The following is a 144,179-nucleotide window of genomic DNA, read 5'->3' on the forward strand; positions in this document are numbered from 1 at the left end:
ACAGACAATTATAATAGTAAAGTTTAATAAACCTCTTCAGAATTTAACACATAGGGTTTCCCTGGTGGTGCAGTGGTTAAGAATCCGCCTCCCAATGCAGAGGACATGGGTTTGAGCCCTGGTCCTGGAAGATCCCATGTGCTGCGGAGCACCTAAGCCTGTGCACCACAACTGCTGAGCCTGTGCTCTAGAGCTAATGAGCCACAACTACTGAGCCTGTATGCCACAAGTACTGAGCCCGCATGCCACAACTACTGAAGCCCGCGTGCCTAGAGCCTGTGCTCTGCAACAAGAGAAGCCACTGTTGTGAGAAGCCCGTGCACCACAACAAAGAGTAGCCCCCACTCGCCACAACTAGAGAAAGCCCACGCACAGCAACAAAGACCCAACACAGCCAAAAAATAAATAAAAATAAATTAATTAAAAAAATAATCTAACACATAAGTGGACAAAAAAACAAGGATATTAATATATTAATAATATAATCAACTGGCTTGGTTTTTAGCCAAATATACAACTTTGTACCCTATTACCAAAGTATGTGTTCTTTCATGTACTTTCAATCAAAAAAATTGAAAGTAAAAGGATGGTAAAATGTATATAACACAAACACAGTCAACTTCTAGAGATAAAGAAGGACATTTCATATTGATAAGTTAAAGTCACCAATAAGATTTAACAACTCCAGGGAATTCTCTGGTGGTTGGTCCAGTGGTTAGGACTCTGCGTTTTCACTGCCGAGGTATGGGTTCAATCCCTGCTTGGGGAACGAAGATCCTGTAAGCCATGTGGCATGGCCAAAAAAAATAAATAAGATTTAACAATTCCAAATTTGTATGCATATAACATATACTCAAAACGTGTAATGAAAATTGTCAAAACTAAAAGGAGAAAATAGACAAATCCACAATCAAAATGAGAAACTTTAAACATGTATGTCAATAACTGATAAACTAAGCAGACAAAATCGGTAAGAAAAATACAAATTTTACGAACAAATTTGACGTGTTAGGCACTGTACTTCCAACTGCAGAATATGAGTGCATACAGAACATTTATAAAACTGACCATATACTGAGCCATAAAGCAAGTCTCACTAAATTTCAAAGGACTGAAATCATATATAGACTCTAATCACAGTGGAATTAAACTAGAAATTAATGACAACATCAAAATACAGTTAAACACATAATTAAAGGGGGAAATATAGCCTTAAATGCATATATTAGAAAAGAGGCTGAAAGCAATGATCTAAGCAACCATTTCAAAATTTAGAAAAAACTCTGTCAAATTAAGCCCAAAGAAAGTAGAAAACAAAAATAGAAACATACACATAATAGACTCAATTGTCAAGAATTGATCCTTTGAAAAGACTAATAAAATTAATAAACCCTTTGAAAAGACTGATCAAGAAAAAATGAAGGCACAAATAACCAATATCGGGTATGAAAGAGAGGATCTTATTACGGACATAAGCAGATAACATATTATAAAAAAATTAATAAACAGAAGCCTTGATTAAATAGAGTCAGGAGTCCAGAAGTGGGAGCTTTCATACCCTGCAACAATAGCAGAACCCAACAGGAAGAAGAAAGACTCCTCTGCTTTCCTGGCAAGGACTCAGCCAACGAAAAGCCATGGACTGTTTGACGTCAGCCCTCCCAGCTTCCTTTCCCCTCTGTAAACGTCTTCTTCCCTTGCCGTGTGGGGACTTGCACATGACTTGCCATGATTGCAGACCCTGAACTGCAATTCTCTTCTGATCCTGAATAAACCCATCTTTGCTGGAGAAATATCTGGCAGTCTATTTATTTCAGGTCAACAATACATAGAGACATAACGTGATGACATAAATGTGAAATTTTTGATCAAATGGGAAAATTCCTTTAAAAATTATCAAAACTGGCAAGAGAAAACGAAAAGCTGAATAACCCTTTGTCTTCTAAAGAAATTTAATCCAAACTTTACCCCAATGAAAACTGCAGGCCCAGATAACTTCACCAGAGAATCCTATCAAATATTTAAAGAAGAATTAACACCAACATACACATTTTTCCAAGGAACTGAAGAATTCTTAAATCTTCTTAGGCCAGCAGTTTTGATACCATGCTAACAAAGCCATTACAAAGAAGAGACATTAAAAACCAATCTCACTCACTTACATAAGATGCAAAAATCCCAAATGAATCTAACAATATAGAAAAAGAATAATAAAAGATGGGCATACTCAGGAATGAAAGGATGGTTTAATGTTGAAAAATCAATGTGATCTACCACATTAACAGAATAAAAGAAAATTCATCTTGATTGCAGAAAAAAATTTGACAAAATGTTTTCTAATGCCCATGATATTAAAAAAAAAAAATCCATAGCAAACTAGGAATGGCAAGGGGCATATTTAACCTAATAAATGGTATCTATAAAAATAAAAAAAAACCTATAGCAAACAGCATAGTTAATGGTGAAATATTGGAAAATTTCCCTCTGAAATGAGGACATGGGATGCCCATTATCACCATTTACACTAACATTGTACCAGAGGTTCTAACCAGTATAAAAAGGGAGAAAGAAAAAGAATTAAGGATTGGAAAGGAAGAAATAAAACTGAAGATCTGCAGAAATTATGATGGTGTATTTTTGCTGGATAAAAGGTCAACATGCACAATTCAATTGCATTTCTATATACCAGCAAAAATTAGAAAACTGAAATTTTTAAAAATATCATTTATGCAGTCATACCTAGAAACAACTCTAATGAAATGTGTGCAAGACTTCTACACATTTCATTTTTCTGACTGTACTTCCAACTGCAGAATATAAGTGCATACAGAACATTTATAAAACTGACCATATGCTGAGCCATAAAGCATTCAGAAAAATATAAGTTATTATTAGGAATATCTAAATATTCCTAATAATTAGGAATTATTATTCCTAATAATAATAAATATTCCTAATATTATTAGGAATATCTAAATAAATAGACATAGCAATTTCACAGATTGGAAATATTATAAAGATATCAATTCTCCCCAAATTGATATACAGATTTGGTGCAACCCTACTCAAACACAAGTAGGATGTGTGTGTGTTTGTGTGTGTGTGCACACGCATGTACTACAGATCAGTGAAGAAAGTATTGTCTTTTCAAAAAGTGATGTTTGTTCAATTAAATATACATATGGGTGGAGACAAGGAAAAGAAATTTGAACCTACCTCACACCATTTACAAAAATCAACTGAAGGTAGATTATAGGTTTAAAATTAAAAGTAAAACAATAAGTCTTCTTAAAAATTACTTGGTAGAATATCTTCATTGCCCTGAGGTAGCAAAGATTTCATGAACAGGACATAAGACATTAACAAAAGGAAAAAGCACACACAAAAAATACATTAAAATTAATGACTTAGGGAATTCCCTGGCGATCCAGTGGTTAGGACTCTGCGGTTTCACTGATGAGGGCCCAGGTTCAATCCCTGGTTGGGGAACTAAGATTCCCGCAAGCCATGTGGCGTGGCAAAAAAAAAAAAAAATTAACAACTTAATCTTTAAAGTGAAAAGGGTGGGACTTCCCTGGTGGCGCAGTGGTTAAGGATCCACCTGCCAATGCAGGGGACATGGGTTCGACCCCTGGTCTAGGAAGATCCCACATGCCGTGGAGCATCTAAACCTGTGCACCACAACTACTGAGCCTGTGCTCTAGAGCCCACGAGGCACAACTACTGAGCCCATGTGCCACAACTACTGAAGCCTGCTCACCTAGAGCCCATGCTCTGCAACAACAGAAACCACCGCAATGAGAAGACCACTCACTGCAACGAAGAGTAGCCCCCATTCGCCGCAACTAGAGAAAGCCCACGGGCAGCAATGAAGACCCAATGCAGCCAAAAATAAATAAATAAATTTATTAAAAAAACAAAAGAACAAAAATGTTTCTCAGTATGCATATGCTAGAAAGAGAAGAGAAGGGAAAAGAAAAGAAAAGAAAAAACTGGACACCGATGTCTTCAGAGCAGCAACTCAAACCATCACCTTGAGATTTCCCGAAGACTAACTCACAGGAGGGACATAACTGTTCCACCTGCAAGGAGAGGATAAAGAGGTACCTACCTGTGAGCAGTTAACACCTCTGTAGTTGAAGATTTCAGGCTCTGACCAGAGGTAGTTTTACTATGAAACTAATGAAGGGGGCTTGCACAGGGCCCTGCTAAGGCCTTGGGAGGGACCCAGTCATGTGTTCTCGTGGTCACAGGTATGTGTACAATTATATGGTTTAATCACAGCTGGTTAGAACTATTGTCTCTTTCCACTCAGGCTTCCCCTTGTGTTGGGTCTTGTTGGGGATGTTGATTTGGGGAGATATTTATGTGGTTTGGGTTTAGTGGAATATACTTATGGGATTCATAATCACTTCCATGTACAGTTAAGTTGTCCATAGTCATCCAGGTTATAGGAGTGGCTTCTAAGAGGACTCCTACCTCCCCATGACAACTTACCGTGAACCATGACACAAGGATGCAGGACCAGAGGTCGGACTGCAGTACAAAGCATGCAGTATCTGGGGAGTGGAGGAGAAACAAGACTGAAAATGTGTAAAGCTACAGCCTAGTCTGTAGAAAATTCTTCCAGCCATCAAACATGGGAAATTTTAAGCTGGGGGCTTTGCTTCTCATCAACACCTAGTCGAAATGGAAGTCCTCTCCTGTCAGGAATGTGTTCAGTAACGCAACAGGTACAAGCACAAGCAAACCATTTTTTAAAAAGTGGGAGTGGCACAAAATAGAATTTGTCAGAATTCCTGTGTTTGTAGGACAAAGCCTAGAGCAGTATTACAAACAGCAACATGTCTTGTGTGAAGTTACACGCTTTCTGCTTCTATATCTAACACGTCTTTTCCTGACAAAGTCTGAGGGCTCTAAACAAGATGGCATGCAACACTGGCGCCAAAGCAGTGAAATAGCGCTGAAATCTTACTGCTCATATGTGAAAGAAATTTCATTGAGATCTTCCCAAATTTGACAACGGTTCTAAAAATTCATATGGCATAGTCAATCACGAGTTGTGATGCAGAAATTTTAAACTATTAATAATAAAAAAAGTTGATAGACCATGTTTTATAAGACTCAATTATCTTTCTCTTCTCTCTATAGAATATGATTTTCTAAAAGTAAAGAGGTAGTCAAAAATTATGTAACCAGAAAAGGTAGGAAGAAGAAATATATGCATGTGTCAGGCAGTTAATTATCAATTAATTAAAATAATTTTAAAGTAGAAATAAGATTGTCTTGATTTTGTGACCTCTCTGGTATTTGTCAACTTTTTAAAATCTGCAATTTGTTATGATATCTTTTCCAGTTCTAAATAAATATTTACTTTTGTGCCTAATTCTATGTTTATAAACTTGTACTTTTTAAAAGAATGTTCCCCAAATTATATATGGGGAACAGATTCCCCCCCCCAAACCTGGATCCTCCCTTTGGCTCTGACAGCAAGGGAAAAAAATACCCCAGGACCTTTAGTTTAGGATTCACTTAGGAAGTTCTTGATATACATACCAGAAAAAACAAATGGATAAAATAATGAGCCAATGGAAAGGGAAACCTTCTCACTGCTGTACAGTTTCTTGCAGTCATGAACACACTTGGACAGCATATGTTCTGCGCTGTCTTTGCTCCCCACTCTGTACTGTCTTCCTAGGTGATCTCACCCAGCAGTCTCATGGCTTAAATACCATCCATAGACTAGTGACTCCCAAATTTCTCTCTCCCATCCAGACTTCTCTTCTGACCTCCAGACTTGTATGTCAAGATGCTTACCTGACATTATCACTTGAATTTTCATTAACCTTTCAACCATACGATGTCTAAAACTGCACTCTCACTATTTCCCCAAACTTCTTCCTCTGCCAGCTTTTCTCATCTTAGTAAAGGGCATCTCCAACACCAGTTTCTTAAGGCAGAAACCTGAGGGTCATCCTGAGAACCCTTTTCCCTAACTCCCTTCACCCTACCTTCAAAATACATCCCATCTTTCCTCTTCCCCTTCCCTGCCACACTACTTGTTCATATCACCATCACATCTCTCCTAGAAGATTGTGTTAGCCTCCTACTTTATCTTGTGCAATCCATTCTCCAAAGAGCAGCCAGTCAACGTTTAAAAAATATAAACTGTCAAAAAAATAAAAAATAAAAAATAAATAAAAAATATAAACTGTCAAAGGGTACAAACTTCTAGTTATAAGATTAGTATGTTTTGGGGATCCAAGAGTCAATGTGGTAACTATAGCTTACAATACTACATACTTGCAAATTGCTAAGAAAGTAGATCTCAAATTTTCTCACTACACAAAGAAAAAAGTTGTAATTATACGTGAGGTGATGGATGTGTTAACTAACCTTATTGTGGTGATCATTTTGCAATATATGCATGTATCAAATCATTGTGTTGGGTGCCTTAAACTACCTATAGAAATATACAACAACTTCATTCATATATTTTATTTTATTTTATTTTGCAGTACGCGGGCCTCTCACTGTTGTGGCCTCTCCCGTTGCAGAGCACAGGCTCCGGACGCACAGGCTCAGCAGCCATGGCTCACGGGCCTAGCCGCTCCTCGGCATGTGGGATCTTCCCAGACCGGGGCACGAACCCATGTCCCCTGCATCGGCAGGTGGACTCTCAACCACTGCGCCACCGGGGAAGCCCCATTCATATATTTTAGAACATTATTTAGAATATTATTTAGAACATTATTTAGAACATTATTATTTTAGAACAATATTTAGAATATTCTATATTCAAAAATTATTTTGTGGATTGGATTATTATATTCCATCAAATATACGGTAATATACACTGTTATTTGACATAATACTAATGAAAACTGTCTTCTTATCAATTAGAATTTTTATTTTATATTCATAGAAAGAGCTCTTTTAGACTTATTTAGACCTAGGGGTTTATTATATGCACTCTTGGCATACATAAAAAGGTAAATATAAGCAAAATTATTTGGCTAATTTTTCCTAAAATTTCTTCACTTTTATAGCCCAGCTCTTCTGAACCACTTTCTGACTCAGAACCGTCAATGTCTGTGGTTTTTCCACATACCACTTCTTTAAAAACAACAAAAAAACCAAAAAACATTGGGAATTTAGATTTAGATTTTTAAAAGAAAAATATTCTGTCTGCCTATTTAATTTGAACCCCTAACCCATAAATCAACAAACATTTTTCTCAGAAAATAAATTACCTGCTGAAAGCTGAGAAATTTTATCTGTCTGGCTAAACATAATTAAAATGTCAAAGATGAAAAATGCACAAGTATCAGGTAAGTAACTAGCGGAGTGGATGGGATTTTCTATCATTGAGGGGGAAAATGTTTGGAGCTAGTAATGATACTATGACATATATATATGTCCTCAACTTTCATGGCCAGCTCAGCTCTAGATGGTTGGTTTTTAATTTCAGAAAGGAAAAAAAAATAGAAAAGAAAGAAAGGAAAATAGAAGAAGAAGAAAGAGGTGTGGAGAAAAGAAGAAAGAAAGAAGGGGGAAAAAGAGGGGGGAGCGGAAAGAGCAAAGACCCACTACATTTTCTAAGCCTTAACCCTCTGCTTTTATTTGGAAACTCAGCCTAAGCTTGTTAAGGTTCTATTAATACTTGTACAGAACCCTTTCCCTATTTACCAGAAGGACAGAAATAGCTTTAGCTTTAGGAAAGAAATAGCTTTATCTGTAGGAAAGTAACTTAACTGATAAGATGACCATTCAGTACTTCCTTGCTGTTAAATATCCAGAAATAGCATATGTGTACTATAAGTCTTTTGCAGTCTATCAGGTGTACACTGCACCCCAATCTAAAATGTAAACTTCTGACTTACGTCACTGGAACCACGGAAGATGGAATGTATGGGGGAGGGGGCAGGGGGTGAGATCTGTGTGGTTTAGAAATATGCAAAATCAATGTAGTAATTTTTTGATAGGAAGGTAATATTCCTATCGAAGTGTTTTTAAAAGTTATTGCCATTTTAACTCTTAAAATGACTTCATAATTCATTAGTCGCTTTGGTTTTCATCCCCCGTGGAGAATTTTAAATCCCCAAATTATCACGAATCAAAAATACAAATAAATGAGTGTCATCAAAGAATTTAAGCATTTCAGAGGGACTCTCCGATGACTCAGAGTTCAAATTCCACTGTGTAGAGAATGCTGTCAGTCTTCAGGTTATTAACATACGTAAAACCACATGAAACTGAAAATACTCTGGTTGTTAACAAACTGATAACCATTGCTAACAATTCTTTTTTTCTGGAAGAAATTTCAGGCAGTGTTTTTGTTTAACTCATGACTAACTTTTTTTTTTTTTTTTTTTTGGCTGCGCAGCATGTGGGATCTTAGTTCCCCGACCAGGGTTCAAACCCGTACCCCCTGCATTGGAAGCGTGGAGTCTTAACCACTGGACCGCCAGGGAAATCCCCCTGCAACAATTTACTGAATGCCTACCCTGTACCAGAGCTGTGCTGTGTAGTTCGGTGACCACCAGCCACTTGTGCCTACTGAGCCCTTGAAAGATGGCCAGCGCAATTGAGGAATTAAACTTTTAAATGTCTGTATTTAATTAACTTATTTTTAAGAACTGATGATACTCAATTCAGTTATTAGAAAACTTTGAAGTATGTTTGGAACAATCTGGGTGTGTAAATATACTATTTCAAGTCTACATTTTATGAAATGCAAATACAATTCGAGTATTTATAAATAAAAATTTAGCATCCAAATTGAGATACATTGTAACTGTAAAATACACACTGGATTTTGAAAACTCAGTACAAAAAAAACTCACTAAACTATCAAGTTATTTTTATATTGATCACATACTGAAATGATAATATTTTTGATATTTGGGGTTAAATAAAAATTATTGAAATTAATTTCACCGGTTTCTTCTTCATTTAAAAATGTGGCTACTAGGGACTTCCCGGTGGTTCAGTGGTTAATACTGCACACTCCCAGTGCAGGGGGCCTGGGTTCGATCCCTGGTCAGGGAACTAGATCCCTCACAAGGCATTGAGGATCCCCTGTGCTGCAACTAAGACCCAGCGCAGCGAGATAAATAAATATAAATAATATAATAGAAATATAAATAAATATATATTTTTTAAGTGTGGCTATTAGAAAATTTCAAATTACATATGTGGGTTGCATTCTATCTCTATTGGACAGCTCTGTGCTGGAGACCTCTAAGGTAGAGTCAAAGATGATTGCCTCTATCCCTTGATCTCAAGAACGCCTACGGCTTCAATTTCAGTTAGCCTGAGCCATTTGTTCTTCCCATCTTCTTTAGCCATCAGTTACATCACATCGCAACCAGTACACAAATACAAGCTCCTGGGCCTAAAGATGGAAATGTGGATGAATCAACATGAATTCATTCATTCTACTAAAAAAGGTCAGCCCAGAGGAAATTGTATATTGATGCTAGAATAAAAATATAATTTTGATATACGATTACTAACAAATTCTCATTGTTCTTTGCTTTCAACACACTCCAACTTTTTCTCCTTTAGGAGAATTTAATGATCTCCTGCTTGACCAAAGTCCCCTACATTTCTCAATTCACTTATTCAGGTTTCAATATAGACTAAGAAACGGCAGTGTATTAGTTCTCTATTGCTACTTAACAGATTACACACCCCCCCCCAAATTTAGCAGCTTCAAAAAAGGAGCAACTGTTATCTCACAGCCTCAGGGTCAGGAATCTGGGCGTGGCTTAGGTGCGCTCCGCCCCCTCGGGCTCAGAGTCTCCCACGGACGCAGCCCTCCCAAGACCCAGCTGGGGGCGGGTGGGGGGGGGAGGAGGAGGAGGGGGAGTGGCCCTCTGAACACATGTGTGAGGCTGCTGTCAGGCCTCCCTTAAGTCCTCACTGGCTCTTGGCCAGAGACACTGGTTCCTTGTGGATGGACCTCTCCGTGGAGAAGCTGAGTGGATTCCCTCAGAGCCTGAATGAGACGAAGAGAGGGCAAGCAAGATGGAAGCCTCCATCATCTCCTAACCTAATCCCCGAACGTCGTCCTATCACTTGCCATTTTCCACGTGCTAGAAGTGAGTCGTTAGGTCCAGCCTACACTCAGGGGAGGGGGGCGGTTATTACACCAGGAGCTGGGGATGATCCTTGGGACCGTCTTAAAGGCTGCCTACCACGGGGAATAAGCTGGTTGTGAGCCATTTGAACTTTAACCAAAATTGGTTAATGATCCCTTGAATAATTGAGAGTGATTCGGAGCAAAGTGACTCTTTTTCCATTGTTAACCATAAATCTGGAGGTGTAATCAAATGTTTTTGATACCTGTGTGTATAGTATTGCAGTCGTAACTGAAGACATTTGGTTACTGTTGCTGGAACACTGGGATTTTTTAGGATTATGTTTATGATTATTGAAAAAAGAAACCTGAAGTATATGAAATATGATCCATCCCCTAAAATGTTAATAGCATCATTAAAATTCGCCAAAACTTTATTTTAAAACCCCATAGACAGAAGTGCCCAGGAATGGTTTTGTCCATAGGGGAGTAATCCTCAATCACCCTTTAGACCTTTCTATGTTACTGGCAAGGTTTCAGTATTTCTGCTGCTTTTCCATGGCGTGAAAACTTGTGCTGCTCTGAGAATAACACCCAATTCCCATTTTAAATTAAAGGGCTCATATAAAATTGATCCCCCCCTCCTTTCATTTAACTAACTCATCTCTCACTGCACCCCGACAGGAGTTTTCCATTGTGACCTGACTTATCCGGTGATCTTCCCCTGCAGGGCCATCACATAGCAATCGTCCTGATTGATAACAGATCCTTTATACTGCTTTCTATCAAACCATATTCTTCCCTCTCCTTCCTTTAAAAGGCTGCTGAAGCTCACCTTCCAGACTAACCCCAGCAGAATTTTTTTTTTTAAGTACAGCTTTCTGTCTTTGGGCTTTTTGGTTTGTTTGTTTGTTTGTTAATTAACTTTTATTGGAGTATAGTTGCTTTCCAATGTTGTGTTAGTTTCTGCTGTGCAGCAAAGTGAATCAGTTATACATTTACATATATCCACTCCTTTTTAGATTCTTTTCCCATATAGGTCATTACAGAGTATTGAGTAGAGTTCCCTGTGCTATACAGTAGGTTCTTATTAATCTGTTTTATATATAGTAGTGTGTATGTGTCAATCCTAATCTCCCCAGCAGATTTTTAATCACACAAATCTAATCAGACTTGAATTAAGGTGCAGACCAGGGAAGGATTGGGAGTTGCTATTAGATTGGTGTATTGAAATCTAAGATTTCAGAGGTAGAGGACTGTCAAGGTGTAACCTTGAAAATGGAATGGTACATTTTAATCACAGTGGTTGGCAGCAATGGTGTCAATGTTCTTTGAGGATAGATGGTTGGATAGGTGTACATCATCACAATCACAGTTGGATGGAGAGGTGCAAAGAAATGAAGAGAGTTACTAGATTGGGGTGCAACTTGATTCAGGAAATGAAAGGTTATGTAAGAAGTTATAGTTAGAAAAGAGTGGCAGTGATCAAGAGGAATACATAATGTACTGGATTTTTCGTATTTGATATGTTTAAGAGAATCTGACAGACTTATGTTTTTAAGTGAAATACTTAGAAATATTTAACTAATTAAATTTATAATTAATGTTTAAGCATTTAAGGGAATCTGGGGGTTTTTTGTTCTTTTTTGGGGGGGGCCGTGCTGCACGGCTTGCAGGATTTTAATTTCCCGACCAGGGATCGAACCCAGGGCCCCTGCAGTGGAAGCGCACAGTCCTAACCACTGCACCACCAGGGGATTCCCGGGAATCTGATTATTAAATCTACAAGTTTTGCCTTATTATGCATGTAAATACTCCTTAAATGCTGAGGAAGTCTGATTGATTGATTAGGTATTTGAGGTGCTAAAGAAGAATAAATTTACTAAGTGTGTGACTTACGATTTGAAATGTCTAAAAGAATTTGACAAAACAAATATTTAGGGAGATTTAATAGTAAATTATAATTAATAATTTAAATTTATAGATGATTATTAACCAAGAACAAGTAAAAATGAGTGTTTTAAAGTTCAAGACAAACTATATTAGATTTATAAATAAAATAAGATTTGTAAGTAGAGCTCAAAAGCCTCAAAAAACTAAGTCCTAAAATTTGCAACCATAACTGAATAGTAATTAAAATAAAAATAGCTGTAAAATGCCCCAGAACATCGATTGGTTACATAAATTATGATTCATCCATATGATAGAATTTCTAACTATTAAAAATAATTTTGTAGAAAAATCAACATGGACAGCATTTGATTTTTTTTAAAGCAAGCTATAAAATTGTATTATAAGATGGTCCTATTTTCTAAAAATATTAATTTTTTAAAAAGTCTATGTATACATACATGCATAGAGAAAAATTTGGATGGACTAACATCAAATTGTTAGTAGTTACTAGTTGGTACTTATAGGTATTTGGGTATGGGTGTGTACTTCCTAATTTTTTTTTGTATTAAACATATATACTTCTGCTAGAAAAAGAATATTCTTTTTAACAGAGAGAGGAAAAAAAGGAGGTAATAGTGTGAAAGTAGCAACGAAGAACTAGGAGAATGCCCACAGTCCAGGCTCCACCATACCGTCATCCCTCCGTATCCACAGAGGATTGGTTTCAGGACCCCAGTGCATATAAAATTCCAAGGATGTTCAAGTCCCTTATATAAAAGGGCCTGGTATTTGCATATAACCTATGTGCAACCTCCTGTATGCTTTAAGTCATCTCAAGATTACTTATAATACCTAATACTTGTAAATGGTATGTAAATAGTTGTAAATACAATGCAAATGCTATAGGCTATCCGTAACTCACAGCTGGGATGAGGTGGGACTGATAGAGTGGGTGACCCAGGGTAAATCTAGAAGGAGAATTAAGAGTTCAGCAGACTGGAAGTGGCAAGGGAAATGGTGAGAAAGGGAAATGGTTCATTGAGGACAGAAACAGCATCAGGTATCAGGACATGGAAACAAGGTAGAACATAATTATCTAGTTCACTATGACTCTAACTTTGGGTTTATACGGAAGAGTGGTGGAAATAAAAACAGGGTACAGACAAGGCTGTTGTTACCAAGAGACTCCAAGATACAGTGGATTAAATAGGATCAAAGTTTATTTCTCTCCTGCAGCAGTCTAGAGGTACATAGGTAGTAGGTAGCCCAGGCTTTCAGGGTTCTCATTCGAATCCTAAATACCTTCCATGTGTGGCTCCACATCCCTAGGATGCTGCCTTTATCTGCATCATCAAAATGGGATTACTGTCATGTCCATGTTGCAGGTCAGAGGAAAGAAAAAGCACATATGGAAGGCAAGAAATTTCCTTTAAAAAATAATTTATTTTGGGCTTCCCTGGTGGCACAGTGGTTGAGAGTCCACCTGCCAGTGCAGGGGACGCAGGCTGGAGCCCTGGTCCGGGAGGATCCCACGTGCCGCAGAGCAACTAAGCCTGTGTGCCACAACCACTGAGCCTGCGCTCTAGAGCCCGCGAGCCACAACTACTGAAGCCCGCACACCTGGAGCCCATGCTCTGCAACAAGAGAAGCCACTGCAATGAGAAGCCCACGCACCACAAAGAAGAGTAGCCCCCGCTCTCCGCAACTAGAGAAAGCCCGCATGCAGCAATGAAGACCCAACGCAGCCAAAAATAAATTTAAAATTTTTTTAAAAATTTATTTTGAAATGATCCCAAATTTACAGAAAATTTGTCTGAATAGTAAAAAAAATTCCCATATCTCCTTCACCTAGATTCTTCTGTTAACATTTTATTGCATTTATTCTGTTGTGTTCATGCTCTCTTTACAGACACACATAGAGAGAGACTAGCCCCTAAACCCTCTGGTTTGTATTTCCCCCAAGCAAAGACACCTTCTTACATAACTAGGATATGAACCCTTCACAGATATCGTTCAGATTTTGCCTTCAACAATGTCTCTTTCCCTTTCTGGTCCAGGATCCTACTCAGGAATATGTGTTATATTCCACTGTTATATTTCTTCAGGCTCTTTAGTTGTTTGAATGCCTCAGTCTTTTGCATCCTGGACAGTTAACGGTACAGGTCTTACATTATGTGGAAGGACCCTCAGCTTTAGGCTAGCTCACGTTTCCTCATGACCAGACTCTGGGAATTCATTCTTGGAAAGAACACCACAAAAATGACACTGTGTTCTTCTCAATACATCCCATCAAGAGACATGCCATGTTGACCTGTCCTATAGGTGATGTTAACCTTGATCACCTTGTCAAGTTGGTGTCTGCTAGGTTTCTCCTCTATAGAGTCATCAATTTCATCACTTTGTAATTGATTCATATTTTGTAGGGAGGTATTCTGAGATTGTACCACTATTCTATTCCTACCACCTGCCTTAGCATCCACTGATGACTTCTGTCTGAATCCACCGGCTCTATGAAGGCTAGCAAATGTTAACACTTCATAACATGAAATGTGGCATCATCATAGGCTTTACTGAAGCAAAGTTTTAGAGAGGCCATCGTGATCCCAGTGAGAAGGGGACAGTGATGGTGGTAGTGGGGTGATGGTAATAATCTGGGCAAGACAGTTGTGAAAATGATTGGCAACTGAGGGTAGAATGGAGGGAGGGAACATAGTAAAAAGATATTTAGGACACAGCTCCTGATCTAGATCTGGTGACGAACTGAATGTGAAGATTTAAGAGACATTACTACGAGGGTGACTGGTGAGACCGGGGCAGTGTGTCTCAGGAGGAGCACATTTTGGTTATTTCGAAAATGGGTATGTAGTTGGTGAGGCAGGTATAAACTGCAGGTGGAGAACCTGGAATCTTTGGCATCGAGATGGTACTGGAAGTAGATGAGATCACCAGGAGGGCAGAGAGGAGAGAAAAGATTTTAACTCAATGGAACACCAGTGCTGCAGGAGAGAAAGAGGAAGTGGAGCCAGTGAGGAGGGTTAAGAGGTATTATCTGAGTGGTAAGACAACTGAGACAGTGGCTGTAGTTAAATAAGACAGCAGACTAGCTGGCTACCACCTAAGAGAAGTCTGAAGGAATAGAAACTAAGACTACAAGTTTTGCATGGGCGTGGAGGAGAGTGGAGAAAGATAAAAACCAAAGAGCCCTGGGTAGGCAGGGGACAGCACAGAGACCCCAAGTGAACATGTTTGTGTAGGAAGAGTGGGAAACCCACAACTAATTAGCATTCCCTTTTCCTCCATCAACTTCTTGGCGCTGAGCTGGGGCCACTCCTTTTATTCCTCCACAGCCCAAAAGAGTGTTTCCTTTCTTCCATCATCTGCTCTCCCCACTCACCACCCAGACCCACAGAGGAAAACGCCACGAGCTTTACTGCTACTATCTTGTTACCAAACACAAACTATGTTTATAGTTTTAAATATCTTACTTCAAGGACTTCCCTGGTGGCGCAGTGGTTGAGAGTCCGCCTGCCGATGCAGGGAACACGGGTTTGTGCCCCGGTCCGGGAAGATCCCACATGCCGCGCAGCGGATGGGCCGCTGATCCTGCGCGTCCGGAGCCTGTGCTCTGCAACGGAAGAGGCCACAACAGTGAGAGGCCCGCGTACTGCACCAAAAAAAAAAAAAAAATTTTACTTCGAGAAACTACAAGAGAAATAAGAACAAAGCGAAAACTGCAAAACTAGCAGTAGAGCAGTTTGTTAGTTACTGTCTTCTCTGAGGACCTATGAGGTGCCCGGGGTAGTTTCCTTAGTTGGGTTGGGTCCTGAATCAAATGATTCCTTTTTTAAACCCAAGGTTACTTCTGCTGCTGACTCTTGCATGCATACAATTCTCAGTTTCTTTCTTCCTTTTTTTTTTGTTAAAAAAAATGTATTTACTGAGATTAAATTCCCATACCACCAAAGTCACTCACTTGAAACTTACAATTCAGTGGTTATAGTGTATTCCCAGAGTTGTGCAATCATCACCATGACCTAAGTTAAGAAAATTTTATCACCACCCAGAAAGAAACCTCAGACCCCATTAGCAGTCAATCCTCATCTACAATACACACCGCCCGCCCCGCCGCTCTCCAGCCCTGCTTTTGGTCTCTATTAATTTGCCTATTGTGGACATTTCATATTAATGGAATCATATCATATGTGGTTTTTTGTGACTGGTTTCGTTCACTTAGCTTAATATTTTTAAGGTTCACCATGTTACAGCATCTATCTTTCCTTTTTTTGGTCCAATAATATTCCATTGTATGGATACACCAACATTTTGTTTTCCCATTCATCATTTGATGGGCATTTGGGCTGTTTCCACTTTTTGGCTATGATGAATAAAATTGACAAGAACATTCACGTACAAGTTTTTGTACGGACATACGTTTTCATCGCGCTTGGGTATGTACCTAGCAGTGGAACTGCCAAGTCATACAGTGACCCTATGTTTAATCTTGTGAGAAACTGCCAGACTGTTTCCCAAAGCAGTTGCAACATTTTCAGTGTCCACCAGCAAGGTATGAGGATTCTGATTTCCCTACATCCTCACCAACACTTGTTAACTGTCTTTTTGATTCTCAGTCTCTTCTGATCAGAACTTTCTGCTCTTCTGTCTGGATGGGATTCAGGCCCCAGCTAAACTGCCCTTCTATGCTTTAGCAGCCTGTGGTACTCCTGAGCCCTGTGGACAAGAAAAGCAAGTCCTTTTTGGGAATTCCCTGGTGGTCCAGTGGTTAGGACTCAGCGCTTTCACTGCCGGGGCCAGGGTTCAATCCCCAGCCAGGGAACTAAGATCCCCACAAGCTGCACGGCGTGGCCAAAAAACCATAAAATTAAATTAATTAATTAATTGTAGAAAGAAAGAAAGAAAGAAAAGCAAGTCCTTTTTTTAGCTCTAAAAATTCCACTGCTAGGCTTTGGGCCAACCTGCACTGACCTGGCCTCCCTGTCTTTGCCCTTCCTGAAGTCCTCATTCCCTGGTTCCTTAGGGGGCAGGGTGTTAGGAGGCTATCCTGCCCTCCCCCACCAATTAGTCCCCTTCTTCCCCTTGCCCCTTCAGTGTTGTGGCTCCCCCAGGTCCTTTCCTCTTTGCTGGATACTGGGCTAGGAGAGTCGCTTTCGGTCTTCCTTGATATGTAAATGAACCTAAGTTTGCTCTCTCATAACCCCCCTCCCACAGGCTCACTCTTTTCTATTCCATTTGTCTGACGTATGTTAATTAGCTGGGTGTTAAGACTTTCTTGATTTGCTAAAACTCTACCTCTTTCCTTCGATTTTGTTTTTATTTTCATTATTTTATGTATTGTTGGTTACTGAATTCATGATTTCCTCCTTGAGCCTAATATCACTTAGCAGAGTGTTCACAAACTTCCCAGATTTGGGATTCGGATTTATAATTAACTTTTTGGCTTTACTGTAGTGTGATGAGAGAGTATAATGTATTCTTTTGAGATTAATTTCTGTGACCTAGTATACGATCAATATTTTTAAAGTGACTTGGAAGTTCAAAATGGAGATATTTTCTCTGCTTGTAAGATACCGATTCAAATAGGTATGTAAACTTCTTCCTTGTTAATTATGTTGTCCAAATCTTCTATATCCTTAGTTACTTTTTTTTTTTGGCTGCACAGCATGGCACGCGGGGATCTTAGTTCCCCGATCAGGGATTGAACCAGCATCCCCTGCAGTGGAAGCTCAGAGTCTTAACCACTGGACCGCCAGGGAAGTCCCCTTAGTTACTTTTGACAATTTAAGTTGGGCCAAGTCGTCACGACAACAGATGCCACCATCTTCATAACTTGTCTTCTTTCCATGAAATCCTTCCTTTGACCTCTTGAATCATCAATCTCTCCCTGCTTCAGGATTTATGTTCTTATTAGACTTCTTTGGAATGGGAATAATGGTACCTAATTTATGGGATTGTAATGAGAATTAAGAGAGATAATAGTTGTAAAGTGATTAGTAGGATGTTTGGCACATTATAGGCACTCACATGGTAGCAATTATTATACTGAGGCATAATGGTTTAAAGGAGAATGGATTCAAGCCAATCTGAATTCCATTAGCCTCTTACTAGCTGAAAGACCTTGGGTGTGTCACCCAACAGCTCTGAGCCTTAGATTTCTTTCTTTCTTTTTTTTTTTAATGGGGGTATAGTTGGTTTACAATGTTGTAAAGTGAAGTGAAGTAGAGTAGCAAAGTGAAGTAGAGTTCCCTGTGCTATACAGCAGGTACTGAGCCTTAGATTTCTAACTGGAGAAACCATTCCATCTCATTCCTAATGCCAAGCCAGACATAACCAGTTTGCATTTTGGTGTACTGCCTTCCAGTCATTTAGGGATATGTATATATATATATATATATATATATATATATATATATATATATATTTGTTTATACTTTAACCTAACACAGGTTATACTATATAGTTTTGTATCCTTTTTACCCCAAACTCTTTGAAAGCATAATTTTTAAAAAATTGAAGTATAGTTGATTTACAACGTTGTGTTAATTTCTTCTGTACAGCAAAGTGATTCAGTTATATATATATGTATATATATACACACACATATACACATTCTTTTCTGTTATAGGACCTTGTTGTTTATGAAAGCATCATTTTTAATTGTTCCCATTTTTTGTGTTAACTTCTAAGTCATCCATGTTATACTTCTTTGTAAAACAAAATATACACTTGAAATCTATTCAGTATAGCAGCTAACAACTAATCTGTAGAAGAATCATATGAATTATTTTCTAGGCATTGATTTTGAAACCTATCTATTATGTGTTAGATTGCATTCCCCCTCACCTATCCCCCAAATATTTTGGAATCCTAACCCCCTGTACCTCAGAATGTGACCTTATATGGAAATAGGGTTTTTACAGAGGCAATCAAGTTACAGTGAAGTCATTAGGGTGGGTTCTAATCCAGTATGACTGGTGTCCTCATAAAAAGAGGAAATTTGAACACAGAGACACACGCACACAGGGAGAATATCATGTGACGATGAAGACAGAGATCAAGGTGATACAGGAGAAGCCAAAGAATGCCAAAGATTTTCAGTAAGGCCCCAGAAGCTAGAAGCACCGAGGCATGGGACAGATTCTCCCACAACGCTCTCAGAAGGAAACTTACTCAAATCTCTAGCCTCCAGAACCATGAGACAATACATTTCCATTGTTTAAGCCATTCAGTTTGTGGTACTTTGTTACAGCAGCCTTACCAAACTAATACATTTTCTGTTGCCAAGAATTGTAAGGAGATGATTATTTTAAAATCATCTTAGACATAAACAGTTATCACAAAATTCTGCCATCAGAGGTTTGCAGTTCACCTGTGTGCCACCAAGTTTGCATCTTGGAAACAGTTCCCAAGGTTATGCTATAGTTCACCTCGTTTAGGTGGGTTAGTAAGATGACAGTAAAGAGTAGCTGATGATATCTAAGGAAGGGTAGTTATCTTCTGCACGTTCAGGATGACTTCACTAATCCATCGTTTCAGAATCTTTTTTCCCCCAAATCTTTTTATTATAGAAAATTTCTAAGAGAAGTATAATGAGCTTATGTCACTGTCACTTAGGTTTGATATTACTCACACATGGTCAATTTTGATTCCTCCACTCAAATCCTCCACATCAAATAATTTTGAAGAAAATCTCAAATTTTCTATCATTTTAAACAGCTTTTTTGAGATCTAATTGCCAGGCCATATAGTTCGCTTATTTGGTGTACAATTCAATGGTTTTTAGTATATTTACAGAATTGTGCAACCATCACCGTAATCTAATTTTAGAACATTTTCATCATCCCAAAAGAAACCCTCTACTCATTAGCTGTCATTTTCTATTCCTCCCTCAACCTCCCCATTTTATATTTTACCCGTAAATATTTCACAGGCACTTCTACAAAGATAGGAACTATTTTAAAAATACGTAACAATATCATTAGTGAACATAGAAAATTTTGAATAATAATTATTTAACATCAAAGATAAAATCTGTGGTCACATTTTCTTGATTATTCTATACACGTTTTTCACTTTGCTTAAGTCAGAAGCCAAAAAAATCCTCACATTGCACACTGCAATTGCTTGATGTATCTGTTAGTTTTCTTTTAACCTAAAGGTCAACCATCTAACTCTCTCTTTCTCTTTCTTCTTACAAATTTTTGGTGAAGAAACCAGGTTATTTGTTCTATAAACTTTACTAGGGCCTGGCATTTTCAGACTGTATCCTTGTGTCATTGTTTACCATGTTCCACGGTCCCATGTGTTTCCTATAAATTGGTAGTTGAATTTTAATGGGGTCTTAATCAGATTCAAATGTTTGGATAAGACTTCTTCATAGGTGGAATTGTGCTGTCAAACTGCCTTTTAAATATTCTTTTACTGTGAAATACATCATACTTACAGCAGTGTATAAAAATAATTATATATTTTAGAGAAGAATAATAAAATGAACAAGCACCCATCACAAAGGTTAAATAGCAATAGAGTACTGCTATGAATAGACTCTAGTTTATCCTTTTGATAGTGGACATTGTCCCCAGATGGTCTCCAGTCTTTTGATGTTACAGACGATAATGCTACGAACATTCTTGCTCATGGTTCCCGGTGCTCGTGTGCAGAGTTTCTCTAAAGTGTATGTGTGTCCAGGGCTGAAACTGCTGGTGTAAGGTGTGCAGATGTTCAACTCCAGTAAGTGATGGCAAATTATCATCCAAAGTGTTTATACCAATTTAGACTCCCACTAGCAGTGGACGAGAGTTACCCATTGATTCGAATTCTTGCTAATGCTTGGTATTGTCAGATTTTGCCAATTGGTGGGTTCAAATTCTCTATTAATAAAAGATGTGTAAAATTCTACTATATATTTGGTATTTCAACTGAATTCGCAGGAATCCTATTAAAATATTCCTTCTGCTTGTCCCTTATTTTCAGGAAAACAACGCTTTGTATTTTAAAAGTGACATTAAGGCATTTCACCCATAGATTGTCATTGGAAATATGTAACAATTTTTGAAGGGGGAGAGAGAGATTTGTGTAATTTAAGGGCTGGAGAGATATTCATGAGATGAAAGACTACTTACTCATAGCTATGCAGTAGCTAAGCATTATGGTGGTAAGAATCTATAGATAAAATAGATCCTTTGTAGGGCCAATGCAAGACCCTCCATTCAACCCAGAAACAAACTTACTCTTCTTTCTTCCGTTTCTTCTTTCATCTCATTCCTCCTGGTTGCTTCTTGCCACGAGCTCTGGAACCAAAATTTTACACGAGGGTGTGCATAACTAGACGAACAACCTAGGGCTCCAGATAATGTAGGGCTACCTTCCTTAGAGTGTTGCTGTGACAAATAAATTAGGTATCATATTAGATATGGCTCTCGGCACACTTCCAGGAATGATGGGCATCACCTCACCTTCTAAATGTTAGCCTAGGGGGAGGAGGGGTGGGGGAGGGATGGGTTGGGAGTTTGGGATTAGTAGATGCAAACTACTACATATAGAATGGAAAAACAAGGTCCTACTGTAGAGCACAGGGAACTATATTCGCTATCTTGTGATAAGCCATAATGGAAGAGAATATGAAAAAAGAATGTATATATATATATGTATAACTGAGTCACTTTGCTGTACAGTAGAAATTAACACAACATTACAAATCAACTATACTTCAATAAAATAAATTTTTAAAAAATAAAATAAATAAAATTTAAAACAATGTTAGCCTATACCTCATACTCCAAAATGTTTCAGTCCATAAAATTTGCTCTTTCTAGAATTATTTTTCTCCACCAATTTCCAGGGAAAATCAAGAGTACATAGAAACCATTCTTATTTCTCCCCTTTTACTACCTCTCCTCACAGCTTTCTGCCTTATGTCTAAGATTCTTTGGAAACGCAGCAATAAATTTTGAATTGATTTTGTGTCCTTGAACAGTGCTCCACCCAAGCTGATATGTTTCAAACTTGTAATCATTAGTTTCTTTGAAAGCAGTAATCAAGCTGTAAATGAAAGGTAATGCCTTAGATCTTGGCAATTGGAAGGCTTGCTAGCCCACTTTTCTTCCCATCACCAGCCTGCCTCACTGCTTTTATGTGTTCATGTCTCACTGAACTCAACATTTCTTTCTCTAGCTCTGTCTAACCTAAGGTAGGTGCTTAAAAAAAAATTTTTTTTTTTTTACTTTTCATTGAGGTAAAAATGCACGTAACATAAAATTTACCATCTTGACCGTTTTTAAGTGTACAGTTGTGTTAAATACATGCACATTGCAACCGATCCCCAGAACCCTCTTCATCTTGCAAAACTGAAACTCTGGCCCCACCAAACAACAACTCTCCATCCCCCCTCTCCCCAGACCCCAGTCCCAACCCAACCACTCTTTCCGTCTCTACAAAGTTGACTACTCTAGGCAACTTACATAGGTAGAATCACAGCGTTTGTGTTTTTGTGGCTGGTTTATTGCACTTAACATGTCCTCAAGGTTCATCCATGTTGTAGCATGTGCAGAATTTCCTTCCTTTTTAAGGCTAAATAACAGTCCAATTGTATGTATATACCATATTTGTTTATCTATTCAGCTGATTTTGTTTATCCATTCATCTGTGGATGGACATCTGGGTTGCTTCCACCCTTTGGGTATTGTGAAAACTGTTGGTATGAATATGGGTGTACAGATATCGTTTCATTAACCTGCTTTCAATTCTTTTGGGTATATACCCAGAAGTGCAATTGCTGGATCATATGGTAATTCTATTTTTAATTTTTGGAGAAATTGTCACATTGTTTTCCATAGTGGCTACACCACTTTTAAAGTTTCTCTTATGCTCTAGGGGAGAAAATTATCCTACTCTAGACTACAGCTGAGGAAAAGGATTGTACGGCCGAGAACGTGCAGTCAATTATCACGCTTGATTAGAACATGATTAAAATAATTAAAAGCATGGAATTCCTAGAACCTGGAGACACATTATAAACCATGTGATCTACTGTGCTCACTTACAGGTGAGTAAACTGGGACTCTGAGGGAACAAGTGCTTGGGAAGGTCAAGGGCTGGTTAAGGGAAGAATCAGAGCCGGCATCCATGGCTTTCCAATCTTCAAATTATTGCCATGAAAATAATTTCAACTTGAAATATTATGTGATGAAGAACAAGAATTACGGGATGGTTAATTCAAAACATCCCCTGGGATGCACTGTGTGTTCTGCTTTTGTTTCTATGGCTGGTTTTTAGCCTCCGTGATTGCCTTGGTTGACATTGAAACCGAGCCTGTTTTTCTCGCTGCCGCTGTGGACAGCGTCCTGGGCATCCTAGGAGATGGAGGGGGAGACAAAGAAAATCGGTCCGCAGTTAGGATCCACCGGGCGTGGGCCCCGACCCTCTGCTCGCCTGCGCGCCAGCCAGAGGCGTCCGCGTGTGGCGCGGATGTAGCTCCCATCCTGCGGCCTCAAAGCCCCCCGCGCGCGATTGCATGGCTCCCTGAAGAGTCCCCACGCTCCGGGACCCGAACCAGAGGGTTCTGGGACGCCCGGGGGCCAGACAGCTCTGGCCGTGCCTCCTCCCCAGCCGGAGCCGCGGAGCCCCTGCGACTTCCCTGGCGGAACCGCGCCCAGTCTCCCCCGCCACAGTCGGGGGGCCCCGGGCGCCGCGGAGCTCGGGCTGCGGACCACGGTGGGCACGTGGGCTCGGCCGCAGCGCTGCGCCAGGCACCGGCGCCCCGGCACAGCCCCTGCCGCTGGGGAGAGGGATCCTCCCCCCCGTCTACTTTGCACCAGTCCGAGGGAATTTGCGGTCGGTGACGCGCATCCTTAAGCGAGCCACCTGCAGCGCGGGGCGCGCCGCTGAGGGCGGCATCGCAGGGCTGCGCCGGCGCGGCCTGGGGACCCCGGGCTCGGGAGGCCATGCCGGCGTTGGCGCGCCTCGGCGGCCGGCTGCCGCTGCTCGGTAAGGCCCCGCTCGCCCGCTCGAGCCCCCGCGGCCCCCGGCCCCCACCCCGCGCGGGGACCGGGCGCGCGCCTCCTCCGTCCCCGCCGCCGCGCGCCTCCCCGCCCCGCTCCTTCCCTCGCTCCCGCGCCCCTCCCCTCTTTCGCGCCCTCCAGGATCGCCCAGAACCCGCCCGCGGCCCCGGCCTGGCCCACCCCGCGTCCTCCTCCCCCTCCTCTCGCGTCGCCGCTCCGACTCGGGCCGCGGTACCCACCGGCGACCCCGACCCCGCAGGCGGCCTCGCCGAAGCGCTGCCCGGGGCCGGGGCCGCGGCCGCCCCGCCAGCCTCTCTGGCTGTCCGCTCGGCCCGCGCGCCCGGGTAGTGGGCCGGCAGCCCGAGTCTGCGGCCCCGAGCTGGGCGCCGGGGGGCCGGGACCTCGCCTGCACCGACCCGGGCTACCGTAGACTCCTGGGTGGCGTCTTTAACTCTTCTTTTGAGGTTTTGATTTAGGGAGTGAACTCTGATGGGAAGATGCGCCCGCTTTCCCCCCCAAAGCGAGTCATCTCGGGTAACGACCCCCTACCCGCCGAATGTCAGTTGGATCAATGAATAGTTACTTTGGAAATGTTATGCAAACGGGATTTACATCTTAAAATACTAGCTACCCCCTCCTCCTGTACTCGATTTTTATCCCGGCATTAAACCCCAAGGGGCTTTTCAAGGACTCAGCTGACTGTTCCCAAATATTCTGGGTAGCACAGTTGTTACTGGAAAAACAAAAAACAAAAAAAAAACCACCCTTTAGATCCAGTTCATCTATCTGGAAAAAACTAGAGGGTTGATTTGCGTTTAGGGTGAAGGAGACAGGGTCTTGGGAGCCAGGGAGGCTCTAGGTCCCGGTCCTAGTTCTGCACCCTTGGGGGACCAGCCCTCACTGTCCCCGGCCCCGGCATTGTGCTCTGTCCAGTGAAGGAGTCTGGCTGTGACTCCTCCAGCTCCAAAATTCTAGCAGTCTTTCTTGAATCCTCTGTGGTACATAAAATACTTGCAGTATGGACGTGCAGGAATTATTTCCAATAGATTTTGTTTCAAATAATTCAGAATTATAGATTTAAAAAATGTAACAGAAGGGGGAAAAGAGTGGAAAAACATCTTGCATTTCCTGAACATCTTCGTTAATTGGGAAATATGTACATTTCAAATGTATGGTACAATATGTTTTTCAGAGTCTGTTACAAAAAGTTAGCTTTCTGTTATGTATAACATTAGTAGTAAGTGGATTTTTCAGCAGCATACAAAGGCTTTCGGAAAGTATAAACATCAGTACATGAAACTATAGTTAAGCTGCATTGAATTCTTTTATATTTAGGGACAATCTCAGAAATTCCTACATCTCTCTCCAGATTTTTCTAAATTAGGTATAATTCACATAAAGCAAAGATGCACACATCTTAATAGTACAACCCCATTAGTGTTTGTGTAACCGCGTAACCATTATCCGATCAAGACACAGAGCACTTCTAACTCCGCCCCCTCTCAGATTATACCCCCCAAAGGTAGCCACTATTGTGACTTCTGTTACCATGGTTTTGCCTGTTTTTTGAACTTCGTGTAAACCAAATCATTATGTTTTTTTTTAATGTCCAGCTTTTTTCACTCAACGTTGTGATTATGAGATCCAACCTTGTTCTTAGTAGCAGTGTTGTTGTTTTTCCCATTGCTAGGTGCTATTCCTTAGTATGAATAGATTATACAATTTAATTATCCATTGTTGTTGAAGAACATTTTGATTGTCTCCAATTTTGTGTAATGAAACGTAACACAGCTGTGAATATTCTTTTACATGTTTTGGGGGGACAGGAACACCCATTTCTCTTTGATACCCTCAGGTCTAATTCCTGGATTATAAGGGAAGGCATATGTCAGTTTGGGTAGGTACTGTCAAACAGTTTTCCAAAGTGGTTTTACCAATTTACATTCCCACTAGCAGTGTATGGGAGCTCCGGTTCTTCACATCTTTGCCAATACTTGCTATTACAGATTTTCTTGAATGAAGAAGCACAAAGTGAGAAGCTTAAAAATGAGGACTTTAAATGTTTAAAAGCTTTACATTCCTTGAATTTTTGGATGCCATCCCCATTTCCCTTATATTGTAAGCTCTGCCTTTCATAAATAATGATGAGGTTTTCTAAGTAGCATTTAAAGAACGGACACGCACTCTCCATGGCCTTAGCTGCATTCTGTGTTGATCGTGGCTAGGAGGAGGATTTCAATATTTCAGTAACTGACAACTATTTCTCTCATTAGTGTCAGAAAATTCCATTCAGAGCTTTGACCTATACATCTTAGTTGGCATCCTTTGCCCTTGCTGCTTGTCTTAACTATTTGCCTTCTTGTGAGCTGGTAGCCTACAGGGGACCGATTCAGGAGGAGGAGGAGGGAAGGGATGCTATGCAAAGATTGGTTTGAATTGGATGGGACACCAGACTTGGTGACCTGGTGTTAAGGTCCCCTTCGATCCTAAAAGTCTTGGTTCTAATTGTTACCATCATACCAATTTAGATTTGGCTATTCATTTCTTCTTGGGTACTTCACATGGATCTGTAGTGAATTATCCTCTTAGGTTTAATTATGAACTACTTGGCTCTACATTTTATAACTAAAAAGACACTTTCATTAATTCTTAGTTATCAGTAAAGATTTTGTTGGTGGTGTTATTGACGTCTCCTGTTGTTTGACTGAAAAAAGTCAGGTAATGACGAGACATTAATTGTGGGGGGAGGAAGACTTACTTATATTCCAGGAAAGACTTAAGAAAGAAGAAGAGGAAGCCTGCATGAGGAAGAATTTTTTTATTTGACAAACTTTTATTGAATACCTATTTCAGTGCTAGGCGCATGGGAGTACCAAGATGAAAGAGATGGGGAGGGGAGAACTTACATATAAATAGTTAATTCCGTTCTATTTTAAACATGCGTGCTCATCGCCTTTCCCCAAGAACACATTTCAGCACGGAGCTTGCTTTCAATGAGTTAAACCTTCCAACACATTTATCGTGATCGCTAAATGTCTGTGGATGAAAACCAGCATGCTTCAGCGAAGGAAGCTTTGACCAGGTCACAATAGGAATCCCAGGGCTGTCGTCCCCTAAAACTACTTAAACATGGATATACTGTGTTCAACGGTTGTGGGAAAGCAACGGCTCTTCCATTTAAAATAAAACAAATGAGCTGTTCCAGGGTGCAACATGGCCCTTTATTTTTTTTTTAGGTCCTAGGAAGAAGTAATTTTCCAAATGGTTCTTGGAACAAATTTGTGGACCGCATTTTACTCCCCAGGGAGTATCCCTGCTCAGCTGAGAAGCCCACAGGAGAGCTCAGCTTCTTGACTTTCTCCACAGTTCTTTTTATTCCCCCCATCTGGTCATTCTCTAAGGAAACTCACAAAGCAATGTGACAAGAGCCCTTACCAGTCAGTGTTCAAGATTGCTATCTTGCTGGATCCCCAAGTAGCCACCAGATATAGCCTTAATCTTTGAGTCGAGATTCTGATTTGGGCAAAACAAATAATCTCAAAAGTATGGTATTTTATCATTTTTCTTTATTTTGAAAGGGATCTTGGAGAGGACAGGAATAAGAATTTGCAGAGGGGAAATTGAGGGGCTGAAAATTCGCTTGGCCTGCTTTGTAATTTGCTTAGCTTGGTCTCGCCACTATGCTCCATCCTTTATTCACTCTGAAATAGCAAAGTCTTGTGAATCTCGCAGTAGATGGTTTGCCTGAATAGAGCTTTTGGTTTTCATCAGGTGACTTTGTGATCTTAGTATTTTTCCATCAAGATTTCTAAAAAAGCCTTAGCTACTTCTTAGTTAGGTAGCCATGTTTGTGTGGCCAAAGGTTTTTCTGTCTTTTGGGGGTCTGTGAGCTTTACACGTAAGTGATTGAATTACCCCTGTGGCTGGAACTCTTTGTAGAACTCCGATGGTCGTTAGTTGGAATCATGCAATTCTGTTCGATGGGTCCCGACACATGTAGAGGAAAGTTAAAAATAATATAAAGTACACACACAGTGTTCTTTTGTGGCTAGAGGAATTGCATAAGATCCTAAAAGAGGAACTATTGTTATTTTTTAGGTTAAACAGTAAAAATATTTTTTCACTGCTGTCATTGTAGGTCGATTGGTAGCCAAGAATCCTCCGTAAAATTATTTACAGTCTACTTTAAAACAGGATATTGTCATCATGTCTTTAAACCATTGTGTTTTGATTTTAAGATATCCACGGAATTCAGTCTTCAGCTGCTTTGCTACTCGAGTTACGATGTTCCCAATGTTAGGGATTCAGTTCTTGGAAGTGATGCAGGTGAATATGTCAGGCAGGACTAGCCACACAGTTAGGAAACATGAATTCTTTATTCTGGCAGGGAATGCCTCTACACTTAAGTTCCTCATCTGAGAAAAGGAGATAAGCAGTGTCTTACTCCTTCATCAGTTAATACCTGTAAAGTGCAGCTGCTTCCCTGGCTAGGCAGGTGCTTTGCAGAAGAAAGCATCAGGATTTAGAGTCACAGGATTTTCCTCCTTGCCTTCTTAGACCCTTGGGAGTAGTGTAGTCCAGTAGGCGCCAGACAGTCCTGGTTCCTGCTCGGTCTAATGTTAGGGGCATTGGTGGGAAAGGGTAGGCATGTAAAAAGAAAAGGCATGTAAAAGGAAAATTGCAGAGTAATTTTAGAAATAAGCACCGAGGCTGAGCCTCTAATGCAGACTGAGAAAATAAGGCAAGACCTCCAACAGGAGATGATGCCAGACCCCTGATTAGAAAGGTAAGACTTGATAGGGAAAGGGGAGGATCAGGACATTCCAGGCAAATAGGACAGTGAGAAAAATGGTACAGAGGTCAGAAACACAGGGTAGACAGAAACTGTAATTCCATCCTTGTTACTGAGGCACAATGTCTGAGGATAGAGGAGCCCTCATTTAAAAAGTTGTGAGGGTCTTCCCTGGTGGCGCAGTGGTTGAGAATCTGCCTGCCAATGCACGGGACACAGGTTCAATCCCTGGTCTGGGAAGATCCCACATGCTGCGGAGCAACTAAGCCTGTGAGCCACAACTACTGAGCCCGCGCTCTTACAGCCCGTGCTCCGCAACAAGGGAAGCCACCGCAATGAGAAGCCCACGCACCGCAACGAAGAGTAGCCCCCGCTCGCCACAACTAGAGAAAGCCCGTGCGCAGCAACGAAGACCCAATGCAGCCAAAGATAAATAAATAAGTAAATATTAAAAAAAAAAAAAAAAAAAAGTTGTGACTTAGAAAATTGAAGCCTGTTCAATGGGTAGCTTTCTTAAAAAAAAAAATTCAGGGTTACCAGAGGCTCCGTGTGTGATGTGTAAGGAGTGTTTTAGTGATGTGATAAAGGACTTGGATATTATCATGTGGTCCAAGAGTCTCTGGATGGAATTCAGGGGGTCCGTTGCATCCTTCACGGGGTGTGTGTGTATGTGTGTGTGAAGGTTAATTGCTTTCATCAGATTTTTCAGTGAGATTCGTGATTCAAGTGGTAAGGACCAGTGCTGTAGGTTGTCGAGGGGTTTGAGGGAGATGCTCGATGTGTATTTTAGAACGACATTTTTGGGGTCTGTGTCAAGGATGCGTGTCAGGCAGACAGGAACATGGCAAGGAACATGGCAGCTAGGAAGCTGTTGGCAGTAGTCCAGGCCAGAGACAAACAAGGACTGGAATTAGGGCAATGGTAATAGAGATGCAGAGCTGCGGAGAGATTTGGGGATTATCAGGAGGTTAAAATGTCAAGGTTTGGCAGCTGCCTGGATGATGGGAAGTAGTGGGGAGGGAGGAGTCGAAAATGACTTCTGGGTTTCTGGATTTGGTGACAGTGGGTGTGCTGGCACTGTCGGGGTGGGGGTGGGGAGGGAGTAGGTTTAGGAAGGAAAACAGGGAGTTCAGTCTGAGAGTAAGGTTCCTGGGGGCCACCCAGACATACAGCCATATACACAGGAGGTATGAATTTGGAACTCCTGAGCAAATAGACTGTAGTTAATATCATGGGAATTTACAGAGAAAGAGCATAGACTGACTGGCAAGGATGAGAGCTCCCCAGGTCTAAGGAAGAGCACACAATCTCTGGATCTTTCTTGTGATCAGCCCCATCCTGAGGCTACAGAGGGGCCCCACCCTAAGCTGCCTTGTTAGCATAAACTCTGGAGTGCCCAGAAGGGGTCCATGATGAATAACAACAGACACTCCTATCCCTCAGGGAATTCCAGGATTTTAGGAGCTTTGTGGAATCAGGACTAAGACCAAATATATTCATTATACCATGGTCTGCTGCCCTCTTTTACCAAGTGAGGAAAGTGGGGCCCAAAGAGGTTAAACGACTTGCTGAAATCCAGGGTTATCACAGCAGGTAACTCAAAGCTGGACTTGGAACTCAGATCTTCAAGTCTTACCCGGTTCTCTGCCTCACAGCAGACTTGACTTGGAGGATTTGACAGTGAAGTGTCCTGACATTCTCTGATTTGTTTTATAATGTCTAAAACCATCACTTTTTCAGTGGAGTAGACTTTACTTTTACCTAAAATTTTATTTTAGATGAGTGCCAAATTTCTTTCTCCACTTATCCCCCCACCACCCCTCAGGAGCTCTCTTCCGATTCTAAAGTTGTCCTTGGACTTCCCTGGTGGGCCAGTGGTTAAGACTCCAGGCTTCCACTGCAGGGAGCACGGGTTCGATCCCTGGTCAGGGAAGTTCCGCGTACCGCGCAGTGTGACAAGAAAATAAAACAAACAAACAAATGAAGTTGTCCTCATTGCTCAGGATATGTTTGGAACGAGACTCTGGGAAGTGCCACCAGGGTTTTGGAACGGATTCTTAGAAACAGCCTTAATATCAGTGGGGGCAAATTCTTCCTTTGGCTTTTTAAAAAGTCAGATTTATTGAGGTATACTTTTTATATAACAAACTTTACCCTTTTTACTGTATGGCTCTATGAGTTTAACCAACACATACAGTCACATAACTACCACCACTATCAAGACACAGAACATTTCCATTTCCCCCAGAACTGCCCTTATGCCCCTTTGTAGTCAACCCTGATGCCCATCCCCAACCCCGGCAACTAGTTATCTCTTTTTTTGTCCCTATCATTTTCCCCAAATTTTCCAGAATGTCATATAAGTGGGATTTTACGGTATATAGACTTTTGAGTCTGTTTCTTTCACATAGTGTAATTATTTGAGATTAATCCATGTTGTTATGTATATCAGATCTTTTTTCCTTTCTATTGCTGTGTAGTATTCCGTGGTATGGATGTGCCAAAGTTTGTTTATCCACTAACCAGCTGAAGTTCCTGAGTTTGCTTCTAGTTTCTGGCAATTATGAATAAAGCCACTATAAATATTTGAACATAAGTCTTGGTGTGAGCATAGGTTTTCATTTCTCTTGGGTAAATATCTTAGGAGTGGTGTTGTATCACTGGAATGTATGCTAAGTGAATATTCAGCTTTATGAGAAGGTGCCAGCTTTTCAAAGTGCATGTACAGTTGCTCAAAATCGTTGTCATAACTTGGTATGGTCAGTGTTTTTGGTTTTGTTTTTGAACATTTCTAACAGGTGTAGCAACATGTCATTGTGGTTTAAATTTGCATTTCCCTAATGACTAATGATGTTGATCACCTTTTTGTGTGCTTAATTGTCATGCTATGTTTTGTTTGATGAAGTGTCTCCTAAAGTCTTTTGCCTGTTTTTTATCAGGTTGTTTGTTTTGAAAATATTTTCTCCCATCCTGTGGCTTGTCTTTTCATTTTTTTAACTGTGTCCTTTGAAGAACAGAAGTTATTAGTTTTGATGAAGTCCACTAGTGGAGAAAAATTAGCTCTGTACTAAACACTGCTCTGGTCTCACCTAACCAAGCTTAAAAGCAAGACTTGAAGGGATCAAGTGTTTACAGTGAACTTAACTACATCTCAGAAAAAAGTTCAAGAATATTTAACAGAACACAGAAGTATCTGACAGCAGGTAAAATTCACAATGTCTGGCATCTTGTTACAAATTAACAGACAAACAAAAGATAAAAATTCAACCCATAATAAGGAGAAAACTCAAATGTCCAAAGGAGACCCGTAAATGGCATAGAATATAGAATTACTAGACAAGAACATTAAAATAGTTGTTATAACTATATTCCTTTGTTCCTGAAGCTAGAGGAAAGCTTGTACGTGTTAAGTAGGGAAATAGCAAATATGAAAAAATCACACAAATTAAACTTCCAGAGGTGAAAACTAAAATTACACTGGTTGGGGTTAATAGATTAGATACTGCAGAAGAAAAGATTGGTGAACTTGAAGGCACAGCAATAGAAACTATCCAAAATGAACAGAGAAAATAGTCAAAGTAAAATGAACAGAGAATCAGCGAGCTACATGAGGACTTCAGTTGGTCAAACATACATGTAAGTCTGCTGTATGAATGTATCTGTTTTCTCTGGATGCATTTAAGATTTTCCCAGACAATGGCAAAAATGAGCATGAAGACTTCCTTTAATGAGCCCCAAATAGGGACTTTGTTGCAAGTGGCTACTTGCTATGACAAAATACTATAGGTTCTCTAAAAGAGGTTGATTTTTTTAAAGTTGGTTGGCAAATTCAATTTTGTCTTTAAAGTACTAGTGACCTCTCATTCTTGTCTGGATTCCTTCTCAGCCAAAAAATCCTTTTGTTGGCAAATATTCAACAAGCCTGATACCTTGTGTAATACAAAACATTACATGTATACAATGAGACATTTATGTGTGTTGTGATGAAAAAGTGATTCAGGATATACCTGATTAAGAATACGTGTCATTACTAGCAACGATTAAAAAAAAAAGATTTTCTCTTTATCATTGGCTTTAACTAACTTGATTATAATGTACCTTTTGCAGTTTTCTTCCTGATTCATGCACTTGGGTTTTGTCGGGCTTCTATCATTTGCATCAGATGTAGAAAGAATTTTCTCCATTATTTCATCAAATATTTTCTTCTGTCCTCCTTTCCCCCATTCTCTCCAAGAACTCTAATTACATGTATATTTGACCACCCAAAGGGAGTAAAATAGAAGACTTAAAAAAAAAATGTTTAAATTGTTAAGATAATTGATTACTTACAGCAAAAATAATATCAGTGATTTTGGGGGGGTTTAAAACTTATGTGGAAGTATGCTGTATGACAGCAATAGCACAAAGCCTAAAGAGGGATGAAATGGAAATGTACTATTGTAAGTATATACTGATACTGTTGTATTCTGATATTATATATGAGGTGGTATAAGAGCACGTAGAAGTAGACTACGTTAAGATAAAGACATATACTCTAAACCTCAAAGCAACTACTAAAATAAAAAAGCAAAGCATTATAGGTAATGATCCCAGAAAGGAGATGATGTGGAACCATAAAAAATACTCAATTCTTCCCAAAGGAGGCAGAAAAACAGGAAAAGGGGAAAAAAGAACAGATGGACAAATAGAAAACAAAGAATAATATGGTAGATTTAAACCTAAGCGTATCAATAATGTCATTAAATAATCTACATATCACAATTAAAAGGCAGAGGTAGTCAGATTTTATTAAAAAGAAAAAAAAAAACAAAAGCAAGACCCAACTATAATGTTCTTAAATGAAACCAGACTTGGATAGGAAGACACAAATAGGTTAAAAGTGGAAGGATAGGGAAAAAAATTGCATGCTAACACTAATCAAAAGAAAGCCGGAGAAGCTAAAATACTAGACAGTATATTTCAGAGCAAAGAATATTACTAGGGACGGAAAGTCATTTCATAATGCTATAAGGCTTGATTTATCAAGAGGACATAAAACTCCTAAACATTTACGTATCTAATAACAGAGCTTGAAAATACAGGGATCAAAATGTGATTGAATTGTGAGGAGAAATGAACAAATCCATAATTAAATTCAGAGAGTTCAACACTCCTTCAGTAATTGATAGAAGAAAGAGAAATAAAGCATTAAGATGTAGAAGACTTGAACAATAGTATCAACCAACTTGACCTAATTTACCTTTAAAGAATACTTAACAGCTGAATATAAGTTCTTTTCAGTTGCATGCAATACACATCAATTTAGACCATATTCTGGACCATAAAACAAGCTTCCATAAATTTTATTCCTTTATTTATTTACTTTTATTTTTAAAAATAAATTTATTTATTCATTTTTATTTTTGGCTGTATTGAGTCTTCGTTGCTGCACACAAGCTTTTTCTCTAGTTGTGGCAAGTGGGGGCTACTCTTTGTTGCGGTGAGGGGCTTCTCATTGCAGTGGGGCAAGGGCTCTAGGCACGCGGCCTTCAGTAGTTGTGGCACACGGGCTCAGTAGTTGTGGCTCACAGGCTCTAGAGGTCAGGCTCAGTAGTTGTGGTGCATGGGCTTAGTTGCTCCGTGGCATGTGGGATCTTCCCGGACCAGGGCTCGAACCTGTGTCCCCTGCATTAGCAGGCAGATTCTTAATTTCCTGTGCCACCAGGGAAGTCCCCATAAATTTTAAAAGATTCAAGACATACAAAGTGTATCCTTTGACGACAATGGTATTAAATTAGAAATTAATAACAGAAAGATAAATGGAAAATCCTTAAATATTTGGAAACTAAATAACACATTTCTAAATAATACATGGGTCAAAGAAGAAAACAAAAGATAAGTGAAAATGTATATTGAACTAAATGAAATGCAATTTATCAGAATTTGTGGGATGTCTCTAAAGCAGTACTTAAGAGGAAATGTATTAAGTTATTAATTATTAAATGATTAGCAGCATTAAATTATATTGCTATAAATTACTAGAAAAGAATAGAGATCTCAAATCAGTGATCTCAAATCTAAGCACAAGCAAGAGGGGAAAAATAACAAGTTAAACCCCATGTAAGGGACTTCCCTGGCAGTCCAGTGGTTAAGAATCTGTGCTACCACTGCAGGGGGCATGGGTTCGATCCTTGGTTGGGGAACTAAGATTCCTCTTAGCGTGTGGTACAGCCAAAAAAAAAAAAAAATCATGTAAGAAACAAAGGAAGCGCACATGATCAGAGTGAAAATCAATTAAATAGAGAAAAAGGGAGAAAATCAGTGCAGCCAAGAGCAATAAAATATCAATAAAATTGCTAAACCTCTATAGCCAAATCGATCAGGGGGAAAAAGGACACAAATTTCTAATATCAGGAGTAAGAGAGGCAACACCACTACAGAATCTATAGATATTAAAAGGATAATATGGAAATATTATTAACAACTTTATACTTCGACAACTTAACATTTAATGGAAAAAATTCCTTGCAAGACACATACTACCAAAGCTATCCAGGAAAAATTGATAACCTAAATAATGCTATGTCCGTTAATAAATTGAATTTGTGGTTAAAATATTCCCACAATGAAAGTTACTGGAGCACATGCCTTCACTGGGGAATCTACCAAGTATTTAAAGAGGAAATAATACCAATACTGCACAGATTCTTCCAGAAAATTTAAGAGAAGATAATACTTCTCAACACATTCTATGAGGCCAGCTTTACTTTGATACCAAAACCAGAAAAAGACATTACAAGCAAAAAACAAAAACAAACCTGCAGACCAATAATTGCCATGAAAATAAATGCAAAAATTCTTAGCAACCCTTTAGCAAATCGAATTCAACAGTGTATACATGGGCTTCCCTGGTGGCACAGTGGTTGAGAGTCCGCCTGCCAATGCAGGGGACACGGGTTCGTGCCCCGGTCCGGGAAGATCCCACATGCAGCGGAGCGGCTGGGCCCATGAGCCATGGCCGCTGAGCCTTCGCCCACGATGGTGAGAGGCCCGCCTACCGCAAAAAAACCCCAAAAAACAAAAAAACAGTGTATACAAAAGATAATATATGTCTAATCGGTGTTTATTCCAGGAAGTCAAGGTTGGTTAATATTTGCAAATGAATCAATGTAGTTCACCATATTCACAGAATAAAAAAAAAAAGCCATTAAAAAACAAAAACAAACCTGTATGATTATCTCAATAGATACAGAAGAAGCCTTTGACAAAATTTAACATCCATTCCTGATAAAATTTCCCAGCAAACTAGGAATAGAAATGATTCTCCTCAAACTAAAGTGAGTGAAAAACACTTAGCTAACATCATACTTAACATCAAATGACTAAGTATTTTATCCTAAGATTAGAAATAAGGCAAGAATATCGATTCTTACTACCTCTTTTCAACATTGTACTGGAGATTCTAGCCAGTGTAATAAGGCAAGGAAAAGGCATCCATATTGGAAAGGTAGAAGTAAAACTGTCTATTTGCAGATGACATTAATCATATACGTATAAAATCCTATGGAACCTACAAAAAAGTAACGATAACTAATAAGCAAATTCTGTAAGTTTGCGTGTTACAGGTTTAGTGTAGAAAAATAAATTGTGCTTCTGTAACAATCAGAAATTGAAGTGAAAAATATAAAACAGCACAAAAATATGAAATAGGGATAAAGATAGACAAGATCTGTACACTGAAAACTCCAAAACATTGCTAAGAGAAATTAAAGGAGCCCTAAATAAAAGGATATATACAATGTTTATGTACGGTATGACTCAATATTGCTAAAATGTCAGTTTTGCCCAAATCAATCTAATGATTCAATACAATTCCTGTCAAAATCCCTGCAGAACTTTTTGCAGAAATTGACAAGCTTATTCTAAAATTCATATGGAAATGAAAGAGACCTAGAATACCCAAAACAACTTTGAAAAAAAGAACAAAGTTTGAATATTAATAATACTTGATTTCAGGGCTTATTATAAAGCAATAATAAGACAATGCGGAATTGGCACCAAGATAGACAAATAGATCAGTGGAAAAGTATAGGAATTCCAGCAATAAATCAGAAATATGCAATCAATTTATTTTTGATGGAAGTTTAGAGGCAATTCAGTGGAGAAATCATAATCTTTCAATATATGGTGCTGAAACAATTAGATACTCATTTGCAAATACAGTCATATGAACAACTGTGATTCATGTATCATACCATATAAAAAGTTTACTCAAAATGGATCATAGACCTAAATTTAAAACTAAAATGTAAATGTAAAAACCTACATGTAAAACCTAAAACTGTAAAACTCCTAGGGGAAAATCTTTCTAACCTTATATTGGACCAAGATTTTTTTAGTTACAAAACCAAAAGCATAATCCATAAAAGAAAAACTGATAAATTGGACATCTTCAAGATCGAGTTTCAGGTCTTCAAAAGACATGTCACAGGTTCGTAGCAAATATTTGTCAATTACATATCTGATGAAGGACTTGTATCCAGAAGATACATTTTTTAAAAACTCGACGATGACTGTGAAGGAAGCTCCTGAACTCACCTCCTCCCATGGACACACCAAATCTACAGCTACACGTGGAACAGTTCCTTCTGAAGGAAATCCGGAAACCAGCTAAGCAACTCTTACACATCAGGCAAATGAGAAAAAAAAAAAATTTAAATGGATAGAAAAGACTGAGACACAATCTTGCCATAAGTCCAGCCCCCAGCACAGCAACATGCAATTGGTAAGGAACTCACAACTTTAATGTTCTCCCTGAGGAGCGAAGGGTTTGGACCCGGCATCTAGTGTTCCTACTATTAGGACTTCCATCTGAGGGACAGGCCCCCAAAACACCTGGCTCTGAAAGTCAGTGGGGCTTATGTCCATGAGACCCACCAGAATCTAGCAAACAAAGAAACAGTTTGTAAAGGTTTGCAAGGACTCATTATGACTATACCTGAGCCTCTGGGCCGAGGCAACAGACATAAACGTCCTTCTCCCAGTTTCTCCCTTAAAGAGGCCTGTTTTTTTAAAAAAAATTTTATTGAAGTATATAGTTGGTTTACAATGTTGTATTAGTTTCTAGTGTACAGCAAAGTGATTCAGTTATACCTGTAAGTATATACATATTCTTTTTCAAATTTTTTTCCATTATAGGTTATTGCAAGGTAATGAATGCAGTTCCCTCTACTATACAGTAGGACCTTGTCATTTATCTGTTTTATATATAGTAGTATGTATCTGTTAATCCCAAGCTCCTAATTTATCCATGCCCCTCCTTCCACTTTGGTAACCGTGAGTTTGTTTTCTATGTCTGTGAGTCTGTTTCTGTTTTGTAAATAAGTTCATTTGTATCATACTTTTAGATTCCACATATAAGTGATACATATGATATTTGTCTTTCTCTGTTTTTCTCTGACTTCACTTAGTATGATAATCTCTAGGTCCATCCATGTTGTTGCAAATGGCATTATTTCATTCTTTTTTATGGCTGAGAAATATTCCATTGTATATATGTACCACATCTTCTTTATCCACTTATCTGCCAGTGGACACTTAGGTTGCTTCCATGTCTTGGCTGTTGTGAATAGTGCTGCTATGAACATTGGGGTGCATGTATCTTTTTGAATTAGAGTTTTGTCCAGATATGTGCCCAGGAGTGGGATAGCTGGATCGTATGGTAGCTGTATTTTTAAGTTGTTTTTTTTTTTTAGCTGCTCCACTCAGCTTGCGGGATCTTAGCTCCTTGACCAGGGATAGAACCCAGGCCGCCGGCAGTGGAAACATGGAGTCCTAACCACTGGACCACCAGGGAATTCCCTCTGTTTTTAGTTTGTTAAGGAGCCTCCATACTGTTCTCCATAGTGGCTGTATCAATTTACATTCCCACCAACAGTGCAAGAGGGTTCCCTTTTCTCCTCACCCTCTCCAGCATTTATTATTTGTAGACTCTTTGATGATGGCCATTCTGACTAGTGTGAGGTAATACCTCATTGTGGTTTTGGTTTGCATTTCTCTAATAATTAGCGATGTTGAGCATATTTTCATGTGTCTGTTGGCCATCTGTATGTCTTCTTTGGAGAAATGTCTATTTAAGTCTTCTCCCATTTTTTGATTGGGTTGTTTGTTTTTAAAGAGGCCTACTTTCAACCTGAGGGTCAGACTCCTAATTTAACATACATCTAGGAACTGACTGCAATTCTGCCTGAGACTGGGGAGGCTGGAAGCACCATCTACACATCCCCCCTCTGATATCTCTCTGAAAGGAGCTTTTGCACATATCTAGAACCCTGGCCTTTGTGACTGCCATGCAGAGGATACACCCCCTTGATCTGGTGGCCAGCAGGTCTTGCATTTGTGGGCCCCACTGGACTGTAGCAAACAAAGAAACAGTTATTAACTGGCTATCCTGTATGGCTCAGTGCAGAGAGAGCAGACAGAAACACTAGCTCCCATTCTCTCCCTGAAAGAGGTCTGCTTGCCACTGCCTGAACATCCAGCTTCCCATCACTGTGCCTCTAGGTGCTGACTGAGACCCTCCCCTTTGGTACACTGACAAGTCATGGTACCCCCTCACAACTGGGAGACAATAAGCACAAAGAAGGCAATTTGAGAGACAACCAAGAGCTAAGCCTGGGCTGAAAGATAAGATTTATCTTCTACAAGAGACCACTCTGTGAATACTGGGAGGATATGGCTGTTTTATCTAATTCACAGAAACCAACATGGAGAATTAAGGGAAATGAAGAAAGAAAGGAGTGTGTTCCAAACAGAAGAACAAGATAAAACTCCAGAAACAAACCCCAGTGAAATGGAGATAAGTGATTTACCTGTAAAGAGTTCAAAATAATGGTCATAAAGATGCTCACTGAGGTCAGGAAAACAATGCATGAATAAAGTAAGAATTTGCATGGAGAGAGAGAGAGTTTAAGAAAGTACTAAACAGGGATTCCCTGGTGGCGCAGTGGTTGAGAGTCCGCCTGCCGATGCAGGGGACACGGGTTCGTGCCCTGGTCTGGGAAGATCCCGGATGCCGCGGAGCGGCTGGGCCCGTGAGCCATGGCTGCTGAGCCTGCGTGTCCGGAGCCTGTGCTCCACAACAGGGGAGGCCACAGCAGTGAGAGGCCTGTGTACCGCAAAAAAAACAAATTTATAGGATGCAACAAAAACAGTTCTAAGAGGGAAGTTGATAGCAATAAACATCTACATTAAACAAAAATAAAGAGTGCAAATGCACAACCTAACTTTACGTTTCAAGGAACTAGAAAAAGAACAAATGAAACCCAGGTTAGTAGAAGGAAAGAAATAACAAAGATCAGAGCATAAATAACATAGAGACTAAAAAGAAAATAGAAAATATCAATGAAACTAAGACGTGGTTTTTTGAAAAGATAAACAAAATAGACTAACCTTTAGTTAGACTTACCAATAAAAAAAAAAAAGAGAGGACTCAAAATTAGAAATGAAAGAGGAGACATTACAATTGATACCACAGAAATACAAAGGATCATGAGAGACTACAGGCATACTTTGGAGATATTGCAGGTTCAGTTCCAGACCATCACAATATAGCGAATATTGAAATAAGATGAGTCACACAAATTTTTTGGTGTCCCACTGCATATAAAAGTTATGTTTACACTATGCTGTAGTCTAAGTGTGCAATAGTATTATGTCTAAAAAAGTGTACACACCTTAATTAAAAAATACTTTCTTGCTAAAAATGCTAACCATCTTCTGAGCTTTCAGCGAGTTGTAGCAGTAACATCAAAAATCACTGATCACAGATCATCATAACATTAATAATAACAAAAAAGTTTGAAGTATTGTGAGAATTACCAAAATGTGACACAAAGACATGAAGTGAGCAGATGCCATTGGAAAAAATGGCTCTGATAGACTTGCTCAAGGCAGGGTTGCCACACCCTTATTAAAAACGCAACATCGGGGCTTCCCTGGTGGCGCAGTGGTTTAGAGTCCGCCTGCCGATGCAGGGGACGCAGGTTCGTGCCCCGGTCCGAGAAGATCCCACATGCCGCGGAGCGTCTGGGCCCATGAGCCATGGCCACTGAGCCTGCGCGTCCAGAGCCTGTGCTCTGCAACGGGAGAGGCCACAACAGTGAAAGGCCCGCGTACCACAAAAAAAAAAAACAAAAAAAAACGCAACATCGGGCTTCCCTGGTGGCGCAGTGGTTGAGAGTCCGCCTGCCGATGCGGGGGACGTGGGTTCGTGCCCCGGTCCGGGAGGATCCCACATGCCGCGGAGTGGCTGGGCCCGTGAGCCATGGCCGCTGGGCCTGCGCGTCCAGGGCCTGTGCTCCGCAGCGGGAGAGGCCGCAGCAGTGAGAGGCCCGCGTACCGCAAAAAAAAAAAAACAAAAAAAAAAAACGCAACATCTGTGAAGCACAATAAAGCAAAGTGCAATAAAACAAGGTATGTCTCTACTATGAACAATTATATACCAACAAAATGGACAGCCTAGAATAAATGAATAAACTTCTAAAAACATACAACCTACCAAGACCAAATCATGAAGAAACAGAAAATTTGAACAGAATTACTAGTAAGGAGATTGAATCCGTAAAAAAACAATAAAGCTCCCAAAGAAAATCCAGGACCAGATGACTTCACTGATGAATTCTAACAAACATTTTAAGGAGAATTGTTTCAATCCTCTCAAACTCTTCTAAAAAATAGAAGAGCTGGGAACACTTCCAAACTCATCTTATGAGGTCAGCATTACCCTAACACCAAAACCAGAAAAGAACACTACAAGAAAAGAAAATTACAGGCCAATATCCCTTAACATAGATGCAAAAATCCTCAAGGAAATATTAGCAATCTAAATTCAACAATACATTAAAAGGAGCATATACCATCATCAAGTGGGTTTTATTCCACAAATGCAAGGATGGTTCACCATCTGCAAATCAGTCAATATGATCCACCACATTAACAAAATGAAGGATAAAAATTATATGATCCTCTCAAGAGATGCAGAAAAAGCATTTGATAAAATTCAATATCCACTTATGACAAAAACTCTCAACAAAGTGGGTATAGAGGGAATGTACCTCAACATAATAAGGCCATATATAAAAAGTTCACAGCTAACATCATACTCAATGGTGAAAGCTGAATGCTTCTCGTCTAAGATCAGGAACAAGACAAGGATGCCCACTTTTGCTACCTTTATTCAACATAGTACTGGAAGTCCTAGCCAGAGCAATGAGGCAAGAAAAATAAATAAAACACATCCAAATCAGAAAGAAAGGAGTAAACCTGACTCTATTTGCATATAACATGATATTATAGATAGAAAACTGTAAAGATTCCACCAAAAACCTGTTAGAACTAATCAACAAATTCAGTAAAGTTGTAGGATACAAAATCAATATAAAAAAATCAGTTGTGGTTCTATTCTGTGGTTGTTAGAATCTATGTGGTTCTAACAACAAACTGTCAGAAAAAGAAAACAATCCCATTTACAATTGCATCATAAAGAATAAAATACCTAAGAATAAATAACCGAGGAGGAGAAAAATCTCTACACTGAAAAGTATAAGACATTGATGAAAGAAAATGACTAAGACACAAATAAATGGAAAGAATTTATGTCTTCATGGATTGGAAGAATTAATATTGTTAAAATGTCCATATCATTTAAAGCAATATATAGATTCAAGGCAATCTCTATCAAAATTCAAATGGCACTTTTCACAGAAATAGAAAAAAAAAAAAACCCTAAAATTTGTATGGCACATAAAAGACACTAAATAGGACCACATCACACTGAAAGCTTTTGCACAGCCAAGGAAGCTATCAACAAAATGAAAAGGTAACCTATGGAATAGGAGGAAATATTCACAAATCATGTATCCAACATATATAAAGAACTCATACAACTCAATAGCAAAAAAACACCCAGCTAATCTGGTTAAAAAATGGGCAGAGGAAGTGGACAGACGTTTTTGTTAGAAGACCCTCAAATGACCAACAGGTAGATGAAAGACGCTCAACATCACTAATCATTAGTGAAATGTAAATCAAACCCACAATGAGGGAATTTGCTGGCCATCCAGTGGTTAGGACGCCACACTTTCACTGCCAAGGGCACAGGTTCAATCCCTGGTTGGGAAACTAGGATCCTGCATGCCGCATGGCCAAAAAAAAAAAAAAAAACCACAATGAGGTATTACCTCACACCTGTTAGAATGACTGTCATTAAAAAGACAAAAGATAATGAGTGTTGGTGAGGATGTGGACAAAAGGGAATCCTTGTGCACTGTTGAAGGGAATATAAAACGGTATGGCTACTATGGAAATCAGTATAGAGGTTCCTCAAAAAATTAAAAATAGCACTACCATATAATCCAGGAATTCTACTTCTGGGTGTATATCTGAAGGAAACAAAATCAGTATCTCAAAGAGATGTCTTCAGCCCCATGTTTATTGCAGCATTATTTACAGTAACCAAGACATGGAAACAACTTAAGTGTCCATTGATGGATGACTGAATAAAGAAAATATGGCATATACAGTTGACCTTTGAACAATGTGGAGGTTAGGGGCACCGACTCCCTGTGCAGTTGAAAATCCGAGTATAACTTTTGTCTCCCCCAAAACTTAACTGCTAATAGCCTACTGTTAACCAGAAGCCTTACTGATAACATAAACAGTTCATTAACACATATTTTGTATGTTATATGTATTACATATGGTATTCTTAAAGTAAACTTAGCATAAAGAAAATGCTATTAAGAAAATTATAAGTAAAATAAAATACATTTACGGTACTATACTGTATTTATCGGTGCTGTAAATTTCCATTGCCTGTTTACATGATGAATCATCTGTCAGCACCTACACCAATATTGTCTTACATGTTACGAAACACTGTAGGTGTTATATGTATTACTAACACTACACATCAAAAATGAAAAGATGGGAAAGTCCCTGGCAGTCCAGTGGTTAGGACTTGGTGCTGTCACTGCCGTGGGCCTGAGTTCAATCCCTGGTCAGGGAACTAAGATCCTGCAAACCGTGTGGTGAGCCAAAATAATAATAATGAAAAAGAAATTCATATTTACTTATAACGATTCCTGCACTGATAATGAAGAAGCAACAATATGACTGCTTTATGATAGCTTAGTGTTAAGTGATATGATTGCTCTTCATGTTAGCCTAGTCTATTTATATATATACTTTTATAATTTTTAAAAATATTTATTTATTTGGCTGCACTGGGTCTTAGTTGCGGCAGGCGGGCTCCTTAGTTGCGGCTCGCCGGCTCCTTAGTTGTGGCATGCAAACTCTTAGTTGTGGCATGCATGTGGGATCTAGTTCCCTGACCAGGTATCGAACCCAGACCCCATGCATTGGGAGCATGGCGTCTTAACTACTTCTCCACCGGGGAAGTCCCTAGCCTATATATTAATGAATGAATCGGTATAAAAATGTTATGGCATACAGCATTACAGTCATGTTCGTAATACAATATCGGAAAAATTGTTATTTTTTTACAAAAGTGGTGACAGGCTGATATGCAATTTCTCCAATTACAGTAGAGAGGCATACAGTATGGTAATGTAATTCTTTGAAAGCAAAATTATAAAACAGTAAGAAAACTAAACATTATTAATTTTATATTAAATGTCACTCACCTTATGCCTACATGAGGATAGACTATCCACTTCAATACAAGTCTTGCACACAATGCTCTACACCAGGGGTTCTCAACCCTGGGCTGCACAGAGGAAGTGAGTGGCGGGCAAGCCAGCGAAACTTCATCTGTATTTACAGCCGCTCCCCATAGCTCGCATTACTGCCTGAGCTCCACCTCCTGTCAAATAGGCAACAGCATTAGATTATCGTAGGAGCGGCAACCCAAACCCTACTGTGAACTGTGCCTGCGAGGAATCTAGGTTGCTTGCTCCTTCTGAGAATCTAATGCCTGATGATGAGGTGGAGCTGAGGCGGTGATGCTCGCGCTGGGGAGCTGCCGCAGACACAGATTCTCGTTAGCAGAGAGGTTTGACTGCACAGAGACCATAATAAACAATTGCTTGCAGACTCATATCAAAACCCTATCAGTGAGCGGCAAGTGAAAACAAGCTCAGGGCTCCCACTCATTCTGCATTATGGTGAGTTGTATAATTATTTCATTATATATTGCAATGTAATGCACAATAAATGTAATGTGCTCAAATTATCCCTAAACCATCCCTCCCCTCCTCCCCCCGGCCCCTGGCCCATGGAAAAATTGTCTTCCACGAAACTGGTCCCTGGTGCCAAAAAGGTTGGGGACCACTGGTCTACATGATGAATACGTAGGTGATGATGACGGTGACACAAAAACATCTCATACAGTTAGATTTTCACACGAAGATACACACATACGCAGGAGATAAGTTTATTAACTGTAGGACATGATGATGGTTTACTATTTGTTAAGTAGAAGTAGATCATCATAAAGGTCTTCATCCTTGTCGTCTTCGGGTTGAGGAGGCTGAGGAGAGAGAGGAGGAGAGGTTGGTCTTGCTCTCTCAGGTAGCAGAGCCGGGAGAGGTAGAGGCAGGAGAGGTAGGCACCCTTGGTGTAATTTTACAGAAATACATCATAATTTATCTCTGACTTTTTTGCTTCTTGTCTCTAAAAATGTTTCTATATGGTGCCAACCCTTCTTCCGCCATTTGCTTTAGTTTCAGTGCTTGTATCATAGAAGGATCCATGTCATAAAAGAAGTCAAAAGCAGTGTTGAATAATTGGAACTCTCCTGCCAGATTGTTCCATGTCAATTTGGTTTCTGTCACTGCTTCTTCTGTGTCTTCTTCCTCATCGTGTGGCTCTGGTTGGAAGTGCTCGTCTACATCAGATCCTCTTCTGGGAATTCCTCGGGCATGGTGCCTATTAGCTCTTGAATTTCTCCAAGATCCATATCTTAAAACCCTTCACCTCCCACCTCTTTTGCCATGTCCACATCTCTTTCATGATTTCCTCGGTTGGCTCTGTTGTAAAGTCAGACACACAACATCTAGACACAGTTTTCTCTAGCAGGAATTTATTGTTTCAGGCTTGATGGCTTTCACGGCTTTTTCTCTAACAATGATGGCATTTTCAGTGGTGCAATCCTTCCAGACTTTCATGATGTTCTCTCTGTGGGTGTTCTCTTCCATAGCGTTGACAATCCTTTCCATAGGGTACTGTGTGTAATGAGCCTTAAAGGTCCTTATGACCCCCGCAATCTAGAGGCTGAATTAGATGTTTGGGGGCAAGTAGACTACTTCAGCGCCTTCAGTGTTGAACTCATGGGGCTCTGGGTGGCTAGGGGCGTTGTCCAGTATCAAAAGAACCCAAGGCAGTCCCTTACGGGCAAGGTACTTTTTGTCTTCAGGGACAAAGCATCGATGAAACCAATCCAGAAAAAGTTACTCATTGTCCAGACCTTCTTGTACAACCAAAAGACAGCTGTGTTTATCTTTTCCCTTCAAGGCTAGTTAGCAGCTTTACAGGTACGGGCAGTCCTGATCATAAATCTGTTGCTGAACCCAAGTTGGTGTGCCCGATTCCCAATGAGGCCCCATATATTTTATGCATTCATGACATACCTAACTTTTTCTTATTTTTCAGTATTTTTAGGCTATGCAGTTCGTCTGCGAGGTTTTTCAAATTGTCACAAATCTCCAAAATTTTTTCCAAATATTTATTGAACAAAATCCATGTGTAAGTGGACCTGTGTAGTTCAAACCCACGTTGTCCAAGGGTCAACTGTATATATACAATATTATTCAACCATAAAAAAGAAATAAATCCTGCCATTTGTGACAACATGAATGCCCTTTCAGGGCATTATGTTGAGTGAAATAAGTCAGGCAAATTCTGTATAATCTCACTTATACGTGGAATCTGAAAAAAAAAAAACAACCAAACTCGGAAACAGAGAAGAGACTGGTGTTTGCCAGAGGCGGGGGTAGGGAGTGGGAGAAATGAGTGAAGGTGGTCAGGAGGTACAGACTTCCAGTTATAACATAAATAAGTTCTGGGGATGTAATGTCCAAGATGGTGACTATAGTTACCAATACAGGTTTCCCCACTATCTGAAAATAGAGCATTCCTGTGAAACCTTTTGCAAGCTCAGATTGTGTAAAGTGAAGAAGCTATTAACTTAGGGACACATCTTGCAAACAGATGCACAGAATAAATGGAGATAAAGCACAGATGCTCACAGACACAGTTCAAAGCTATGATGGCTTGATGGTGAGATGCTGAGCGTAGTTTCTGGGGAAAGAGCTTGGCAGTTCCACTCTGCTTGCTTGGGGTTCAAGCCACCCCTGTAAGAGCTTGCTACCAAACAAACTCTGATGCTATTTTTGCTTTTCACCTTTTTTCATAAAAGCAAAAATCCTCTTCAGATTTCTTTCAGTTAGTGAAAACAGGTGCTAATGCAGGTCTTTGGTAAGAGTGAAGTGGCATAAAGTGAACTTTCAAAAAGTGGGGGCTACCTGGACTCTATTATATATTTGAAAGTTGCTAAGAGAGATCTTTATTTAATTAATTATTTATTTTTTTATTGGAGTATAATTGCTTTACAATGTTGTGTTAGTTTCTGCTGTACAATGAAGTGAATCAGCTCTATGTATACATATATCCCCTCCCTCTTGGACCTCCCTCCCACCCTCCCACCCATCCCACCCATCTAGGTCGTCACTGAGCACAGACCTAATCTTCCTGTGCTTTATAGCATGTTCCTGCTAGCTATCTATTTTACAAATGGTAGTGTATTTATGTCACTCCTAATCTCCCAATTCATCCCACCCTCCCCTTGCCCACTGTGTCCACATGTCCGTTCTCTACATCTACGTCTCTATTCCTGCCCCACAAATAGGTTCATCTGTACCGTTTTTCTAGATTCCACATATATGCATTAATATATTATATTTGTTTTTCTCTTTCTGGCTTACTTCACTCTGTATGACAGACTCTAGGTCCATCCACATCTCGAGAGTAGATCTTCAAAGTTCTCATCACAGGAAAAAAACTTTAGTAACTGTGTGAGCTGATGGATGTTAACTGAACTTATCGTGGTACTCGTATTACAATAAATACATATATCTAATTGTGATGTTGTACACCTGAAACTAATACAGTGTTATATATCAACAATATCTCAATAAAACTGGGGGGGGCGCCTCTCAAAACTCAATAATAAGAAGATAAACAACCCAATTTTCAAAGGCAAAAGATGCAGCAGACATACTACCAAAGAATATGTAGGATGTCATACAAGCATCTGAAAGGATACAATTGCAAATTAAAACCATGATGAGATATAATATGCCTCTTGGAATGGCTAAAATTAAAAATTCTCATCCTACCAAGCGTTGGTGAGGACATGGTACAACTAATTCTCATACACTGCCAATAGGAATATAAAGTGATACACCCTCTTTGGAGAACAGTTGGCACTTTCTTAAAAAGTGACACAGACACCCCCCATAGGAGTGAGGTATGCTACTCCTTGGTATTTATTCAAGGAATCTGAACTCATACATCCAAACCACGACTTTTATACCAATGTTCATAGCAACTTTATTTGTAGGATCCCCAAAGTAGAAACAATCCAAATTCTATCAACAGGTGGATGAATTGAAATGTTGTGTTATATCTATATAATAGACTACTCCCCAGCAATTAAAGGGAATGAACTGCTGATAATAGGCATACCTTCTTTTACTGCATTTCTCTATATTGTGCTTCACATATATTGCATTTTTTATAAACTGAAGTGTTGTGAAAACCCTGCCTCGAGGGAGTCTGTCGGCGCCATTTTTCCAAAAGTGTTTGCTTACTTTGTGTCTCTGTGTCACATATTGGTAATTCTTACAATATTTCGATTATTCAATAATTATTTAAATTATTATTATATTTGATACGGTGGTCTGTGATCAGTGATCTTTGATGTTATTACTACAATTCACTGAAGGCTCAGATGATGGTTAGCATTTTTTAGCAAGAGTGTATTTTTTTTTTTAAGAGTGTATTTTTTGATTAAGGTACGTACATTGTTTTCTTAGGTATAACGCTATTGCACACTTACCAGACTACAATATAGTGTAAACATAATGCTTATATGCACCAGGAAACCATAAAGTAGAAAAAAATGGCTGGCATACAAATAATCAGGTCCTCAGCTGCACTAGCCTCACTTCAAATGCAGCTGAGGACCACCCTACTGAACAGCGCCAAGGAATATTTCCATCATGCAGAAAGTTCCCTTGGAAGACACTGCTCTAAGGACCTCCACTCCTGATTGATAGTAAGACTTACCTTTTATGAAATTATATTTCCTACACACTTTCCTGTTGGCCACTTTCCCTTGATTACATTTTTTTAAAAATATTTATTTTTATTTTGGGCTGCGTCGGGTCTTCATTGCTGCTACGCGCGGGCTTTCTCTAGTTGCGGAGAGCGGGGGCTACTCTTTGTTGCGGTGCGCGGGCTTCTCATTGTGGTGGCTTCCCTTGGTGCGGAGCACGGGCTCTAGGTGCGTGGGCTTCAGTAGTTGTGGCACGTGGGCTCAATAGTTGGGGCTCACGGGCTCTAGAGCGCAGGATCAGTCGTTGTGGCGCACGGGCTTAGCTGCTGCTCCGCAGCGTGTGGAATCTTCCCAGACCAGGGCTCGAACCCGTGTCCCCTGCCTTGGCAGGCGGATTCTTAACAACTGCGCCACCAGGGAAGTCCCTCCCTCGATTACATTTTGTTTTGTTGTAAGACAAACACGTATTTTCTTTTTAAGGTGTGCATGGATCAACATCATTGTCTTTATTTTGTTTTACAGTTGTTTTTTCCGCAATGATATTTGAGACTATCACAAATCAAGATCTGCCTGTGATCAAGTGTGTTTTAATCAACCATAGAAACAATGATTCATCAGTGGGGACATCATCATCGAATCCCTTGGTAAAGTAATATTAAAATGACAACTTTAGCAATTTTCTCTAGAGACCATACTTTGTAAGCTATTGACACCTGCCATGGCTTATGGGCTTTTCTTTTTTGTGTATTTAAGTATACTATGTACTCATATCTGGTACAGATGAGCATCTCTACTCATTGCTACCTGGCACTCCATTCCGTCAAGAGCCTTGTTCTCTTTGGGTTTAGATTCAGGAAGGACAGTGATACTAGAATGAGTAAGAAACAGGAATTTCCCTTTCTCCTTAAAAAGAAGCCAGGCTTCTCTCTCAAGCCTGAATCCCTAATTTCCAACTGTCTCCTGGATTTAGGTAAGTAGATTTTTCCATCTGCTCATTGAGACACACCTGTATAATTTATTTCATTTCTATTTCCCCAAGCATCTTCTTGTTTTAATGGATTTCTGTTTATGGCCCTGTCTAGTTCCTAGGCTTGAAAGCTCAGCCTCGTTTTGGACTGCTTCCTCTCCCTTGCCCTCACATTCAGTCAGTTACCAAGTCTTGTCAATTTCCTTTCTTTCCTAGTTCTCCTGTAACCACCTCATATTCCCTAGTCCCCCTGCCACTTCCCTAATTCCAGCCCTCATAGTCACAATAATATCGTAAGTGGCTTCTTCCTTCTACAGTTCAGCTCACGTAGGGCTGCCACATGGGTCTTCCTGAAGCAGGGCTACATCCTTTACAGCCCGGCTTGGTCTTCCCACGGCTTCAAATGACATGCACGTCGCTCCATAATCTGGCTCTGACTCCAAGTTCCAACCTTGTTTGTCGTTACTCTTCTTCATGCTATTCATCTATCACAGCCTAGCTATTTACTCAAATGAAGGAAGCTTAAATAACCGAGAAGTGAAAATATTAAAAGTCTATATACAATAAAAAGTGAACATAAATTAGCCACTTCTATGGCTTTTATCCAGTTAAGGATTCATACAGATATATAGTCACTCTGTTTTCTTTAACGTAAGTATAATACATAGACACATGCCATGATGCCCTGGACCCCCCCACTTCCCTCCCAAAATCAGAGATATTAAAAATATTCTCAAATTTTAAGCAGTGTGAAATAGGCGTCAATAACAACCTTCTACATGCATGTAAAACTCCTGATTTTTTTTTTTTTTGGCCGTGCCACTTGGCTTGCGGGATCTTAGTTCCTGGACCAGGGATCAAACCCATGCCCTTGGCAGTGAAAGGGCAGAGTTCAGTTCCCTGGACCGCCAGGGAATTACCCTAAAACTCCTGATTTAATACATGATTCTTTCTTATGCCAGAAGCATGGTTGGTTTAACTTTTTAACACATATTGGTGTCATAACACATTGACTTATTAATAATTAAGGCATTTTGCATACATAGTATTTTTGTGCAGACAAGAAAAAATTTAATATTATTTGCTATGACAATTTAAAGTCTTAGTGTCTTTTATTTAGTATTTATTTATTTATTTGGCTGCATCGGGTCTTAGTTGTGACACGCAGTATCTTTCAGTGTGGCCCACGGGCTCTTCGTTGTGATGCATGGGCTTCTCTCTAGTTGTGGCATGGGGGCTCCAGAGCGCACAGGCTTAGTTGCCCCGTGGCATGTGGGATCTTAGTTCCCCGACCAGGGATCGAACCCGCGTTCCCTGCATTGGAAGGCGGATTCTTAACCACTGGACCACCAGGGAAGTCCCTTTAAGTGTCTTTTCAGTGTGAGAAAATAGCTGCACACATTTAAGTGTTTTCTTATAAAACACAAGCTTTTTTTAAAAAAAATTAATGATGATTGATCTCAGTTCCTAGTATTAAGTGCTGCATTGTGTTTTATGTCGTATAAATTATATTCTTATGCAATATTCAGGGTTGTATTAAGACCTAGTAATTCTTAAACAACATCAGACAACAGTATTTGTTATACAACACCAGAACACAGTATTTGTGTGCAGTTCTTTTTGTCTTTGACCTTATAGTGTCCAAAGCATTATTTTCCGAAGTTATTTATGTTCGTTCTTTTCTTTCCCACCACCTTCACTCTGGTTATTTGTGATACAATTAACTTCACTTGGTTTGTATTCCATTTTGAGTTCCCCCTATATCCTGGTTGGCTTTAATGATTTACTTTTTTGAGTATGTGCAACATGACTATGGTCCTGAAAGCTAAAGCTATGTACTAAAAGATATACTCAGGGCTTCCCTGGTGGCACAGTGGTTAAGAATCCGCCTGCCAATGCAGGGGACACGGGTTCGAGCCCTGGTCCGGGAAGATCCCACATGCCTGGAAGCAACTAAGCCCGTGTGCCACAACTGCTGAGCCTGTGCTCTAGAACCCGCGAACTACAACTACTGAAGCCCGCTCGCCGAGAGCCTGTGCTCTCCCACAAGAGAAGCCACAGCAATGAGAAGCCCGTGCACCACAAAAAAGAGTAGCCCCCACTCACTGCAACTAGAGAAAGCCCACACGCAGCCAAAAGTAAATAATTAAATAAATTTAAAAAAAAAAGATATACTCAGAGAAGTATCATGCCTTCTTCATGCCTACTACCAAGTTTCCATCCTTTTTCCACCTACCTCCTGAACTTCACCAGTTCCTTTAGAATTTTTGTATTATTCCTGTGTTTCTTGTGCACAAAGGAGCAGATACATGTGTATTTTCTTAATCTCCTTCCTTCTTACACGAGGGGTAGCATACTTGAAAGTAGATACTTTTTGCCCTTAGCTTTCTTCACTTAACAGTCTATCCAGGAAATCACTGCGTATCAGTTCATGGAGTTTGTCTTCATCCTTCTTTATGTCCTCCATTGTGTGGATGGACCATAGTTTATTCAGTCAATCTCCTATGTATGAGCATTTTGGTGGTTTCTAGTATTTTACAACTGTAAATGATGGTGCAATTAATTGCTGGAGATATAGCCCTCAAAATAGGATTGCTGGCTCAGAGGGTGAAGTGCACAGTAGTTCCAGTTCCCCTGCAGAAGGGTTGCACCTGTTTGCATTCCCCCAGCAATGTGTGAGAGTAGCTGTTTCCTCACAGCCTCCCTGACAAAATGTGTTGTCATACTTTAAAATTTGTGCCAATACTTTAAAATTTGTGCCAGTCTGATAGATAAGGGATATCTCAGTGTTGTTTTGAGATTTTCTGATTATGAGTGAGCTTGAACATTTTCTCATATGTTCAAGGGCCATTCTTTATAGCTTTTTTGTGAATTGTCTATTCATTTCTTTTTCCCATTTTTTCTTTTTTCTTTTTTCTTTTCCCCCTTATTGTTTATTTATTTATTTCAGCACCAGGTCTTAGTTGCAGCATGGGGGATCTTCATTGCACCATGCAGGATCTTTAGTTGTGGCATGCGGACTTCTTAGTTGCGGCATGTGGAGTCTAGTTTTCTGACCAGGGATCAAACCCCGGCCCCCTTCATTGGGAGCGTGGAGTCTTATCCACTGGACCATCAGGGAAGTCCCTCTGTTTCCCATTTTTCTACTGTCTTTTGGCTCCTGTGTCCCTCAATGTTAAAAAAAAATTATTTTTTCCTTTTTTTGGCCCGTGTTGTGAGGATTGCAGGATCTTAGTTCCCTGAACAGGGATTGAACCTGGGTCCTGGGCAGTGAGAATGCGGAGTCCTAGCACTGGACTGCCAGGGAATTCCCTAAAAAAATTATTTACATATTAGGGATATTAGTCCTTTATTTCCTTTATCTGTAATACGCATTGCAAATATTTTCTCCTAGCATGTCAGGTTTTTGTTTGTTTTTACTTTTTTTTTAATAACTCAATTTTTAAAAAACTATTTATTGTGGCTGTATTAGGTCTTCGTTGCTGCGCTCGGGCTTTCTCTAGTTGCAGCGAGCAGGGGCTACTCTTCATTATGGTGCACAGGCTTCTCATTGCGGTGGCTTCTCTTGTTGTGGAGCATGGGCTTCAGTACTTGCAGCATATGGGCTCAGTAGTTGTGGCTCGAGGGCTCTAGAGCGCAGGCTCAGTAATTGTGGCGCATGGGCTTAGTTGCTCCGCGGCATGTGGGATCTTCCCGGACCAGGGCTCGAACCCGTGTCCCCTGCATTGGCAGGTGGATTCTTAACCACTGCGCCACCAGGGAAGTCCCTGTTTGACTTTACTTTATGTCCCTCTTTTAAGATCCAGCTCAATGGCTGTACTCCAGTGAAGCATTCCCACCCCCACTATCCCAGCCTGGAAGTCACCTCTCTCTCCTCAGAAGGTTCAGAGCACTTAAATGCACCTTTCAGAGTAGTCAGTATCTGTTTATGGGGCACATCATATTTCACTTTTAGTTATTTCTTCCTATTAGAGTCAAAACTCAAGGACAAGGTCAGTGTCTTTTTTCCCCTAGCCCCATTGCGCCCAGCAGGTGGTCTAGCACTTATCAGATATTGACTAAATAACTCACCAGATACTAACTGAAGAAATGAACAAATAAAATCAGAAATATGGCTTATGGTCAGTAGCAGAAGAGCTACCCTACCCTGCTCTTCACCTGCAGAAGCTTGTGTGTGTGTGTGTGTGTGTGTGTGTGTGTGTGCGTGTGCGTACACACGTGTGGGGGCTACACTATGTGTCGGGGGGTAGGAGGTGAGGGGTCCAACAGCAGAAGTTGCTAGCACACCATCCTCTCAATATATCTCAGTTACTTAAAGCAGGCAAGGGGTGTGATGGTGGCAATGAGCCTATGGGGATGTCTGCCGAGAGCATACTGGGTTGGCCACAAAGTGTGTTTGGGTTTGTCTGTAACATCTTACGGAAAAACCTGAACGAACTTTTTGGCCAACCCAATATTTTAGTTTTTAAGTTCCCTCTAACACAGATACTAATTTACTATTACTATGTAGATGCTTATCTGCATACCAGTAATCACAAAAACATATACCTATGTATTCTTTTTTTGTTTTTATTTTTCTTTGGCCGAGCCACGCGGCTTGTGGAATCTTAGTTCCCTGACCAGGGATCGAACCTGGGCCCCCAGCAGTGAAAACACGGAGTCCTAACCACTGGACACCACGGAGTTCCCTATACCTATGTGCTTTAATTTTATGATTATTATCTGTATATTAGTTTGTGATTGTGAGGGCTGCCATAACAAAGTCTCAGACTGGGTGAGTTAAACCACAGAAATTTATTGTTTCATAGTTCTGGAGGCTAGAAGTCTAAAATCTAGATGTCGTCAGGCTTGGTTCCTTCTGAGGCTGTGAGGGAAGGATCTGTCCCAGGCCTCTCTCCTTGGCTTGTATGGCCATCTTTATGTTCACAGGGTGTTCTCCCCGTGTGCTTGTCTTCTCCAAATTTCCTCTTCTTATAAGGACATCAGTCATAAGATTAGAACCCACCCTAATGGCCTCATTTTGACAGGATCACCTCTGTAAAGGCCCAGTTCTGAATAAGGTCACATTCTGGGGTACTGGGGGTTAGGACTTCAACATATGAATTTGGGGGACTTCCCTGGTTGTCCAATGGTTAGGACTCCGAGCTTCCATTGCAGGGGGCACGGGTTCGATTCCTGGTCAGGGAACTAAGATCCCACATGCCACATGGCACAGCCAAAAAAAAAAAAAAAGAATTTGGGGGGAACACAGTTCAACCCATAACAGTCTATAAAACATTTTCGAAATGCAGCCTAAAATTATCTGTCTTTTCTTTAGAGACTTGTAATTTATAGGCATTTTGGTCAGACGTATGATCCTCAGTGGGTTACGATGTGCTTGGCTGTTGTGTGCCATATGTCAACATGTGTTTATTTGATAAAGGTTCCAGCTAAGAAGAAGATGCATTGAACATGCACTTGTAGTAAATTCACATCCTTTTGTCTATGACATAGGCATCAGAATCCCGGGAAGACCTGGACTGTGCCTTGAGGCCCGAGAGCACAGAGGCAGTCTACGAAGCGGCCACCGTGGAGGTGGACGTGACTGCATCCATCACACTGCAAGTGCTGGTCACCACCCCGGGGAACATTTCCTGTCTCTGGGTCTTTAAACACAGCTCCCTGAATTGCCAGCCACACTTTGATTTACAAAACAGGTAAGCAGGGGCGGGGCAATGTGCAACCGTAAGGATTTTTGGAGGAATAGTTTCTTGCCATACAGAGACTTTCTTGCTTCATTTAGAGTTTCTTTTCCAATCTCTGTACATGTTCACTGTAACTCTTATTTCCAGTGAAAGAAAATAAACTAAAAAATAGCTAAGGCATGGATACATGACCTTTTACAGCGGTCAAAACCCACCCATAGGACAAACAACACAAAACGTGAACCCCAGTGTAAACTGTGGACTTTAGTTAATACCAGTATTGGTTCATCAGTTGTAACGAATACACCACACCTATGCAAGATGTTACTAATAGAAAAGCTGTTTGTGAGGGGTGGGAGTGGGGCGAGTGTGTATGCAGGATCTCTCTGTACTTTCTGCTTAATTTTTTTTTCTCCTTAATTTTTCCATAAACCTAAAATTGCTCTAAAAAATAAAGTCTATTCATTTAAAAACTTATATACAGATGTATAGGTATATTTAGGGCCTAAGAAAGCAGTGATGACTGGCAAAATGTAAAACAAATAGTGAAGAGTATTTGGGATTTTAAAGATGGCTTGTTTTTTAAACTGGATTTTGTCTTAAAGGTAAAAACTTAGGGAGTTTTCATTCCGTTCTGGTTAAAGTAGCAAGGAGCTTTCTAGTTAAAGCAGTGAGAAGCTTCTTTCTGGGAAATCCTTGGGGAAGAACCCTTGGCTTTACCTAGTTTGTTTTACAGTATGATGAGCAGAATTGCAATGATATGTGATATCCACAAAGCATTTTAGTAAGAAATTGATCTGTGTGCGGGGAACGTTGGTCTCACCATCCAGAAAGATATCATGGCCAAGGTTTGTAGATTGACCACCAAGCCTGTATCTAACCCTGCGCTGACTGCTGCCCCTGCTGTCTGAGCCCAGGTGGGGCAGGAAGCAAGGGGCACAGGCCACTGAATTGCCCACTTACTAATTCTAAGGTGCTTTATTCTCTAATTCTTGGGGTGCTCAGGTGCCCCGAAGCTGTAGAAGAGCCACTGTCTTTCTAGGAGCAATGCAGGAAATGGCCCCTCAATGACCCAAAGCGGGTTCCATGCCACCTGACTGAGACACAGGAGAACATCTGTGACTGACTTGTACCAAGTATTCACATTTGTGTCTTTAAGGTCAAACCAATGTTTAAGTAATTTTCAGGACAGTAGCTATAATTCTGAAGTTTGGTTCTAAATCTTAGAGCACATTCATTTTCCTTTCCTCTTTTGAGGCCATGTTACTCACTTCTCTGTTTTGCTTACTTTTCTCTTGGGGTTGAACCAAAGGCAATCTTCTATTAAGAATTTTGGCTTAAAGAAATGTTCTGGTAATCTTATTAAAACCTGATGCCCCAATAGTTCTTGTTAGATTGAGGCCAAAAAAACGCAAAGTAAAAAAGTAGGGTTCTTTTTACTCTGCTAAGAGGTTGCCTTTTTATTCTAGGACAGGCAGCCCAAATCATAGGTCTTATGTGGATGAGTTAACTTAGTACCAAAACATTTTTAGCAACTTCTCCATAGTAAAGAGTTACTGAAATTAAATCTGGGCTTAGACTCATAGCCAGACAGATTGCACACCTAAGCTTTGATAACCGTCTTAGAGTTTTGTATGATATGCCCAAGAGTTCTCACGTGATACCAGGAGAGTGAAGGTTCAGAGAAAGAGAGCACATCCCCAGGGTACCTGCATAACCAGAAAATACATATATTCCTTACTAATTTACTGCCTATATGAACGCAAGCACAAGTACTCTGGAACCATGCTGCTTGGAGCTCTAAATCAGGGCTGTTCCAATATCCTGTCCTTGGTTTGCCTGGGGTCTTGTTCAAACGCAGATGTCGATTCAGTAGGTGTGGACGGGGCCTGAGATTCTGCACAGACTCTCCCAGCTGATGCCAAGTGTTGAGCAGTAACGTCTAAAGGTCAGAAAGTGTCCATTTAAATCCAACACTACTCAACCGACTGCTAGAGCGTATTCTAAGCTCTAAGGAGGACAGATATCACCAAACACACATCAAAGTTGTTTCTTTGAAGAGAATGCCCCTAGCCAAATTTATCTTTACCAAGTATCTGAAAAGTTAGAAATACTCACATTGAGACATCTCTCCTTTGTGATATATCAGTGTAATTACTACCTCATAGGAAAATGCTTTGTGTCTGATTTTGCTTGAATTCTTTCCTCTAGAGGGGGTGGGAGGGGGGCACAAAACGGACTGTTCTTGATGTCAGTGAGTCTTGCTTGTACCGTCATCTGGTTCTGCACGTGGGGCACGGAGGCTGGTGGCCGGGTGGCCGGCAGATACGCCTGTGGAGGGTGGTTTGTCATTGGCAGGAATGGTCCACTACCGCCAAGGAGGGCGTCCCACCAAGTCTATACGTTTTTGGTAGGAGTTTTCCCTCCGAGGGGCTTGGGCAGCATGAGGTGAAGGTGCTCACTCCCAAGGGAGGGACTGGATAAAGGTCAAGGTGAAGCTAACAAGGCCCAGGCTGAGCGCCGGCACAGGACAGGAGCTGCGTTCTCCACCGAGGTGGACCAGAGGCGCCCAGCCACCTTCTGACTCAGTGTGAAATTCGAGGGTTTTTGTTTCACACGTTTTCCAGATTAACCAGTTCTCTTTCTTGTGTTTCAGAGGAGTTGTCTCCATGGTCATTTTGAAAATGACAGAAACCCAGGCTGGAGAATACCTACTTTTTATTCAGAGTGAAGCCACCAATTATACAGTATTGTTTACAGTGAGTATAAGAAGTAAGTGCTGTTTGCTACTCGGTACCCTCAATATTCTAAAGGAGCAGTTAGAACCCAAGAGCTCTTACCGGCTTCCCCAGACACACGAGCCAGGTTTCCCTCAGTACGTAGTTGAATTAATTGAACTCACTTCAACCGCCCCATCACCTGTTGAGATCCTGATGTGACCCACGGATGGTGAGAGTGAATGCTCTTCCGAACCCAGGGCATCCTCTATTTTCCGGCTCCCCGTTTTTTTCAGCCACGGATGGATGACAGGAAAGAAGTGGAAAGCATTTTGACCGTGGAGTCAGAAGACCTGAGTTCTTATTCTGGATCTGATACGACCACCTTGGGCAGGTCACGTAGTCTCTCTGAGCCTCAGTGTTCTGATCTGTAAAATGGGGATACCCATACACACCTCAGGCTTTCAAGAGCTTAGAGCTATCCAACAGAGCGGTCTGAGGTGATGAGAATGTCTGCCTGCTCTGTCCAGTAAGGTAGCCACTGGCCGCATGTGGCTGGTGAACACTTGAAATGTGGCCAGTGTGACCAAAGTTTTCATTTTAATCAATTAAAAATTCCATTTAAATAACCACATGGACCTGGCGGCTCCTGTGTTCATACAAACACCAGATCGCTACGCAAACCATCAGGAACAATGCGGAAGTTCTCACCCAGGGAAGCAGCTGTGCAGTTGGCTGAACCACCATCTGCGTGTCTCCTGGCTTCTCCTTCTTTCCACCCACTTACGCGCAGGCCTGCGATTGTGTGGACTCAGCCCTGTACCCACTGGCTGCTTTACCCCACATGACAAATGGGTACTAGTGGTAGAGGCGTTCACATGGGTCCCGCTGCCTTTAGGGGCCAGGGCAGTGCTCCAGAAACTCTGGGTTTATCCATTTTAAAGCAAGCTCCCAGGCTACGCCTTGGTGTGTCTTGCCAGGCGGAGGCTGTGGTGCACGTGTGTCCAGCCCACAGAGGTGCGGGGCTCAGGGGGAACCACGGCTCCCCTTGGCCGAGGCTGTTCTGCACCCACCATCTCAGGTGAACGGCTTGCTGAGAGGTATGGAAACGGGCACGACAGCCCGAGGCCGAGCGTGGCCAGGTCCACACTCTGGGCCACACTGCACTGGGTCTCGCACTCAGAGCTGCGAACAGAAGAGCACTCGTGGCCGTTTCGATTCCCACAGGTGTCATCTGACCAGGGCTGGGGACAGGGTGTTAGGTTCCAAAGTCAGCCTGTCAGGCAAAAACCCAGCAAAGTCAAAATCGGTCAACATTTGTTTTGAAAAGCCTTTCAGTTACTCTGATATCTATAGGACCAGAGCCCTAGAAGGTCAGAAGTCAAGAGGTACCTCTTGTTTCTCTTTGATTTTGGTCTTTTTCCCTGTCCCCTCCCCAGTCCCCGACCCCCCTCTGTGGGACAGTAAGTCCTCAGGTTGGAAGAGAATAAGAGATTTCTTGCTCTCTCTCTCTCTCTCTCTCTCTCTCTCTTTTTTTTTGTCAAGTGTTTATACTTGAATTTGTATAAAATAAATGGGCATCTGCTCTCTTTATTTAGGGTAACTTCTTTTCACTTAAGATTTACAATGTAAAAATAGTACAACAATCATTCAAGTAAGTTGTAACTGTTTTTAACGTGCTGCTGGGTGGTGGGATTCAAAAAAAATCAGGTGGGGTAGACTTGGCAACAGTCAACGTGAAAAAGAGGAAAGGGTTTAGTGAACCACAAGTTCACTATTAACCAACAGTATGGCATGGTTGCTAAAAAAGGAAATCTGAACCTTGGCAGCGTTCACGAAAATGTAATGTCTGGGTTAAGGAAATTAATGGAAAATTACTCTTTTCGGTTCTACAGTTTTTTCAGATGAATATTGACAAAACAGAGCAACCAGAATAGTGAAGATCTTAGAATTCCTTGAATTAGGAGCAGCTGAGGGAATTAAGAATGTTTAGCAGAGAGAAGGAAATATGTTTGAGGAGAGAAGAAGATTGATTGCAGTGTAACGTAGAGGAAACCCTTCTGGCATGAGTCAGGAAACCTGGGCTAACTAGTTAAAATGCCTTCGATGATAATGATATCCCTTGACCTCCGCATTTGATTTTAAATATTTGAAGGATTTTCATGTGGCAACAAACTTCACTTTAAAAAAAATAAATTGCTCTAGAGGGTAAAATTGGGACCAATGGTCAGCAATTACAGGGAGAGAAAGTAAAAACTACCAGAAAATGGGAAAAGATGTTTGGAAGTCACATAATCAACAGAGGATGAATAGCCATAATAGGTAAAGAACTTCTATAAATCAACAAGAAAAAAACCAGTAGAAAAATTAACAAAAGACATGAGTAGGCGTTTCACTATTGTCAGTAAACATATTAAATTAATAACGGAGACATGCAAATTAGGGCCACAGTGAGATACCATTTTATACCCAGGAGATTGTTGAAAACAAATTGTCATTATGTGTAAAGCAGAAGTGCTCACACTATATGGACCAGCAGTTGCACTCCTAGGTACATGGTAAAGAAACTTACACACCTGCCTCACTAGGAATGCACAGAATGTTCATAGCACTATTGTTGGTGATACAAAATACAGGAAACAACCCAAATGTCCACTGCAAGAAAATGGACTAATAGATTGTGATATATCCACCAATGGAACACAATGTAGTGGTAGCAAAATGAATTAAGCATAGCTACATGCAAAACCATGGATGAATCTTAAAAACATAAACTGAAGTTGTGAAAGACTGCATACTGAGCGATGCCGTATGTTGAAGCTCAAAAACAAACAAAACAAACCAGTATATTGTTTAGGGCCACACATCTATGTGGTGAAATATGTGTAAAAGTATGAGAATGATAAACAGAAAATTCAGGATAAAGTTAACCTAGGCTTGAGAGACAAGGAGAAGCAGGACAAAAGTAGATTCAAAGATGTTTGTTATTATTCTGGTTATTAAGTTGAGCATGGGTCCACGGGTATTCGTTTTTATTATTATGTTTCAAAATTAACTCGTCATATATTCTTTGCTATGTATATACATATATATAAAGTATTAGATACTATTTTAAAACAGAATTTATTATAAGGAGGAAGATTGAAATTTAGCATGGGAAACTTTCTTTGGAAAAAAAAAATGGTTTGTTGAAAATGGGAGGATCGACTCTGGGAGGTCATGAGCTCCTGTTCCTAAGTGGTCCGAGCAGAAGCAGAGAGTTTATATGTGAAGGGAGGGGGAGGGGGAGAAGGGGCGAGGGGAGAGGTGTGAGGGTCCAATGTGAACAGGAGGCTAAGCCAAGCCTCTCAACTCTGTTCCAATTCTACCTCCATCCTACTATATTTCTGCCTAGTTCTCGATAAAATTATGAGAAGAAAGTTGGGTCTTAAACTATATAAGTATGTGTTATAAACTTTATGTTATTTCTACTTTTCTTTTTCCCATGCATATTGATATTTGTGTTTTTACGTGGCTTCACTCCACTAAACATTAGTTGTCTTTGGATTCATGAAATACCCAAAGACATTAGCTACGAGAATAAATGCTAAAGTTAGCATTTCAGCCAGAGTTGAATTTAATATATTGGTGAGGAGGGATATGTTATTATATATATTTGGAGTGGAGCAGAAGACACCGCTACGGCACAAAAGGTTAACTTTTCTTAATGGTGCAGAATTCTTCTTTTGAGGAGGTTGCTAAGACAGTTTTGTTTTTTAATGTTTATAATATGAAACATTTTTAATATTAAAACGTTAACAATTTACGATGCTTTAGATACACTGCTTTACACATTAAGGAGACCTTACTTTAGAAAAATGGAAAATCAGGATGCCCTGGTCTGCATCTCGGAGAGCATTCCAGAACCAACCGTGGAATGGGTGTTCTGCAATTCACAGAGTGACAGGTATGACATGTGGAGAGAGAACTGCTTTTATGACTTTACTTTTTCGGTCTCTTTCTAATATAGTTGACATCGTACTGTCTGTACAATTTATCACCCTGTTAACAGGAAACGTTGGCTTTTTTTTTTTTTTTTTTTTTTGCGGTACGCGGGCCTCTCACTGTTGTGGCCTCTCCCGTTGCGGAGCACAGGCTCCGGACCGGGGCACGAACCCGTGTCCCCTGCATCGGCAGGCAGACTCTCAACCACTGCGCCACCAGGGAAGCCCAGGAAACGTTGGCTTTTTAAAGAATGATTGGTGTGGGCTTCCCAGGGAGGATGGTGGGGGACACCTTAGTGACGAGCCCTTTGGAGCGCCTCGTCTGTCACATCACTGACCTGTAGGACCCTCCCTGGATATCACATGACACGAATAAAAGCCCTTTTAAGTTACACGATTGTCGACTCCCTGAGCATTTGGTTGGGGAAAAAGAAAGGTCCAGCTTTTAGTGTATAATTCCCTAGAAGTAAGAAATTCCCTGTGAATAAATGTTTAATTTGTGACTATGATGTTTACTCTGGAAGAGCGGTTTAATACGATTGTTTAGGGATGTAGAATCTGCCTGGGTTTGAACCCTGCTTTGCTTATACCTGTGTGGCCTTGGGCAAGTTAGTTAACCCCTCCCCGCCTATCAGAAGAATGCGGGTGGGAGCAGTACTTACCTTAATACGGTCGCTCTGATGAGTAAATGAACTGGTACATGTGAAGCACATAGAACAGTGCCTGGCAGTTAGTAAGAACCATATAAATGTTCTCTTCTGTTTTTCATGTGTCATAGCTAAGTGTTCACAAAGTAACGGTTCATGCCATTTGAACCAGTTAAAATTTACCAAACAACTTTTATTGAAAAAGGGAACTAAAGAGAAGGAGAAAAAGTGAAAAATCAGGTTACCAAATAATATGAGCGGATCCCAAATTTTAAACGAACAAGAAAAAGAGATTACCTATAGATATATACGTCACACGTGCACAGAAAAGAAAAAGATTAGAAAGCTACACACAGCAAAATAGTAACCGTTGTTATCTCTTGGTGGTAGGAATATGGGCAATTTAATATTCTTTTCTTTGGGTTTTTCTGGATTTTCCAAAATAAACATAGTTATTGTTGTCTTATAATTAAAAAAAAAAACTCAAGGAGTAATGCGTAAACAAAGACGAGAATACATTTGACTAAAGTGATAAAGAGAAGAAATGTGACTATACACAGAGTCCAATAGCCGTATCTGCTTTGGGAAAGGTGATGGTTAAGGAGGCGGGAGAGGGGAGGTGGTCCCTCAAATCCCGAGATGTGGCTGACACCCCTCAAGTGACACTGCCCTCTCCTCTGTGAGCTCCGGGGACTCTGGGGACATCTGCAACTGTGGCCTCTCTCCCTCTCACTGGTTGTCCTTTTCAGAGCTTCAAAGAAAGCATACCTACACCTTGTTAAGCTGTATTAAAACCTAATCATGCTTTTCCTTTTCTCCATTTTCTCTTTTTTGCCCCCTTTTCTGTCTTTTCTCAGTTCTTCCATTCTTCCTCTCTCTTTAACAACCAAGAGGTCACCAAACACAAAGCCTTTTAAACTGTTTTATTATGTGATTCTCTCTAGATTCTCACTCTATTCTAATTGGGTGAGATGAGGAATTACTAACTAGTTGTGAATTGGTTTGCCTTGTGACCTGCTCCTGTCTTTGCTCTCTTATCAGGCTCTTAAAATCTAGAACCTTCCATTTGGTTCTTCTCCTGAACATTCATTTGTAATTTTAAATCTTTACTGGAGTGTAATTGCTTCACAACACTGTGTTAGTTTCTGTTGTACACCAAAGTGAATCAGCCATATGCGTACACACGTCCCCATATCCCCTCCCTCCTGAACCTCCCTCCCACCCTCCCTATCCCACCCCTCTAGGTCATCACAAAGCACCAAAGTCTGTCACACAGAATGAAGTAGGTCAGAAAGAGAAAAACAAATACCATATGCTAACCCATATATATGGAATCTTAAAAAAAAAAAAATGGTACTGACATTTATTTTTTAATTGCAGCTGTAAAGGAGAAAGTCCAGCTGTCATTACAAAGGAGGCAAGTGTACTCCATGAGTTATTTGGAACAGACATAAGGTGCTGTGCAAGAAATGAGCTGGGCAGGGAATGTACGAAACTCTTCACTATTGGTAAGACCATAGTATCATGTCGTTCTGTTCTCAGTGACTGTTCCTTAGAGATGAGCTGGGACTAATCATCACGCCTTAGGTCCTTACTCAGTTTCAAAAAGTCTATAGCTCCTTGAGGCCATTTCCAGTGTAATATTTAGATTTCTGTGAGTGCTCATTTCTTCATAAGAGCCTTGTCGGTCTCTGAAAGACTCTTATTTTGAGATGGTTGTGAACATTTGAGATACCATCAAAATCTTTGTTCTGCAGAATTTTCAGGATATATTTTGTGATGAGGAAAAAAAAAATCACTATTTTTCTTACCCGGGGTGTTTTCCTCTTCTAGATCTAAACCAAACTCCTCAGACCACACCGCCACAATTATTTCTTAAAGTAGGGGAACCCTTATGGATAAGATGCAAAGCTGTTCATGTAAACCACGGATTCGGGCTCAGCTGGGAATTAGAGAATAAAGCACTGGAAGAGGTGAGAGGATGAGCTTCCATCCCGAAAATGCAGAAAAATGAACCAAGAGTCCAGGTGGAAATCACTCCATTCAAACTCTGTTTTATTAAAATCTAGGGCAGCTACTTTGAGATGAGTACCTATTCCACAAACAGAACTATGATACGGATTCTGTTTGCTTTTGTATCATCAGTGGGAAGAAACGACACTGGCTATTACACTTGCTCCTCTTCAGAGCATCCCAGTAAATCAGCTTTGGTCACCATCCTAGGTAATGCGGGCTGCGCACGTAACCTGTACTCACGTTTTTAGTTGTTTTAGTGTGGAATGTAGGGCCGGTACTGCAAATTCTGCTTTCAGTATACTGTTAGTATCAAAAAGCTGAGAAAGAAACTGAATTAGGGGAGTTTTGTAAGTACAAGCTGCCCCTTCCTTTCCTTTCCTTTCCTTTCCTGGTTAAACCAAGCCCGCCTGAATGCCACTGTCTTTGCAGGTAGCACGTTGTAATGTGACCCTCTGTTTGTGGATTTTTGTCTTCCAGTAGGCTGGAAGTTTCCTAAGGACAGGAATAATCCCTTCTATCCTATACTCCCAGACCTGGCAGAGAACCAGACACAAACTCGACCCTTATTAAGCACTTGTTCTAAGAACTACCTGAGAACTGCCTCTCAAGGGTAGAGAACAATGGCTGAGAGGGTGGGACACGCACTTAGATGCATGGAAGTTTGGGTGGGCTCTGTAGGATCTGACAATAATCACGCTTTACGTAATCTCGGAGTAGGTGGCAGCCTTCGGCCATCATGAAAATGCTAAGAAGTGAAGGGATTCTCTTACTCAACTAATAAGGAAGTGTTCCATAGGGAAACCTTGTGAATATCTCTGGCTAGACTATTCTATTTGTGACCTGAGATTATTGTATGCGGAATGTGTCGCGAGGGGGCCGTTTTGGTTGAGGACAGGGATTGTCAGTGGGCCCCTCTGTGTCCATGGTTGGCCAGGCTGGGGGAAGCCCTTCAAGCCCTTGAACTTGTCAGCAAAATCTATAGGTTTACTTATACATTTCTTTGGGAAGAGTGTCAATTATTTGCCTCTAATGCTGAGAGGAATCAGAAGGTGACATGCTCAGGCTTATCACTGGGGACAGGACTCCTGCGTTTCTTGTTAAACTATCAAATCTGAGTTTTCTTGCATAAAACTGATGAATAAAAATTTATTTATCCTCTCAATATATTTCCTCCATATGAATCTCATTATCTAACTTAAAAATGCATTTTTTTTAACAGAAAAGGGATTTATAAACGCTTCCAAATCAAGTGAAGATTATGAAATTGACCAGTATGAAGAGTTTTGTTTTTCTGTCAGGTTTAAAGCATACCCACAAATCAGATGTACGTGGACCTTCTCTCGAAAAGCATTTCCTTGTGAGCAAAGTGGCCTGGATGACGGGTACAGGTGAGCAAACGCAGCCCGGGACACATCATCACTCTGGTTGCCCTCGAGAAGAGCGGTTTTGTATTATAAGTTTATGTGCTGTGACGTTGACATTGAAGGCGAGAAAGCCAACGGCAGATGTGAGGACACAGTAACAGCGCTTTCATCAGTTCAGGTAGTGTAACCCACCGCACGAACAATGGAAAGGATCATATCAGTCTGAGTCTGGCATTTTCTGAGTCACCAGATTGCTACTTCCCATTTGAGGGTACATGCTATTGGTACACGGAGCCTCTCTCAGCCCGTTTGCAGATGACTGAGGAAGTAAACCCCCTTAAAAACAGGAAAACACTACCTATAGGTGTGTTGATTTAAGTTTTCAAAAATAAATGCAGAAATAGCCCAATGATGAGTGCTGAAGGAAAATCTTATTTTCCTGGGGATTTGTCCAACTGCAGTCAAGTTTCTCTTTGGAAAAAAAAAAAAAAAAAGAAGTCTCTTTTTTTTTTAATGGAAGTATAGTTAATTTACAATGTTGGGTTAGTTTCAGGTGTACAGCACAGTGATTCATTTATACATACATACATACATATATATTCTTTTTCAGATTCTTTTCTATTATAGGTTATTACAGGATACTGAATCCAGTTCCCTGTGCTCTATAATAGGTCCTTGTTGTTTACCTATTTTACATATAGTAGTGTGTCTTTGTTAATCCCAAACCCCTAATTTATCTCTCTCCCCTCCAAAAAAACAGTTCTTCCTTGTATTTCCTATGGCTGTGATACCCCTTATCTCTTAAAACTAATCCTAGGTAACAGGGTTTCAGGATAGACTATGAGCTGAGGGGTACCTGTCATCTCTGCAGCGAGTCAGTGGTCGAGAGTCAATCACTGATGCTCAATAATGGGTCCATAAACCACTGTGAAGGAATCAGCTGAATCACTGAATCAGAGTCAGTGGATTCCTGACTCCCATTCCAAACATGCTGAACTAAAATTGAGGCACAATCCCAGATTCTGCATTTTTCTTTTCTTTTTTTTGGCTGCACCACTTGGCATGCAGGATCTTAGTTCCCCGACCAGGGATTGAACCCACGCCCCCTGCCGTGGAAGCGCGGAGTCTTAACCACTGGACTCAGGGAAGTCCCCCCAGGTTGCACATTGTTAATGAGAACCTCTGGTGATTCCCATCACGGGTCTGGATCTGTGCTGGGCTTACAGCAGCTGGCAGCCACATATGGCTATTGGGAGCTTGAAATGCAGCTGGTCCCAATGGAGATGTTGTGTGGCTGTAACATGCACAGCAGATTTTGAAGCCTTCGTATGACAAACAAAATGTAAAATACCTCAATAATTTTTGTCTTGATTTTATGTTAAAATGACAATATTTTAGATATATTGAGTTAAATAAAATCTATTATTACCATTTACTCCTTTTTACTTTTTAGATAGCTAGTTGGAAACTTTCAAATTACATAAGTGGCTTGTTTGGGTTTTTTTAATAAATTTTATTTATTTATTTATTTATTTATATTTGGCTGCGTTGGGTCTTCGTTGCTGCGCGCGGACTTTCTCTAGTTGCGGCGAGCAGGAGCCACTCTTCGTTGTGGTGCACGGGCTTCTCATTGTGGTGGCTTCCCCTGTTGCGGAGCACGGGCTCTAGGCGTGCGGGCTTCAGTAGTTGTGGCACACGGGCTCAGTAGTTGTGGCTCACGGGCTCTAGAGCGCAGGCTCAGCAGTTGTGGCACGCGGGCTTAGTTGCTCCGCGGCATGTGGGATCTTCCCGGGCCAGGGCTCGAACCCATGTCCCCTGCATTGGCAGGCGGATTCTTAACCACTGCGCCACCAGGGGAGCCCGAAGTGGCTTGTTTATATTCCTATTGGATAGCACGGGTCTAGGTGAAGAGTCAGAGTAAGCTCTTTTCATCTTGATTCTTCCGTTTGTTTCCTGATGACTGCGCTGTTCTATACCCCAAAGTGATTTGTGACTGATCCTTGTTTGCTTTTTTAAGAAGAGCTGTAACACAGGGTTTGCATGGCATCGTCTGCCCTCTCACCCAAACCTCCTAATGTTCGAAGCATTCATTTTTCAAGTAATTAAGAAAGCAACCTTTGGACGGACACATAGTCCCCTAATTCAGGGATTCTCAACAGCAGGCTGTTGACATCCTGGGCCGGGTAATTCTTCATTCTGGGGGTCTCCTATGCATGATAGGATGTTTAGCAACGTCCCTGGTCTCCACCCATTGGATGTCAGTAGCACCACTACCCCAAGTTGTGACAATCAAAAATACCTCCAGACATTGCCAAAGTCCCCTGGTGAGAAAAAAATTGCCTGGGGTTGAGAACCACTGCCTTGGAGGGGTCACCCCATTGTCATAAGCCCTTATGCTGAACCATCAAACTTTTGAAAGTAGAAGGCAGGGGGTCAGCCCCTCTCCTGTTAGTTGAGTTGGCTACCTGTGTTCAGGATGTCAGTGCTGTCACTTTCCCCATCCTTCTTTGTATTGTGACCCCCTGTCAGAGAAGCTCTTAGTTCTACAGGATTCTCTTTTGAACCTGATTCAAAGAGACAGAGGATCAATTCAATTTAGTTCAACAAATATTCCTTTAATGTCTTCTTGATGATCTCAATGCCATAAGGGGCTACAAGCGTGAATAAGGTGATGTCTCCCCTCTGCACCCCTGACCCCAAGTAGTTATCTTCTGGAGGTAGCTAAATGAATAAATCAGGGCAGATCCTGATTTCTATAGTGATGTGTACCTCTCATTCAAAGTTAACCTCTTTTTGTGTTGAATCCCAACAGTGAGTTCATAACCTCCGTTGGGATAGGTGCTGTCATTTCTCTGTCTTTGTACAATGCCTCGTGCAGTCAACAGCTGTTGAGTAAATGAATGAATTCATCATCACCCCCTAGAAAGCAACTCAAAGTGCATAGCCTGGGCCAAAGATAAGTCAGTGGCATACTCTTTGCACTGCAAGGACCATGACACTCACCACAACACCTAGCACATGGCACTCACCACAACACCTATCACTCAGTGTTTATTTTATTTAAAAAGTTCCTGAAGAACTACAGTATTAATTGGTGATAACGATGCACTGGGTGTGATGGGCCACTTGCCAAGGTGGCAATGCCAAGGTGAGATGGAGCCTCCTTCATCATGAAAAAGATGCTCAAAATGTTGAATAAAAGATGAACTACAGGGGTGGGGGATGAACTGGGAGATTAGGATTGACATATATACAATACTATGTGTAAAATAGATACCTACTGAGAACCTACTGAGAACCTCTGTGGGTATAGCACACAGAACTCTACTCAATGCTCTGTGGTGACCTAAATGGGAAGGAAATCCAAAAAAGAGGGGATATATGTATATGTACAGCTGATTCACTTTGCTGTACAGTAGAAACTAACACAACATTGTAAAGCAAGTCTACTCCAATAAAAATAAATTAAAGAAAAACAAAGAACTACAAAAATATTGAACACAAGTGCTCTACATGTCATCTGCTCTCCACATGAGGCTCTGTGTTGTGATAGGGGATGCAGACTAAATTCTAACCTGAGTTCTTTTCAATCTTTTATTATAAAAAGTTCCAAATTTACTAATAAACTAAAAGAATAGTACACTGAGCGTCCTTTACCCATCACTTAGGTTCAACAATTTAGTCAAACTGAATTTTGTTTATGAAGTACAGTATTTTCATCCTGGGGCAAGAGAGGACTTTATAAGCAAAGTGACACCAGTTTTTATTTGTAACCGAAAGGTCTGTGTAATAACAGTACTACTGAAAAAGCTTTGGTGTGGTCAGAGCATGTGTGCCAGAAATCTTACAGCTTCCCCACCTTCACAGCTTCGTTTCTCCAATTTACTTCCTCAAATATTACACCAAAGTTTATCAGGGCTTCCCTTTATGTGTTTACATTTTATGAAATCCTGACAGCCTGGTCTTGGGAAAAGGTTCTAGAATATTTCATCTTTTAGTTTGCCTAATTTTCTATCTCTGTAGACTTACTTATAAACAAATCTGCCTTAGCTTTTCCTAGTTTCACAGTTAAACACACACACACACACACACAAAACGACTTATTAGGATGTTATAATTATTTAAGTAAGTTCTTCTGAAAGAGTCTCCTGAGGCATGCCCAGTCCCTGTATTTTCTTTTTTCCCTGAAATATTTAATTTCCCAACTCTACCAAGTCGAAGTTCTGCCCACAACAGGCATTAACTGAGCACTTATTGGTACCAGTGGTGTGGTGGAGTCTGGGTTCTGGGTGGTGAGACATATTTCTTCCTAGGACAAAGAGAAAAGCAAACTCTCAAGTCGATAAATGATATGTGATTACAGGAGTGTATTGAGCTTCTTTAGGAGGACTTTTTTAGTTCCCTGAAGGAGATGAGCCCTGAATGTATACAGAAAGGAAGGAAAGACGTTTGGGGACCGTAAATAGTGGTTAATAGAGGTAAATAGCGGAACCTCCAACCAAACCCTGCCCCTTCAATTGTAACATACTAACCACATCATGAAGCCTCACTGAGACCAAAAGAAACTTCTTTGAGCCCTACCATGTGCCGATGTGCAGAGTCCTTTATACGGATTATCTCATTTGATCCTCATCATCTCGTTTTATTAAATATGGAAACAGGCTATGCTACTTGCTCCACACCTAGGGCAAAGTCAATACCTTTCATTCACTCTTATTTTGTGAAATTGCCTTTAAAAAAAAAAAAAAAAAAGAAACAAATAGGGCCTCCCTGGTGGCGCAGTGGTTGAGAGTCTGCCTGCCGATGCAGGGGACACGGGTTCGTGCCCCGGTCCGGGAAGATCCCACATGCCGCGGAGCGGCTGGGCCTGTGAGCCATGGCCGCTGAGCCTGCGCGTCCGGAAAAAAAAAACAAAAAAGAAATAACACCCATAATTCCACCACCAGGAATTATATTTCAGACTTTGTAACCACCATGATAGAAACATATAAGTATAGGTTTTTGTACAAACAGGAAATTAATTGTGCCATTTGTCACCTGATTTTTCACTTTAAAAATCTCATCTCTTGCTGTGTTAATAAGTACATTATTATTATTTATATTATCATTTTAATGGCTTACCTTATTTACATTACCACTTTTATGGTGACACAGTATTCCTCTTTTTAGAAAATTTTATTTTGACTAACTCCTGTTGATGGGCATTTACTTTAGTTTTTTTTTTTTTCTTTGCATCTTTATTTTAATGTGATTTTCTCACTTAATGTATACCCCAGAGTAAAGGTTCTAAATGTCTTTTTTATTCAAAATGATTCCTGGACTTCGTAAGCCTCATAGTAATGACAATCTAACACATTTATCGTGTTTACTAGGCACTGTTATAAGCCGTTTATACAAAACCGTTTTAATAAAAACTCAACAAAAACTTCTCCTCTAACAACCATAAAAGGTAGATACTATCTTCGTTTTACGGATGAGGAAACAAGCACAGAGAGACTCAGTGACTTGCCCACGGTCACACCACCGGGCAATGGCAGAGTTGCCTGCAAAGCCTGTGTTTTTAACCATCACTCTGGTACTGCCTTTTGACACCAGCTCATTTCAAAAGTGTGAGATTCTCATACCTAGTGTGTAAGAAAACAGAAGAGCAGGCATGTGCTTTGGTTATTTAAAAAGAAAAGTGTGCTGCCTTAAGAGATGTGCTGTGCTTCGCTCTTGGGTTTTTAATGATTATGTAATACTTCCCCAGGCTTGTGGGCTCCCCTGAAATAAAATACAAATGAGCATGGTATTAAGTAGATTGATATAAAGTCATCAGCACCTCTCCTGCCCCCTGCCCGGCTTTCTTTGTTTAACTCTGGACAGAAATGTGTGCAGACTGGGTTCAACTTCAGCCAGGCTGTACCCCCTCCATGTCCTGCAGTCTGAGGGGGCAGGATCTGCTGATGGGGGTCTCCCAGTGCCGGGTAAAGTCACTCGCTCCTGCTAGCCCTTCACTCTCCAGTTTCAGAAGCTCCCAGCTTCCCCAGTCTGTGCTTTATTATTCCCTGTTTTCTGGTTTGACTTTTATCATCCCTTGCTCTTTGAATAAAGCATTTTTTATAGTGAAGTTACTCCCTGAGCTGCTGGAAAGACCTGCCCCTTTTCAACTCCCCAGCTCTGGGCGCTAGATGGAATAGAAAAATCACCTGCATTTTGCTTGTAACAGAGGAGAAATCCCTTCTCATAGTTGTAATGAGAATACATCTTCTTAGTCACCAAAGATATTTCAACTGTGAACTCCAGTTTCCTGATCTCCCATCTCATGGCCGCTGGGCATTTTCAGAAAAACCCCAGGGAAAAAGGAAGTTTGCAACTCCCTGGTACTAATCGGTTAGTCCCCTTGGAATTTCCAGGGGAGGGTCGGCGATGCAGTTGTTGCTTTTGCTGGGGTTAACTGCCATAAACAGGAAGACAGGCGGTTGAGAAGGATCTCGATATTCCATTTTGTGTTCAGGCTATTTTTGTGACCGATTTCCTACCTGGAAGAATGAGAACGTTTTAGATGCTCTCTTGTCTATCCCATGGCAAGTCATGCTCCATTCAGACAGCACAAAAGACTTAGAAGGGAAAACGTTTACAAAACAGATTGGTCTGCGTGATAATCAATAGTTGTATAGGTAATTTCTTTTTTTTAAGGTTAATTTTTATTGGATTATAGTTGCTCTATAATGTTGTGTTAGTTTCTGCTTACAGCAAAGTGAATCAGCTATATGTACACATATATCTCCTCTTTTTTTGGATTTCCTTCCCATTTAGGTCACCACAGAGCATTGAGTAGAGTTCCCTGTGCTATACAGTAGGTTCTCATTAGCTGGTAATTTCTTTATCAAATTGATTGGTGCTTTTGGCATGGTCCCTGGCTAGCACACTGGCTTCTTTTTTATCTCTTCTCTTCTTCCTTTTCAGGGTCTTTGGCTATTGTCTGGTGAGAATTACATTTTTCCTTTTAGAAGCTCACATCTGTCTCTTCTTGGACCACTTAAACACTGCCTTCATAAAGTCTGGAAATCGCATGTACCTATACTTACTTTTCTCCCTAAAGTTATAATTTGTCTTTCCCGCGATCTTTCTGTCATTTCCAGTTCACCAGCCGGTTCCTTCTGGCTGTCCAGAAGTAGGTCAGGATAAGAATCTCCCTTTTCTGGGCGTCCCTGGTGGCGCGGTGGTTGAGAGGCGGCCTGCCGATGCAGAGGACGTGGGTTCGTGCCCCAGTACGGGAAGATCCCACGTGCTGCGGAGCAGCTGGGCCCGTGAGCCATGGCCGCTGAGCCTGCGCGTCCGGAGCCTGTGCTCCGCAACGGGAGAGGCCACAACAGTGAGAGGCCCGCGTACCGCAAAAAAAAAAAAGAAAGAAAGAAAAGAAAAAGAAACTCCGCTTTCTGCTTTTTCAGCCTTCTTGTTAACAAGGCAAACAAAAAGCTTGTTCAGTGCTCACTTGATAGGAAATGAAATCTCCCATCACTATACACGGTCAGAATTACCTTTAAGCTTCCGAGTTAAGGATGCAGAACATTGGTGTCACATAAACCTGGGCTCAAAATCTTCTCTATTGATTGCTAGGTGTGCGGTTTGACTCTTAGGAATCATCTGGGACTCTGTTCTCTCCTTCCGCTTCACGTCCAATCCAGCACCTGCTGTTTCTTTTTGTCCTGGTGCCTCTTGGGTTGGCTGTTTCCTCTCCCTCCCCATTTTCCCTGCCTTGGACAACACTCATCTTTTCACAGTCTGAACTCTCAAATCTGAACTTTTACTTCTCCTCTCCTAAGATTTCCCACATTATACTGTAACTGCTCATTACTTGTCTGCCTTCGCCACCAAACTGTAAATTCTGTGAGAACAGAAACCTAGTTTTGTTAACTCACTGTTGTATTCCCGATTCCTCCCACAAATAGCCTCTACCATTGACAGGAGAAAGGATGAGTGAATTCATGAATGAATGAATGACTTCCTAGGTTGCCTCAACAGCTACCTCCAGACTTCCCCCCAATAAACTTTCCTGCTGCCATCACTCCAAACTAAAATACTGTTCATAACATTCCTCTCCTGCTCAGAAATCCACAGCATCTCCTCCCTGCTTTCTCCATCAGGTCGAAATAATTAGGCTTGTTTTCCAAGGTCCCAGATCAGTTGGCGCCACCCTGCCCATTTAGCCCTCTGTTCTGCTCCATCCCACCCTGCACCTCTGCTCTAGCCAAGAAGCCTCCCCGTTTCTCTCCTTGTGGCCTTATGAGTTCCTGTCCCATGGCTTAAATCATTGCCGTTGCCCCCTGCTTGGATGTCTTTTCTTTACTCTCTCATGAAAACCAACTCACCTCTAAAGACCTAGCTCAATTCCTGCTTCTATGAAGCCCTCTGAACTTTTCTCACGACACTGGCCTCTGCCTTCTTTGATCTTCTACGGGCCTTCAGTTTAATGCTTTCACTCTTCCACATAGGCAGGTTTTGTCCACCCACCTGGATTATGATATCTCTGAGGACCGGAGCCGTATTCATAGGTCTTTTGCATCCTACATAGTTCCTCCTGTTCACATTTCCTGTGTATACATACTTTTTCTTTCCTTTTTTACTTCAAGTAGGCTATATAGAGGTGGCCTAATTCAGTATCTTCTGAACAAGGCTTAGATTTTCTTATTCTAAGGGGAAGTTTTTTTCTATTTCTTCAATGCATGAAGGCACATTCACCAGCTCCTTGCTCCCGCACCTCTCCTATAATATCCACCATCCCGTATACCTGCTAGGATTGGTGGGTGATCCCCAATACCATATACCTGGTAGGCTTGGTAGATGAGCACTCCAAGTAGATACTAGAGACTGAGACCACTCAAATGCGTCTGTACTCAGTGGATTTGAGCCGTCATCACTGTCAATCACTATGTAAGTCAAGGGTTGGTCATAGGTCCTGCCTTGGACCGATGTCAGAGAGCTATCCTTTCAGGAAGCTGGGGGGTCCATGGGCTCCGCCACCTACCAAGGTTCTTCCGTATTTCCAGGAAGTCAGACTAGTCTGGAATGTATGTAACAGTAGGGGCCGGAAGCTTCTTGTCTCTCTTAGCAGCTCCAGCCTAGATCAGTGCTTCTCAACCTTTAATGTGCATGTGAATTCCACGGAGATCATCTTAAAATACAGACCCTGAGTAGTCAGTAGGTTTGGGGTGAGGCCTGAGATTTTGTATTTCTGGCAAGCTCCTAGATAATACCAAGGCTGATGCTGCCTGTTTGTGGACCACACTTTGAGTAGCAAGAGCATCTGGGAACCTCCCTGTCCACTGAACTTGAGAGAGCGAGTGTCTTCAGGAAGACTTACTCCCATGCACACCATTATTCATTTCAACATCTCCTCAAAGAATCTGGCTAAGTCTGTCTTTAATTCTTTTTCCAACAGCATATCTAAGTTTTGCAACCATAAACACCAGCCAGGACAATATATCTTCCATGCAGAAAATGATGACGCCCAGTTCACAAAAATGTTCACGCTGAATATAAGAAGTAAGTGAAACTGTCAAGAAATTTTATTTTACGCTTGTAACTCCTTTGTCATGTATTAACTCGGATCAGAAAGAGATAAGCCATGGCTTAGGGAAGGGATGCTACAAAAGTGTTTTGACATGCTGAAGTGCTTTGAAATTGTACTTTCATATCTACTGGCTTGTTGATACGCAGATCTCTTTCTGGGCTCATCCTTTGAAGCTAAGATGCTGATTCCATATCCTCTCTGAAGGTGCTTTACTGTGTGACTTTATTGATTTTAGTACTTTGAAAGGTCCTGTTAAGGAAAGACCAAAAGCCATACTACCTGCCATTTAGTTTTTTTAATAATCTTGGTTTCTCTGGTCCATAAAAAGATGAGAGTCCATTTTGCTGGACTTTTTACAGGTGCTTCTCCTGAAGCTAAGACTCATTTTAGGGTGCTCAGTAGATGGAGGTCTACACCTGAGCTCTCTCCAGGAGGGGTCTAGCAGTGGAAAAGGGGGTGCTCCCCAGAGAAGTTTAGGGCTGCCTGCACAAAAGGTGACACAAGGGGAAAGAGGACCCGCTCTTTGAGTCACCCTGCATGAGACACACTCCCAGGAGCACAAACTACGTAGAGTACGTGAGCAGCCTATATGAAGCTGACTTTGAAACCCTTTCTGGAAAGCACTGTACTTCATGAGCTTGATTTCCCTGTTGTTTTCTACAGGGAAACCTCAAGTGCTCGCCGAGGCATCGGCAAGTCAGGCTTCTTGCTCCTCTGACGGGTACCCGTTACCGTCTTGGACCTGGAAGAAGTGTTCAGACAAGTCTCCCAAGTAATGAAGACACTGGCCCCTCTTGTGTTAGAAGAACATAAAACTCTCCCTGACGTGTTGACTGTGTCTCATGAATTCAGTTTAAGAAGAAACGATGAAGCATTTAAAATGCTTACCTTCTGAGTCGACCATAATTCTAAATGGTCATAGATTGTTTCTGATAACCTTTAATAGATGTCTCTTCAAAAACAAAAAAGATTAAAAAATAAATAAATAGATGTCTCTTGTAGACCCCACTAGAGAAACCCTCACTTCCAATCCGACGATAGCCCCGCCCGTCTAAATTCTGCCTGCTGTTTCTTTTCAGCTGCACAGAAGAGATCACAGAAGGAATTTGGAATAAAAAGGCCAACAGAAAAGTATTTGGACAGTGGATATCAAGCAGCACCCTGAACATGAGCGAGGCCGTCAAAGGGTTCCTGGTGAAGTGCTGTGCATACAATTCCCTCGGCACCTCTTGTGAAACAATCCTTCTAAACTCACCAGGTAGACAACAGTTGCTATTGTAACACACCACCTTCAGGAATTCTCTACTAGAAGTTAGTCCCTGTAGTTCGCTTTTATTCGGGGAGTTTTACAAGAGTGTATAAGTTCAGTGTGTGAGACGAGAAGGCTTTTTGAGTCAGGCAAGAATCCCCACTGAACATACATGTTTTGCAGTTCAAGGGCAGAGTGACTTCCACTGACATCATTGTGACTCATGAATTCAAGTGATGTGGGTAGAGCAATAAGCTCCCAGCATAATGGACATCTACCAAGAAATCCAGCTCTAGGGAAACAGATTTAGTAGTTTGGAGTCTCTACCACTTTCCATTTTGGTTAATCTCCTTATTTGCCTTTAGCTTCCCGTTTTATCATTTTGGGTTTGATATTTAGATCCCTCCTAAATTAAGCAATTCTGAAACCTGACCACCTACACTAAGGGTTCAAAATCACCAGCGTCCCCAAACTAACTTCCCCACATTCATATGACAGCTTCATAGTGGGAACACAAATTTCTTTTTTTTTTTTTTAATTGAGGTAGAGTTGATTTACAATGTTGTGTTAGTTTCTGACGTACAGCTAAGTGATGCAGTTTTATATAAACATATATACATTCTTTTTCAGATTCTTTTCCATTAAAGTTTATTACAAAATATTGAATATAGTTCCCTGGGCTATACAGTAGGACTGTGTTGTTTATCTAGTTTATATATAGTAGACGGACATCTTTTTTATCTGACTTTCACATCCTGTGGGTTTAAATAGATGTAATTCTTAAAACCCCTAGTAAATGATGTTTTAAAATGGGTTCAGAATCATTTAAAATTTTCTGGGAAGGAATCGTTCTTTGTATGAACATGGCCTGATTTTCTGTGGGGATAGCGTATTAGTAGAGGGCTTGTAGGCTCCTCAGACAGGATGTGAGACACTGTAGCGAGCATTCTGCTACAGTATCCACCAGGAATTCTCATCCACTGCTCCTTGATGCTCTTCCCTTGCAGGCCCCTTCCCTTTCATCCAGGACAACATCTCATTCTATGCAACAGTTGGCCTCTGTCTTCCCTTTATTGCCGTTTTAACCATGCTAATTTGTCACAAGTACAAAAAGGTAAAAGCAAAGGTAAAACGTCATCATTGTGTCCCATTTCTGAAGAACTCTCTATGGCTAATCGACTCATTATTTCACCTCTGAAGCAATTTCGGTACGAAAGCCAGCTACAGATGGTGCAGGTGACCGGCTCTCTGGATAATGAGTACTTCTACATTGATTTCAGAGAATACGAATATGATCTCAAATGGGAGTTTCCAAGAGAAAATTTAGAATTTGGTAAGAATCAGGTGTTCCAAATGCTTCTGTCGACTTTCCTTCTTGTTGGAAAATCTTCGACATGCACTCACTCACCATGTATCTTGCAGGGAAGGTCCTGGGATCGGGTGCTTTTGGGAAAGTGATGAATGCAACCGCCTATGGAATCAGTAAGACAGGGGTCTCAATCCAGGTCGCAGTCAAAATGCTGAAAGGTATGGTTACGTCGATCAATAGCCACAGAGACGCACAAAGAGGGGAAGTGACGCCTCCCACCTCCTCTTTTCCATCATTGCTATGGTTACTGCTTGCCATCCTTCAAAGCTAAAAAGGGAGCGCGTTGGGGTGGGTGTCAACTAAGTCATGAATATAAAATACAAGTCGTGAACACAAAACGCCACCTCTTCGTCCTCTTTGTTTAGGTTTTTCCAGCCTCAATATTTGGGGATACCATTGCTACAGGCAGCTGTGTGTCTTACATTTCGACACAGACTCTGGGTAGAAGAGGGAATTGGCGCCTTCTGTATCACTTCCCACTCATTTCTCATCCGCTGCCACCTGGCTCTCCCTAACCTCCTCCCCTTAGTATCACTCACTTAGCAAGAGCGCCCCCAGCTGGCTTTGGCTAAGCGATCAGTGACCATCACCTCCACCATCACCACGAACCAAGCCTAATGGGCATTACTTGAATTTTTAGCAGAAATTGGCACGATTGACCGTTCCCTCCATCTTTATTGTGTTTTCTTCCTTTGGTTTCCACGTCACCATACTCTTCTGGTTTCCTCCTACCCCTCTGACTGCTTCACAGTCCTTTGCTGGCCCCTCATCTTCTCACCCAGCTTCTCACCCAACGGAGTTCCTGAAGACTTGCTCCTGGGCCCCCTTCCCTTTTCACTCTGCATGCTCATGGGCTGTCTCAGCTTACCCGTGACCTCCTCCCATGTACCAATGGTTCTCACGATTGCACCTCCCTTCTGAGCTTCAGGTTATGTCCAAGTGCTTGGATGTCTCCAGAGTCCCTTGAATTCAGCTTATCCAAAGTGGACTCCTCCAGCCCTGGCTCTCTGTCAGCCCTCCCTCTCTCACTGATTGGTTGCGAGTACCAATGACCGGCCATGAGCCACCCAGGCAGGCCAACCAGAAACCTAGGACTGACTCATCCTTGAAACCATCCTCATTCTAATTCCCTGTAGGCTATTCCTGTCAGGCTTCCTGCCTAGTGCCTCTTGAGTTATCCTCTTTTCTCTTAACCTCTGTTACTACCACCCAGACCAAGTCTATCCCTTCCGAATGGATGCACTAGCCTTCCAAGCAACTACTCTATATGGACTCTTGCCTCCTTTAGGATTCTGAAGCCCAAGTGATGGTTATGAAATGCAAAGCAGAGCATATAATTTTCCTGCTTAACCTTTCCAGTTGCTTTTAATTTCTCTTGAACGGTCCACACAGCCCAGCACGACATGGCTGCAGCTCGCCTCTCCCCTCTCACCCCAGCGCTACAGCACAGCCGGCTCTCAGTTCCTCTGGAGTACCATGCTCCCTCCCACCTCAGGGCCTTTGCACAGGTCGTCCTTCCGCTTCCGCTTCCCCTTTCACGTCTTTATCTCCTGCTCCTCCTGTAGATCTCAACTTAAATACCACTTGCTCAGGGAAGCCTTCTCTCACGCCACAGATGAGCTCAAGCTCCTTGCTAGATCCTATATCCCAGCTCTCTGTGGGCTTTTTTTCCCCCCATAAAGTTGATCACAACTACAATTACATATTTGTTTAATTGTTTAACTAATGTCTTAGCTGCCTCCGTAGTCTGTAAGCCTCATGAGGGTGGGTCTGTATGTTTTGCTATGCTGTCCTCTTTCTTGATCTTGGCCCATCCTGTTTTCAGGATGGCGTGTTCTTCTTCATCCTTCCCGCTGTGAATTCACCTGGTTAACTCCTAGTTTCCCTCAGGTCTCAGCATAGACATTTGGTGTCCCCTTCCCCACCCTCCCTTAGGCTGGGTTAGGTGTCCCTCTTCTGTGGGACAGCACCCCTACTTTCATTTGCCATGTGGCATTTATTTTTTATTTTTATTTATTGAAGTATAGTTGATTTACAATGTCGTATTAGTTTCTGCTGTACAGCAAAGTGATTCAATTATACATATGTATACATTCTTTTTTATATTTTTTTCCATTACGATTTATCACAGGACATTGAATATAGTTCCCTGTGCTATAGAGTAGGACCTTGTTGTGTTTCCATTCTATATATAATAGTTTGCATCTGCTAATCCCAAACTCCCAATCCATCCCTCCCCCCGCCTCCCTCTTGGCAGCTATAAATCTGTTCTTTATGTCTGTGAGTCTGTTTCTGTTTCAAAGATAGGTTTATTTGTGCCATGTGGCATTTATGACACTATATTGTAATTGTTCATTTACCTGTCCCCCCTTTCAAGGAGACTCTAAGCTCCAGGAAGACAGGGGCTGTGTCTTTCTATCATTTATTCCCCCAAGGCCTGGCACATTGCCTCATACACAGTAGGCATTCAATAAATACTTGTTGAATGAATGAAAGTCAGGTAGTGGTATATGAAAGTGCTTTGAAAGAGTTAAGCACACTGTAAAAATATATTCTTTTGGTCACGAGGAACAAGACGTGGACGACTGAAAGCCACGAATCCCTATAAAACATGAGGCAGTGGAAAACCTGAGGTACAGTGGGTCCCAGTGCACACAGTGAAGGATGTCACTCCCAGGCCAAGAAGTTGGAAATTAGGATGCCCCTGAGAGCTCACACAAGTCAAAACAGATGACATCAAAGCTCTGGGAAAGCCACATAAAGGCTACATGTCTTCCAGGACAAAATAATGACACCTGGAAATAGCTAATCAAATCTCCATTGAATGTAAAGAAAAGTTACACTACCTGTAAGAAAGAATATGTTAACAAGACGGGGCTGGGGTGGGGGTGGGGGTGTGCCTGGAGAGGGAGGCCCAGAGACCTTGCCCTTGCCTCTAGGGCTCCAGCACCCTCCCGGGCAGGGGTGTCCTGACCACCTGGGCACATTGGCCTCAATGACAGGAGACCTTTCAGTTCACCGGTAGGTACCTCCATGCTACACCTCTAAGCAACATGATGAATACAACTTGCCAAGCTCTCTAGACTTACGCCGGGGAGAGTAAGTGGATACGTTCTAGCCTACCCAGCAGTTCTGTTCCTCATGGGCAATTAGGGACTCTCTTGAGAACTTGGTCAGTGGGAATTGGTCTTCTTTGACCTTCTCACCATTGGATCCACTGACAAATTTAAGATTCTAGACCTGAGGGTCACAGGCTGGAACCAACCACCCTCGCTGACATTCCCATCTTGTCACTCTATGACTTCAACAAATAAAGGTGTCAAAAAAAAAAAAGAGTATGTTTCTCCCTTCAGCATATTTATTAACTTCAACTGTGGAGGAAAATCATGTATTATTATTATTTTGTTTTTTATTTTTTAAGGGTCAATTATAAAGATTTTTATTTTGTAGGTAGAGGAAAGTCCAATAGAAAGGCACATTATTTGGTTCAACTTTCATGCTACAATCTTTGAAATTCTGCCTTAAAACATAGGGTATTATTATTCCAAATGTATGTATTATTGTACGTATTTTAAAACTTGTATGCAAATCTACTCTGAACTGAGGAAAAGTTTAATTTACCGAATAACCTAAAATGCCTAATTTACTTCATTTTACACTTGTAACGCCCTCTGCCGTTGACAGAAAAAGCAGACAGCTCGGAAAGAGAGGCTCTTATGTCTGAACTCAAAATGATGACCCACCTGGGCAGCCACGAGAATATTGTGAATCTGCTGGGGGCATGCACCCTGTCAGGTAACCAGTTCCCACTAAGAACACCTAATCGAAAACGTTTTAGCCTGAAGACAAAAAGGGCGTTTGTTCTCGCGTTTCTCTCGTTCTCTCAGTCACAGGGTGGGCCCCCAAACCCAAGTGGGATTGGACACACCTCACTCTAGAGTCAGATGGGTCAGTGTAGACAATGCCTGTCTTCATCGGGATGAGCCACATATTCTAACCTACTTAGAGGGACTTCCCTGGTGGTTCAGCGGTTAGGATTCTGGGCTTTCACTGCCTTGGCCCAGGTTCAGTCCCCGGTCGGGGAACTAAGATCCTGCAAGCCGCGTGGCACAGCCAAAAAAAAAAAAAAACCCACAATAATAATAACAACGCTGCAAGTACATTTTGTGGTGTCTCTTTGCCTGCTCAGAGGGTGCTTCTCCGTGGCTGTGGAGCTGGCCCAGATGCAGTGCTGAGCTGCACAGCTTGGCCATGGCCCTAACTGAGCTGCTTCAAGTAAGGCGTAGCCAAGGAGGGGTTTCAAACTCTATTCTCCCAGAATCCAACAGAGCATGTGCTCTGATTCTCTCGCTTCTGCCTAGAAGTACCCGAACCCTGTGCCCAAGGGTCATTCCTTTTGGGACAGCCAGCCGGGCACTGGGACAGAGAAATAAAGAGAAAATGGATTTAAGAGGTGGCTAGGGATGTATTTCTCCCTCCTCGGGTAAACCACAAATCAGCTTATATTTACCAAGTGCTCACAACGCAGTCAACCTATTATTCCCAGTTGCAAACTGGAGAATTTAGGTGGCCAGTGGTTCTTGGTGAGGCCACACGGGCCAAAGTGGAAGGCAACAGCTTTCCAAGGAGTTTGAGCAAAAATCTGAAATTGAATTTAAAGTCCAAGAAGAGATAGGTTCAGAGAGAGCTGTACTCTCCCCAAGTCAGGGGACAAGGGAGTTCTCATAGAGTATGGTTTCTGCCACACAGATGTCTGAAAAAAATTATTTGGTGTCTGTATACCTAGGATTAAAACTGTCACTATTTCAGGACCAATTTACTTGATTTTTGAATACTGTTGCTATGGCGACCTTCTCAACTATCTAAGAAGTAAAAGAGAAAAATTTCATAGGACGTGGACGGAGATTTTCAAGGAACATAATTTCAGTTTTTATCCCACTTTCCAATCACCCCCTAATTCCAGGTAAGAGACTGGGTCACAGTTTTATAATAATACATTACAGAACAGACAAAGTATGGTGGTTAAACACACCCCACTGGCCAGTTTCTAAAGGCCATCCTCCAGCATTTTGTGTGGTCTGTGGGTTCTAAGACCTAGAAAGGTCTCTTATCTTTCGTTATAGTTTCCCTGTTGATTTGAACAATGAGGCTTTCCCTTTCCTACAGTACAGGTACTGTAGCTGAACCAATTCTGTCCACCGGCGCCTAATCACATCCTAGACATATATTCAGTTTTAGGAAAGGTGCATTGTTCAATATGTCAGGCCTCCTGGCTGACACATGGGTTTTGGTGGAAAGAATGAACCCCTTTACCAAAGCCCTTGATATATTCCTAGAAAGTAGTGCAGGTCCTGGGAGTATTGCACAAAAGAGCTCTAAACTCATAAATCGGATTTTTAAAAATTAGGATGGATTGATTGACATAATGATGGGGACAAAATAAAGTAGTGGTGACATTTGTCTCTATGCTCTGCCTTGTATATTCTGCCATCTGTGGGATCCTGAGTGATTCTCAGTCCCAAGAGGGCTGTAGGTTTGGCGGGATGCTCGTCCTTATCCTTGGAAATTTCCTGCTAATTACCTGAACATCATAGCTCGATGACATCCTTCTCTGAATGAATTCACAGGCACTCTGATAGAATGATTCCTCAAGCCACAGTGCATCCCTAGTTCCCTCCTACATGAAACCTCTCCCTTTTTCTAAATGTGGATTTGTCAGAGACTGTTAGCTTTTCTGGGGGTCTTTTGGAGGATCCGTTTGAGATTCCTTGTTTTCTTAGCATGTAAGTTTCACCTCACACCTCTGGCCTTCTAATGGCTGAGACAGAGACCAGCATCTTAACACCAGGGACCCCATGGAAACCCCATGCATGTCTTTGTGCAGCTGCCCTTAATCATTTCACACCAAACTTCCCTTTTACACTTGTTTCTCTGTTCATATTCCCGAACTGAGAGGATTCTATAATGTCATCCGAATTCTAGAACAGAGAATCCGTGTGTGACCAGGACTCCATGGTTAGTGACACCATGCTGGTCACTCAGTGCCTTTGATTCCTTCCAGTCACTGGGTATTAAACACATTGAAGCAATTACCTTTGGAATATTTGTGGTCTGAAAGCATTAAGCTATTTTCTAAAGATGTGGACATTGTAATTGGGGTAAACTATTATGCTGGAATAAACTGAATCATTGTCTGTATATAATGTATACAAAATTCCTCAGTGAAGAGTTCTATATTATACACAGTAAAAGAGACTTGCCTTATTACTGTTTATTAATTTCACAGGAAAAGGGAATGAGCTTTACAAAGGCCAACTTGGAAAAAAAAAAAAAGGATGATGAAACACTAAAAGGTCTCCATAGAAGATCTATAATACATGGACTTTTATAGGGAAAGTCACACTCTTTATTAGCTTCGTGATTTCAGCAAATCATATTTATCTCACCCAGCCTAGTTTTTCTTTTATAAAATGTGACTTTGACACCCAGCTTGTAGGGCTGTGGGAAGGATTGAGTGAGGTCCTCTTTGAACCATAAGATTCCATACAGATAACAGGGATCACTCTTATCCTTGTTCGACAGACAGGCTCAATTACACAGATGTGTTTAATGTCCACACACACTAAAAGGACTAGTTGATGCCATGCTTTTAATTTAAAAGCCCATTTATAATTGGAATTCATTTATTTGATGAATTGTATTTTTTCTAATAAAATGTCTACTCAGAAGAAGAACATAAATAATGAAATAACTTTTTTTTAATAGTATGCCTGGTTCAAGAGAAGTCCAGATACACCCGGACTCAGATCCTGTCTCAGGGTTCAATGGGAATTCATTTCAATCCGAAGGTAATGTTTTATTCTGAATAGTAGCACTTCCAAATAGAAATGGATACAAGAGTTCTGTGTTAGCTATTTTTAAAAAGTGTGTAAATGCAAAAGCATGTTTATCTTTGCTAATGTCATCTATAGGCTTTATTAATGCATAGTTGCTTTATAGCATTTTTAAAAAATAAATTTATTTATGGCTGCATTGGGTCTTCGTTGCTACGACTGGGCTTTCTCTAGTTGTGGAGAGCGGGGGCTACTCTTCGTTGCGGTGCGCGGGCTTCTCACTGTGGTGGCTTGTCTTGTTGCGGAGCACGGGCTCTAGGCGCGTGGGCTTCACTTGTTGTGGCTCGTGGGCTCTAGAGCACAGGCTCAGCAGTTGTGGCGCACGGGCTTAGTTGCTCCGCGGGATGTGGGATCTTCCCAGACCAGGGATCGAACGGTGTCCCCTGCATTGGCAGGTGGATTCTTAACCACTGCACCACCAGGGAAGTTCCAACGCATATTTACTTTAAAGGTAGTGAAAAGCCACCAGTTTAGTAGTGTGAATTTTCTGTCAATGTTTCTACTAATAAACACTGAGAGCTATTTTATTTGATCAGGTTATTCTTTTTAAAAGTTGTAAATTGGGACTTTCCTGGCAGTTCAGTGGTTAAGACTCTGTGCTTCCACTGCAGGGGGCATGGGTTCGATTCCTGATTGGGGAACTAAGATCCCACAAGCCACACAGTGCGGAAAAAAAAAAAAAGGATTAACTAGAAGAACATTAAGGGATTCCCTGGTGGCGCAGTGGTTAAGAATCCACCTGCCAGTGCAGGGGACACTGTTCGATCCCTGGTCTGGGAAGATCCCACATGCCGCGGAGCAACTAACCCCGTGCACCACAACTACTGATCCTGCGCTCTAGAGCCCGCGAGCCACAACTACTGAGCCTGCGTGCCACAACTACTGAAGCCCACGCGCCTAGAGGCCGTGCTCCGCAACAGGAGAAGCCACCGCAATGAGAAACCCGCGCACCGCAACGAAGAGTAGCCCCCGCTCGCCGCAACTAGAGAAAGCCCGCGCGCAGCAATGAAGACCCAATGCAGCCATAAATAAATAAATAAATTTATTATTAAAAAAAAAAACTTTAGTGGTGTCACACACACAATGAGGAGTTTCATTCCCCTTAAAAAAAAATTAAGTGCACAAACAGTTCATAAAATGTAGTAGATAATTGGTAATTCTTTTCCCAGTGTGACAAAACTACCTAGTGCAAAAGAAACCCCTGACTCATCCCCAGAGAGCTGGAGAATTCACTCCTCTAACCAAAGAGAATCTTTAGGTGACCCTTCCTGGGCTGCACAGTTCTCTGCATAAATAGCTTAGCCCTGGTGCCACCAGGAAGATGACGTAATAGTTCCATTTGTACATGAGGTGCTCACAGAGATTTATAAGACAACTTCTTTTCTTTTTTTTAATTGAAGTATAGCCGACGTACAATATTATATAAGTTACAGGTGTACTATATGGTGATTCACAATTTTAAAGGTTCTACTCCATTTATAGTCATTACAGAATATCAGCTATATTCCCTGTGTTGTGCAATATATCCTTGTAGCTTATTTTATACATAACAGTTTGTACCTCTAAATCCCCTCCCCCTATCTTGCCCCTCCCCCTTCCATAAGGCAACTTCTTTGCATTTTGGCAAAAATGAGGACCAGTTGTATTTTACAGATGAAATTGAATACGAAAACCAAAAAAGGCTGGAGGAAGAAGAGGACTTGAATGTACTTACCTTTGAAGATCTTCTTTGCTTTGCATATCAAGTGGCCAAAGGAATGGAATTTCTGGAATTTAAGTCGGTAAGCTCCTTTTAAAAACGAAACTCACAATACCAACAAGATAATTTTGAAGAAGAGATGTGGGGTTTTCTTTTTTTCTTGTTTATTTTAACTTGCAGCTCCTAAGGTCTGTCTTTCCCTCCCGTTCACAGTTGGAGTCACCTAGGATGTTACATGGGCTCTTGGCTAATTATAGTATAAAGGTCAGGGATCCCTTATTAAATGACGGTTATCACAGCCCTCCCAGACGGTCCAAAGTCCCTGAAGCTTCCAGATAGGAAGTCCTCAGGAATCCCTCCTCAAAACCAGGCGTAGCCCTGTCAGACAGTCACTTCAGGTTGTTTAGACTGTGTCCTACATTTGACCCAGGGGGTGAGCGGAGGCTCAGATCCCGGGTGCTCTTCAGGCCAACCCAGCCACCCAAGGCACCGGTATCTCTTTCGAGAGTTTGCTGTGGGCTGGCAGCAGCCTTGTGGGTCTACTAATCCCAGGTCCATTGGGGCTGTGATGTGAAGACCTCAGGGGCCCCTCACACCGTGGACTCTACCCCAGTTTTGCATTCTTTCTATAATATTCTTTCAGTTCTGCTCTTCTCTGACATTTCAGACGTCTGCTGCCTGTGAACCGATTTCAGCCATTCGTCTGGCTACTTTCTGTCCTCGTTTTCTTCCCTTCTACTACTTCTCTTTATTTCCCCAACTTTTTCCTCTCCTTTTCCCTTTGGTCTCCTAGTCTCTTCCTCTCTCTCCTCCACTGCCCTCTCTTGGCCTCCTCTCTCCTCTTTCTCCCTGAATTTGGAAAGAATCATTTCAGCTGTATTTTTTTTTCTTTAAAAATGTACAGTCTCCAATATAATGTACTACATCAATTATATCCCAGTTTTAAGAAAAAGATTAATGTGAAATAAATCAATAGCTTTGAAGAACAAGAAAAAAAAACTCTATTCAGGAGAGCAACCAAACTATGAAACAGGTTAAGATAAACAAGAAACACGTAAGATATGTTTCTTTCATGAAGAAACCTGTGAAACTTGATTAAAGGGCAAAAAGGAAGACCTGAATAAATGAGTTCTGTTTTGTTCATATGGGAGAGATTCACCGTTTAAAAGAAAAGTCAGTTCTCACCAGATTAATCTGTATATTTCTCACAACCCCAGTTAGAATCCCAAGGTTTTTTTCACTCGTGGATATTAAAAGTACATGTTGCTGTCTTTTTTTTCTCTCTCCCTTTCTTCCTTCCTTCCTCCTCTCTTCTTTCTTCCTTTCTTTCTATCTTTTCTTTCTTCCTTTCTTTCTTTCTTTCCTCCTTCCTTCCTTTCTTTTTCTTTTCTTTCTTTCTTTCTCTTTCTTTTTCTCTCTCTTTCTTCCTTCCTTCCTCCCTCTCTTCTTTCTTCCTTTCTATCTTTCTATCTTATCTTTCTTCCTTTCTTTCTTTTCTTTTTCTTTCTTTCTTTCCTTCCTTCCTTCCTTCCTTCCTTCCTTCCTTCCTTCCTTCCTTCCTTCCTTCCTCTTTCTTTCTTTCTTTCTTTCTTTCTTTCTTTCTTTCTTTCTTTCTTTCTTTCTTTCTTTCTTTCTTTCTTTCTTTCTTTCTTTCTTTCTTTCTTTCTTTCTTTCTTTCTTTCTTCTTTCCCTCCCTCCCTCCCTCCCTTCCTTCCTTCCTTCCTTCGTTTCTTCCTTTTTACTGACAGATCCTGCCTCAGGTTTATTTGTACAGGAGGACACCAGCCCCATGCAGACAGCAGCCCAGGGGTCACACCAGTCCTTCTGTTCCCACATTGGCAGATAAAGGCCTCTACTCTGGAGCCTTTGTGAGTGCCTAGGTATCTTTGGGAGCCTGAGCTGGAGCCGGAGCCACAGCTGCAGCTGCAGCCTTGGCCTTGGTTTGAGCCTTGGCCTGGGACTTTGGCCGGCAGAACCCGAGACCCTTGGCGATGCGGGAACGTTTCCTGAGCTTGGGGTGCGCAATGTAGGCAAGCTGACTGAGGTTGCAGCCGCTCCCTCTGGGACCTTGGGTTTGGCCTCCTTGGGCTTTCCGAGAGCCTTGATATCCTCAGCAGTGCACGCGTGGGCCTGGCGTTGTTGGCCTGCATCTTCTACAGGCCCTTCTTGTTGTGCCTCTTGGCAAATGGCATGTTCCTCAGGAACTCGGGGTCCACCCCCTTAAGAGATAGTTGTGATCGGGGTTTCTTGACGCCGTTTCCGGGCCATTTTGGGGACTGGCTGTGCATGCTGTGGTTCTTGGACTTGGCCACGTCTGCACCGGGGCCACAGATCCTGAAGCACCTGGGACCGAAGAGTAAGAGCTGCCGTCTTTACTTTTCCTTTCCACAGTTGGGCGTGCTCGTCCTTGCTCAACAGTGAAAAGAATCACGGTCTCAGAATCCTTCCCCACCCCAGTCCCCGGGCACTTTCCTCTCCTCGTGTTCCCTGCCGGCTATTGGAGTAAGTCTCCTCTCTCACCTCTGCGTCTACAGTAGCACTGACACCAGTTTCTTTACAGACGTTGAAGGCATCTGCCTCGGCGGTCCAGCCCCTTGCTGCCTGTTGTTAAGTAAATTCTCAAACTACTCACGATTGGAGGTCAAGGGGCACTGCCTTTTCTCCCCCTGGGCTTGTGATAATAACAATGTTTTGAAGTATATCTGGTTTCTTGGAACTCCCTCCCATTTTCCCTTTAGGCCATCCCCGTTCTCTAATTGCATTAAGTGGGGGCTACTCTTCGTTGCGGTGCGAGGGCTTCTCATTGCGGTGGCTTCTCATTGTGGAGCACGGGCTCTAGGGCGCACGGGCTTCAGTAGTTGTGGCCCACGGGCTCAGTAGTTGTGGCTCACAGGCTCTAGAGCACAGGCTCAGTAGTTGTGGCTCACAGGCTTAGTTGTTCCGCGGCATGTGGGATCTTCCCGGACCAGGGCTCGAACCCATGTCCCCTGCATTGGCAGGCAGATTCTTAACCACTGAGCCACCAGGGAAATCCCTGTTTCTTTTAAAATCTTCCTCCGTGGAGTTAATTTTCTTGCCAAACCACTGGAATTAAAGTCACGTCATCTCTCAGTTCAGGAACTGTTTCTAATTCCACCTTAGTCAACCTTCCCAAACTTCTAGTATTTTCCCTCTTTTTTTAATATTATGCCATTTTATTGCCAAAGGTATTTTCCCATCAGAAAAGACATTGTCTCCACCCCACAGAAGAGTGCTCTGAAAACCCCTTTAGAGGCCCTGCTGCTGTGTCTCTTATTTATAGCAAGATATGCACCTTGCTAGGGTTGACCTGCTTTCTCAGAACCCGGCCCCTTTGGCCTCTGGGAATGTTCCCTAAGCAGCACCAGCGGCTGAAGAATTGTTTAAGCACTTAGTTACACATCATGATGCTTGCCCAGGGCCCAGTAAAGATAAGACACCTCGAGGAACTACGGCTCTGTCATCTGTAACTCCTACTGAACTTGAAATGAGAAGAAAGATTGTACTCTGTGATAATATACATCATGGTAAATAACACTCCCAGTTTGTTCCTTCTAGTGTGTTCACAGAGACCTGGCAGCCAGGAATGTCCTTGTGACCCACGGGAAAGTGGTGAAGATCGGTGATTTTGGACTGGCTCGGGACATTATGAGCGATTCCAACTACGTGATCAGAGGCAATGTAAGGCTGCTTCTTCTCATGTAGTTTTATCGTGTTATTTTGTGTTTTTGTCATCACTAATCTAAACATGTGCACTTACTGTAGTGCATTTGTGATTTACGTTAACCTCAGAAAACTTCCTCCCGGCAGTTTGCTTTCTTGTGCTTCAAAGGTTTTTCTGCAGCTTCACGGAAATATTCCATCTGTAATAAAAGTTGAGCAAAATAGCATCACACCTAGCAATTAGGGGGCTTTGAGTGCGATCCACACTTAAAAAAAAAATCTCATTACTTAAAACTTATTTCGGTTCCTTAATCTATAAAGTGACTATTGAGTTATGCTTTCATTATGGGAATAGGTAATTGTTACAAGACAGCATTTTAAAAATACAACATGTAAATTAAATATTAACTATACATTTTTAAAAGGCACAGTATTTAAATCAAATGTTAGTTAATGAATATTTGTCATCCTCTTACTGTTACACAGGGAGACCTAAAACATCACTGAATCTACTTGTTAAAAAAACCTAAGGATACATGTGTCACTTATAAGAGAACTACTAAAAATACTAGATGATAAGATTGTGTATAGTTGAAAGAGTATGGTTTTTAAGAATTACAATGCCTGGATTTAAGCCCCTGTTCTTTTTGGCTGTTCATTTTTGTGATTTCTCTCTGCTTTATTGCCCCTACTTGTGAAGTAATAATAATAACAAATGCTGGTATTGTGCTTACCATGTGCTAAGCGCTATTCTAAGGGCTTTACGTGTATTGACTCATTTGGTCCTCAAAGTACCCATTTGTGGTTGAGGAAACTGAGGCACAGAAAAGTCACTTGCTCGTGATTACACAGCACATGGGTTAGAACATGAATGGTCTGAGCCCCACGTCTGTGCACGAGCATGATGATACAGCGTTTCCCATGAGGAGTATTCACTTACCGCAGAGCGTTTATGGGAATAAACCAAGCAAACTCCGTTGTCCAATACATGTTGCAAATCAGATTAAACTGTGTTCCCGCTAGAATCAAACACACAGCTGATTTTGGATCTACGTTTCCCTCATTGTAGCTGCAGTCTTAAATAGGATGAACTAATAATGGCTATGAAGTTTCTACCCTACTAGCTGGTAGTTTCTTAAGCAGGAAAGGGAATTCCATTTGGAACCACAATTAATCCCTTTAATTCATCAAATTAACCAGACTAGCCTGCTTGATTCTCCCAGCTCATCCTTTTGAATAGGATTTAAAACAGGGTCTCTTTCTTGAGCTTTGATTTTACTTGGCAGATTAAATGTGCACCGTTAAGGGCTCTCAATCCCTGAAAAAGAAAATACTACAAGATGCTCAGCCCCAGGAACCTCTCCGTCCCCGTGTCTTGATTCTAACCTGAGGCTGAAACTCCCCTTTCATGCTACTGAGAATCACTAAAGCCACAGAAACCCGCCTGGTGTCATCTCTGGAAGCGATGACGTATGCTCCTCCCATCACATTCTTGTGGATGGCATTTCCACTAAAATTCTTCCAAGAGATGCCTTAACAAAATACTCCACTTACCTCTGGGGAAGTGCCTGGCTACGCAGCAGGAAGCGAGTGTCTACTGTGAAACTTACCAATGCCAAGTGCAAGCTTGAGTTTTAAAGAAATAAAGTTTGTTTGTTTAAGGCCACTATGTTACAATATTAATTTGAAAGTGAAAAAAAGCCTACTTGAGGAATACGATTTTCTCAAGGAAGCATTAAGTGTGGCCTTAGGGAGAGAATAAAAGTGATCATCTAGCTAACGAGAAAAGAAGGAATGCTTGTATGTGGAAAATTCACCATTAATCTCCGCTTGGATTTTACACAGGCCCGTCTGCCTGTGAAGTGGATGGCTCCTGAAAGCTTGTTTGAGGGAATCTACACAATTAAGAGCGATGTCTGGTCATACGGAATATTACTCTGGGAAATATTCTCGCTTGGTAAGACTTGCAGTTCCCTGAGCCCTGGGCTTCTGCACTGTGCCCCCTCTGCAGTCCTCCCCCACTCCTAAGTCAAAGGGTAGAAGAAATGCCATGACCCAGAGCCCGCCTAGTCTTACTTCTGTTGCAGCCTGAGCCCCTTTCTTTTTATGTGCTGGTGTCCGTTGGTCTGTCCTGCCTGCCAGAACGTGGCTTCTCCTGCCCAGCACCCCACAGTGCTGGCCCAGGGAGCCACAATCTGTCGTGTTTGCCAATGGAGTGAATACTAAACAACTGAAGGGTGAGTGGATGGTTATAGGCCCTCTTGTTTTTCTCAGGTGTCAATCCTTACCCCGGGATTCCAGCTGATGCTAACTTCTACAAACTCATCCAGAGTGGATTTAAAATGGATCAGCCATTTTATGCCACGGAAGAAATGTAAGTTTAAGTCAGACCGTAAAGCGGCTGAAATCGGAAATTTACAGCCTGTCTAGCTCCAAACCCATGAGAAAAAAAGTAAAACTCTTTAGTATGAAGTTCTCATGATTCCTCTTAAGAAAAGGAAAGCAAACCAAAGCAAAGAAAGGAAAAGAAAAGGAAAGGAAAGAAAACTCTTCCTTTTGGTTTCGGGGATTTCTGAACATAACCGAATGTTTTCTGGGTTTCAGTTCCTTTACTTGAGGGACCCTTCTCCTGAATTCCAGTCCACACTGTATTTGTCAAAATGCATCATCTAATTTGTCCTTTCTCATATGAGTTCAAAATCTAAGCTAGTACTTGCCTCAGGACGAACATGCCATAAACAACTATCTCCACAGCCATAAATGGTGCTTCGTTAAGTGGAAAGTGACCCATTTTGCTTCATTCAGATTTCCTATCTTGCTTCTTCTCCTGTTGTCTTCACAGATACTTTATAATGCAATCCTGCTGGGCTTTTGACTCAAGGAAACGGCCATCCTTTCCTAACCTGACTTCATTTTTAGGATGTCAGCTGGCAGATGTGGAAGAAGCGGTAGGTAGCAGCACAGCATCTTATAAAGTATAAAGAACTCTGTAACTCAGAACACTCATTGCTGATTTCCTAAGTGCCAAAGGTACCAAGTTGCCTTCCTCATCACAAGTGGTCTAGGTTGCTCTTTAAAAATTGTATGGGGTCAAACTCATAATCCTAAACTCAAAACAAAGGGCCACCCATCCTTCAATATAATTAGATTAAGAAAAGCATTTGGAAAAGTAAAGCTGCTCTTGTCCTGAAAAAAAAAAAAAAAAAAAGTTGTATGGGGTTAGATATACTTACGGATAAGTGTTTTTAGGGGGAAAGTAAAAAAGAAAAACTTTTCCTGAAGATTTTAGCCAATTGATTAAGAAATTAAATGCTTTTAAGTGACCAGTGTAGAGGACCAAACAAATAAATAAAATGTAATCCCTGACCTCCAGAAGCCACTGACTTTACCTAATTCAGCATGAAGGTTTTGTGTGGAATAATCATACAACTCAATCATGTAATAGAGTGGAAAGAGCATTGACCTGGAGTCCTGAGAGCTTAATACCAGCACTGGGCCTTAGTTTTCTTACCTGTAAAATGGGTTGCTAAGCTAGATGACCTTTGAGCTTTGGGAACTGGGAATTACTTTGCTGATTCTCACCCTTAACAGTACCACCTGATGTAGTTAGAGGAGCCATCCCCTAGACCAAATGAACAAAGGAACCTGGAACTCCCAATAGCTCGTTTCAAATCTTGGCTCCGTTGTTTGCTTCTGATATGAGTTAATTAAGTCACTTAATCTTTGGGGGAGGGGTGGTCTCAGTTTCCTTATCTGAAATATGGGATTAACAAATCTTTGTGGATTTGTAAGGAGTAAATAAGGTGATGTATGTGAAAAGACTTAGCACATGGGGAACACTTAGCAGGTGATAAATGTTAGTTAAATATGAATCTGAGTCTTTAAATGGATTGTCCGTCCTCTTTTTTCTACATTATGAGGAGTCCATTTTCAATTCTGTAGTCTTTCCAGAGACCTGTGAGGATGGTATGTGTCTTCTCCTCCTGTTATGATTTTTTTTAATCACATATGGAAATTCAGTATTGTCAGGGAATTAGACAAAAAGGAGAGATGGAAAGCCCCCAGGGGACTCACAGGCTACAGAGCAGATGACTTGTAAACAGTTAAGGACACTGTAAAATAAACCAAAAGCAGAGTTTTATAGAAAAACAAGTAATGAGTAATTTTTACTTGTTGGGCAGTTGGTGTGGCTCCACGGCGGTGTTATTTGAGCTGAGCTGTGAAGACTGAGTAGATTTTGGCTGCTCTCTGGGGGATGGGGGTTAGCAGGGTGCTCCAGGCTGGGTGAGTAATATAAATAAAGGTTCAGAGTTGAGAAAGTAGAATGGAAAATAATGGGTTGTAACTAAAGTATAGGGTGAGTGGGGGCATGTGGAGGAAAACAAGACTGCAGAGCTGGTGTGACCAGCATGGAGGGTCCACGGCTGCTGAGGTGCCCTTGGCTTTGTTCAGGACGATCTTGATCTGGCCAGAGTTCCCCTCTCACATCCCCACACCCACAGGACGTCCCAACCCGCTTCCCTCTGTTCGAGGGGCCTCAGAGGTATCAGGGATGGCTGAATTGCAAGATCCCCGTGGATGAGGATTCAGCTGAGCGCATCTGTGCTCCAGGACCATCCTCCACGTTTTCCCCAGTCTCCTCCACTCCCTGGCCCTCGCGATGGAAGGTTCCTTTCCCTCCCAGTATCAAAGGAGCTGACAGCAAGCTGAAACACCTTTAGCTAAGTTAGAGGATGGGACCCCTTGGGTGAGATGAGCACCCCAGGAGGAGCCCCTTACTCCTGCAGGTGCTGTGGGCTCAGTCCAGAAGCCTGGGAAGCAGACACTGGGTTTCGGTCCCCACTTGCCGCTTGGCTGGTCACCTTTGAGGCAGGCACATCCTGCACAGCGATGCCAGGCAGCTCCGCCCACAGTGGGCAGGCCCCTGCCCCTCCGTCTCTTCTCTTCACGTCTCCTAACATGTCTTGTCCAGTCTCTTGGGTGGGAAAACAGGCCAGCATGCCTGGCGCAACCTTTCCTTGCACCCACGTGAATGGTTTTTGTAGAATCTCTGTCTCGGCTTCATCACAGACCAGGAAGGAAGATGGCTCTTGGAGAACAAGTGAGACGGGGAGGGAAACACATCTAGAAATTTCAGGTTAACACTTTAGATCTAACCCAACCCTGATGGTACGGAGTGAGAGCAGGGAGCTCATTGAATAACATGCTAAGGCATTATTCAGACACTGATGAACCAATGAGGTTTTTAGAACGGACAGACGTGCTTCAATATCTGTCTGTCTTTGATAAAGACCCAGATCACTGTGGACGGTGACGGATGTTAACTAGATTCGCAGGGTGATTCTTCTGCAATCTATACAAATGTGAATCACTGTGATGTACACTTGAAACTAATTTCAAGTGTAACAGCATGTCGATTATACCTCGATAATTAAAAAAAGAGCCTGATCAAATAGTTTCCCCTCTCCAAATTCTCCCCTAACTTCCGATTTCAGGTTCCTTCTTCTGAATCCCCTAACACTTTGTCTATCCCTCTCCGTGAAACTCAAGTCAGGCTGTGTGATGGTTTTGCTTTGTGGGTCTGTCTGCCTCATCGCTAGATTTGGTCCATGAGGGTGAGGATGACGCGCTCCCGTCTTTACATCGCCTGATGTCTCCCCGTTGTCCGGAGACAGTAACTGGCTCTTAAATAAATGAATGAATGTCAACGTGAGAGTAGGTTAGTGACCACATCTGTTTTGTTCGCCATGGCATACGCAGCGGTAGCATCATGCTTAGTTCTCTCAACTGTAAAATGTGTTGCTAAGCTACATGATCTTAGGGGGTACTAAGCAAATATTTCTGGATGGAGGGAAGGAAAGGATGCATAAAAGTATGTTCAGGAAAACAAAGGCAAAAGAGCGGAAGCAAGGACACCAGTTAGGGTAGTTCCCTGGCGGTCCAGGGCTCAGGAGTCGGCACTTTCACTACCAGGGCCTGGGTTTCATCGCTGGTTGGGGAACTGGGATCCTGTGTGCCTCGGACGGCAACAGCAACAGAAACAAAGAAGGACACCGGTTAGGAGGTGACTGCAGCCGGAGAGGTGAGCAGACGGGGTGAAGGGATGATGAAGTATGAGGGAGGGACAGGCATGCCTTCTGCTTCCAGAAAGGCCCCTGAACTCACGCCATCTCTCTTCTCCTATCAGCCCCTATAAATTATGGGAAATATATACATTTTAAAGATAGAACTGGGGCTTCCCTGGTGGTGCAGTGGTTAAGAATCCACCTGCCAATGCAGGGGACACGGGGTCAAGCCTTTGTCCCAGAAGATCCCACATGCCGCGGAGCAGCTAAGCCGTTGCGCTACAACTACTGAGTCTGCGCTCTAGAGCCTGCGAGCCACAAGTACTGAGCCCGCAAGCCACAACTACTGAGCCCACGAGCCACAACTACTGAAGCCCGCACGCCCTAGAGTCCATGCTCTGCAACAAGAGAAGCCACCGCAATGAGAAGCCCACGCACTGCAGCAAAGAGTAGCCCCCGCTCTCTGTAATTAGAGAAAGCCTGTGTGCAGCAACAAAGACCCAACGCAGCCAAAAATACATAAATTTATTAAAAAAAAAAAGATAGAACTGAGGCCGTAATGGCCTCTGAAAGCAAGAAGGAGATCTTTGTGGACCAGAAATTATGGAAAATCCCCGAGAAAATGAAAGCAGTTAAGACTGAAGAGGGAAAACCCAAAACAGAGGCTTCTTTGAAAAAACAAGGCAAAGTGCTTTCCTAAAAGGGTGGGAGAGGTATAGATTCTGCAGGAGCTCTGTGGTGGGAGCAGCCACACTGTTAAATAAATACAAGAATAAAATGGGTGTTAAATATGTAAGTATAACCACTGGTGAAGGAGAAATATAATACATAATCTCAGATTCAGCAGAGAAGAAAAAAGGGACCCTAGAAAGCATGATCAACCTAACAAAATGGAAAAGAGAGAAACAAAAAGAATTCATGACAATAGAAAAGACAAAATGGCAAGGATTATTAAGCTCATTTAAGAAAGAGAATTTCGGGCTTCCCTGGTGGCACAGTGGTTAAGAATCTGCCTGCCAATGCAGGGGACACGGGTTTGAGCTCTGGTCCGGGAAGATCCCACATGCCGCGGAGCAACTAAGCCCCTGTGCCACAACTACTGAGCCTGTACTCTAGAGCCTGCGAGCCACAACTACTGAGCCCACGTGTCACAACTACTGAAGCCCACGTGCCTAGAGCCCATGCTCCGCAACAAGAGAAACCACTGCAATGAGAAGCCCGAGCACCGCAAGGAAGAGTAGCCCCCCCTCGCAGCAACTAGAGGAAGCCTGCACGCAGCAACAAAGACCCAATGCAGCCAAAAATAAATAAATAAATAAAATTTAAAAAAAAAAAGAAAGAGAATTTCAAAAGTGGGTATGAACCATCTTCCACATCTTGGGCCCTGGAGCCCTGGTAAGGCTCTGGAGAAGAGCGTTCCCGGACCCAGAAGATAGGAGTAGGAATAAGTAAACCTTTCTGCAGGGTAGGCTGCTGACGTGACTCACAATTCAAAAGTGCGTCCTCTCTGGTCCAGCAATTCCACTTCCCTCATTTATTCCAAAGACAGACAAGGTCATGTGTGCCCTTTTCAGTTTATGTGATACAACCAATCCATCAAAAGTATAACTATGGTACATCAGTACTGTGGAACCCTAGGCTGCCGTTAAAAAATGGGACGTGCCCATGTGTAGTAAATAGTGAAAAGATATAACACATGTAACATATGAGCAACATATTTGTAGTTCAAAACAAGGTTCTACAACAGAACCTACAGTCCAAGCCTCCCGACACAAAACTGTGTGTGAACAGCAAGCTAGCTATTATGGTGGCTTCAGCTTTTTAAAAATATATATATCTTTCTATATTGCTTATTTTATCTATATGAATGTGTATTAACTCTATAATGAAACAAAAAAGTAGAGCTGTTTTCATTTTGGACAAAAATTTTTAAAGTCACTAAACTCCCAGGTGAAAACCCAAGAAATCAATTCTCTGTATTTACTGCATAAAGAACAGACCTTTTTTGTGGCCTTTCTCTGAGTTTCTTAAAATTTATTTTATTGAAGTATAGCTGATTTACAATGTTGGGTTAGTTTCTGCTGTATAGCAAAGTGATTCAGGTATACACATCTATACATTCTCTTCCATTATGGTTTATCACAGGATATGGAATATAGTCCCCTGTGCTCTACAGTAGGGCCTTGTTGTTTATGCATTCTCTATATAAATGGCCTTTCTCCTATGGTTTTTCTGCATGGCCTCAGGATTTCTAGATTGAGATTTTACATCTAAAAGAAGAAACAAAAAAAAATAAAAAAAAATAAAAGAAGAAACAATAAGGAAATAAAATATTTGACTATGACTTGATTTCTCCATTAATAAAAGGATGAAATTTGCTTTGTCAATCAATATGTAGAATATCTTCTAAGATCTATGCATAATAAAAGTAACAATTACCATGTAGGCATGTGACACGTAAGTCTTCATCAGATGGTAATAAGTGTCCTGTCTCTTTCCCACATGCAGATGTATCAGAACATGGATGGCCATGTTTCGGAACGTCCTTCTGTTTACCAGAACAGGCGACCTTACAGCAGAGCGGTGGACTCAGGGCTACCCTCTCCACGGGCTCACATTGACGATTCCTAGAGAAACCATTTAGTCTTTAAGGACATCATCCCCCCGCCTACCTTAAACAGGCTGTAGATTACCAAAACAAGATTAATTTCATCACTAAATGAAAATATATTCTCAACTGCTGCTTTGCTGGACTTTTCTCTAGAAGCTCTCTGTATTTACTCTCGTTTCCAAAGGGACTTTTGTAAAATCCAGTCATTCTTTGCACAAGGCAAGAAGAGCTGATAATTAACTTTATCGGAGCATCTACCTACATCCACAGGCCTTCCCAGTCTGGCTTGAGTGAAAATTGTGTACCTGAAGTATAGTATATTCTTGTAAATACATAAGACAAAAGCATTTTGCTAAGGAGAAGCTAATATGATTTTTTAAATCTATGTTTTAAAATAATATGTAACTTTTCCAGCTATTTAGTGATATATTTTATGAATGGAAATAAAATTTCTACTATAGAAATGTTCGTTATTGAATTGTTTACATGGTAGATTTAGGGTGAGACTTAACTGGAGTCATGAACCTACTGAAACCATGTCAGATGTTTTGTTTGTGCCTGTGTGTATTTCTCCTATGGTGATGGCTAATTCCTCTGTCATATTTTTGAAAGGCTCCATGACTCCTGCCCCCAGACTGTGTGAAGAACAGCCGACGTTCATGAACTTTACAAAAAAAGGTGTCATACACTGTGTAGACTTCCAGAGCCTACTTTCATTAAAAAAAAAACAAAAAAAAACAACCAACATTATGCTAAGATTCACTCATGATATTACACGGAGCTGTGAATATACAATTACTACTATTTATTCATTTTCACATGATATTTGAAGTTTTAGGGGTTGGGCGGTGTAATGGGTTCACAGGTGTTCCTCACTGTATTATTATTATTTTTTTAAAATTAATTAATTAATTAATTTTTTGGCCGTGCCGTGAGGCATGTGGGATCTTAGTTCCCCGACCTGGGATCGAACCCGTGCCCCCTGTATCGGAAGCACGGAGTCTTAACCACTGGACCACCAGGGAAGTCCCCCTCATGGTATTATACTTAATAACATAATTTTTGTACGTACCAAATATATTTAAAAGGCAATATTTTCTTAGGAGGGATGGCATTTATTTTATTTTTAAAATTTATTTTATTGAAGTATAGTTGATTTACAATGTTGTGTTAATTTCTGCTGTACAGCGAAGTGATTCAGTTATATATACACATTCTTTTTCATATTCTTTTCCATTATGGCTTATCACAAGATATTGAATATAGTTCCCTGTGCTCTACAGTAGGACCTTGTTTATCCATTCTCTACATAATGGTTTGCATCTGCTAATCCCAAAGTCCCAATCCAAGGAAGGATGGCATTTAAGATCCTCTCAGGGGAGCAGATAGGGAGGGAAGGATTGGGTGTTTCGGATTAGCAGATGCAAACTATTATGTAGAGAATGGATGAACAATAAGGTCCTACTGTAGAGCACAGGGAACTATATTTAATATCCTGTGATAAACCATCATGGAAGAGAACATGAAAAAGTATGTGTGTGTATATATATATATGTGTGTGTGTGTATGTGTGTGTATGTGTTGTGTATGTGTGTGCATGTGTGTATGTGTGTGCATGTGTGTATGTGTGTATATGTGTGTGTGTATGTGTCTGTGTGTCTGTGTGTCTGTGTGTCTGTGTGTGTGTGTGTAACTGAGTCACTTCGCTGTACAGCAGAAACTGGCACAGCATTGTAAATCAACTACACTTCAATAAAATCCAAACAAATAAATAAATAAAAACCTCCTAAGGGAAAATGAAACTAGACCCTTTTAAACCCAGCTCTTTCAACAGGTTTAGTTTGGGTCAAGTTGTGTCCCTGACATAACTACACATTTTAAAAAGGTGTCAGAACACAATTTACAAGCTCGGATCTTAGAGAAGCGTTGCTGCTACCGCCTGGACAGCCCCTGCCGCCGAGCCCTTGTAGGAATCTTGCCAGTAGGTGGCGCCCTGGGACCACTGTTTTCATGACCGAGCCAGACTCCAGGACTCCAGCCTGCCCCTGGACAGACAAATTGTAAGAAGCAGAATTAAAGAAAAGGCCAGTCAGTTGATTAGAAGGAAAAATAACCCTCTATGCAGACAACATCAATTCATTTATTCACCAACCGTGGGAATGATAGTGCATTTTATGTGCATTATTTACACATTCCCGACCGTAATGGAGCAGCCTGGGGTCAGATTCTTTCCGAGGACCTGGTATTTATTCTACACGGTGCATTCATCTGTGCAGGGAATGCGCTTCGGAGCTGCTTCTTGGAGCACCTTCTCTGCTTAATGTTATCTGAGCCTGGACTGGCTTCCTATACTGAAAACAAAGACTGTTTCCTAGAGATTCTCAGAATTAAGAAAAACACCCTGAGGGGCTGGCCTGCAGCAGGGAGATACCTGGGTGACCTCTTATCACAGCTGCAGCCCTTCTTCTCCCACCACCGCCGCTTGTGTTCCTTCCTGATCGAGCTTCTCTCTCTTCAGCTCTTCATGAAGGACCTTCTCAGAAACAGATTTGTCTGAACTCGCCTGCCAGGCCGACTGTCGGTTTTGTCAAACATAAACGACGTATCAGAATTCACATTTGCCAGTGTCTGTGCCCCAATCACCATCAGCAACAGAAAAAAAAGGAGGAGCTCTTATCACCTAAAAAAAACACATCTTTTTAGCTCCTGGAGACCCAACGTGTATTAAATTTCAAATTAAAGAGGCAGAAAAGTCTTTGATGATGTTTTTTGCACTAAAATATACATAATATAAAATTTATCACTTTAGCCACCTTATAAATTGATGTATAGTTGATTTACAATGTGTTTGTTAGTTTCAGGTGTACAGCAAAATGATTTGGTCAGTTATATATATGTATATCTATTCTTTTCCAGACTCTTTACCGTTACAGGTTATTACAAGGTATTGACTGTAGTCCCCTGTGCTGTGAGTAGGTCTTCGTTATCTGTTTTACATGGAGTAGCGTGTACACATCTTGGCCATGTTTCAGTGTGCAGCTCAGTGGCATTAAGCACACTCACAGTGTTGTGCAACTGTCACCACCATCCAGCTCCAGAACGTTCTCGTCTTCTCCAACTGAAACTGTCCCCATTAGATACTAACTCCCTATTTCCTCTCCCCCCTCCCCCAGCCCCTGGCAGCCCATCCTGCTTTCTGCTTCTCTGAATTTGGCTACTCTCGGTACTTCCTATAAGTGGCATCGTGCAGGATATGTCTCTTTGTAACATAATGTCCTCAAGGTTCGCTTGGATGAATTCTTTATATTGTGCTGATTTGTTGATGACACACTATATTCCAGAGCTGTGCTGAAGGCTTCACGTGGATTTTCTCATTTAACAAATTGTGAGGTGGGAGCTTGTTCTGTGGCAGTTTAACGGTGAAACGGAGACGTAAGCCTAAGAAGGATTAAGTCACTTACTTAGATCCGCGGAGACACTAAATGCAGGTCTGACCCGTCACCCATGCTGGCCACCTCCTCACCATCTTACCGTCCACTTCGGCCCTCTGGCCTCCTTCTGCCAGGACTTCATCTTGCTTTAGCTCAGTCCTCAGCCAATGAAATGAGTCTGGTAACAGCAAGATCACACGAGTTCCAACTCCCAGTTTGCTTCAAATTAAAAATGCATGTCTAGGGACTTCCCTGGTGGCGCAGTGGTTAAGAATCCTCCTGCCAATGCAGGGGACACAGGTTTGAGCCCTGGTCCGGGAAGATCCCACATGCCGCGGAGCAACTAAGCCCGTGCGCCACAACTACTGAGCCTGAGCTCTAGAGCCCACGAGCCACAGCAGCTGAGCCCATGTGCCACAACTACTGAAGCCTGCAGCGCTTAGAGCCCGTGCTCTGCAACAAGAAGCCTGCACACTGCAACTAGAGGAAGTCCACGCACAGCAGCGAAGACACAACACGGCCAAAAATAGATAAATTAATTAATTTTAAAAATGCATGTGTAGGAAAGCAATTTGTCTTCCCGGTATCTTATTGAGAAAACTTCTGAATAAGCTCTGCTTGTGAAAAGTTAAGGGCTATAGTTGAAGGGAGCAGATACTTGAAATGTTTCACCTAAAAAGCTAAATAAAAATTTGACTGTGCCTATTTAAGAATTTTCTCTATGTACTGCTAAAGGCCTCTTAAAAGAAAAATTATAATGAAGTCTGATATAATATATTCGGCAGCCAAAACATAAGAATCATAGCTTGTATGGTTAAACACAAATTACGAGGCTACAACTCTATATCAATTAACGTAAGAAAACAATAGCTTTATTGATGCATGATTCATATGCCATATAATTTGCCTGTTGATAGTGTATGATTCAGTAACTTAACTTTTTTTTTTTTTTTTTTTGCGGTACGTGGGCCCCTCACTGCCGTGGCCCCTCCCGCCGCGGAGCACAGGCTCCGGACGCGCAGCCTCAATGGCCATGTCCCACAGGCCCAGCCGCTCCGCGGCACGCGGGATTCTCCCGGACCGGGGCACGAACCCGCGTCCCCTGCATGGACAGGCGGACTCCCAACCACCGCGCCACCAGGGAAGCCCAGTAACTTAACTTTTTGCTTGGTTTGCTTGGATGGAAATTGCCTGACCTCTGACCACCTTACATTTCTTTGACTGGGGAAGAGTCAAACAGGGTTAATTGAGCCCCAGAGTGCTTCAGTGGCCTGGCTTGCCAGGTTCCACATCAGGAATTTTTAGTTAGGGTTTTTTTTTGCTGGATGTTGCTTCTATATCCAGGACTATTTAATACCTTAACCTTCTGTGTCTTAAAGGTTCCTCTGTTAGTAGTGGGCTACTTGGAGTTCCTACTGTTATGCAATAGATAACACAGAATAAAAGGTTAGGCTCCTGGTCTCCTGTCAGTGGCAAGGCCCTTCCCACCCTGGTATCAGCATTTCCATGAGCAGAGGAGTTTCCACTTGCAAATGCAGATGTCTATCTCTCCTGCAGCTCTCAGAGGAACTGAGAACCGCCAGGCTCCAGGCCCAGGCTGGAGCGCCTTGGGTGAGGGAGACGGTCCACATGCAGAATAAGAGGAGAAGGTAGGTAAGGGTCGCACAAAGAGGGAGGGGACGCAGAGCAGTGGAGCCGGGACCCCTTCTCCCTCGGTTTCTGCTCTGCCATCTGTTCCCACTCAACTGCTCATCCGAGAGCCCGGGACCAGGGGCGGAATAAGGCTGAGGGGGAGGGGCTAGACAGACCTCGCCTTCTCTTCCCCACGGTTCTGTTCTGAATTGCGATGCTGCATGGTCAGCGCTGGAATGAACCGAGGCTGAGGGAGCTGGTGGAGGGAGAAGGGGAAGAAGTGGATATTGGCTGTTAACTGGGTCTGCGGAAACCTGCAGGGAGAAAGGGCTGTGTTGATTCTGGTGGCAGAAGGGAGAACAGGAGGACACTCTGTAGCTGGTCCATTGCAGAGATCGTACACAATGTTATATTGGCTGACACCTCTGCAGTGTTTTGTAACAGGAGCACTTTGGTACATTAATTCATTTCATCTTTGTAAAAATCCCATGAGGTCAATACTCTTTTGAGCCCCGTGTTACAGACAAAGAAATTGAGGTGCAGAAAAGTTCGATAACTTGACAAATGCCAGTGGGTAGGTGGCAGAGCCTGGACCAGCGCTCTCCCGGGTCCATGTCCTCCACACTGGGCTCTTTGCCCGAAACTGCAAACACACTACAGGATCCAGTGTGTTTTCACATACCTATGTGAGGTATACGATGTGCAAGTGTTAATCTGATATCTATACCTTTTTTCATATTTGAAGACATGGCCTGTAGTGGTGGTACTTCTGGCCCCCTTTGAAAAGCGAATTTCATCAACTTCTTTTCTGTCAGTCCTTCAATCATGACCCTTTGGCCCAGGCAGTCAGGGTGAGACCTGGGATGGGAAACGTCACAGAGTTAGGACAAAATCTGTGGCTGCTGATAGATTGTCACCTGCCTCTCACAGAGTGTGCGGGCCAATGTGACTGATCTATTAATGCTAATGTGGTTGCCCTCTCATTGAATTTTTTTTCTTTTTTTTTTTTAATTGGAGTATAATTGCTCTACAATGGTGTGTTAGTTTCTGCTTTATAACAAAGTGCATCAGCCATACACATACATACATCCCCATGTCCCCTCCCTCTTGCGTGTCCCTCCCACCCTCCCTATCCCACCCCTCTAGGTGGTCACAAAGCACCGAGCTGATCTCCCTGTACTATGAGGCTGCTTCCCACTAGCTATCTATTTTACGTTTGGTAGTGGATATATGCCCATGCCACTCTCTCACTTCGTCCCAGCTTACCCTTCCCCCTCCCCGTGTCCTCAAATCCATTTTCTACCTCTGTGTCTTTATTCCTGTCCTGCCCCTAGTTTCTTCAGAACCATTTTTTTTTAAGATTTCATATATATGTGTTAGCATACGGTATTTGTTTTTTCTCTTTCTGACTTAACTTCACTCTGTATGACAGACTCTAGGTCCATCCACCTCACTACAAATAACTCAATTTCGTTTCTCTTTATGGCTGAGTAATATTCCATTGTATATATGTGCCACATCTTCTTTATCCATTCACCTGTCGATGGACACTTAGGTTGCTTCCATGTCCTGGCTATTGTAAATCCTCTCATTGAATTTTGATTCAGATGAAAGCCAATGTGGAGTTAGCATGACTTTTGGAAATATGTTTGCATTTTCAGTTCTACAGGGAAAGAGCAGCAATATCTTTATATTTTAAAATTCTGACCCCCCCTTTCCTTTGACTTTATCTTCCACAGTATTTTTTAATTTTATTTTTTTAATTGAAGTGTAGTTAATTTACAATGTTGTGTTGGTTTCAGGTGTACAGCAAAGTTATTCAGTTACATGTATATATCTATTCTTTTTCATATTCTTTTCCATGATGGTTTGTCACAAGATATTGAATATAGTTCCCTGTGCTCTACAGTAGGACCTTGTTGTTTATCCCATTCTATATATAATAGTTTACATCTTCTGACCCCAAACACCCAGTTTTTCCTTCCTCCACCCCCTGCGCCTTGGCAACCACAAATATCTATGTTCTCTATGTCTTCTTCCACAGGATTTTTGTTTTGAGTATACATAAAAGGTATCAGGGTGAGAAATTTAATCTATGTGGTCATCTGGTCAACTAATTCACCCCACGGTGTTTATTACATGCCTCCTGAGGTCTCGGTTCTTGGCACCCAGGACACAAGCAAACCAGACACACTGTCTCCAGGCTCGTAGAATTCACTGTGGCTGAGAGGTGATACGAAAATAAATAGAATAAGCAAGGGGATTTCAGATAAGGATAGATATATTCAGGAAGAAAATAACACATAACAGTGTCTGGGCGACAACTGAGAATGGGGCAGAATGATTCCTTAGACACTGCTTCTTGTTGAGTGAGAGTTTATTAGATACTTATTGTGTGAAGCATTTGAAATGCAGAGAAAGAGTAAAACATACTACCTGTTCTCCACAGCAGTAGCAACAAGACGGGACATGGAATTTCCAGCGGGTCGACTTGTGACCTGCCTGGGTTACCAGGGAAAACTTCCCTGGGACAACATTGACATGAAAATGCTAATGGCACAAAAAGTCTATCGAGCTTGAGCACTGTGAGTGTATATGGCCCCTGCCGGCTTCGATGGTGGGAAGAGTTTGGTTGGATAGCCTTACCCCTTTACAAGACCTCTGCTCCCTGGATTAGACCTTAAGCCTGTGTTTGTTGATTGCACAAGTACTCTGGATCGGCTTCTCCCAGAGGCATTTAAAACATGCCAAGCTGGTGTTGCATAAAAAACAAGCCTATGCATTCAGCAAATATAACTCGGCGAGCAGAGACGCGTCTCTCACTCACCCGGAGGGGAGCCCAGGTCCTGCTGCCGCCAGTGGAACACAGGCGATGGACATTGAGAAGGTCAACTCCATGGACTTTGGAGAATTTGTGGATGTGTTTGGGAGTGTCACCGAGAGATGTCCTCTGATTGCCCCCGCCGTGTTCGGTCCCAGCGCCCATTCTCTGACTTGGAAGATTTAGAGCAGCACTTTTTTGCCTTTACTGATGCTCTTCCACAGTCAGGTAAGGCTTTGGTGTTAGACACTGAGATTCTCAACAGAGGGATTTCAGATATGCTTATCAAAAAAAATTGGGGGGGGCGGTCATGTGGCATTTTTTTAGTTTTTAATTTAAAATTTTTAATAGTTTTTAAAGGTTACTTTCCATTTTATTAGAGAATATTGGCTGTGTTCCCCGTGTTGTACACTACATCCTTGATCCTATCTTACCCCCAATAGTTTGTACCTACCCCACTCACCCTATATTCCCCTCCCACAATGGTAACCACTAGTTTGTTCTCTGACCTGTGAGTCGGTTTCTTTTTTGTTATCAAAATAATTTTAGATATTTGAGCCCAGTTGCTTATCACTGGTATATATATTTAGCTCTCTTTGCTGTAAGGGTCAGTAAGTTCCTTCAGACTCTGAGAATCAAGTCTTTGCAGTGTTAAGCGGAAACTGGAGTGAAAGAACGTTCGTTGGCTCAGGGAACATGGCTGTTAAATACTAAAGCTACGGGGTTACCAGGAAAGAGGGACAGGCAGTGGCCTCCTCAGGCCTCGCAGCGGCTCAGGGGCCAAAGGTCAGGCTGGGGGCCCACCCTCTCGGCCGTGTGTTCGCTTTGGGAATGTCCTGTATGCAACAGAGAAGACAGCTCCATATCAGGCTATCTCAGCAGCCCAGGGGAAAGAGCAAACGGCTGACATTTTTACCAGCAAGGGCCGGTTTGGACCAGATGGCGGAAGAAAGTAAACTGCCTCAGATCAGCAACTCCCTGGGGGAGTGAGGGGGGGAAAAGACAAAAATCTGAAGGACTCCCTCTGCAGAAAGGGAAAGACATTGCTGCTGTCCTTTGGGTAGAGAGAGAAAAGGAGGCACTTGTGGGTGTGGAGTGGGGAGATGAGGAAGTTTAGGGTCAGGCCAACCCCAGGTGACTCAGAAGGGCACACGGCCTCGTTCAGAGGCCGGATGTTAGGAGCCGAGGCTGCCTCCTAGGCTGTCTTCACGGTCCTTGAAGAAGCCTGGATGGGCTGAGGGGACCTCGAGGGGACGGGCTGCCTTCACAGAGGGGCTTCCACAGGGATCTGGGCTGAGAGAGAAGCAATGTCTCTTCTTTTCCAAACACTCCTCACCTGTGCGCCCAGGGTTTGGACACCCGGCATGGTTTCTAGTTGTCAGGGGATTCTCCCAAATAAGGAACTCATTTTAATTCACTGTAGGCACATATAGGATGAGGGGAGGCTAGGGGGATAAAATCAAGCTGACAGGAAAGTGGGCACCCTGTTGATCCTCACCCACTTCTCAGGGCCTCTCTGAAGCCGAACCCTCAGCTGCCCCATTGGCCTCAGACACTAGGGAACCTCTGAATCCTGACCAGTGTCAGAATCCCACACCACCCCGAGGAGAGGATGTTGGGACTTGATAAAGGTTTGCTGAGTGAATGAATGAAATTGTTCTTAAGAGGATTTTGAAAGATGATCAATCTTGGTATTACCCCTTCCCCACACATTTTAACTGGGGTGACTTTAGTGGCAGGTCAGTGGGACAAAATAACTGGAGGGAGTTTGGACCACCTGGGTGTTTGTTTGCGTCTACACTTGACACAGGTCTTTGGTGGGACCTCCCTGCTGGTCGAGCCCGCTTCTCAGCCCTAGGCTGGCGTCCCCACTTGCCTCAGGCAGCTGGGAGCACAGTCTGTCTCTAATCACCTTGCCCCGTATCTAATCACCTTCATGGCATTAGACAGATGACACTAGCAGTAGAAATAATAATAACAACCACTAAACTGCATTTAACCCTTACTCTTGCTGTTTCAGTCACCTTTCCAAACACCTCGCATTTAACTCATTTAATCCTCATAATAATCCTATAAAACAAGGATTATCATTATTATCCCCCTTTTACAGATAAGAAAACTCAGGCACAGAGAGATTAAGTAACTTGATCAAGGACACAGCTAGAAAGTGGCAGAACTGGGATTCAAACCCTGAAGCTCAACCCAACAGCTTTTGAAGGATTTTCCAGAGAATCAAAAGCAAAATCTAGAAACAGTTTCTAGGGGTTGTATTTATTCATTCACTGAGTTATTCAATTAACATTAATGCTTGATGTCCCAGACTTTTTTTTGCTTTTTACTTTTTATCCTTTTTTTTCCCAGCCCCCGGCCACGCTGCGAGGCTTGTGGGATCCCAGTTCTCCAACCAGGGATTGAACCGCGGCCATGGCAGCGAAAGCGCCAAACCCTAACCACTAGAACACCAGGATACTCTCTGGTGTTTTAAAGAATCAAGCAAAATGGGATTCACTGCATAGTCTAGCTTTACTCCTGGAATAGTAAGCAACAAACTGGGTGTAATAGAGTCTTTGAATCCTAAAACTAAAAGGGACCTTAAAGAGATATTCAGGATATGATGATCTAACTGGTCAGGGACTTGTTTTAGATGATCCAAGAGAACCCTCTACCATTAAAAGAAAACTGGAAATCCTTTCTAGAGGAAGCTAAAGTCGACAATCCATTTAGGAGACGCTATGATGATTATCGACCAGTAGGTGGCAGTCCAGGACTAATATTTAGCTCCAGCACTGCTTGGCAAAGTACCCTTTCAAGCCAATCAATTCCTAATTCCCAAGCCAGAGGAATGGCATAGTAAAGGGAAGAAAGTACACACACACACACACACACACACGGCTAATGACGAACCGATGCAATACTGATTTGTGTTAAAAATCAAAGAGCAAATAACACTCTCATAACGGAGTTAATCATGCACCTCTTTGTGGCATTTCAGAATTGCAGTAATGCCATAATTCGTTATTTAATACTTATTTCAGAACACAGTTGTTGGAAGAATCAAAGAGTCGGATACTAATAATTTCCTTAAATGTAGGCTATAAGGTATTTAGATGAGGCTATCAAAATGTGTTTGTTCGCTCAAAGAATACATAACACTCCTTCCCCAGAGTGATGTGTCAGTCAGTAAACACTTACTGAACGGCTGCTATGCTCGAGGAATTGTCGCAGGCACTGGGGATAGAGCCTTGAACAAGACAAGTCCCCGCCTTCAGTGAGCTTACATTCTAGTGAAGTGACACAGGATTAACATAAATTAATAAGATCATTTCAATTCTAGAAACTATTAGAAGAAAATTTGTAATAGGGTGGAAAATGTGTAATAAAAGAGGTCTTTCTTAGGAAGTGATATTTGAGTTTAAAACCAAAAGTTGAGAGGGAAGCTGTGGAAGATCTAGGACAAGGCCTCCCTGACACAAGGAACTTGAGACTTTTGACATTTGGGGGCACGGAAAGACCAAGGTGGTTGGAGAATGGTGGAGAGTGGAGGGACAGGAGGAAAGAGGGGTCAGTCAGAGGGACCGTGGTAGCAGTAAAAGTGAGAGGTGATGGTCGGGTGAACTAGGGTTGGAGCAGGAGAGATGAAGAGATGGGGCTGGATTCTCAGGATAGATTTTAGTTAGAGCCAACAGGTGTTTTTGATGGATTTGTTGGGGGAAGGCAGGTCAGAAACAAAGAGAAATTAAGGATAAGTCCTCCGTTTTTAATCTGAGCAACTGAGTGGGTGGTGCTCTGTTTTCTACAATTAGAGGTTCGGAATTGAGAGGACAGGATGGAGGATGGGAGCTTGGTAGGTCTGAGATGCCTAGTCATCACCCAGATTAAAATATTGAGTGTCCAGTTGGCTCATAACAAAGGGACTCAGTGGAAAGCTGTGGACTGGACTAGATCTGGGTGTCGTGAGAGAACTGATGGCAGTTAAAGCTATGGGACTAGATGAGAATACCTGGGGCATCCGTGTGAATGCAGAAGGGAAGAGATGTGAGTACTGAGTCCTGGGGTACTTCGGTGTTAGTGGTCTGGCAGAGCAAGGACCAGTGACGAGAGTAGGTAAGCGATGGTCATCTTCCAAGGAGAGAGGGCCAACCATGTGACGTGCTCCCAAGAGGCTGAGAGAGGAGAGGACAGAGCGCTGGTCACTGGCCTGAGCAAGCCGTGGGGCTGGAAGCTTGATGGGGTGAAGGGAGGCGAGGAAGTGGAGATGCTGAGGAGACAGTTCCTTCAAGGAGTTTTGCTGTAAGAAAGAGCAGGGACGCAGGGAGGAACTAGAGGAACAACGGGGAATCAAGGGAGGGTTTTACTTTTGTTTATGGAGTGAGTGGCTCTAGGGAGTGTTTGTGCGCTGATCAGGACAAGGCAGTGGTGGGACCGATGTTTGAAATTGTAACCTTTGAGAGGGAAGGAGGGGCTGGCTCCAGGAACACAAGTGGAGCGATTGGTCCAGACGATCCATTGCACCAGGAGGGAGAACACACCAGTTGGTACAGTGTGGGGATCCTGGCGGACCGTGATAGGCTTCCAGGCCAACCATCTACGCTTCAGTGGCCGCCACTGTCTGCCCTGTTCTCTCCTGTTGAAGCAAGGAGTGTCCGCTCTGTGCCGGGAACTCTTCGAGGTGCAAAGATTCATGGTTTGTGGTCACAGCAAATAACGCATGTCCACACCTGCATCTCCAGACGTGGCACACCAATGGCAGAGGCAGTACCGTCTCAGACTTTAGGAGGGACCAAAAAAAAGGCAGCACTGAGAGACCGTGAAGCACGGGCCACTGACCAAACCCGGCTAGGCTTAGGCTTTCCAGGTGGAAGGACCACAGGACTGAGGCAGCGAGGTGGCAAGTACCCAGGTGCGGTCTCCAGCCTCCTACTAGGGTTTAAGGCCACGGCTGGGAGTGCCTGGGGGATGCAGCGCTGGGAGGGAACCAGGGCTGTGCCGCAGGCCAGTGCGGCTGTGCCAGTGCCCTCCTGGGCAGGACTCAGGGGTCAGTGATTTGGGGCAATAAAGATGGAGTCTTTGGCTGAATGAGGTCAGGTTCTATTTCTGCGGAGCTACCACTCCCTGCCTGACTCCCACCATCTCCTTTTATCTGCAGCTGAGGGCTGTGTGTGTGTGTGTCTGTCTGTAAATCCTCTTTTCTAGTCTCTTTTCTTCTTCTCTTGGCTTTGTCTTCTCAGCCTCCTTTCTTTCCTCTTCCCCCTCTTCTCCCTCAAACAGTGGAAAACACATGCTTAATCCTGGGCAAACATTAACCCCAGGTGACGTTTTCAAGAGGGGAGACAAGCCCAGCCGAGTGAGAAGCGGGGTGCCAGGGCCGGGGTGCTGGCGGCCCTGCCCCACGCTGGAAAGGAGGGTCTGGTAGGGGCGGCCAGGGGACAGACCCCACCCCTGCCGGGCCCTCCGGTGGATAACCGCATCCTCCACGCTGGAGCTGGGCCTCTGCAGAGTAAGAAACGAGGAAGGGAAGCCGAGAGAGGGAGGCCTGTGAGAAGGCGGGGTCTCGGGCCCCTCACCTCCTCACCTCCAGGCGTCTTTGAAAATCTGAATAAGTAAGGAGGAGGCGCGGGGCGGGCCTGCGGTTCTGGCCTAGGAGCCGCCCAGGACTCGCCTGCCCAGGACCCCGCCGCCGCCCATTTTCGCGGTCCCGGCTGGGTGGGTTCGGATCGGATTCGGGTGCCGCTTGGCCTCAGGCCTGGGAAGCAGCCCGGCACAGCCACCTCCCGGCCCAGGGCTGGGGGCCCCCAAGGCAGGGAATTTATCACCTACATTTTCGCACCCCCCCGGATCCGCTGGACGTGGGAAGTGGGAAGCAACCACTTCACCTTTGCAGTGCCCCAGGGACAGGGCCCAGGAGAGGGGTTCTAAAACGGTGGTGTTACAGAGATGAGATTATTGGTGACATGAGTTTCGTTTTCAACTCCCCTTAACCTTGAGGGGGCAGCCAGTGCCCCGAAGCCAGTGGTTTTGAGCCCAGGATCCTGGGCGGGCAGCTCCTGGCTCAGTGACCTTGGAAAGGTCACCTACCCCTTTCTGAGTCTCCCTTGAATCCTCTCTTCAGTGTAGATGTTCCCCCCCCCAGTTCTCCCACCTCTCAGGACATTGGTCCACGATTAGATGGCACAATCTCAATCGTCCTTTAACTGTGCAGAAACTGTAAGATTTAAGCAGGGGAAGTTTATACCATAATTAAAGGGAGGGTTAATGATCTCCTTTTCTAGTGGAGCCCCAAGCCTGTCCCTAGCCCCAGGGTCAGATGCTTCCAGCCACATCGCAGCCCAGTTACACTGAGTTTACTAGGACACATAATATGGCTGTTTATTGAACATTTGCTAGCATTAGGTGCTGTTTGGGTAAATGAATTGTCTCTAATCCTCACCACTACTCAGCAAGTCAGGTATCATCAGCCCCCCTGTACAGATCCGGCTCCCTGCTTACCATACCTGAGACCTTGCCCAGCCCCAAGAATTCCAATTCTCTCTTCAGAGAGCTAAGCAAAATGATTGACCGGGACTCAGGAAAACCCCGGTGGATTAGGACTTGAAATCCCAGGTATCACACCAGGGGTTTCCAGTTTTAGGCCAATGTTAGGAGAAGCTCTCTTCCGAGGAAATGTTATTCTCTGAAAGCTCTTTGAGATTTACAGTGGGAGAAGGGAAATGAGCCTCAGAAACGGTGCGTGGTGAGTGGGTGCTATTTTCCTAAAAGGAGGAAAGCCCCTTTCATTCAAAGGGCCGTAGAATTCGGCTGGAAATGGGTTTCTTTGCAGTTAATCCTCTGCAAAGCTCTTTGGATGCCTGATTCCAGAATCCCAGAACTCACACTTAGGGTCACAATTCCTGGGCATTTATTCGCCAAGCCCCACGGACGTTACTCCCATGGACCGTCCCCGCCCTTCTCCTTTGGAACAGAGCGAAACCCATTCCGTGGCTTTGGCAGGAAGTCTTCAGGCCCTTGTGTCCGGCCCTCTGCGACATCAAAGCCCCCCTGAGAGCAAAGGACTTTGAAAAGATACGAAACGCTCGGGCTTCCTTATCGCGTCCCTGCTCCCTCCCGAGCAAGTCGTAAATTCCGAGCCTCTGCGGCCTCTCCCCAACGCTCTTCTCGCTCCAAGGTCTCAAAGGACAAACTTGTCACTTACCGCCCCGCCCCTGGGTCCTGGCCGAGGCCGATTGAAGCGGGGATGGAGGGGCGCGAGGTTTGGGATGGGCTGGAGGGACGGGTGCGGGGGGGCCCCCCGAGGGCCCCCCGAGCCTCCTGACACCCCTAGTTGCCCCTCCTCACGTCCTGGGACCCTGCTTCCCTCGGAAACCCCTCGGGGCGCAGTAGCGCGCTCCCGCCGCGTGTCTGTGCTTCTCCGCAGGCCAGGAGGGCGTCCTGCGCTGCCACCCGGACCTGGCGGGCCGCGAGCTGCAGCGGGGCGAGCTCAGCGCCGAGTCGCAGCGGGAGCAGAGCGCCGCGGGCCACACGAGCCTGGGCGCGGCCGAGCGGCTCTGGCTGGCCGAGCTCAACGCGCAGTACCGCGCGCGCTCCGGCTTCCCCTTTGCGCTCGCCGCGCGCCTCAGCGACCGGGCTGCGGTGCCCCGCGAGCGGGCGCGCCGGCTGCACTGCCCACCCACGCAGGAGCTGAACTCCGCACTGGGCGAAGTGAAGAAGATCGGCCGCCGGCGTCTCGCCGACCTCCTCGGGAGCCACGCCACCGAATCGTAGCGGCTGCGCCAGCCAGCGACCCGGGACGCACGTCGTGACGCGCGAGGGCCGCGGGCGCGCGCGCTGCGCTTGGAACAGCGTCCACACCCGCGCACAAAGGCCGGGGAGAACCGAGGCAGTCTTACGAATAATAAGCCCTTTTGTCCACCTACCCGCATGCTCACGCTTTGCCAAAATAGATAGTTGCGTGCTTTTCGGCCCCCGCTCCCCGCGCCGCTCCCGATTTATCCAGCTCACTGCTCCAATTCTTCACTCCCTTAGCGGCCCGCTGACACCAGCTTTTGCGGATTCCAGAGCGCTAATCGAGCTCTCTCCGGCTCCCCACCCTCTCCTGCCAAACCCCAGGCGCAAAGCAAAACGAACGGAAAAGGAAGCTTTTATTCCGCAGCGGTTTGTCTGTTTCTTTTTTCTTCTCCCACCTTAGTTGCTGCACGCGATATTTACATGTGAGTGGAAGCGCCTCTCTGGCTCTGGGACACGAACGGGAGCCAGAGCTGGGAGAGCAAAGCGCCGGGGAAGCAGCGTGCGCGGGGACGGTGGGCAGGAGAGAGCCCCGCAGGGGCCGGTATTGCGGAGGCGCCCCGTGGAGCAGAGAAGGCTGGGAGCGGGGCTCTCTAGGATGGACGGGCCTGAAGGTCAGGGCCAGCGGCCTCCCGTCTCTCCCGGGGGTGGGCCCAGGAGAGCTGTTTTGTCAGAGTCCCTGGAAACCATAAGTCATTAAACATAATTTTTAAAATAATTGAATAACACTCATTGAGTAGTGCTGGATATCCGCATCCCCCCCATGAAGATGGGACCCTATAGCACTGATAATGCGGTTGATGAGGGAAGATCTGTGTCCATAGAAAGCTTTCTGGCCAAAGGAGGCCAGACTGGGCAGCTCTGCACTGGTGGCCAGAAAGTCCACTCACATAGGAGGAGCCCACCACGTTTCTCTCCCACCCCCCCAGCCAGACAGCCATTTGCACTGGAAGGTCTAACGAACCCCGACAAATACTCTGTAGGCTTCTGTTGGCAAAGGAGAAACAAGCCATACCATCCTCCTCACCGCAGACGGGGTAAGACGTGGAGGCAGAGCTGGCCCTTTTGAAGACAAGAACCTCCATTAGTGACCAGCCCAGGTCTGAGGGACACAGCAGCAAGAAAACCTTTCCATAAAAAGTGGTGTGGCCGCACCCTTGGTTGGGGGCTGAATTCCACAGAGAGAAGCCACTGTGGTAGGACAGGGATTTTAATCACGGAAACCCACTCCCCTTTGCCATCTTACAGACGTTGCCCGCTAGTGGTGAGGGTGAAGGCCAGAGGCTGGTGGTCAGCGTGGTAGGTAGGGGAGCCAGGAAGTGAGCTGTGACCCCACCGAACCTGTAGAACAACTCCAGGGCCTCCCCTGCCAAGGGCGGGCGGGTGCCAGAGCGCTCTGGATGTAGGAGCACCAGGTGCACATCACAAAGGACCTGGAGGCAAAGTTGGGGCCCTTGGGCCTGGGGCTAGACGCTGACCTCCCTCCAGCCAGGGTGACTTGGGGGCTTTCCTGACACATGCAAGAAACCTGCTGCTTGGCGAAGAGGGTTTTCTGGTCCAGGATACAAGCGCCAAGGGCTGGGCCTGAGACTGAGAATAATACACTATATTGAAGGTACCTTGCCCAGCCCTGGGGTGAGTCCAGCTCTCAGACAGATGGAGCCAAAATGCAGAGTCTGAGCTCTTTATGTGAATATGCTCAAGCTAAGATAGGCAGGGCTCCCCAAGGCAAGATTCTCAGCCGTATTTTTAGAACGAGAGGGGATGTGATCTGGCCCTCTCAAGGCACGATCTGTGTCTCCAGTTACACAGTTACCTTTCAAGGGCTCAAAGCTTGTCGGTGAAATTGTTTATTTCTGCAGGAGGGGATCCGGGTGGGGGAAGATGCTAGATCCGCCCCTTCAAAGGATCTGGGGGAGAAGGGGGAGTGCCTCTTCCAAAGCCCCGAGCGCTCGCAGCCGCGCGGGCGGGAGGGCGCGGGACGCAGACGTGGGCGCCGGCGGGGAAGACCCTGGCAAAAGCCCCCGGGGGCTGCTGCTTTCTTCTCGGCAGGAGCAGAGAGGCCAGGCCGGCCCTCCTGCAGGCGGGTAACCTGAGGCTGCCGAGGTTTGGCAGGGCAGTTTGTTTCCTGCCACATCTTTGCTCAAACAGTGACTCGTCCTGGGCTTGTGCCGGCCTCGGAGACGTCTTCTGGTTTCCGCGCTCCGGTGCGCAGGACGCGGGAGACAAACCCCGACGAGCGGGGACCGCGACCGCGGACTCGGACCTCAGCGTGCGCGCCAGCCTGGGCGGCGGGGTGGCCCGGAGCGCGCCCAGAGATGTCGGGGGAGGGGGCGCAGAAGCGGTGGTGTGGATTCCAGGGTGAATAATTAATACTTTTACTTACTAATTCGTTATGAAAGCACGAAGGCAACTCTAAGAAAATCTGGAGAGCAAGGAGCTGATTTCAGCTCCTTTCAACCCCTCCACGCAGGCTGCCTTCCGAGATGGGGGGCTGCTTCGCCGACTTTCACTCCCCCTTAAAATGTCCGGGCCAGCCGGCGAGCAGGGGGCGCCCCCCGGCGAGCATCCCCGCTGGGAATTCCCGAGCTCAGCCCCACTCACCTATGTTACCGGGTAACTGAATGGGGGCCTCCTTTTCATCACCCAGACAGGTACGCTTTAGGGTCTAGGTGTCCAAAGATGTGCACGGACACGGGTGCGGGAAGAAAGACAACCCAATTCTTGGCATAACCTTTCGTCATTTTAAATTTGACACGTTGCCAGAGTTCAGCCACAGGATACGGGTTCCGATTCAAAAATAAAGACGAGCTCTTTTTCAGAAAGTATTTACTGTGGGACTGGAGTGGATGGATACCTTCGTTGGCAGTTGGAGAAAAATCTGGATGGAATCAATGGAAAACTCACCATTCAATAAACGAATAAACCGCAGTTAGCAGGTGTCTGTGAAAGGGAGAAATAAATAGGACGCCGAAAGCAAGCAGTCAGAGGTGTCACAACAGCTGAACCTGGTTGTTCTGCGACTCTTTGGTGTGAGTGGTGGGGAGTTTGGGTTCCGGCAAGGAGGCCAGTTGGTTTGGGGTTTAGAAGGCAGTGTTTCTAGGGTGGCACCAGCAGCCCTGTAGTAATTTACATCTTTACAGAGTGCTCTGAGTTACAAAGAGTGCCCCTATAGTAGCTCACTTAAGGGTCGTGACTGGGACAGCTAGCTGTGTGGCCTTGGGAACGTCACCCAACCTCTCTGGGCCTCAGAGTTCTCCTTTGTAAAATGGAAGGGCTACAGACACTAAGTCCTCTGTCCCCCCTCTTGGGAGAGTAACTTCCCAATGGGCTCAGTGACTCAAGGAGAGCTGAACCTTTATCTGAGCCACTTCCTTTAGCCACGTAAAACCTACTGCGTAGGGGCTCCTAGGAACATATTTTCATATGACAAACAAAGGTCACTCTAGGCACGAGACATTGGGGAGTGAACAAACGGTAACTCCACGTCAAAGCCACGTGAGACCATTTAGGTGTTGCTGGCCTGGGGGCCTCTCCTCCCCAGCATCAGGGTTTCCCTCTGGGGTGAGATCCCAAGTGCTCTGTCTCAGGGCTCTAAATCATGCTCTGTGCTCCTGCATCACACAGAAGTAGAGTGTGTTACACAACACCCACACTGTGTCCATAGACTGATTCTAGGGGGGGAAAGAAAAAAAAAAAGGAAGAGAATGTGCAACCACCACGTATTCACATAACTTTCAGCCAGTGAGCAAAACCAGATTTCTGCACCCAAATATCAGCCCCTTTCCTGAGGCTTTTTATTTTCCAAACCTCCTCGCTTTGAGGAGAGGAAAAAAAATGTGTTCCTTGCATGAGAAAGCTTGCTGTTTTCTCCTCTCTCCTGCACCCTGAGTGTTAAAACTCTAGTCCACCAATAACCGGCCACAATTTCAGGGACTTTTCCTCCGGTAGAGAGACTCAGTTTGCTTGGGGGAAAACATTCTTGACTCCACTGGGTGGAAACACATCTGCTCCTGTGAATGAAGCCCGGACAGCTGTGGGCAGCTGCGGCCCCTCCCTGCTGTTCAGGACGAACATGTTTGGCTCCTTTGTGACCTGACGGGGCTGAGCAGGCAGTGGACTCTGGGGAGGCCTACAGAAAGGACACTGTGATGGATTTCCTTCCCAGAGATGTTAGCCGAGCGGGCTGTGGCGTGGCAGGGCAGGGTGTGTTGGGGTCAAACCACCCATTATAGAGCCTTCCTTTGTGTGAGGGGGTTGCCCACTGAGTGCGATGGCCCAAGAACTCCCTGACTCCAAATTAAGTGGAGATTGAGTCGTTTTTCCACATCAGTGTAGACTGCCAAGGTGAACAATTTCGTCAGACAACACTCTCTTCCTTCTCACTCTTCCTTAATGATCCTGGGAATTCAGGTCAGTGCCGGGTGAAGGCTTCCTGTGTGGGGGAGGAGAGGCAGTCTGCAAGGGCTGCGTTATTTGGATAATTTCCTGGACCTAAAAGGGGCTTCAGAAAGTAGGCTTGCATGCTAAGGTGGATACAGACAGCCTACCCCATCAGGGTTACAAGGGTCACGGGTGCCCCAGTTCCAGAAGCCACACATATGGGGAAAAGCAGGGTCCCCCAAGCTGGAGCAAACACTGGGGACCTTTGAGCAGGGAGAGAGCCCTGTCAATGATCTGTGGATTCAAGGAGTGTCTCATCTGCCCGGAGGAGCAGCCCGCCCCTTCCGGTGCCTCCTGCCCCCGCCCCCCTCGGTGCCCCTGCCCTTGCCAGCGGCCGGGCTCCTGGAAGCTCCGACCCTCTCCGAGGAATGTGGAGGGGCCGCTACACTGTCAGTAACAAAGGGACGGCCTCTTGATAACCCGAGTGGCGGCTGCCCCTGGAGTCTTCCGGACCCTTTATTTACCTGGGTCTCTTTCCCCCCACCCTCTCCTGCCCTAAATAGGCTGCTCAGGCTCTGGCTCCGTGGGGTCACAGCTTCAGCCCCAGCTCAACCCCACCCCCGAGCGTCCCAAATAAGTTTGCCTCTCTCCAGAGCAATTCACTGAAGCTGCTCTGGAAACGGAGGTACGGGCTGGAACAGCGCCCTGAGCAGTGGAGTTGGGGACGACCGTCCAAGGTGGTTCTCAGCTCGGGCCAAAAGGCTCTGAGAAAGCTACCACGCTCCTTGGGTCTCCACTGGGGGACCTGCTGCCGGTGGCACCTGCATCCTTCCAGGCCCCCACCCCTGCACCCCGAGGCTGGAGGAGCTGCCTCCCCTCCCCCATCTAGAGCAGGTTTCCAGAGGATAGGCACGTCACAAAGAGCTGTCAGAGGCTAAGCCGTGGGGATGAAAAGACACGCTGGCTCCCTTCCCATCAGCCACCTTCCACCCCTCTCTGACTGCTCCCACCACCCTGCCCCTGCAGGGACATAGATGGGTCCTCTCCTGGCTGAGAGGGCAACCCAGAGGTGAGGGGACATTTCCACTCCAAGGAGCTTTTCCAAGGACATTGTTGTTGCCTCCTTTTCCCTCACACACAGCCCAGGGCCCAGGACCATGGGTGGGACCATGCTACTGCCATGGGGGCCCATTTTTCCATGAAGGAAACCAATCAGTGTCCTTTCTCCAGCCCTCACACCCCACACCCCCAAGTGAGTGGGCCTCACTGAGATCTGGCCAGCTCCAGGGTCTAGCGTGACCCCTGGGGACAGATCAACCCTGGCCGCTCCCAAAGCATTTGGGCAGGCAGGCCAGAGCCCTTTCTCCAGGGCAGAGCACAGAGACACAGCTGGAAAACCGGGACAATTAGCCAGCGGCCGGCGGCCGGGCCATAAAAACGCAGGAAGCGGCCACCGCAGGGCGGAGGGGATGGCTGTCCCCAATAAAGTGATTGTTCCAAAGAATGCCCACATTCCGAAGACACAGGCTCAAGCCTGGGCCTTGGCTTCCAGAGCTGGAGGCTTGGGAGGGGGTTATGAGGGGCGGAAAAAGGGATTGTGTCTCCCAGGAAGAGGAGGAAGATGTTTGCTAGATCAAAAGTCTGCAGTGCCCACCACTTAACCTCCCATATCCCCGCCCCATCAGGACCGCAGACGCCCACTCCCCTTGCATCCCTCCTCCCCATTCAGTGATTTGGATTCTGTATTGGGGTTTGCAATTTGTTTCCTATTTTATTTCTCAAGAGGTCTGATGACACCCAGTTGCCCGGGCTAGGCCCCAGAAGCCCACAGGGATGATCTGCTCCAGTCTCCATCAGTTGAGTGGCCAGGTTGCTCCCCTCCGCCCCAATTTTAACCTTCTTCCTTAGGAAACACAGAGGACGGGGGACACCAGCAAGTAGGAGATCCCAGGGCCTGATCCTGCTTGGGCCTGGCTTCTCTGCACTTTGCGGCAGGGTGGGTGTCATCTGTAAAATGGAGAGGATGACTACGCCCGCTTTATTCCCGATCCAGGGAGGTGAGAGGATCTAGGGACATAAAGGACACTGGAAGGAGCTCCAGAAATGACAAGAGGAAGTGACAAATGCCGGAGAACGCTCGGCGGTGAGAAGTGACAAGGGCAGATCTGCAGGAGAGGGGTTGCGCCCCGCTGGTTCCGAGAGCGCTCAAAGCCACCCAGCCAGCCTGCCCAGCCCGCCGCCCCAGCCGTTGCGACTCTCAAATCCGAGTCTGGCAGCGCCGTCTGGGCTCGGAGAGAAGGCAGACAGCGACTGCTGGCCCACTCCCCGAGGTCGCCAAACCGAGATGGGCGCCTGAGGGAGCAAGTCTGGTTGCCCTGCGCTCCTATCCGCCGTGGAGGGCCCCGAGCCAGGCCGCGCAGTACAGGTCCCCAGAGCCACCACTTCCAGCCCCTGCCCCTGGGACACAGCGCTTCAAAAACCAAGCAGGATCCTTTCTCAAACCTTCCCCACTCGGGGCTTTTCAGGAGCAATCGTTAATGATGCCCCGGGGTTCCCTTCCCATCCCCTGAAGATGAAAAACAAATTTCTCCGGAGAAATGTTTTACTTTGCAAATGAGAAAGTGTTTTTAAGCCATAGGTATGATGTATGACATAAATACATAGGTACATATTAACAGAAATTCTAGACTCCCTGTTCCTTGATTTTTAACCACGTATTTAACTATATAAACATATAACTGTAACTTGCTTAATTTTCACAAACAACAAACACACCAGCACCCTGCTCAAGAAACAGAACGTTACCAGATCTCTAGCAAAAACCCTCCTGCTCCCCTCCATTACCGCCCTCCACTAGCCTGACTTCTACCACCCCTTTCTTGGTTTGCAGTTAAGACTTTTGAATCTTGAGTGTAAATGCTTTTAAAATTTTCTAATTGCTTTAAGAACTTCCCTGGCGGTCCAGTGGTTGAGAATTCCCCTTCCAGTGGGGGTGGGTGGGTTCGGTCCCTAGTCGGGGAGCTGAGAATCCCACCTGCCTCGTGGCCAAGAGACCAGGACACGGGACAGAAGCGGTATTGTAGCAAGTTCAATAAAGACTTTAAAGATGGTCCACATCAACAACAACAACAAAAATCTAAAAAAAAATTTAATTGCTTTAACTTGAATCCCAAATGTGAGACGAACTCGGAGATGCAACCTGCAGCTAGGGTCTTAATTTATCTCGTGTGGAGGGCCAGCGGTTTCCTTGGGGAATAAATGATCAGAGGTGACAGTTGTTCGGGGCGCGCAGTCGTTCTGGCCACGGGCGCAGAGCGGAAAGGAACCGGCCCATTTCTCCTGACTCGCCTCGTCACCTCCCGAGTTGGCCAGAAACGTTGTCATCAAAGCAATGGCTTCCCTTTTCTTTTCTCTTTGGGATGGAAGGAGCTTCTTGACCACCCCCCACCTTCTCTGCAAATGCAGAAACACGACTCCTTAGTCTCTAAACCCAGATACCCACCAAGATAGCTCTTTCCCCCTCTCTTTTGCAAGTCTCTTGATTTCATTCTTTGAACCTGTGATTGGAGGTTAAAGTGCACCAGGTTGGAAGGAGGAAGCTCTTAACAATAAAGGTTTGAATATTTAGCTGTGATGGGTCGCTGCCCTCTCGCGAGCTCCCCCCCTTATCTTTTAAAATGCAAATCGTGTTTCGGGGGGTTGTGCGCCGGGTGCACGCTGCGCCTCGACGTCTCCAGCCATTGGTGTCTGTGTCATTACTAATAGAGTCTTGTAAACACTCGTTAATCACGTAAGGCCGCCGGCCGGGGCTCCGCACGCCAGCCTGTGGCGGGTCTTCCCCTCCTCTGCAGCCTAGTGGGAAGGAGGTGGGAGGAAAGAAGGAAGAAAGAGAGAGACGGAGGGAGGGAGGAAGGGAGGGAGGAGACAGGCCAGAGGGAGGGACCGCCTCAGAGGCAGAAGCGCCGCGAGGAGCCGGCGGAGCACCGCAGGCCGGGGCGCAGCCGCCCGCCGCTCCTACGCCCCCTCGCCCCTTCCCCAGCGCGGCCCCCGGCAGCCTCCCGCGTCCGTCCCCGGGCAGCATGGTGAGGTTTGCCGTCGGGCCCTCGCCACCATGTACGTGAGCTACCTCCTGGACAAGGACGTGAGCATGTATCCCAGCTCCGTGCGCCACTCCGGCGGCCTCAACCTGGCCCCGCAGAACTTCGTCAGCCCCCCGCAGTACCCGGACTACGGCGGCTACCATGTGGCGGCCGCTGCCGCCGCGAACTTGGACAGCGCGCAGTCCCCGGGACCGTCCTGGCCGCCCGCGTACGGCGCCCCGCTCCGCGAGGACTGGAACGGCTACGCGCCGGGGGGCGCGGCGGCCGCCGCCAACGCCGTGGCCCACGGCCTCAACGGGGGCTCCCCGGCCGCCGCCATGGGCTACAGCAGCCCCGCCGACTACCACCCGCACCACCATCCGCACCACCACCCGCACCACCCGGCCGCCGCGCCCTCCTGCGCCTCGGGCTTGCTGCAGACGCTCAACCCCGGCCCCCCCGGGCCCGCCGTCACCGCCGCCGCCGAGCAGCTGTCCCCCGGCGGCCAGCGGCGGAACCTGTGCGAGTGGATGCGGAAGCCCGCGCAGCCGTCGCTCGGCAGCCAAGGTAAGCGCGGCGGCGCCCTGCCGGCGGGCGCCCGGGGAAGGCGCGGCCTCGGCCTCCGGCTGCGGGGCGGCGAGTGCCCTGTGCGGACCGGCGTCCGGGGCGGTCTGGGGACTCCGCGCCAGGGGGGCGGGGCGGGGCGACAACGTCTGGGGGCTCCGGGCCCCCCCACGGCCCCCGGCCCTTGCGTCTGGGCTGGCTGGGGTCGGGAGTGACTATTGTGGTCTCGCGAGCAGTGTTCAGTGTAGGACAGAGAGGACGCTTCCTCTTTCCTCCCGTCCCTCATTCATAACGTCCTTAGACTCTTGGGAGAGTCCCGCGAAGGGCGGCGGAGCGCGGCTGCACGGGAGCGGGATGGCCCTCCTCACTTGCTGCCGCTCGCACTCGCTCGGTGCGCGGCTTCCCTGGAACGCCCCCGGGCCGGGCTCTAGACCGTCTGTGCACGCCGTCCTTGCCCGTCCGGGCCACTCGGGATGAGTGGTGGTCTGGGGACCAGGAGGGCGGCGAGGCTGCGCGTGGGACCAGATTTGCCCATTCGGGGCAACTCTGGGCATCGGAGCTCCAGCGCGTAGGGAGACCCGGCAAAGCTGCTGAAGCTGGAAAGAAGGTGTTGGCCCCAGGAGCTAAGTCGGGAAGGTGGGGGCGCCCGGGTCTTTGAACCTTTGATCTGCAAAGGGGTTATTTCAATCAAAAGCCGGAGGGCTGGGACAAGACACCCCGGGACTCCCCTTCTTTCTGCAGAAGGAGAAGGAGAGGAAGTCGTGGTGCAGATTCAGCCGCTGCTCCAGACACGGATCATTTCTCTGGAACCCTCCTTTCCAGGGTCTCCTCCCGTGTGTGTGTGTGTGTGTGTGTGTGTGTGTGTGTGGCTCGTAGGTTCCGGGTCTGCCCCTTCTGGTGTCAGAATGTGTGTCAAGGTGGGAAGGAAGTTCAGTAGGTGTGGTGAGAGAGTCCTGTTGGGTCCCTTTTACTCCACGAAGGCCTTCTGCACTTCCGCTTTTTTCTCTTCCCTCCTTTCTGGCCCAGCCCGGCCCGCATGCAGGTTATGGACACTTTGCAGAAGTTTATAGCCAATTACAGCCGTATAAATCAGAGCAGCCGTTGGAGGCTGTCTCTGGGCCTCGGTTTTTACGTCACTGGGCACATGCCGGGACCGACCAGGTGGGAAATGCGGCGGCCCGGGGAGAAGGCCTCAGGGCCGACCTGGAACCTCGGCTGAGTCCCTTCCCCAAGAGGAGGCGCCCTCGCCTGCACAGAGCGCGCTCCAAGGAAGGCTCTTTGCCACAGAACCTGCCTGGGGCGCAGCCGGCGGGGCTGGGGCGGCCTAAGGGAGACCCTTGGCCAGTCCCGGGAGAGTGACCGCGGAGTAGGGGCGGGTGGGGGTGAGGAGAGGGAGGGGAGCCGCAGGAGCCCAGGCCGCGGGGTCAGCAGATGAGAGGCCGCTGTGAAGTCCCGCGCCGAGGTGGCAAGACCGCAGTCGGCGCCGGGCGCCCTTGTGATGCTAATGTGGGGAGACCGCGGCCCGCGGGCCGGAGCCCGACTCCTCTGCGGAGTGTCATCTGTCAAGGGGCGAGGGGGGGTGGTGCTCCGCCCGGCCCGCTTTGATATACACCTTCCCAGCCCTGCCATTGTCTCTTTTAGGGCCCGGAAAGAGGGTGGTGACTTTCGCAGTCAATAATGAATTCTGACAAGTCCCTCTCATCTCTCCCCTCTTCTAGTCCCCGCCTTGGTTCCCAGGGGGTGCGGGGCGCCTCCAAGGCCCTTGGGGCGCTGGCCGCGGGGCGCACAGGGGTCCTGGTCACCGCGTCCCCCGGTCCCTCTGGGATACGGAAAAGGCAGCCCCCGAGCCAGAGCCGCTCCCAAGTACCTCAAGGCCACTATCGCTGCTGGAGAGTTCGGCTGGGAGAACTTTGCGCCCGGCTCTCCAGCCCTGGAGGTTGTCCTTTGTGGCTCCAACCTGGCTCCGGTGCCAGCCCCGCCTTACACTATCTGTGTGACCTAGTCTGATTCTCAGTTTGCTCCTCTGTGCGAAGGGGCCGCTACCGCTGGCAGCTCGAGTGGCTTGGAGGCGGCAGCGCAGGCTCCCAGGACGTGTCAGTTCCCTTTAATTTCTTCGCGGGCGCAGGGTCGGGGCTGCTGCGCGCATTCAAATGCTTCTGCTGGTGGTGTTGATGTTAATGCGCCTGGCGGGGAGGGGGATGAAAGCCCCGCCGCCATTTGCTCAGTAGTGGTAATTCAAACAGAATGCGGTTGTTATTAAGGCATTGAAAGGGCTTTTCTTTGATAAGATCGCCTTGTCCTGCATTGTTTGGGGCTGTGTTCTCCTTTCAGCGGCTTGGGGGAGCTCCCTCTGATCCGGCCTGTATCTTCCCAGGGCGCTTTTGTTGTGGTTTGCAAAGGGTTTTACCTGAACAAAGTCGGCCTGCGGGGCATTAAACACCTCTGAGCAACTCCCAGACCCTTTAGATCTAACTGTAGCACCGGGCACAGGGCGACTGAACCTGTTCTGCTGGGAGAAGACCCCGACCTGAGGCCAAGTGGGAGAGAACAGCTCCTGAGTGGGGCTCTGCCGAGGGCTGACCTGGGACAGACCTGGTGGAGACACCAGGCTCCGGCCTGCTCCGACTTGGTCGCGCTGTTTGTCAAGGCCCTTCAGTAAAACAAGCAATCCAAGGTTTAATATGTTGACTCAATCCAATGAGCATAGATCACTGGTCAGGATAGCTCTGGCAGGGTTTGCAGCAGAAATAAATGGAGGATTAAAAAAGAAAGAGTGCCAAATGCCAAACCACGTTCGGCCAGGTATAGAGTGTCCCCAGAGAGAAGGATTATCTGCCTACCAGACCCCGGCTCAGAATTCCTTCCACCCGATAGGGCTGGGGCGTGCGTGTGTGAGTGTGTGTGTGTGTGTTTCTGGTGACTTGAGGAAACACGTCAGCTACTGCACCCCCTTCCCACTTCTAATAAAACAAACAGAAAGTAACACCCCCCCCCACCACCACGAACAACACATATCCACAATGCCGGCTGTTTTTAGGGTAGGCTTCTATCCCTGATAGGCCTGGAAATCTGAATATTCCCAGGACTCTGGTGCCTCTGCCCTGCCCTCTTTTCCTCTGGGCCTCACCAGCTCAGGTACTGTATTTGGTTTACAAAACCGGTGGTGGGGTTCTGCTATCTTCTGCGTATATGAATTTAAAATTTTTCTTAATTTTCAAAAACTGCTTAATCCCAAGACCAGTTTAGTTGTCCCGAATAGCCCCATACCCTCCCCCCAGGACCCTCTGGGGGGGTCTTGTCAGACTCAGCAGGAACCAGCCAAACCGTGGCCCCCCAGGGCGGTGGAGGAAGAGAAATGGCTCTTGGGTTAGGGAGGTTTGTCATTACCCATGACTGATGGGCTGCCTTGCAGTTCTCAGTGCTAACTTCGCCTTCCTCCACAGTGAAAACCAGGACGAAAGACAAATACCGAGTCGTGTACACGGACCACCAGCGTTTGGAGCTGGAGAAGGAGTTTCACTACAGTCGCTACATCACCATCCGGCGGAAAGCCGAGCTGGCCGCCACGCTGGGGCTCTCCGAGAGGCAGGTGGGAACCCTCCAGGGCCTGGTCACTACCTGGGGGAGTCCAGTGAAGAGGGTTAGAAGCCAGGCCCCAGGATCCACCTAGTTCTGTGGGCAGATTAAAGCAAGAAGATGGAGAGCATTTTCCTTCCAGATGCTTTTTATAAAGACTTTTTCCCCCTCCAGTTGTCTTCTTTTTTTAATATATATATATTGTTGAACTTTTTTTTTTTCTATTTTGGGGGACCTGGGAGGTACAAGAAAAAACTGAGTATAGTCTAATCCAGAATTCTGTTTGGGTCAATAAAGACTTAAAGGCTTACTCTCTCTGTACCCAGCACGGTACCTGGGCAAAAAAGTTAATATAAGACCCCAATCCCTGCCCATGAAAACTAGAGGGTTGAGGCTTGGCTCCTGAACGCTCTGTGTGGTCTGGGAGAAAAAAAAAAAAAAGTCAAATTCACAGTCAGGAAACCCCACATTAAAACTCATTCTCAGCCCCAAGGTGAGGAATATTACATTTCAGTTTAGCTCTGAGAGGCCAAAGGTTGTTATTTTGAAGTACATCCAGCCCTGGCCTCCTCTTGCTTGGTGTGAAAAGGGCCTGGCGGTTTCTGTTTTCCTTGCTTCTGAGACTCTGAACTTTTCCAGTAAAGTTGTAGATAAAGGTTGCTTTGGAAAGAAACCTGGGGAAAGAGGAGGGAGGGGGGAAGCTCTTCTCTCTCGAGTCTGAATTGGGCTTGGGAAGGGCTCCAACAAGCACTCCAGCGCCGGGCCATTACGGGATAGTCCATGAAAAGCTGTGTGAAGGGCTGGGATCCTTCAGGTCCAGAGGGCACTTCTTTGGCCGGAGAAGGGGACACTGGTGTTCGTGCCGAACACTGTCCCTTTCTTCCTTCGCAGCCGCTTCACCACCTTCTGTTTCTCTCCGCCTTTCCATTTCCAGGTTAAAATTTGGTTTCAGAACCGCAGAGCAAAGGAAAGGAAGATCAACAAGAAAAAGCTGCAGCAGCCGCCAACGTCCCAGCCACAGGCTCCCCAGCCGCAGCCAGGTCCCCTGAGAAGTGTCCCGGAGCCCCTGAGTCCCGTGTCTTCCCTGCAGGGCTCGGTGCCTGGTCCTGTCCCTGGGGTTCTGGGGCCGACTGGGGGGGTGTTAAACCCCACTGTCACCCAGTGACCCACAGTGGCCTGCGGTAGCAGAGCAATTCCAGGCTGAGCCATGAGGAGCATGGACTCTGCTAGAATCCTCAGGAAAGACCCCTCCCCTCCCACCCACGACCGTTCACCAACCGACCTAGCCCTCCAAGGAAACATGGGGGCCTGGGGGAAAGACAAGTGCGGTTGGAGGCCTCAAGGAAGACGTTCTCCCAGATTTTGACTTTCTCTGGTCTGACTCTTTCTGCCACTGAGGAGATGGGAAATGACCACCGGGGCTTCCTTTAGTACTGGCAGAAACACTGCCTGGACTGGCTAAACAGACCAGCCTTTCAGCCCCTTCCTCAGCTCTTTGCCTTCAAAATCTGCAGGTTGCCTCTCTGGTTGGAGCTGACGGGGGAGAGGGACTCGGGGGACCGCCAGGGATGGAGTCAAGATGGCTGCTGTCCACTCACTGCCCTCCAAGGACCCGCTGGGCCCTCTTGCCTCAAGGGCAGGCAAGGTTCAGACCACAGAAGCCAGAGGCGGCTGAGATGGAAACCTGGACCCACTGAAGAGTGCAGAACCCCCAGGTCTTTGTCTTTCTTCTCTTCCCTTCCCAGGCCAGGAAAGGCTTGGCTGGTGCATGTGCAGTGTGTGGTGTGAGGGGGAGGTTACTGGACTCCAGGCCTGACGAGGGGGCCCGAGACAGGGCCTTGTTTAGAAAGCCTGTCACCAGAGCTTCTCTGGGCTGAATGTATGTCAGTGCTATAAATGCCAGAGCCAGCCTGGACTTCCTGTGATTTTCACAATCTTGGGGCTGATGAAAAAGGGGAGTTTTTGTTGTTGTTGCTGCTGTTTGGGTTATTGGTCTGTGTAACATCCAAGCCAGCATTTTTAAAGCCTTCTGGATCCATGCGGAGAGAAGTGATACGGTGAAGGGAAGTGGGGGGGGGGTATTTGAACACAGTTGAATTTTTTTTTTTCTAAAAAGAAAAAAAGAGATAAAGGAGCTTTCCAGATTTCAGATTCTGTCTTTATCACCTTCAGATTTTGTCTGCAATTATTGTTAGTAGTAGTATTTTAAGTAATGAAATATCCTCCCTACTTGCCAACTAGAATTAGGAAAATCAAGGAGGGGAGTGGAGAAGGTTATCTGGACAACCTCATTTTACCCCAGAGCGGCAGAAGCCTGAGGGAGCAGGTTCTGAGACCTACCCTGCCCCCAAGCCCGAGCCCAGCCTCGGATTGTGGAATGTGTGGTTCTCCTGGGGGTGCCTGTGGGCAAAATGCACAGCTGAGCGCTCAGCTGCTTCTCAGCTGGGGGAATGATGGGGAGTGAGGGTGAGAGAGCCCGCTCACAGCGTCGCATCGAGTCCACACTGAGGCAATCGCGCACACTCCCTTCATCGGTGACTCCCTACTCCCCAGGATGCTCCCCCCCCATCCAGCTAAACACAAGCATTCAAGTAAAAATTTTCGATTTTCTGTTTCCCCAAGGCAACGTTTCCACGAATGTAGACTCCAGTGTATCGGTTTCCGTGAGCCCTTTCTGACTCCACCCCTTACCTAGTCCCGCGCTGTTTCCCTTCCCCGCTCCTCCCTCCACCTCCCCCCACAGACAAGAATTCGAGACCCAGCAAAAGAAGATCCTTTTAGTGATGGTTGCTCGTTATCTGGCTGATCCGCTGGGGACGGGGCTGCTGCCCTTGAGGTTTCTGGTCCTGGAAGCCGCCGACCTGGGCGCTCTCGGTGGGGCCTGCGGAGAAGGGCTTTGCCCTCCGTTGCGGTCTTTCCCACAGGCAGTCTGGAGCCCTAATCAGCGCCTCCACCGAGGGAAGGGGTGCCCCGAGGGCTGGGCAGGATGAGCGGAGCTGCGAGGCAGAAATAGCCCCTGGAGCATCTCCCCGATTCCGCGGCCCTTCCAGGTGGCGCCTTTCACTCCGGGATTGGGAAAGGGCTCCGGGGCTGGGCCCGCGGCCCCCGAAGTCAGAGGGAGCGGGCCTGGCTCGCCTCTTGGGCAGGAGGCGGCCCGGCCGAGGCGGGAGACGCACCTGAGTCCGCGGAGCACCGGGAGGTCCCCCGGCGCCCGGCGCGGGGAGGGCGGCGCGGACCCCGCTCCCGGCCGCGCCCGCGTGCCCGACCCCGGGCCGCCGCCGAGGTTGCTATGCGTTGCTGTGAAACGCCTGTCAATAAACCCTGTTTGGACAGTGGAGCGAGAGCACAAGGGTTGTTTGCTTAGTGGTTAGAGGTTCAAAAGTCGGCATTGTCCCGCTGCAAGCGATTACAAGTTCTTCCCCTTCCCGGGGCTCGGCCCGAGAGCGCTGACGCCCGCGCGCGGCGCGCATCCGGGCGCGGAGGGGCGCTTGGCTGCTTTCGGACCTGCCAGGACCCTGCTCTGGGCGGCGAGCGGGCCGCCGGCCACCAGGCCGCGGAAAAGGCCAGGAATGAGGGCCCCCGCCGGCAAGTGAGGCCACCGCGCCTGCGACGCCAAGGCACCACCCCTGGAGCAAGCCCGGGGGAACGCGGGGACAGGGCGCGAGCGGGCGGCGCAGCCTGGAGAGGCTTAGGGAGGTCGGCGCCGGGACACCCGGGTTTATTTTTGACGACAAGACCTAGCGGCTCCGAGCGCCGCCCGCACCGTGCCGGGGGTCAAGGGGCCCCAACCCCTCGGGCCTCCAGGTGCCCTGTCCCGGGTTCGGGCCGCCAGGGGGCGCGCGCGGGCGCGCGCTGCTCGCCGCCTCTGGAGGAAAGGGACACAGTTGTGACCCAGCTGAGAGGTGCAAACTCCAGGGCGTCTCAGACTCCGCTGCTCCCAGACCCACGCGGCGAGCCTTCCCCGCCACGGTCCCGGGCCTGTTGAAACTAAGTACAAACTAGGTCCGGTGCAGAAGATTCTTGGATCTGGTGAATGTTCAAGAAAAACAAATTTGGGGGAGGGGAGCTATCCACTAAGAGTCTTTTTGGGGACTTCCCTGGCCGTCCAATGGTTAAGACTCTGCGCTTCCACTGCAGGGAGCGTGGGTTCGATCCTTGGTCTGGGAACGAAGATCCCGCACGCCGCAGGGCGCCCCCGAGACAAAGGGGGGTCTTTTTGCACAAGACGTTTCTTTAAGAAAATTACAGAAATATGGGTACGATATTAATATAAGGAAAGAGTGTACCAGTATTGTGGAACTCATGTCAAGAAAGGGGATATATGGAGAGAAAACAGGCCTGGTCTTTTTTTTTTTCCTGTAAACAATTCATAACTCTATCACATCCATCTAATAAAGTTAACAAGATGGACTGCTAGTGAAAGCAATGACAGTTTCAATGAGTTTCACTTCTTTCTGATACTATCTAGTAGGAGGCCTCCGACTAGAAGGCCTCCTACTAGATAGTCAAGTACCTAGTCAAGAACACTAATCTTAAATAGAAATCTAAATATATAAACAGCAGTATTCTGGCTGTCGTCGTTCACAACCAGCCAGGAAAAGATAAGAGAAGGCAACAAGCAGAAATAAAGAAATCTCAGCTACAGAATCTTAAGAAGAGCTTATATGTTTTTAAGAGCACTATTTGCACCTTGTTTTAGAAATAGGCTGCTGCTTGTTAGTTTAAGGGCCTTGGGGAGATCACAACCTCGCAGCCACAACTTCCTCATTTGTAATATGACGATCAAATGAGGTAATGTAAGCAAATGCAAGTTACAGTGTACACTTATGATGAGACCCCAGTAATGACATGAACTCCTCCTCCTTTTAACGATGAATCATCGTCTCTGAAGGGCTCAAGCGTGCTTAAAGTGAATTTTTGAACGAGGATAATTTCTCAAATCATTAGAGAATAACTCCTTCCAGAAGTTTTTCTAATGTATTCAGCTCTGCTTACTTTGTCAAAATAGCCTCAAGTCTGTTGTCTTCTGATTTCCAGTGCCTAGGTGTCTGCACAGAATCTCAAGTGGCAAAGCACTAACATTCCAGAGGAGAAGATGAGTTACTGCTCTGCATAGCTTACCTGCCCTTTTATCTCCCAGGAAAGATACTGTATCCCCAAACACTTCCAGTTGTATTTAAGAGACTCAGATTAGTTGAGGTTGTAGTTGGGAACCTCATTATCAGTCAGGATCCTTTAACCCAAAGGAGGCAGAGAGGCAGATACTCTACCTAGATGGTATTATGAGTTTCTTTATTTTGAAACAATTTCCATTTCAACACCTCAATTCCGTACTCTTCCGAGAGCCGAGAGCCGCCCCCAAAAGCTGCTGCGGATTGAATTCTTCAAGCCTGACTCTTCCCTCGAAGTCATTTTAAGGCAAGCATTTTCTTCTAGCCCCCATAATTCTTCCCTTACATTAAAACTATAGCAGCAGATCTTGTGTTAAATTAGTTTTGCTTTGGAGGATAAGGAAAACATACCTAAATAACGTAGGTTACCTGGAAATATTTTAAATTAACTTTTAAAGTATATTCTTAAATCCCATTTAGACTATACAATCTTCCAACCCCCATAATTCTCACATTTAGTCTTTTTTTTTTCTTTCTTTTTGCCTCGTCCTCTTCTTCAAGAGATTACTATGATTTTAGGAAACCAAGCAGGTTTTATTGATAACTGGGACAAGCCCAGTGATACTGGGCCAGGACAATCACTAAATATTTTCTTTACTTAGCTACAAACCAGAGGGAATATATACTTCTTATATCATTCATTTCTTGAAGGTTATGAAAATAGATCTAGGAAAACCCCCTCAAATTCCAAATAAGGAAAGTAGAATCTGTCAGTTCCAGAGATTATAGCAACATTTACCTTGACATTCTTCTTGGAGGTATCAGTTTAGAGAAGCTGGGGGCAAGTGTGTAGGTGACCTTTTGGGTCTGTGTCTCTAGTACCCAAACATTTGTTTTAACAACAGCTTTTTCAAATTGGAATTTGTCACTAACCTCAGTTTATATGGATAATATCAACTAAGTTGCCAGAGGCCCAGAGTTAATGACCAGTTTGTTCTTTCTCCGGGATCTTGGTGATTCTGTGCTAGAGATATAATCCATAAACCAAAACACAACCAGTTTTGATCTATGAAGAAGAGTTCCCTGGGATTCAGTGATGACCAAACTGTCCCTTTACACACACACACACACACACACACACACACACACACGTGCTTAAAAAAATAATATTCAGGTCATGTATTGGGTCTATGCCTCAAATAATTTTATTGGTAAGTAGGAACCTAGGCATTTCATGGCCCCCCACCCTTTTTTTCACAATCAGTATCAGCACATCTTTTTTTTTTCATTTCATGTCTTTTAATATTTGTGTTTTAATTTCTAGGAAAGAAATTATTTTCTAATTGTTCATTTGTTATCTCAGAACTTTCAGGACAGTCTCCTCTCATAACACTTTGTATCTGCAGTATGACAATAATAGGTTTTATACAAGTGGTAGTTGATAAATTCCTCTCCAACCTCAGGAAAGCAAATAATGAAAAACAAAGTAGGAGCTAAAGTCACTGTAGTATAAGCATACAATGGCTTGTTGGGTGGCACTTAAATAATTTTAACTCACTGACATTTAGTAGAATCAGTGACAAAGATTAAGTACCTAAACCACAGATTAGGAGCTGTTAAAAATGGTGTCGCCAGGCTCTGTCTTTTATTCATGAAAGACACAGTATATGTTCTTTCACTTTGTGTATCTAATATATTAAAAACAACCACAACAAAACTCAATGGATCTAGATTCTATTTTCAGCCCTCCCTCCGTTTTCTAGGCACACCTATGTTAGGGTGTATGTGCATTGCCAGAAGCAAACAGAAGAAAGACATACTTAAGCGAGAACCAGGGACCATTGTCCAATAAATAGCAATATAGAAGCATGCAGGAAGGACAAAAAGAGAGACTGCTCATAAGGAATCCACACATATTAAAAAAAAATAATGTTCCCCCTCAAATCACTTTATTGAAATAATGCAAATTTCAGAAATCCAAATTCCTCTAGTTATTTTCATGTGTTCCTGTTATAATTTTCATCGTGTCTATGAATTTCATATAACCATCTTTATACTTTTAGACATCTGTTAGTGATATATTGTTAAACACAACAGACCCTGATTCAGAGTGACAGGTCTTGGTCATGATCTTCAGCCCACAGAAAACCAACAAGCAACATTTATTCCTCATTTCTAGGGTTAGAGTCTTGAAATGCACCTACAGTGTTATGATAGCTGCTCTTGGGTGGACACGTGGCCAGGACGGAGAACCACAAGGCCAAATGACCACACAATCGGGCCGTCGCAAGCTGTTCAGGGAGCAGATTTTTAGATGGGCTTGGATTGCTACACAAAGCTGGGCGCTACGTTCGCAAGTGTAAAGCCAGACAAAACAGACAGGCAGCAAGCTGCTCCCTTGGCGGGAACTTTTAGTTTGCTGCCACCTCACACCTCTATCTCGGAGAAACTACTGCCTGGATTCGAGTCTTTGAATGTTTTAGACAGAAAAAATGAAAGCATGCTTTGCTCATGTCCAGACAGGCCGGTCGTCTACAACAGGGCTGGGGGGAGGGCAGTCGGCCTGGTATCGAGGCGTCTGTGAGCGGCCCCAGCCTGCAGCGAAGGTGCCGCTCAGGTGGCAGCGGCCTCGCCCCTCCCCCTGCGGCCTGGCCCACGGATCAAAGGACCGGACTCTCGCCACGGCCCTCAGGACCCACCGCCCAAGCGCCACGAGCCGCAGGAGCGCGCCGCGGGCGCCGGGGCGCAGGGGTCGCGTCGCTCCCAGCCTCGGACGCCGCGCCGGCTCCTCGCCCGACGGGGAAAGGCCGCGCTCGTCTCCGGGCGGCCTGGCGCCTCCCGAGGTGGAAGCGCAGCGAGGCCCCCGTGGCAGCCGTGCCAACCTGGCGGGAAGCCCGGGGGGGCCGCCGCCGTCTGCGCCCCGGAAGTCGCGCCTCGGGATCCCGGGCACGTTCCTTTTCCTCTTCGGAGCAGCTTGGTTTCCACAGCTGCTTTTGTCATCACGGTTAAACGTACTCTGAGTTTTTCAACGGCGTGCCCCGCTATGGGCGGCGGAGGTGCCGGGAACCGGGCCCCGGTGAGGAGCGCGGCGGCGGCTTCCACGTCGGGCTTGAGCGCCGCGGGCGATGGCGGCGGGGGCCGCCGGGCGGGAGGGAGGGACTTGACTTTGAAGGGGAGGCGGGAGGTCGGCGTGCTCAGCCCCACTCCCTGCCGCCCCTCCCGCGGCCGAGCTTGCGCGAGGTGCCCGGCAGGCGGCGCTGCTGCTCCGGCGGAGCGGCCGGGTCCCCGACTGTCCGAGGACTGGAGAGCCGGAACCAGCGGGGCGGGGGGCGGAGAGCGGGAGGGGCAACCGGCGGAGGCGCCGCAGGAGCGGCCCTCGGCTGCTTCTCCCTCTTCCCCGCCGAGGGCGCAGGGCCGGGGTCCACGGCAGCAGGTGTCGCCTGGCCCAGCGGGTGCGAAAAAGCCCACCCCTTTGCGCCTCTCCCGGCCGCGCTCTGGCACTTTCGACCTCAGCCGCCTCCCTCCATCGCCATCAGGCGCGGCCTAACCTGCGGAGAGGCCACGTCCCCCGGAGCCGGGGGCCCGGTGGGTGCCCACTGCCCTCGCACCTCGTGTCGCCGACAGACGTTTCCCTGGCCTGCCCCTCACCAGACTCCAGATGTCGTCCAGCTGAAACGATTAGTGGCGGTTTGAGGGCTGATCCCCAACCTGGGCCCGCTTTGCGGGTGGGGGAGGGGAGAGGGCGGAATCACTCTTAATCTCGCCTCACGGCTAAATAATTTACTCAAGGTTTTCTCTTCCTGCCAATTCCCTTCCCTGCACCCCTGCCCTTGGCTTCCTGCTTTGTGAAGCCCCAGGGAGAGAAGGGCCAAGTCTTAATAAAAGTTAATATTAATAGTGGTGGAGGCGCCGGCAGGTGCTTCTCCACACCTCATCTCCCCCTCTCGCCCCGCCCTCCTCCTCCAAGCCCGGCCCCCTCCTCTGGGTTTCCTTTGAATATTGGAGATGGGCCTTGCGCTTGGGGGGACCATTTCGGAAATAAGGGCGCTGGAGTGAGAAGCCTCGGTCCACGTGTTCTGTAAACCACATCCTCCTGCAGTTGCCGTGAGCGCGGAAGGTGGCAAAGGTCGGGCGTGCACACGGTGCGCGGGTGCCGCTGGGGGTCAGATAAGCGCGCAGGGGGAGTTGGCAGGTTGGACAGGAAAGATACCCGCAGGAAGGGGACGGGCTGAGCAAACTCGCGGGAGGGGGGGTTGTGTTGGGGGGAGGGGCACAAAAATCAAAAAAGCAACAAACCAATACTGTAAAAAGGATACCTAGTAACGCCAAGGACCTGTTGCCAAGGACCTGTTTTCCTAACGCGGGGGCAAAGGACTCAAAGAGGTTGTCCTTCCCATAGCAAAGCCTGGTCTGGTTTAAGTTTTTATGAACGCACGTTGAGGCCTTCCACGGAACAATTCCTTCCAACAAGTTTGAACAATGCAGAGGGGTGGAAAAAGTTAAAATTTGCCCCTTCTTTCAATCCCATCCCTCTGGGGTACCAGTGTTAACACCCCGGTCCATATCATCCCAAGAATTTTTTGTGCTTAGACAAATGTGTATCACTTATCTTGTTCTTCCTTTTGTCTCTCCTTAAAAAAGAATGAAGTCATACTTTTCGTTGTGACTTGCTTTTATCAGTTAATAATATATCATGGCCATTTCCCCAGGTCATTATATATAAATCCAACTGACTTTTTTTTTAAAATCCAACTGACGTTTTAATGGCCACTGCATTTTATAAATTTGGGTATACCAGAATTTTATTCATTTACTCAACAATTTCTTTGAATGTTTATTATGTTCTAGGTGCTGGGAAAACAGCATTAAGATCACAGATAAAAATCCTTGTTCTTGGGAAGCTTACATTTTAGTGGGTAGAAACTGAAAAGAAACACATTTATTCAACTGCTTTTCTACTACTGATGGATTTTCACGTTGCTGTCAGCATTTTGCTATCATAAGTGGTCCAAAGGTAAGCATCGTTTTACATATATCCTTTTGTATCTTATTTTATTTTATTTTATTTTTGCGGTACGCGGGCCTCTCACTGTTGTGGCCTCTCCCGTTGCGGAGCACAGGCTCCGGATGCGCAGGCTCAGCGGCCATGGCTCACGGGCCTAGCCGCTCCGTGGCATGTGGGATCTTCCCGGACTGGGGCACGAACCCGTGTCCCCTGCCTTGGCAGGCGGACTCTCAACCACTGCGCCACCAGGGAAGCCCCTCTTTGTATTTGTAAAGGATAGATAACTCAAATAGGAGATCCTAGGTCAAAGAAAATGCTCAATTTAAAACTTTTTTTTCACCTTTAAACTGTAATAAATATAGTCATTGCTTTCCGAAAAGGTTTAGCAATTAACAGTCAGTACCGCACAGGTGCCTATAATGAGTTCCCCTTTCTCCATGGCCTCTTTGCACTAGAGGTTATTGCTTAAATTTTTGTTAATTTGATGGACAGAAAATGGTAACTAACTTAATTTTATGTTCCATGATGTACTAAGCAGGTTGAGCATATTTTCGTATTTTTTTGGCATTTGCATTTTTTGTGATCTGCTTGAGTCTGTTATTTTCTAGTAAACAGAAGGAAAGGAACTAGAGGGTTTACACATCCCAGGCCTTGTGCTTGATTCTTTAACTTATTTCATTTAATCTTTGCAAAAACCAATATCTAACCCTATGAGACAGATTATGACCCATGCCTTTCTGATGTCGAACACCATGCTATTTCAACCGTGGTTGAGTCTGCTCTCTGAATGTGGTAGACTTTCTAAGTATAAAGGCAAAGTAAGAATTATAAGGAGAATAGTAGAGAGCTATCAGAACCGTCATCTTCAAAATTTAAAAGCAAATTAAAAATGACAAAAAAGCCTTTGCTACAAAAATGTCAGAGGATTATTTTCCTTAATATATAAAAAAATTCAACGCAAGATGACAGGACAAATACCAGACTTCTAATGAAATATCATCAAATAACATAACACTTTTAAAAATCCAATACTCAATCTGGTGACGGATGATAAACAGGCACCTCCTATACTGATGAAACTGTAAATTAATATATTTTTGAATGGCAATTTGGCAATATTTTAGAAGTCTTAAAATATACTCATTAAGTTTAGTAATTTCACATCTAGAACTAATCTAAGGAAATAATCAGAAGTAGGGAGTTGGAAATAAGTGTCTGATATTAATATTTTGGGTAACTAATTTATGGTATACCCATTCAGTAGAATATTACATAACCATTAAAGCTGCTATTTTCAGAGTGTTTGATGATCTGAGGAATACTTATTCCTTTTGTCTCGTAAAGAATATATACAGTATGACGCAAAAGAATATACACGTACAGTATGATCTTTTGCATCTAGGTATCTATGTATTTATGTATCTAGGCTGAAAAATGGCCCTCTGAAAGACATCTATAGCCTAATCCCTGGAAGCTGTGACTGTTACCTTACATGGCAAAAAAAACCAAACAAGCCAAAAAAAGGGACATAAAAATCAAAACCAAACCAAAACACCAAAAAACAAAAAAGCAACAATCCCACCCCAAACTGTTGTTACAGATATGATTAAATTAAGGATCTTGAAATGGAGAGATTACCCTGGATTATTCATGTAGGCCCTAAATGCTACCACAAGTGTCTTTATAAGAGAAAGGCAGAGGTAGATTTCACACACACACACACACACGAAAGTGATACGAAGGAGCAGTGAGAGATTTGATGTTGGCTGGAGTGATGCAGCCACAAGCCAAGAAATGCCGGCAGCCACCAGAAGCTGGAAGAAGCAAGGATGAGATATTCTCCCACAGTCTCCAGTGTGGCTCTGCTCACATCCTGATTTCAGACCAGTTTTGGACTCTGGCCTGAAAACTGTGAGAGAATGAATTTATTGTTTTAAGCCAGCAAATTTGTGATAATTGGTTACAGCGCCCACAGGAAACTAATATGGTGGTGTTTCTATTGCTGTATAACAGCTCCACACTCAGTGTCATACAACAAGCACGTCATTATGTCCATGGATTCTGTGGGTCAGGGACCTGGACAGGGTACAAGAAGAATGACTTGTGTCCACTCCACAATGTCTGGACCCTCAGGAAGACTTGAGTGGCCAGGGCAGAAATCATCTAGAGGTTTCTTTAGTTTTAATTTTAAAATTTTATTTCATTTAAAAATTTTATTTATTTTTTTGGCTGCACCTCACAGCTTGTGGGATCTTAGTTCCCCGACCAGAGATTGAACCTGGGCCACTGCAGTGAAAGCACCAAGCCCTAGCCACTGGACCGCTGGGGAGTTCCCTAGAGGTTTTTTTATTCACGTGTTTGGTGCATAGGCTGAAAGGAGCCCAAAGTTGGGATCATTGTGGATTGTTAACCAGAGCTCCTCTTCGGTGTGGCTTGAGCCTGCTCCCAGCATGGAGGCCTCAGGGTTGTCAGACTTTTTACATTGTGGTTCAGAGCTCCGAAGATTTGTGCTCCCAGTGAGCAGGCGGGAAGCTCTATGGCCTATTATGGTCAACCTTCAGAAGTCACAGTGTCATTTTTACCACCACTTTTAATCTATTGATTGAAGCATTTACAAACCCTCTCAGATTCAAGAGGAAGGGAATAAATCCACCTCTCTATGGGAGGAATGTCAAAGAATTTGCAGCCATATTTTAAAACTGCCACAGTTAGTTCCATGCCCACAAACTATTTACATTCTCCATGTCCAAGTTCTCTCCTCCTAAAGTTTTATGTTACTAAGGCATTGGGCTTAGGCTTAGGTGACAGGGCCTCCTAATATAAATCAGGTCCAGGTGGATGTTAGGCACCTTGACTTAAGCTCTTTGGGTATGGTTCTGCTTGATCTGTAAACTGATGAATTAAAGAGACAAGTTTTCTGCCACTCCTCCCTCAAATAAACCCAACATACAACAGTAGGACGAGTATAGGATGACTGCTAAGATACTCCTGTTCCAAAGTGGAGGAAACAGAAATGCATAGCAGTCATTGGTTTATATTAATTTTGAAATCCATCCCAGTATGTGATGTTCGCTTATTGATTAGAACTCTGTCCTGCTTCCTGGGAGTGACTGTCTGGGACTTTCCCCTCTCTCCTGTGGGTCTTTGTTCCCATTCTCTGAATCATCCTCCCTTTCCCCATAAAAAGTAGCCAATGATTGTAAATTTTTTCAGTCTGCCTTCTGCCTAAGTTTGGGCAGCCAAAGACCTCATTTCATTTTTTGTTTGTTTTGTTTTTTAAAATATTTATTTATTTATTTATTAGTTTATTTATTTGGCTGTGCCAGGTCTTAGTTGCGGCATGCGGGATCTTCGTTACTGCGTGTGGGACCTTCGTTGTGGCATGCAGGATCTTTTAGTTGTGGCATGTGGAATCTTTAGTTGCAGCATGCAAAATCTTTAGTTGCAGCACGCATGTGGGATCTAGTTCCCTGACCAAGGATCAAACCCAGGCCCCCTGCATTGGGAGCACAGAGTCAGCCACTGGACTACAAGGGAAGTCCCTCATTTCATTTTGTACCACCTCTGTTCCTCTCTATTCAAGCTGATATAATTCCCTCAAAATCTCTGTGGATTTCTCATATCGCAATTTATAAAAAACGTGCTCCGTTAGATAAAGTCACCCACAAACCTCTGAGATTCCTTGTCTACCCTGAGCCCCATGTGGCTGTCGTGTAGCAATGCCTTTAGATCTTTGGAAGCCCTACTGTTTAACAGAGATTGCTTGTAAGGTTTTCCCTGAAATTCTTAGAAGGCAGAAGAGGTCCAGAATGTGCCATCTCAACATGTGCCACTTTGGCTTGGGCCGTAGGCACTTGAGAGTCAGCAGATCCAGGGAGAGTTCTCTGTCCTTCCCTTTCCTGCCTAAAAGTAGGGCATAAGATTCCCTTTGTGAAGGTATCCTCCCTCTCCTGTACCAGGAAGTGGAGAGCAACTTCTATCACTGGAGGTGGAGAGTCAGCACAATGATGAGCCTGCAGACACACCTTTTACTCAAGTGACCGTCATCGGCCTTTCGTTTTCCTCATATATTTCCTAGCCGCTTCCCACATGTATCATTTCTCGAAGCCCAAACCTCCTTTCCTTTGTTAAAATGGTATACAAGGCCTTGAGTCTAGTTACTTCTTTGAGTTTCACTTCCTTTCTGTGAACTCCCGTGCAGGTAAAATATTAATAAAATGTGTGTTCTTTTTCTCCTGTTCACCTGTCTTTTGTCAGTTAAATTGGAAGGCTCCCAGGTACTGAGCCTAAGAGGAAAAAAATTTTCCATCCTGACAAGGCCTTTTGTCTAGTTGAGTTTATGAAGCAGCACCTATACCTTTCTTAAGTGCTAACAAAGGGCTTTAAAGTCACGCCCTTGGCTTCATTTTTATTCTGAAAACACTTTTCTTTTTTTTTTTTTTCTTTTTACTGTGTCCTGGATTTGATCTTTGCTCAGAGAATCCTCTGCTGGCTAAGTTCCAGCTGAGCCCTCTACATTTCCTCTTAATCCTCACTGATAACTGAATGGTGTATTCTTTTCACCCTTTCACATCCTCTGTAGGCAGCTAGAACAAGTTGATGGCCCCTTTAATATCCCGTCCAGAAATCTCCTCAGCCAGATTACTGAGTTTATTAAGTACATTTCCTATTTTCCCTGGTATCCCAGGTGACAGCGTTGCCAAACGTTCTGCCAGTACCTAGCATGTGTCTCCTTTCCTTCAGCATCCAATAACATTTTCCTCACTTTGTTCAAACCCTCACCATCAGCTTTCCCAATGCCTGCCTGACTTCTCCCTGCCAGCCAGTCCCCAAACAAACACCACATTTTAGGCATTTTGATGGCAACAGCCCATTTCCAGGTACCAAATTCTGTCCTGTCATCTATTACTGTGTAGCAAACCACCTCAAACAACAACTATTTCAATATGTTCATGGATTCTCTGGGGCGCAGGAGCTGTCTTTTCTCCACTGCCTGGAGCCTCAGCTGGGCAGTCTTGAATGGCTGGGGGCTTCTTCATTTACGTATCTGGCACCTCATTTGACATGACTCAGCTGGAGCTGTTAACTGGAACCTCTGCATGTGGCTTGGGCCTCCTCACAGCTTGACAGCCTCAAGGTCATCAAACATCTTACGTGGTGGCTCAGGCCTCCAAGAGCATGTGTTCCCAGCAAACAGTGTAGAGGCCACATGGCCTGTCATGACCCAACCACATGGAGTTACTTCCTCCATATTATATTGGTCAAAGCAGCCACAAGCCCATCCGGATTCAAGGAGGGAGGACATATATTCCACTTCTTGATGGGAAGACTGTGAAAATGTGGTCATGCTTTAGAATAGCCACATGCACACACCTGTGTTTATATATATATGTGCACAGACTGCAGACTGAAAGGAATCATACCAAACTATGAGTGATTAAGACCACTGCTGTGGTGTTAGGAGCAATTTTGGTTTTGTTTTTTCCTTTTTCTTAGACTCTTCTGTATTTTTCAGATTTTCTATAATTATATTTATTTTGTAATAAGCAATTATTTTATGTTTTACTATTTTATTATAACAAATTTCAAGAACATTAAAAAGAAACATAGTATAAGAAACTCCCATCACCCAGTTTTAATAACGATCAACTCATAGCCAGTTTTGCTTTGTTCACATCTCCCCAATATTCTGAAGAAAATGCAAAATATATAAATGCATCTCTAAATTTTTAGAATATATCTTTAAAAAATATGAATACTTTTATCTTTATCATACCTTAAAAATAGCACTTCTGCACAGCAAAGGAATCCATCAGCAAGATGAAAAGGCAACCTACTGAGTGGGAGGAAAGATTTGTAAATCATATATCTGATAAGGGGTTAATATCCAAAAAATATAATATACAACTCAATAGCAAAAAAACCCCATACAATCTGATTTTAAAAATTAGGCAAAGGATCTGAATACATATTTTTCCAGAGAAGACATGCAGATGGCCAACAGGTACAAGAAAAGATGCTCTACATCATTAATCATTAAGGAAACCCAAACCACGATGAGATAATCACCTCACACCTGTTAGAATGGCTGTTATCAAGAAGACAAAAAATAACAAGTGTTGGTGAGGGTGTGGAGAAATGGGAACCCCCGTACACTGTTGGTGGGAATGTAAATTGGT

At 44.2% G+C, this 144,179-nt stretch overlaps 3 protein-coding genes and 1 pseudogene across 4 annotated transcripts; 3 read left to right on the forward strand and 1 right to left on the reverse strand.

Annotated features, from left to right (window-relative positions):
- The first annotated feature begins 23,850 nt into the window (after positions 1-23,850).
- On the forward strand, positions 23,851-100,311 carry FLT3 (fms related receptor tyrosine kinase 3). The gene is made up of 24 exons (XM_022574542.3): positions 23,851-23,977; positions 49,641-49,762; positions 55,579-55,781; positions 58,426-58,541; positions 62,303-62,432; positions 64,497-64,624; positions 64,950-65,089; positions 65,186-65,339; positions 66,352-66,520; positions 75,921-76,024; positions 76,716-76,824; positions 77,132-77,310; positions 78,309-78,415; positions 78,502-78,634; positions 78,724-78,828; positions 82,355-82,465; positions 83,480-83,633; positions 85,436-85,518; positions 87,217-87,344; positions 90,839-90,961; positions 92,789-92,900; positions 93,218-93,317; positions 93,786-93,891; positions 99,517-100,311. Exons 1-24 carry the CDS (start codon positions 23,935-23,937, stop codon positions 99,637-99,639), a joined length of 2,982 nt encoding a protein of 993 aa, XP_022430250.1. The 5' UTR covers positions 23,851-23,934; the 3' UTR covers positions 99,640-100,311.
- On the reverse strand, positions 89,115-89,989 carry LOC111175059 (large ribosomal subunit protein eL29-like; annotated as a pseudogene).
- Positions 100,312-106,436: 6,125 nt separating the features above from the next.
- Positions 106,437-116,339, forward strand: URAD (ureidoimidazoline (2-oxo-4-hydroxy-4-carboxy-5-) decarboxylase). Its single transcript, XM_022574541.2, is given in 3 exon segments — positions 106,437-107,653; positions 107,656-107,731; positions 114,915-116,339. Coding segments are annotated over 3 exon segments (522 nt in total). The 5' UTR covers positions 106,437-107,554; the 3' UTR covers positions 115,262-116,339.
- A 7,380-nt stretch (positions 116,340-123,719) lies between these two features.
- CDX2 (caudal type homeobox 2) lies at positions 123,720-129,130 on the forward strand. Of its 2 annotated transcripts, none has more exons than XM_089899286.1 (3): positions 123,720-124,311; positions 127,728-127,897; positions 128,819-129,130. In XM_089899286.1, the coding sequence occupies exons 1-3, from the start codon at positions 123,777-123,779 to the stop codon at positions 129,047-129,049; spliced, it is 936 nt and encodes a 311-aa protein (XP_089755412.1). In that variant the 5' UTR covers positions 123,720-123,776; the 3' UTR covers positions 129,050-129,130. The 2 variants fall into 2 exon arrangements, with proteins under 2 accessions (XP_089755412.1, XP_022430125.1); XM_022574417.2 differs by having other exon boundaries at positions 127,752-127,897.
- The last annotated feature ends 15,049 nt before the right edge of the window (positions 129,131-144,179 follow it).

This window comes from Delphinapterus leucas, chromosome 18, assembly GCF_059928025.1.
Source record: "Delphinapterus leucas isolate spDelLeu-1000000601 "Yukka" chromosome 18, BTC_Dleu_Yukka2, whole genome shotgun sequence".
NCBI lineage: Eukaryota > Metazoa > Chordata > Mammalia > Artiodactyla > Monodontidae > Delphinapterus > Delphinapterus leucas.

Coding starts and splice junctions, on each gene's coding strand:
- FLT3 (XM_022574542.3), top strand. CDS start 23,935: ATGCCGGCGTTGGCGCGCCTCGGCGGCCGGCTGCCGCTGCTCG. Junction 66,521..75,920: donor GGCCTGGATGACGGGTACAG/GTGAGCAAACGC, acceptor TTTTTCCAACAG/CATATCTAAGTTTTGCAACC. Junction 76,825..77,131: donor TGTTCAGACAAGTCTCCCAA/GTAATGAAGACA, acceptor GTTTCTTTTCAG/CTGCACAGAAGAGATCACAG.
- CDX2 (XM_089899286.1), top strand. CDS start 123,777: ATGTACGTGAGCTACCTCCTGGACAAGGACGTGAGCATGTATCCCAGC. Junction 124,312..127,727: donor GCCGTCGCTCGGCAGCCAAG/GTAAGCGCGGCG, acceptor TGCAGTTCTCAG/TGCTAACTTCGCCTTCCTCC. Junction 127,898..128,818: donor TGGGGCTCTCCGAGAGGCAG/GTGGGAACCCTC, acceptor TTCCATTTCCAG/GTTAAAATTTGGTTTCAGAA.